Consider the following 144,179-nt stretch of genomic DNA (forward strand, 5'->3'; position numbering starts at 1 on the left):
GGCTGTTGAGCTGGCCAGCTACACACCCTTCGGGTGCTTTTTCATCAACCTAACGTAACGGAGGATGCTTTGCGTGATAACCCAAGTCGTTCATCAGCTTTAGGGTGTATTGGTTATGGAAACGAGCGGCGTTGTTCGTCTCGGTCTAATCAAAGATGAACCACAGCCCGGCAGAAGGTATCAAGTGACGAAGTGGGGTACATGGGGATTGGATCACACCGTGGTTAATATTAGATGTTCCTTAGTGTTTGGTTGAAACAAATGCAATGGTGACGTTGGGTTCACCCGTCAAAATAAGAGAAAACATTATCAAGTTAATTAATTAAAATTTCAGAATTTAAAAGTAACTTTTAGAACAACCACTGAAACAGATTAACATTTTAGCACAACGCTCACACAGGGAGACCCAAGCAATGCCAAAACTCCACATAACAATAATAATAATGATAATAATAATAACTACAACAAATGTTCCAGATGGACAGAGGTAGACATGACAAGTTCGCCAAGGTGACTTCACTAGGAAATGTTAAACTACCTCGTATATCGTCAGTATTTGTGTTAATCATTTTTATCAAGAGTGAGCAAACCTTTCAGACGTTTGTATAGCATCTTAGTTTAATATCTATCATTTACAAAGCTCAATAATAATACTGAAAAGCACAACAAACAGAGACTGCTAGTGATCCCCAAGCTATGACTTCGTATTCCTTATCATTACTGTTACAGGATTACAACATCTCTTTACACGTCTCTTGGTGACGTGTTTGAAGGAGGGTGACGTCATATACTGTCCTACAATCGAACAGTTAGTATGGTGGGCGGCAATGTATTTCATTATGATTTGGGAAAGGGAAGCGTGTATGTAGGATCCCATGGTTTTAGAAAAGATTGGAACACGTTTTGAATGCGATTTCAATGTGCGGGGTGACACGGGACCATTCCTCGCTGTAGACACGTCTGGTCGCTGGATCAATGCCGACATCATAGTCTTATTAATAGCGCATTGCATTTTGCTTTCACTTTATGTATAGAGGATAACAAATATTTAACAACTTTCGACGTATTTTGTGTTGCACGCGAAATCTGCAGATCAAAACTTGTTACTATAAATGTATTGTATTGTATAATGTTTTATTCCAAACTGGAACACACCCCATAACCCTGGGGAGGGTAACAATATAATATAATATATAAAAAATACATTGAATGAATAAGTCATACGGAAAGGAATTTAACTCAGAACAAAAACAAATAATCACACAGTTTGATTTTCTTTTAAAGCAGTAGATAAAAAGACGTACTTGGCAACGCAAATAAGAATAGCTTCATCGGGAGTGTCCATCAAAAACTTGCCTGTCTTCCCTGCCAAGAGTTTCAAAGCCTTTGTAATGATCAATCATATAAGCCAACATAATATTCCTAAGGTCGTTGTATAAGTGGCAATCAAGAAGAAAATGGATTTCTGTTTCAACATCAAGGTGACAATGCGGGCAAATTCTTTGGCTTGACTCTAAGCCAATATACCTTCCTATTTCAATATGTAGCTTGTGTGAAGAGCATCTGAAACGGGCCAAAGAATGGCGATAAGAAGGCTTTAGGGTTATCATGCTGCTGAAGACCCATCATCAATCATCCACAATACATTGATATTATAAGTTATCACACAAGCGCGAGTGGAATACGGAAAAATATAGCGCTTCTGCGTCCCATATCCAACGAGGCCGAAGCATAGATATAGAATTAAATAACTAGATCGGCCGCACGTACATACGCGCCATTGCCTGTGTAGAAAAAAAATTGTTCGCCATGGACGCGGTAAAAAATTCACGTTCGAAAGGCGACGCGCGAAAATGAACACGGGAGATAGGCCTTTGACGCGCTAAATGTCACGTGCTGACGGCAACGCACAGAAAATGTACACGGGAGATAGGCAATGGCGGCCCCCATGCCAGAACCCGCGTATGTACGCGCGGCCGATCTAGTTATTCTATTCTATATCTATGGGCCGAAGGCCAAGTTGGATATGGGACACAGACGCGCTATATTTTCCGTATTTCCACGAGCGCGCGTGTGATAACGTATTTATCTCATAGATGTAGAATTATAACAACTAGATCGGCTGCGCGTACATACGCGCCATTTCCTGTGTAGAACAAGTTTTGGTTCGCCATGGACGCGGTAAACATTTCACGTTCGAAAGGTGACGCGCGAAAATGAACACGGGAGATAGGCCTTTGACGCGCTAAATGTCACGTGCTGACGGCAAAAAGTCACGTGCTGACGGCAAAAAGTCACGTGCTGACGGCAAAGCACAGAAAATGTACACGGGAGATAGGCAATGGCGGCCCCCATGCCAGAACCCGCGGCCGATCTAGTTATTCTATTCTATATCTATGATTTATCTTCAAGCAAACTTGGCGCGTGACATAAAACACACAAGACGCATGGTAGTGATATTAGCCGTGCAATATTATACAAATATTGACTGCTTCGAGTGCTATGGTTAAAACTATGACTCCCGAGGTGATCCCCGGAGCGTTCTATTTTTCCGAGGCGAAGCCGAGGGAAAATAGAACGCTCCGGGGATCACCGAGGGAGTCATAGTTTTAACCATTGCACGAGTAAAAGCAGTTAATATTTGTTTTATAACACCCCAAACATTTCTTAATACTGTACTACTATTATTAAGTTACAGACCTGAATGCTACAATCCACGGACGACGCGAATACAGATTGCAAAAACCTTTACTGGGCTGCATGTAGTGTCGTGCAATCCGAAATGGTTTATACAGACTATTAATTTATCATCCTCGTACACGCAACGGGCGTCTGGGTACTGCACGCCGTGTGCTAGTCTTCAGACTAGCGCACGGCAAACCGACGCGCTATCACACGGCCGTCGTCTAGCAAAACTAAGACATGTCATGTGACGCGCTCTAAACCAATGAGCAGGCAGAATACGTGTAAGGGGTGTTATAAAGGTTTTTTATCACCACTCCATTCTGCCAATCTGATTGGAGGATTAGCGCGTACTTGAAGATAAAGGCCTATATTAGAAAACACATTGATAGTTTCATCAATTACTTCACCAAAGTCCGTTGATTTGGTGGATCTTTCTCTTCATTCAAACCTTTCACTTCATGTATGAAAGCATCATAAGAAGCACGTTTATTTTATTTAAAATGAAAACAACTGATTCGTGGATTTGCAAGTCACTGTGATAAAATAACATCAATCCCTACACGGCAGGAAGGGTGCAACATTTAACACGATCCGAGTGTCGTTTGTCATTTTAGGGGTAGAACTACTTTTAATATGCTTCCTCCAAGGAATAAAAAATCGATACAAGAATTTACCTCAAACCTGATTCATAAAAACTGGGAAAAAAGGGGAAAAAAAACACACAAAAAAAAAACCACCAGAATTTACGGAGGTAGATGATGTCACCTGAAGATAAAGGTTAGCATGTATAGCTTGACACAGTTGTATACCAAGCCAGTTAGAGCTTCGTCGGCCGACGAAGGGTGTGTGCAATTAGCGCAATGGCAAAACCACGCCAAAATGGCGGGATGGCAATGGTAAAGCCACGCACGCAAAAAATGGCGGGATGGCAATGAGTTAAGCCAGTTCACTAGGAAAATACAATTATTGGCAAAATTTAATGTCAGTAAGATGTATTTTATGGAGAATGAAGTTGCGTCATGCTGACTTAATGGATATAGACAAAGTGTGCATGTGTGAATATTCATTCCGTGTAAGGATTTGATTCAGGCCCTAAGAAAATCTGCAGCTGACTTCCATCTTCGAAAATCACGACACATGGCCTCATTTTTGCAGTTTTTGTTTCCTTGTTAAAAACATACCAACCCAAATTAAGGTCTGCAGTAATGTTGCCGCGAGACTTATGCTATAAATAGCTGGGGAGACGAACACCACGCCCATAAACTCTTCATCAGATGTCTTAGAAATGCAAAACAACATTAGCTTCATCAAAGAAGAATAAGTGTGTCAGATGACAGTTCCTTTTAAAATGTGTCTCCCCTTTCTTACCCAAGTCCGGCACAACGAATGTATCTATTTTATTATGAATCAAATTTTCGTAAAAGCTTCAATTAACAAAAATGGATTAATATAAGAGTATATAATACAAGTATAAATTCTTTGTTTGAAGATGTATCCATAAAGAAGTCTGCCTACTTCAATATGCTCTGGCAAGGTGCGTGAGAAAAGCGCGACACTGCGTTATGTCATCAATAACTGTGTAATCGAAGATGCACCCTTTAAGAAGTCTGCCTATTTCAAGATGATCTACGAAGGTGTGTGAGCAAAGCGCGACACTGCGTTATGTCATCAATAATTGTGTAAACGTGCAGTACATCGTTCAGCAGAAAGTGGCGCCAAAGTTGTCTTGTCTTGTTATCATTCAAAATACAAACATACTTTACAAGAGCGCTAGCCAGTTAAGGACTTGAGGGTTTTCAAGCGTAGATTAACTTGTAAATAAGTACCTTTTGCTGCTGAAAGTATTTTGTGTGAAAATAACAATCAGTACAATTGAGCCTAGGCACCGGCAACGTGGGAGTTATTGTTATTGTTGTTGTATTTCTACGATTCCGAACCAAATGGTGATGATCATTCTCAATGAAATGTCAGAGAATGTCGACGTCTTTCAACCACAACTCATTAGAAAAGTCCCGCCGAGATAAATGCATGCTATTCTCTCTCCCCAGGAAATTGCCATACGAAGATGGAAAATTGCTATATGCCTTTATTGGTAACCGGTAGACTATTCTTCATATCAACACGACCCAGAACAAGAAGTATCATGTAATTGTAATATAATGATAGGAAAGTTTCGACCAATACTTCATCTTAAGTTGCATCCTTTTAATTACATTGACTCGACGAAACACATTATGAACAGATAATACAATATTGTGGTTTTTGAATGAATACTATACTGTACCAATCAAAATGAAACCGGAAGTCTTTCAGATTAGATGTTTTAACTAAAACAAATGTGAAAAACAATTTAAATTCAAGAACCACATTTAAATTTAAACAAATGTTAAAGTAATTTAATAAAAAATTGAAGATGGAATCGTTCTATCGTAAAACTGAAATCGTAAAACCGCTTTAATTTAACAAAGTACAGATGCCTAGATTTGAAACACAAGTAATCACTGCTACGACATACCTTAGAACTAGACACGCTTATAGTAACCCAGAAGACACATCAATAATTCACTTCTATCCTACATCTCCTGCTTACGTCTCCTCTAATGTACATTCCTCTCATGCTAATCCTTCATTACCATCAATTATTTATCAAACAATTTACCTTCCCTATCGCTAGGAGTAGAGAGACATCAATTAAGACTCGTTGAGTATGTACATGTATTACACTTCAGGCTGTGTAAATCTTAACTCCCATGGTGTGTTCTCTGATTCTTTGTTTGTTTTGGATGGGTTTTTTCTTCTTCTGGTTTTACAACACTGTCCTTATTAAGGAAATCATGCCATCATTGTTATTTTGACAATAGGAAAGGTCTCATGTTTACATAGGAAGCAATTCGTTTCATTTTAACAAATTATTTGTTGGTTACCCATGCTTAGCTTACAATTGAGTTTTTACTGTAAACACAAACAGCTAACATAAACATCATTCTAACTCCACTACAAATCGTGAATGTATTTAAATCTAGGTTAGAAATGATGATTAATCCCATTGGTTGACCTCTACTTGGGGAGGGGGAGGTGGGAGGGGCTGAGAGTGAGAGTGATGTGGGGGGGGGGGCTGAGAGTGATGTGTGGGGGGGGGGTACATGTATATGGATTCAGGTGATCATCAGTCATGTATTACTTATCCTTAATTATTATCGTAAATTACACACACTCATTAATTGCACCCACATTATCAAAATACAACCATCACTTTCCATAAAGTATGCACTGTATCTAAATATTATCAGAACCAGTATTCCACTAATTCTAGTTAACTAATACTGCCTCAATGATTAAACACCTAAAATAATTGAAGACTTCATGATGGCAACCCTCTAAATAATTACATCACCGAAAAAGTTTTTTAATTTTTTGTATAGCAATATGTCACTTCGTGAAATAAAATAAAATAAAATAAAAAATAACACACACAAAAACAAATTGTAAAAATTGTGACTTAATCAATTTACCAGGACTTCAACATAAAAATGTGACCTGCATAATTGATTATTAAGATTCTGATATAATACAGACCACATTAGGGCTATATAACTCAGTTGGCTGAGCACTGACATGTTTGTTCATAAGTTATAGAGACCACCAACATTAGGGCTGTATAACTCAGTTGGTTGAGCACTGACATGTTTGTTCATAAGTTATAGAGACCACCAACATTAGGGCTAGATAGCTCAGTTGGTTGAGCACTGACATGTTTGTTCATAAGTTATAGAGACCACCAACATTAGGGCTGTATAACTCAGTTGGTTTAGCACTGACATGTTTGTTCATAAGTTATAGAGACCACCAACATTGGGGCTGTATAACTCAGTTGGTTGAGCACTGACATGTTTGTTCATAAGTTATAGAGACCACCAACATTAGGGCTAGATAGCTCAGTTGGTTGAGCACTGACATGTTTGTTCATAAGTTATAGAGACCACCAACATTAGGGCTAGATAGCTCAGTTGGTTGAGCACTGACATGTTTGTTCATAAGTTATAGAGACCACCAACAATAGGGCTATATAACTCAGTTGGTTAAGCACTGTCATGTTTGTTCATCAGATATAGAGACCACCAACATTAGGGCTAGATAGCTCAGTTGGTTGAGCACTGACATGTTTGTTCATAAGTTATAGAGACCACCAACATTAGGGCTAGATAGCTCAGTTGGTTGAGCACCGACATGTTTGTTCATAAGTTAAAGAGACCACCAACATTAGGGCTGTATAACTCAGTTGGTTTAGCACTGACATGTTTGTTCATAAGTTATAGAGACCACCAACATTAGGGCTATATAACTCAGTTGGTTGAGCACTGACATGTTTGTTCATAAGTTATAGAGACCACCAACATTAGGGCTATATAACTCAGTTGGTTTAGCACTGACATGTTTGTTCATAAGTTATAGAGACCACCAACATTAGGGCTAGATAGCTCAGTTGGTTGAGCACTGACATGTTTGTTCATAAGTTATAGAGACCACCAACATTAGGGCTAGATAGCTCAGTTGGTTGAGCACTGACATGTTTGTTCATAAGTTATAGAGACCACCAACATTAGGGCTAGATAGCTCAGTTGGTTGAGCACTGACATGTTTGTTCATAAGTTATAGAGACCACCAACATTAGGGCTATATAACTCAGTTGGTTGAGCACTGACATGTTTGTTCATAAGTTATAGAGACCACCAACATTAGGGCTATATAACTCAGTTGGTTTAGCACTGACATGTTTGTTCATAAGTTATAGAGACCACCAACATTAGGGCTAGATAGCTCAGTTGGTTGAGCACTGACATGTTTGTTCATAAGTTATAGAGACCACCAACATTAGGGCTAGATAACTCAGTTGGTTGAGCACTGACATGTTTGTTCATAAGTTATAGAGACCACCAACATTAGGGCTAGATAGCTCAGTTGGTTGAGCACTGACATGTTTGTTCATAAGTTATAGAGACCACCAACAATAGGGCTATATAACTCAGTTGGTTGAGCACTGACATGTTTGTTCATAAGTTAAAGAGACCACCAACATTAGGGCTATATAGCTCAGTTGGTTGAGCACTGACATGTTTGTTCATAAGTTATAGAGACCACCAACATTAGGGCTGTATAACTCAGTTGGTTGAGCACTGACATGTTTGTTCATAAGTTATAGAGACCACCAACATTAGGGCTAGATAGCTCAGTTGGTTGAGCACTGACATGTTTGTTCATAAGTTATAGAGACCACCAACATTAGGGCTAGATAGCTCAGTTGGTTGAGCACTGACATGTTTGTTCATAAGTTATAGAGACCACCAACAATAGGGCTATATAACTCAGTTGGTTGAGCACTGACATGTTTGTTCATAAGTTAAAGAGACCACCAACATTAGGGCTATATAGCTCAGTTGGTTGAGCACTGACATGTTTGTTCATAAGTTATAGAGACCACCAACATTAGGGCTGTATAACTCAGTTGGTTGAGCACTGACATGTTTGTTCATAAGTTATAGAGACCACCAACATTAGGGCTATATAACTCAGTTGGTTAAGCACTGTCATGTTTGTTCATAAGTTATAGAGACCACCAACATTAGGGCTGTATAACTCAGTTGGTTGAGCACTGACATGTTTGTTAATAAGTTATAGAGACCACCAACATTAGGGCTATATAACTCAGTTGGTTGAGCACTGACATGTTTGTTCATAAGTTATAGAGACCACCAACATTAGGGCTATATAACTCAGTTGGTTGAGCACTGACATGTTTGTTAATAAGTTATAGAGACCACCAACATTAGGGCTAGATAGCTCAGTTGGTTTAGCACTGACATGTTTGTTCATAAGTTATAGAGACCACCAACATTAGGGCTATATAACTCAGTTGGTTGAGCACTGACATGTTTGTTAATAAGTTATAGAGACCACCAACATTAGGGCTAGATAACTCAGTTGGTTGAGCACCGACATGTTTGTTCATAAGTTATAGAGACCACCAACAAGTCCTGCTATAAACAATTTATCTTCTTTTCACCTCTATATTATGATGATGATTAATATTATAACACTGTGTTATAAAAAAAGTGTTGTGTCTACCTTGTTTCTCAGCTATTCTTGAAAGTCATTGGAAGAAGATCAACTTCTGGATAACCATGGACGAGAAGAAGCAGTGTCACCATGGCAAGGAATGGAACAAACAGCAACCACTGTAGCTCATCTATAAGATTTACATGGAAACTGAAGAAGAAAAATGAAGTGTAGTTATTATCCGCAAGGTATAGCCACGTTGTTCTTGTTGGTGCAGTCATGGAGGAATTCCTCCATGATTCATCCAAATCATCTAGTTTTAAATCTTTAAATTGAAACAGGTAAAAGTCTCACTTGCATGGTGTTTAAAGCAATGTTTATCTTGCATTCACCAATTATTCATACTCTTAAGTCATTGGATTCCAATAAAACTCAACTTCTTATGTAAAAGGGGCTCAATGATCAACAGCCTGTGAGCAGACATAATCTACTTATTACAATTATGCTTTCATAACCACTCACTGCCAAAACAAATGGATATAGTTCTGCTATGGTCTTTTAATGCAATCGCTGCATCCATTAATAACTATGAAATGTAGCCCTATATAGGACTCTTCCTCTGTACACGGATACAGAGTCCTAACTATTAAGGCCCATTTCTGGGGCGGAAAAATTTCGAAGCTTCATAACTCAAATCTTACCTGCAACAAGCCACTAATTTCAACAGATTCACATTCCATGGCGGCATACATTTTCCTGCGGTGGGTTTTGGTCCTCATATATTCCTCATAAATCTGTCATTTTCGAAAAAATAGTGCAGCTCCCAACGTTAAAAAAATTCCTGTTTTGATCGTTTTCTCACGCTGTTGTCTGTTGCCGTGCGTACGTGTATACTTTCGCGTACAGACGCATGATGCAAGACGCAAGAATTCTTGGTCACCGTATCTTGACTGCACCGCGCTAACACGCAACCAAAACGCAAGATTTGCGCATCGTGCGTTTTGTCTTGCGTAAACACGGCAGACTGTGAGAATATGAACAAAAATTTGAATTTCTTAACGTTGGGAGCTGCATTATTTCATGAAAATGACAGATTTGTGAAGAATATATGACGACCAAAATCCACCCAGAAAAATATATGATGCCATTGGTTTGCGATAACACCAGGTGTGTATCTACATGCCAGGTAAACTGTCATTCTTTATTCTACTACTGCAGAGTAGTTTTATTGGATGTTCGGGAAACTTTTAGTTCTGAAAAGAACTGTCCTGCTTTTGTAGTTAAAAACAGGACAGTCAACATGATAAATATTTGTGTTTATGGTTTATGGTGAGACCTGGTACTAGTTAAACCCCAAGATGGCGTGCAGACCACAGTGGTTGCTTAACTTTTTTTAAAGACTCAACCAGGTGGACAAGATTTGTCAACAGGTCAAGAGTTTTAAGCTTTCTTTCAATATAATTAATGGTATGGGACTTGGTTATTTAAAGGATTTGGGTACTTTTTCAAAATGTCCACAGATTCACATTAAACTTACATGTACAAGGTATGAAGATAATGAAAGTAGAAAGCTTCACTTCAAATATTACTTACTGAGGTGCTGTAGTTTTCGAGAAATGATTAAAACAATGTCATGAAAATACGTTTTTACATGCTTAAAATAATTTTCGTCTCATGATTTGTGAGACGAACATTATTTTCATGACATTGTCTTACTCATTTCCTAAAAACTACAGCACCTCTGCACGTATATTTTCAGGGAAGCTTTCTACTATCATTATCTTCAAACTGTGTAAGTTTGGTGTGAATCTGTGGACATTGTGTTTTTTGTCCTACAAAAAGTACATAGACCCTTTAAGCCATGATGTGTTTTGAAGTAATGAACTAGCAACATAGCACATGGTTGCTAAATATGTGACTCATCATAATGCTCACCATACCAAGTAATACAATTTATAACACCCAATACAGGATATAATATATTTGTTAATAATAGTAATAACAACTGCATTCTTCTTAAAGTTGCTTCAGCAGCCAGTATCTGGTCCTAAGAGCATCCATCACTACTAAAAACAACAGGTTTTCTGTGAGCCAAAATGCTCCACCTGAATCTTTCACAATCTTGTTCTTCTGCTCATGAGCTTGATCATAGGGACCACAGAGAATAATTGTTAGTGGTCTTGGAAAGGACAAAGTAAAAAACTTCTCAAACTCATCATTGATAAGGCAAGGAGTTCATCTCTGATGCGCACAGCAGGCATCTTCCGTGAGTAGTTTACATGGTTCAAGGCAAAGACCAGCAGTGTGAGTTCCTGCGAGACAATCAACATACAGAAAGAGGCCCCTTTCTCTCTGTGAGCTCCGATGAAGAAGAGAATGAGGGTTTCGTATCTCATGGTCGGGTCTTAGTACACGAAAGTAGGATTACTCTTCTGCATATTATTGTTCTTCAAGCTGTGGCAGACTATTTATCTTTGGGGCCCTCACTGAGCATGAAACCTTCACCATATGTGCAGAGACATGAGAGTGATGGCTTGCCTACCAAGTTGGTGTGTGGGATGCCTTCACTAGATACAAGTCAGCCACACCAGGTAATCCTACCTCTTAGAAGAATGCTGTCCGGTCCAGACAGAAACTTCTGGCCGAGACATCCCCAAGATTATTCCAGACTGCCTTTTCTGTTTGCAGACCACCTACATTTACATGTAGCAAATGCTTACACTCACAGTGAGTGTTTGGTCATTTCTATGTACAGACTTTGCTAGGGTGAACGCATGTTGTCAAAGTAATGACTGGATTTGTCATGGATTCAGAAATTTGACAGTTTGTCTCTCAACATCCATGCTTGATCATAGCAGGAGACGGGACTTCTCAAAGAATAGAGGAGAGTTCTTTTGTTTTTTGAATGCTTTACCCATCTAAGCACCTCTCGACTGGAAACACAACACGTACAATCTAGCACCGTCTTTAAGGTTATGGCTGGTACATTATAGGTGTAGCAGGGAAAGAGTGTGCTTTTCCTTTCCAGAAAGATGGTATAACTGATAATATACCGTATGTTTTTTATTAGACTTAACAATCCCCCATAAAGTGTCTTTTACACTGGTCTAAAGTCTCTGTGGTGTGAGATAGTACTGTTTGTTTGCCTCAAAATTGTGTTTTTTTAACTAGATATTCAGATGATTCATATTGGTTTATAATTCACATCCAACCAGAGGTCTCCCCCCCCCAAAAAAAAACCCCAAAACCCAAAAAAAACAACTAGAAATTTAGAGTTTGTTTTAAAACAAACTCTAGGTGTATGGTTTCCGGTAGTAAAAACCTGGTGTAAAAAAATATTCCACCTTGCTTTGTTCTCAAGATTTGAACTCAAGTTTCACCTTAGTCGAACATTGGTTTGGCATACACACAGCTTTGAAAAGTGCACCTTTAAAGCAATACCACCTGACACATGATGACCTCATCAAGCTAAGACTGCACGGATACGTTGCTAATATGAAGGAGATTATGTAAACCAATTTTGAAACAATTGTCATAAACTCTGACACAAACATCTAGTAAAAGTGTATTTTTAGATGTTTATAATCTGGCGCTAGAGGGCGCACTTATTTTTGGTTACGTCATCAGTAGTGTTTTTTTAAACCAGACCTTTGCCAGACTTGTATGCTGTGATGGTAAAGCAACAAAGGATGTATATTTCAACCTAAAAGCCCGTAAATAACGCCCTTTCAAATCATTTTTACAGTCATTTCCGGTTTGAAAAGGTCAAAAGGTCAAAAAAAATTCGCCAACATGTCCATTTTTGTTAAGTACGTAAAGCCCTTTCATATGATGTATAGATTGTCAAAATGGCTGATGTGATTGAGGAAAAATGAACTAACGAAAAATTTACGACTGAAGAATAGACTAACTAACCGAAAGGCAAATGTACCTGACATTATGTTGAAAACGCCTCAAACGCAGACTAAAACGATCAACACGTGGCGCAGAGCGTGACTATGCTCCTCAATGCACCGCATATTTACACGAGGTGACCGCAATGCACCGCATACTTACACATGGTGACAAAGTACATGTACATGTAATTGTAATCTTTACGCGCAATCAATGGGGGAATTTTGTAGTTCTTTATACTTGAATTTTAGAATTTTCAACCTCGATTTTGAACCGGAAGACAAGATCAAAATGGGGTCATGTCTGCGAGGCGTTTCCGATGACCTTTCTGATGATGTGTCGATTGTAGGAATCCATCATGTAGATCAAAAGTTATGATTTTTTGAAACAATAAACTTTGAGTTTTCATAACTCAAGAATTGATGACGTCATCATGACGTTACTACACATTTTTCTTCTCCTAATAAATATCTAACTATGTGCGAAGTTTCAAGTTTATACGAGTTTGGGAAAGTTGTTTCGGTTAGCGGACAAGGGACGCTGAGAAGAAGAAGAAGAAGAAGAAGAAGAAGAAGAAGTATGAAGAAAAAGAAGGCAAAAAAAAACGAACAAAAATAAGAGGTGTTCCGGGCCGTTGCCCCGAACACCTAAAAAAAAACATTCAAAAAAAGGTGATACTGTATGTTGTTTTATGTAGGTGGCATTTTGAAATTTTGTGATATCCATCAAAACAATTACAAATTCTGGAGGGCTCCTCAGCTAATATTAATTAGTTGAACCTTAGGAAGCCCTGTGCCAAAAATGGTGCTTTTGTGCACCTTGTAATGATAACCTTGATATTTTACACTAAGCCACCTGACGTTATAAAGCATTTTGAGAAATATTTCACTTCAAAGTAATGTTGTTATGTAAAATTAATGCCTCGAAATTCAAATCTGAGAATTGTGTATTCCTAATTATGGATTTTCTTCCTGTGTTGACATAATTAGCTCAGGATTTGGGATGATACCTCACAAATGTGAACATTTTCAGACGAGAATGTATTGTATACATGTACATCTACATAGGATTAAGACAATTGACCATTGACCAGTTCCAAAAGCCATCAAAGGCATACTTTGCATTCAACTCCATGTAGGTGCTTGATCTTTTTCAAGGGTTAAGTCTACTGTATATACTTTCTCATAACATGCCCATAAGGCTCTAAATATCTAATTTTATACTATTTATGAAATTCAAGGTAAGGCATTACTTGAACTCTGATAACTATGAAGGACATACTCTGAGTTAATTGGAAAAAATGGAGCAATTATGACAATATGTATTCCAAAAGAAATTGCTTTTGTTGTGAGGTCGTTCATTGAGTCACGGTTAGCTACATCTCATTTGCCAGTATTGATTTATTCCCTGGTAATATTTCCAATGTCAGGAGCATGCTTCAGCGATTTGCTAATTTCATCCCTGAACAAACAAGACAATGGAACACCACAATGGCACCACAATAATGAGACTCCAATATCATCAATAACAGGACCAAGGTTATTGTCTGAAGTTACTTTCTCTTTCTCTCTTGAAATAAATCTTTTAGTCTAGAAAAGAAATAATTCAAGGTTTGAAATTGGAAATTTGTTTTCTCATACTTGCGATTAATTAAACCTTTTAGTTTTTTAAGAAGGGAATCAATGTGTGGTAGAAAGGTTTTCATTTAGTTGTTTAAACCTGCCGAGGCCTAGTTTGTGATAATTTAACCAAGACGAAGTCGAGACAAAGCACCATTTTTGGCACAGGGCTTCCTAAGGTTCAACTAATTAATATTAGCTGAGGAGCCCTCCGGAATTTGTAATTTTTTTAATGTAAATCACAAAATGGCCACCTACATATCACCTTTTTTTTTTATCAAGAACCAGGCCTTGGCGGGTTTAAACCACTAGTTGAAAACCGATTCAACATACTTTGATTCCCATTCATAAATACTTTTTCAGTCAAAAGACATCAACACTTTTGGGTCAAAAAGTAACATAAATGCAAAAATTATAATGGTTCAATAATTTCTTTCAACACAACACCCCTCCAGCTATGAAGTGGTAAGGCATCGGGTAAACAACTCCCTACAAGGAGATTGCTGTGCGCATCGTGCGTATCGCGTGATGTGATACAACTGTTCCAGCTGTCGCTTTCGACCAATAGGAATGAAGAAACTGTCTTATAAGCACAGGTTCAAGCTCGCGTGTCACGCCCATGTTTCAACACTTTTTACTGGTGTTATATCATCCGTTCAAACACCCCCACATGATGTCCTCTCGACCAATCAGAATGGATAAATTGTCTTAGGTATTTGGGTCTGTCCACACTAATGGGACCATTTGATGTGACTTTTTTTTATAAATGGGTGACAAAAATAAACAAGAAGAGTTTTGTCAAGCTTGTTTCCCATGCACATTCCAAATCACTTCAAGGTTTTTGTTTGCAAAGAGCAAGACACATTTATCTGTATTTTAGCAATAACTGGGGATCATCTTCAAGATGATTATGTTTGTAACAGGGGAATGTTGGACAGACATTTCGCACATAAATGGTGAGAAAGGCATAATAATATAAACAGATTGCCAAAAATGTTGTCCCCTACAATGCTGTCCCTGCAAAGAATGTTTCCAGACAAAACCAAGACATCTGCGTGAGTACTCAAGAAACTACAGAGAATTATCTTGAAGATATTAGGTTTGTAACATGGACAGACATTTGTCACAATATGTCTGTCCATGTTAAAAACAAACATTCATACCAGCTGAAAAACCTCAAGGTACTCTTGGTTTTTACAGATCACCATAAAAATAGGGGCAATGGGTCTAACTTAATTAACCTTTGAGTAAATCAATTAATTAATTATTTGTGTCGTCCATTTCTAGTCAATTCCAATACAAAATGTCTGTCCTCGTTACAAACAATGTGTCTTAAAGAAAACTGTGTAACTTCTTAAATAATAAGACATTTGTTATACTGTTTGGTAAGCACACTCACTATCAGCAGAGAATTGTACAAAACAAAATACAGGGGAAAATGTTGTATTTTGTGTACCCTCCCAGTCACAGTCCAAAAAGTTATCTTTTGGAACCAAAAAGACCCATTAGTGTGGACAGACCCATTTATGAATATATTTTATGACATTAGATTTTTTACAGCTACCTGGATTAGTCTGCATGATTACAACCTAAATTCTTTGCAATGAAATTGTATGTAGAATAATTATGGCTTGATAGGGCAGTCCCAATTGGTTCAGTTTAGGATGCTAGAAACTGCCAAAAGGTACGCATAATTTTCATACCCTTTTCTATGAGAACATGGTTATAATCTGCTTTGACATCATACACATTGGAGACACATTTGACTAGACATTTTTTGTTGGCGTACTTTAGCCTCCATATCATCAAACTCCTCAAAATCTGACGCCCTATTTTTGACAAGATAAAGGTTGTGCATTATTAATAATAACAATAATAATAAAGAATATTTATAGGGCGGCAAAATCCACCAAAATGAGGTGCTCAAGGCGCACAGGAGGGGGAACCACACACAGCAAGGAAAATAAGACAAACAGACCAATTACACATAGGCGAGATTAAACAGTGTGGTTTTCAAATCAACATAACCTTGAAAGTATTGAGATTAGAAATATTGCCGATCTGAAGAGGAAAGTCATTCCAGAGTGTGGGTCCAGCATGGGAAAATGACCTATCGCCCCATGACTTGCTACTCTTAGTGACCTGTAGCATGCATGTATTGGAAGATCGCACAGGAGTATAAGCTTTTACCAAAGAAATGTTGTATATAGGAGCAGAACCATTAATGCAATGAAAGATAAGCAACAGAAGTTTGAAAGTAATACGAGATTCGACTGGTAGCCAGTATAGTGACTTCAGAACCGGTGTGATGTAAGTGTGCTTCCTGGTAAGAGTGACAATGCGAGCAGCTGCGTTTTGTAATTTTTGTAGTTTAGAAAGTTGAGTTTGGGGTAAGTGAAAAAGAAGACTATTACCGAAATCCAGTCAAGAAGAAATGAGAGCATGGACTATTTTCTCAGTGGCTGGATGTGTCAGGTATTTGCGAATCAGGCCAACATTTCTCAACTGGTAACAAACATATTTACACACATTGGATACATGAGCTGACATAGATATTGTACAATCGAAAGTTATACCAAGATTTCTGCAAGAATGAGAGAGGAATCACAGAATCAGCAATCTTGAAAGAAGTAACATTGATCTTATCTAATTGAACCTTAGAACCAAATAATAGAAACTCAGACTTAGCACAATTCAATTTAAGAGAGTACGCACTCAACCAGCTACAAATATCCTCCACACAAGATTCAAGATTGTGAATGGAACATACATGTAGTGCCTTACTTTGACTTGGGGAAAAGAAACGTATAACTGAATGTCATCTGCGTAACAATGATATTTGACAGAGTGTAGTTGAAGAATGCTCTTTAGACCGCTGAGATATATGGAAAAAAATGTAGGACCACCGACAGACCCCTGCGGAACACCACAAGTTACAGGCATAGAATCAGATTTACAATCATTAATACATACAATCTGAGAACGATTACTTATATATGACTCAAACCATTTCTATGCCTGTCCAGTAATGCCAAGTGATTGAAGAGTATGAAGTAAGATCTTATGGTTCACCGTATCGAAAGCGGAAGAAAGGTCCAGAAGTAGCAAAGCAGTAATATTTCCACCATCCATCTCATTGAGTATAAAATGGTCAGAGACATTAACAACGAGAATCTTAACGCTATGGACGGAAGGCAGACTGACGGTTATCGAAAAGGTCATTACCAAGAAGATATTCAGAGACTCTAGAAAATACAACCTGCTCAATTATCTTAGACAAGTATGGAAGATTTGACACCGGTCGATAATTGTTGAGAACTTCAGGATCAAGGGAAGTCTTCTTCAGGAGATGATGGATGTGAGCAATTTTTAATGACACAGGAACAATGGCTTGATCAATGCTCAAGTTGACAATACTCGCAATTATTGGTGCAAAAGTAGTGGAATACTCTTTGAGCAATGTTCTTGGGATTGGGTCCAGTTCACAAGACTTTGCGGGAGTTTGACGTAGGAGACGCTCGATCTCATCTGCCGTAGTAGGTCTGAGAGTATCCAGGATGGCTGAAGTCCTGGGGGCTGGTAACATTGACTCATCAGGATGAAGGCTACTGCAGATGCGATCAATCTTGGATTGGAAGAACTGGCTGAAACACTTAGCAAGTGATTCACTGCTGGTGTGAGTGGGTAGTGGAGATGGTTGTTTTCGGTGAAGAAGACGATTGTAAATAAACGTTTGGAATTGCTCCCACAATCACCTATGACACCTACGTAGTAAGAACACTTGGCTTTGTGCACAAGTGCATTGACGACGGACTTTTGAGCACAATATAACTGCCGGTGAATCTCTAATCTATTGGAGCGCCATCTTCATTCGAGACATCTGCGCTTCTGTTTTGCAATGGTGATGTTCTTGTTATACATGTACCAAGGGCTGTCATGACGTTCCTTAACATGTCGGGACGTTGCAGGTGCATGAGAATCAAGAAGGATGTGTGCTTGAGAGTTGTACTGGGCGACAGCATCGTTGACATTATCCATCGTAGATGGTGTTATGCTTTGCATGGCATTCCTGGCAAATGAGACTCTGTCAACAGCTTTGATGTTTCGTACAACTACTCTTTTACCGTTATGATGAGGCTTAGTAAGGTGGAGTTTGCAGGTAATGGCAGAGTGATCAGATATTCCAGGTATAACTTGAACATCTGAATAAAGCTGGTTGTCAAAGTTAAGAACAATGAAGACATCAAGGATGTGGCCTTTAGCGTGGGTAGGCATTGTGACTTCCTGTGAAAGACCATGGCTGGTTAGCAGGTCATTGAACTTCAGGGTATTAGGTGATGAAAGATTATCCAGATGTATGTTGAAATCACCAGTGATAACAAGAGGTGAGGGTTTGAACATTCTGTTGTCAAGCATTGAAGAGAATTCATCAACCAACATGGAGAATGATGAATGACTCCTCGGAGGTCTATATATGACAGTGATGTCCACACTGGTGCTGTCGGACGTAAAGGTAGCTGATATCATCTCAAAACTCTCAAAAGCATCAAAGGTGTGAATATTCACCTTGAGGTCGTTGTGAAATAGGAAACCGACGCCACCACCGTGCCCAGTAGCTCTAGTTTGGTGCTTGAAGGTAAATCCTTCCGGAAGGAAATCGGCAATCACCGCTTCATCGTTAGGAGTCAGCCATGTTTCGCAGACACAAACAACGTCCAAATGGTGGTCGAGGACGAAGTCCTGGAATTCGGTGGATTTATTGCGAAGAGAACGGGCGTTAAGCATACATAACTAAAGATTTTATTGTTTCAACATCTCCAGGGTTTAATGCGAGTCGAGTGTTGCCACGGCCAGGATTGCCGTTGTGAAGTGAAAGACTGTCATATGTGATGCGTCTATTCTGCTGAGTAAAAATCTTTTTTGGTGAACCATCCTGGAAACCAGTTGGTCCAGGATTTGGGCTGACATCCCCACATCCAATCAGTAATAGTTGAAAGGTGGCGTTGGAGTTTGAATAGTAAAGAAGATTTGCCTGAGCGCCTAACTGAGTGCCTAACAGCGGCCACTCAAATCAGCTCTGTATTTGTATGCTAATTTCTTAGTATATTGCTCATTTTGTGTTCTTATTCTTATACAACTGGATTTGTTACTACACCTGAAATCTACAGGACTTTTTCTGTGTATCCTGGAGTCATCTGAATTGTGAAAATAGTGATTTTGTGTTGGAATTTTTGTTGAAATTTCTGGTGTACAAAAAGCTATCTCACTTTTTGGTGGCTGCCTGTGCAGTCATCCACCTAGTCCATGGACATTGTTCGCCCATCTGGGGACAATGGAGGTAAGTATCCTTTTGATTCTCTCCCTGCTTGCTAGACCATTGTACTGTACTGACTCATCTGTGGTCAGCTTTGTTCCATCAGCATCAATTGTGCTTAGTGCTTGCGTTCTACCAAAGACACAGCTAGGACTCATCCACCATCGAAGATATCTGAAATGCCCTGTTTCTTACTATGACAACTCCCCAGCCACTTTTCATCTGGAAATTGTGATCTTTGGTGACATTGCTGTAAATCCCGGCCCTGAAGCTGAAAATAACTCAAACTCAGCAGAAGCTAGTCCAAACTCTGCAAATTCCTACTCACGAAACAGGCTTCTCAGTCTCCGTTATGCTCCATCCACACGTGCTTCAACTCTACTGCCTTCCTGTATGTTAACATTGCAGAACCTTGGCCTTTTTGTAAATCCCAGCACTGTTTACCGACCTACACATCGTGAGAAAAAAGGTGGTCGCCAGAGAAATGTTCATAAACCCCCTATACCAGAAGTTTCACTCCCATCTGTTCCATCACCAGTGACGCCAGCCAACTCTCAACTAAGCCTTTGTGTTCTGAACACACAGTCCATCTGTAACAAGTATGACGATTTTGCTGATTTTGTTCTGGGAAAAGATCTTGACCTTGTTGCCGTTTCAGAAACATGGCTGAGACCAGATGACAACTTGACAAGTCGTCAGTGTACCCTTGCTGGCTACTACTTTCATCACATCCCAAGACCTCACAAGACCGGTGGAGGAGTTGCAATACCGTACAGATCTACTTTATCTGTCTCTGTGAAAAGTAATGACGTCCAATACAGAATCTCTTCATGCTGAGGTTTCCGGAAACTCTAAATCTGTTCGCCTTGTCATTGTGTACAGACCTGAAAGAGATTCAAATAGCCAACATGTGACTTTCTCAAATTTTCTTAGGGAGTTTGAGAATTTGATTTTGGAATATCTCCTTCATCCATCGGAAATCATCATCACCGGTGACTTTAACATGCATGTTGATGACATCCACAACAATGCAAACCAGTTTAAGCATCTACTTCAGGCTTTTGGTCTCACCCAGCATATCAAGAATATCGCAACCAATGTAAAGTAGTCAGGAATTTGATCAACCAGGCAAAGATTACCCATTGTTTATCTCAGGTACAAGATTCCTCAGGAGATCAAAAGAAGCTCTTCAAGATAATAGGTAAGTTGTTGCTCAAACCCAAAACCCCTGTCCTTCCATCCACTTACAATGATCAGGACTTGGCAAATGAATTCCAGAAATTCTTTGTCACCAAGATTTCAGAAATCCGCTCATCATTTTCATCAGTCCCTTACAACGTGCTGCAGACATTGCCACAACTTCAACCAGAGTGTAGACTACCTGTGTTTGAGCCTGCCACTGTTGCTGAGATTCAAAGGGTTATAATGAAATCTCCTTCAAAATCCTGCGAGCTGGATCCAGTGTCAACATCCATGATGAAGCAAAACATTGATATATTTGTACCCTACATCACTAATCTTGTCAACGAATCTCTCAGTTCCGGTTGTTTCCCCGATAGCCTCAAAGTTTCCTACATCAGGCCGCTCATCAAAAAACCACACCTGGACAAGGAGGTATTCAAAAACTACAGACCAGTTGCAAACTTAAAATATCTTGGAAAAGTCATCGAACGAGTAGTCTCATCACACATTTCTGATCACATTCACGCTTTCAACCTGTCTGACATGTTCCAGTCAGCATACAAGCCTTTCCATGGGACAGAAGCTGCACTAGTCCGTGTGAGCAACGATATTCTTTCTGCAATGGACAATGGTAACTTTACAGCACTGGTCCTGCTAGACTTGAGTGCTGCTTTTGACACTGTTGATCACAACATCCTTCTCTCTCGGCTCCAGAATCACCTTGGCATAGAGGACACGGCCCTAGCATGGTGCAAATCGTATCTCTACAATAGAACTCAGCATGTTTGTATTGGCACCGCGGTATCCGACCCTGTTGTTTTGAACTACTCTGTGCCACAGGGGTCGGTCCTGGGCCCGCAGTGGTTTACACTGTACACTTTGCCGATTCGTGACATCATCCTGAAATTTAATCTGAATTACCATGTCTATGCAGACGACACTCAGCTATACATCACGTTTAAATCTTCTCAAGAAAATGCCAATGCATCTATTGCAAGACTTGAGAAATGCATCCAAGAGATTCGACGTTGGACCCAACAAAACTTCCTGAAGTTGAATGATGATAAGACAGAGTTCCTTCTATTTGGGTCACGTCAACAGTTAACAAAGGTTTCAGTGCCATACATTTCCATCGGTGATGCTCAGATAGCTCCCTCGCTGCAAGCTCGGAACTTAGGGGTTATTTTTGATTCATTAATGACACTTCAAACTGTTAGTTTATCATCATATCACATCAGGAATATAGGTAAGATTCGCAAGTACTTGGACAAAAGTGCCACTGATAAGGTCATTCACGCATTTGTTACTTCTCGTCTTGACAACGCCAATGCTCTTCTCTACAGTCTTCCTAACAACCAGATTTCCCGTCTTCAACGCCTCCAAAATACTGCTGCCCGCATTGTGACAATGTCTAAGAAATCCTGTTCCATCACCCCCATTCTGAAAAAACTACACTGGCTCCCTATCTCTCACCGAATCATCTTCAAGCTGATGCTCATTGTCCACAAAGCACTTAATGGCAAGGCTCCCCTTTATATTTCTGAACTTCTCCAAGTTTACACTCCATCAAGAAATCTTCGATCAAGTTCCATGCTTCTTCTCATTGAACCCAAGTCTCAACACTCATGGGGAGACAGGTCTTTTTCTTCAGCTGCGCCACGCATCTGGAACTCTCTACCACTTAATCTTAGAACTTGTCTTTGTACCATAACATTCAAATCTCTTCTCAAAACTTATCTTATGTCACAGGTTTTCAAGGACTAATTTTTGTTGTGTCTGTTTTTCTTTGTTTTGTTTTTGTTTTGTTTTGTTTTGTTTGTTGTTGGTTTTACTGCCAGCAGGGTGGATACGTGCGCATTACAAGTCTTATTATTATTATTATTATAGTATAGAATGCGAGGTCCAGAGTATTTTCTTACAAAATGGTGCTGGCTGGTTTGTCTACAAGATTCATGATGCTGAGTAAGGCAAGCTCCTTTGCTCAGCAGAACTATAGAGACAAACAGGGCAAGCTTGACCAGTTTCATTGTTGGTGAAGATGTCTATTGTTTACAGTCAATTGTATTCCCTACACACCCCAGCGAGCAGGCTGCAGTGCTATAACAACATGGAGTATTATAGTCACCTTTATGTAGTATATGAACCACAATATGTCAATATTTCTGTTTCAGGTAAGACATCACACCAGGCACAAATTAGGCTGTGACAGTAGTCCAGTAGCTTCCACAAACTTATTCCAGTATTTTGAAGATGCAATTGCACAGTAAAGAGACAAAAAACTAAAAAAAGTTAAGAGCTGTGTGGGAGGGCGACCTGTAGGTGCACACTTCCTCAGATTATTTGCATTAAAAACATTTTTTATTATTTATTAATCAGTGTTTTTACATGAGTAACAAATTTCCCAAATTTGCAACCACGGTCGCCAAAAGATAACTATAATATTGCAAGAGAAATGTCTGCAAGCTTTTTTGGAATAACAGAAGATTAGAATGCAAATGCTGCGTTGCATCTGTCCATTCTACAATGTTGTTCTTTAACATGTTTAAGCAAAGATTATATAAGCCATTTGGCGTATTCAACTATGCGTGTGGTTTGCTTTGAGATGATGACAACTGCATTGTGTTTTTGTTGTATGGTTTAAATGATAAACTTATCATCGATTCAAAGTAAAACTTTATCTAAACCAAAATTCAAACAAACTGCTAGAATGTGTGATAACACAGGGGTTTAAGTTATAAAAAAATAAAGGATTGAGAAATGTATGATGTCATGGTGACCAATGATAATAAATACATGGTTAAATAAAGAATAGAAGGTGATTAAGTGGTGGGGCTCTCTAAAAAGCAAACCTTCTCGAGTAGAGAACCCCATTACATGCGTAGCTTACAGATAATAATTGAATTATATTATTAGTTTTAGTTTGTATACTACAAGCTAAATGAAAACAACAATAATACAAAAACAAGTACTAGATCAATAATACAAGGATGTAGGCCTATACTGCACAGCAGTAAAGTATTGGTCAAGAAGTTCAATCAGAAGAGGGACTGTAGCAAATAATATCAGACAAGGATGTAGGCCTATACTGCACAGCAGTAAAGTATTGGTCAAGAAGTTCAATCAGCAGAGGGAATGTAGCAAATAATATCAGACAAGGATGTACGCCTATACTGCACGGCAGTAAAGTATTGGTCAAGAAGTTCAATCAGAAGAGGGACTGTAGCAAATAATATCAGACAAGGATGTAGGCCTATACTGCACAGCAGTAAAGTATTGGTCAAGAAGTTCAATCAGCAGAGGGACTGTAGCAAATAATATCAGACAAGGATGTAGGCCTATACTGTACGGCAGTAATGTATTGGTCAAAAAGTTCAATCAGCAGAGGGAATGTAGCAAATAATATCAGACAAGGATGTACGCCTATACTGTACGGCAGTAAAGTATTGGTCAAGAAGTTCAATCAGCAGAGGGAATGTAGCAAACAATATCAGACAAGGATGTAGGCCTATACTGTACGGCAGTAAAGTATTGGTCAAGAAGTTCAATCAGCAGAGGGAATGTAGCAAACAATATCAGACAAGGATGTAGGCCTATACTGTACGGCAGTAAAGTATTGGTCAAGAAGTTCAATAAGCAGAGGGAATGTAGCAAATAATATCAGACAAGGATGTAGGCCTATACTGTACGGCAGTAAAGTATTGGTCAAGAAGTTCAATCAGCAGAGGGAATGTAGCAAATAATATCAGACAAGGATGTAGGCCTATACTGCACAGCAGTAAAGTATTGGTCAAGAAGTTCAATCAGCAGAGGGAATGTAGCAAATAATATCAGACAAGGATGTAGGCCTATACTGTACGGCAGTAAAGTATTGGTCAAGAAGTTCAATCAGCAGAGGGAATGTATATAGAAGAGTTTGCGGTAACACCATGTAATAAACAATCTCTAAATGAGTTGGGGTGGTTCTGAAAAGAACCGTTGGGTTAACTCGACGTTTCGATCAGTATGCTCTGATCATCTTCTGGAGAAAGAGGGAATGTAGCAAATAATATCAGACAAGGATGTAGGCCTATACTGTACAGCAGTAAAGTATTGGTCAAGAAGTTCAATCAGCAGAGGGAATCTAGCAAATAATATAATATACTTTGGAATGAAAATTTAAATCAAGTCAGCTCTTAGTATCATTATTTCAAGTTAAGGAAATGAAACTTCTAACTTGAGGGCGTTAATACATGTTATAACACACCTCTTGCTTGTTCTGTATTCTGGTTGGCTGAAACAGGGTCACGTGGGATGAACTAATACACTGTAATATAGTCTAGTGATCGCGTGCATGTTCTTGCGGGAACTAGTTCCCAAGCGGACACTAGTCTTTGAAAATAGGGCCCGGTTACAGCGCCCTCTCTTGACCTGAACCATGAACAGCAACTACAAAACCTCCTTTCTTTTCCAGATTTCTGTTCTTTTTTCACATTTAACATGTTTAAGACTGTGTTATAAAACACGACTGGCATAATTCAGTAACTAGTGTACGTCTATTCCCCTTGGGCCTGTGAGTGACCAGAAGAGGGGCTTATTTCTCTCGGCCGAACCTGGTCACTCAAAGTCACGAGGGGGAATAGACGTACACTAGTTACTATGCAAGTCAATAAGTGTATAATAATCAACAGAAACTTTAGAATCTACTTATAATTCTGTACAAAGAAATCATATCCAAATTCTTTATTATTTTGTTGTAGACACAATTAAATTCAAACTTTTATTCTTCACTTGAACTTTTGGTTTGAACCAGATGGAAGGTTCATCTTCTGCTTATGTGCGAGTATAAAACAGGATAATTGTAATGATCTGCAATGTCACAAAGACTTTGAATTTATGTCATTCTATTGAAAAACAATGCAAGTTCACCTTGGTTCTTAAAGGGACACACCGGACGAATTGGGCTATAAAATAGACTAAGAAATGAATTCAACGGTCTTCCAGGAAGGAAGAAGAACAGTCCCTAAAAAAAATCATAAAATTTGGCCGTTTTTGAGCATTTTAAAACAACAACGAAGGTTGCATGATTGTTCTTACCAAATAGTGGTACAAACAATCACGTGACCTTCCGGGCTAGTTTTACTTCCAGCCGTTTAAAAGTAACTTACCAAACCAAATTTAAATCTTTTTTTTACAAAATTATTAACGAGTAATTGACGAAAAAGATCATGTAATCAAATTATCGCTACAAAATGTAGATAATGGTGAAAAATCTAACATAAGATTCGCATTCAAAGAGTCCGTGTAACGGAAGCTTGTTATATGGCCCCACGGCGTGGAGCAATCGGAAAGTGAGCCTCGGGGAATATCATGTAATCCCGGGCGCTATGAACTCCCAGCTTGTGGGTCTCGCCGTGAGCTTGGGAGGGGTTGGGAGCCAGACATCAGAGTACATGTTTGTCATCGTGGGTTTGTCAGTCGGTACACCTCGTGTCGAATCCGTTATTTCTTATGATCGCAATGTTCCAATATTATGCTCTGTTTTGTTTCATGACTCCTAATTTTTTGCTAGGAATTTTCAGGTAACAATAAAAAAAGATTGATGATGTTAAAACGTTGGAATACCACATTTTGTTATACTGACAGTGTTATTGTGTGAGTAGCTTAAAAAATGTTTTATTAATAAGAAAAAAGAAAAGAAAAAAAAACCCCTGAGTCCCCGATCGAAAAAAGAACATATGAATAATAATTTTGTATAAAAGGTTTTTAAAAAATATGATTTAAAAAAAATTCCCTCAAAGCATAATTTTGTCAAAAAAATATTTTTTAATTCTGTGAATGAAGTGTTATTTTTGAGATTGTTGAGGTATTATTTGGCTAGTTCCAAGCTACGTAGCTACTGAGCTACGCTTACGTTCCTTCAAGTTGCGCTATAATATCAAAAGGTACGTTTTCAAGCCCAAGTCAAGCTACGCTTACGTTCCATATGCAGCTACGTTTACGTTCCAAGATATCCAGCTACGCTTACCTTCCATGATGTGACGTTCCAAGCTACGCTTACATTTCCAAGTTTTGCTTACGTTCCTTCTCAAGTTACGCTATAAGTACAAAAGGTACGCTTTCAATCCTGAGTCAAGTTACGCTTACGTTCCATACGCAGCTACGTTTACGTTCCAAGATACCCAACTACGCTTACGTTCCAAGATATGCTTACGTTCGGTACTCCTAGAAATATTTCGGTTTCGTCCGACTATCGTCTGGGAGACGATACGATAGCCGGACGAAACCGAAATAGTTCTAGGAGTAGCACGTCGGGAGCATGTACGCCACGATCACATTCCAAACTGCATCATGGCTATGCAGTAGTAGGCCTAGTTGGTGCAAGGAATGCTTTATTTACTTGTCACATGTCTTATCATATTCTGGGTTAGGTTTTTGTGTTCTTCGTGACGATCTTTGGATGTACGTCGAAGCAAGACTACCTCCATCGTTGAAGGATTTGCCTGATTCGTATATGCTGGTTGTTTATAATTTATGGATAGACTGGATCCTCATGCTGCGTCGTATTAACGTTGCTATAAACAAAGCACCAGTCTACTTACAACATTGTGCGACGATGTCATGAAGATTTGACAGTTGCAACGGCTAGAAACACGTACACGCTGGCCCTATTACCGCATTTTGAAGATTTTTTTTACAGCAACCATCTATAAAAACATTATTTATGATTCTAAAGCCCTATATTGCGTAAACGGTGAGCCGGTGTGTCCCTTTAATTACAAAACAGTTTACCTTGAACCAATTTTTAACCCTTAAGCTTGCAACCGAATACAACTGTTGCCTTTTTTTCTTCAAACCATGCAATCAAAGCAGCAAATAGCTGTAGACAATGCAATCACTAACCAATGTATGTGCGACAGACAAGGAGTAACTATCTTAAAGGTGGTTTCTCTTGTATTTCTATTATTTTTGTAGCATTTTTGTAGAGGCTTTTAAAGATGAGAATTGTTGGTTTATTTTACAGAGTGTCAAAGCACTACGAGTGTCAATTTGAGGGCTGTTGCAATGGATTAGATAGCTCAGTGTGATATATGTTTGCTTGTTAATCCCAAAATAGTCAAAATGTACTCAGTCAGTTTCCCTTGTGGCCCACCATTTAATGCTTGAAGAATAAAGTGTTACCCCCTTAAGGTAATCCTTGTCTTGCTGCTTCCCAGGTCACAGTGTCATGAATCATAACCTTGGGAGTGATCCCAAGTTTTACGACAAAAAGGTTTGAATAGACCTCACAGAATACTGATGAATGTAGTGAGACCTTCAACATTAGGGCTGGATTGCTCAGTTTGTAATGAACCTGCACATTAGATTGCAGGTTCAAATCCCACTTGACATGCTTGAGGCAACTTTGGCTTAATTTAAACCACAATAATCACTCAAATATATCAATTATTGTGGTTATTAGTGTTTAATGAAACAGAAGTTAACAACACAAACAAAGCTTACCTTAAAGCAAAAGAGTCTGAGAATAGTTGGCCATGATTATTCGTCAAATGAACACTAACTAGTGATCTGATTGGACGGTTGGGTGTTGCTATTCGCAGCCTGTGTTGTCCGATACTCAAAGTAGTTTGAGGAAATAATATAATATTTCCAGATATAATCTGAATAAAAACAGAAAAAACAAGATGTAAGTTTTTGAAAACGAACAAGTTATGGTCAAGATTGTTTTATTTGATTTGATTGATTTTTATTTTATTTTTTTGAACGGTGTATTCACAATTAAAATTGCACTTGCGGCCAGAGGTCAAATTAATAACATATGTACATGTACAAATTTTAAAACTTTAAATACAAAAACATGATTGGAATTAACAAAGCAAGCTAAGAGGTCTTAAAGTCACCTGGAAGTGGTATTTTGTCAAAATAAAGATTTTGTCACTTAAATATGTGTTTTGATGAGTGGAATATGAATAAACAATTAACTAAGGTTTTGAAAAATAAGTTTCCATGTTATTTACAAATTTTAAAAATAAGCCCCACCCAAGAGGGCGCTGTTCGTGCTGTTGATCGAGGCGCGATGAATCACATGCAGTGCCAGAACAACGTAAAAACATGCCCTCAAAGTTGAAACAATATCTGATTTTTTTTTACGTTAGGCAAATGCTCCTTTAGGTTTGTTACATCTTTCAGGTACCTTCTTCGACTTCCCCACTAGCTTGAAAAATTGTTGGGATGGCGTCATGTTTTAGAAAAGAACTTTTCTCTTCATGTCAAAATGTGTAGTGTATTCCGGATTCTCTAAGCACGACGGCTCGAAGTGTTTGCTGCACAGCCCTGGAAAAGTCTTGCAAACTAAACCCATCTTTAGTTGTCTTGCTGCATCCAGCAGCATGCACCTGGTCGACATTGCCGGGAAAATGCAAGAAAATTTTTTTTTTTCGAAACGTACAAACTCACGACTAGGACTTGAATGTACTTGCAGGTACGTGTGTTCGATGTTCGATCAGAGAAAGTCTTCCTCGAATGACGTCGCAAAATGGGTAGGCGGAGTCATCCCCCACACAACTTAATTTATTTTTGTAAACATATAATTCGTTAAAAACAATTACTCAAAAAAATTATTTTATTGTTCAGAAACATATACTCTACTGTCTGACTGTTTGAAGAACAAAATTCTATGTCCAGGTGACTTTGAGCAAATCAAAATTAAAATTACTAATGACAATTGTAAACAATCAGGATGACCTCTACCCATGGTCCAAATTTGGCAAATGTCTCTCTATGCGGTAAAGTGTAAAGTCATCCATATACATGTAGGGAGGAAGAACTCGCAGTTTGAATAAAGAATGACCAAAGATGGTCAAGAACACAAGCTGGAGGACGGCAGAAGTCACACTTATATTTAAATAATTTATTCTGACTGATTCAGTATATTTGTGCCTAATATGTAAATTTTTAAGCAAATTTGTCATTTTAATATCTGTTTGAAATTAAATCTTGGTTGTATGATGTACAAAGCTTTCAAAGTCAGTTGTTTTAGACTTACCTGAACTTTAAAAGACATTTCTTTTCCTGCCTTAATTCTATTATCGAAAACCTCAAAGTTCACCACAAAACTTCTTCCAGACACGTAACCCAACTTCTTAGTTTCTTCAGCAAATCTCACACCAAACTTTGGAAGAAGTTAAGGAAAAAAAGGTTCATATTAATAAGATAATAGTAATATTAATGACAATGATATGTTGGTACTAGACCGATCCAATAAGCTCCGCCCCATTGTGTATTGACCAATCACAACGCAACGAAGGTCCGACAAATAAGGTCCGACATGCGCGATCTTTGGTATTAATTGAAAGTTCGGGTCTCATACAGATCACATACAATAAAACATCAGAGAAGTATTCCAAAACACAGAGCACCGTGAAACTATGGTAAACTTGTTTAATAGCGACCTCTTGCGTTTAAATGTTTCGACTGCGCTGATCTTAGTTCGGGTACGTGACTCGGTCGGACACGGGTACCTGACTCGGACTTTTACATACATCGGGATGTTGGAATGGATAACTCGCCATGTAATCGAGAGACGACCAGAATATTGGGGATAACATGAAACAAACACTTTTTTGGGAAATGGTGCAGCTATAGATTGATTTCTGTGTTTGGGTTTACATTAATCTGTCGATTTATCCGGAATTTACATGAATTCCGTGCGGCGTCACAGGCTTTTAATGTGTTCTTAAGGAATAGTATGGCAAGTCGGCACCGAAAATGACGAAGTCGTCGGCTCGCCACAAATTTTAAAACATCTATAAAACAGGTAAGAATGACGCAATGGTGACGTCAAGTATTGGAATAACTAAGTTAAGTTATAAGCTACAATTTGGAGTGTAGTGTGTGACATTTTTTATTTTTTAGTACAAGGTTATTTCATAACAAAATTTGTGTTAAAACCCAAGGGAATAGGGTCATTAAAAAAAAAAAAAAAGAAGAATAATAAGAAAAAATTCAAAAATCTCTACGATTACAATAGGCGTTTCAGCTGTTAGGCCGAAACCCCTTAATTATAATAATAATAAGAAGAAGAAGAACATAACTAGAAATGTGTTGGTTGTGTCACAAACACTGTGGATTTCAGTTATAACAAGACTAAATGTATTCAGAATTTAAAAATGTCATGGTGAGGTTGTTTTTCTGTCCCGATATGATGATCAATTGTCTAGATGTGAAAAGATAAGTTTAGAATTGCATCATGTGGCTTAAAGGCACTTTAGTTTAAATACATGACTGATGACAAAGAATCAATGTGACAATTTCTGATTAATTGTTGCCGGCACAATTAATTTTGTTTTTGATTTTCCTGTTGGGACCAGATTGAAGGGTGAGTTGGGGTCATGTGTGAGCATGAAATATGACACTCATGATGCACTACATTCATGCAGTTCAAATATTCTACTTTTTAAACAATATCTTTTGATTTGATGTATGTTAATTTCCCTATTTGACCGGAGGGAAGGAATAAGTTTGGGTCATAAAGAGTGCATGAATCACACCTGAGGGCGTCTCAAGGAGCTATTGTGTTCTTCAAGGTTTCTTCAAGGTACTGGGAGCTATGTTTAGCCCTTTTCCTACATTAAATACAAATACTACATCAAATGGTTGGTACACTTGATAGAGCTGTGCACTAGGCAGACCTACAAAAACTGTCATAAGTAGTGATTGTTGTATTGTGATATTGTTGAGCAATAAACCAGTCGGGCATGATTGGTGGCTGGGCAGCATCCTGCGGCCTAGCCATGCAGCAGTCTGTTGTCCAACTAGTCAAGCTGTAGATGTCGATAATTTAGTTCTCAGAGTCAACCAGCCAGACGGGACTCACCACTTGCTTTAGGTAAGAACCTGAACCACAACCAAAAAAGGTGCCATGTTTCCTGTTTTTTGTTTTTGTTTTTTTGATAAAAAAAAACTTTAAAAAAACTGGATACCAGCAGAACAATGCAGTGCAGAACAGGTGTCTCTCCTCCCCACCTCCATCACCAACAACTGTATAAATGCCATTACACAATCTCCTCATTCTTACCGCAAAAAAAAATGCAAACAGGATATTTGAAACCTCCAATCTCACCAACTATTATAGTTCCCACATACATAGTCTCTTGCTATAATAAAATCAAATGACAATTAACTCTCTCATTCTACCTTATCATCCATGTAGGTGAATCTATTATAAACAGGTGTGTCGGCATGCCACGGCTCATGAGACCACAGCGTCTCTTTATTCACCAACCCTTCTTTAGTAGCTGTATCATTATTCACGCTTAGACATATCAATGTGCCATCACTGGTGGCAATTAGAAGCTCTAGGTCAGAGGTCAAAGGGATGAGGTCAGCAGCTAATACTGGAGTCATGGAGCTTTTTCGGAGTTGGATGGTCTCAATGCAGGAGCCATCCCCAGATATGATGTAAAGACTGCCCTCATAGTCAGAAACAATCTAAAGTCAAAACAAACAAAACAAACAATAAGTATGATAGAAGTTGCTTTGTAAAAAGGATCACCCCTTTATTAGATGAATTAAGCAGGTTGGCTGTATGTTGTTTTTATTCAACTTAGTTCTTTTGAATGAATTTACTATTCTGGCTCAAGGTGCTCTTAAATATTTAGTTATCATATTTTTTGATACATTGAGTCTTCATGAAATAAAATAAAAACTTCTAGGAGTCCTTAATGTCACAGTAAACCGAATACACAGATTAAAAAAACCACCAGAGGTCAATTAAATATGTAAATGAGATAAAGGAATTGTCACATGGGTGTTCTTCCCCACAGTAAAGGGTCGTATGGCTTGTAACTGGCATCCTCTAACAAAGATGGTGACAAAATAGGGAGACCACCTAGCTCAGTTGGTAGAGCGCAAGCTTATTAAACCAAAGGTCATTGGTTCCAATCCTACTCAAGTCAAATTGTCCTTGTCCAACCCAAACTGTTTTACTAGTTTAATAAGTGTAGTGGCCGAGCGGTTAAGAGCACTGAATTCAAACTCTGTTGTTTCTGATCAGCAGAGTGTGGGTTCGCATCCCCAGCAGCGACACTTGTGTCCTTAAGCAAGACACTTAACCATTGCTTCGTCCTTCGGATGGGACATTAAGCCGTTGGTCCCATGTGTTATGTAACTCATGTAAAAGAACCCAGTGCACTTAATAAGTGTAGTGGCCGAGCGGTTAAGAGCACTGAATTCAAACTCTGTTGTTTCTGATCAGCAGAGTGTGGGTTCGCATCCCCAGCAGCGACACTTGTGTCCTTAAGCAAGACACTTAACCATTGCTTTGTCCTTCGGATGGGTCGTTAAGCCGTTGGTTTCATGTGTTATGTAACTCATGTAAAAGAACCCAGTGCACTTAATAAGTGTAGTGGCCGAGCGGTTATGAGCACCGAATTCAAACTCTGTTGTTTCTGATCAGCAGAGTGTGGGTTCGCATCCCCAGCAGCGACACTTGTGTCCTTAAGCAAGACACTTTACCATTGCTTCGTCCTTCGGATGGGACGTTAAGCCATTGGTCCCATGTGTTATGTAACGCATGTAAAAGAACCCAGTGCACTTATCGAAAAGAGAAGGGGTTTGCCCCGGTGTTCCTGGTCGGATCGGCAGTGAATTGCGCCACAGCACCTTGTAAAACATTACATGGTGCTATCAGAATCAGGTCTCATAATTCAAAGCGTAGTCCCACATCTGGTGGAAAATACTGTATGTAACAGCCCCAGGAGCGTCACAGGGTGACAGACATGTGCACTATTTAAGAAGCCACAATTATTATTATTGTTATCATTATTATACCTAGAGGTCATAACAAAGAACCAATGACTACTTACCACATCAAGTGTTTGATCTCTAGGTCTAAGCCTCGTAATTAGTGGAGTTGCTAGGAACCTTCCCCCAAGATCTATTGGCCAACCATCTAGCACTTTACCAGTATCTCCATGTAAGACCCACACATGGCTGCAGTAATACAAACAAACAAATAATCATGTCAAGATCTATTGGCCAACCATCTAGCACTTAACCAGTATCTCCATGTAAGACCCACACATGGCTGCAGTAATGCAAACAAACAAATAGTCATGTCACGATCTATTGGCCAACCATCTAGCACTTAACCAGTATCTCCATGTAAGACCCACACATGGCTGCAGTAATGCAAACAAACAAATAATCATGTCACGATCTATTGGCCAACCATCTAGCACTTAACCAGTATCTCCATGTAATACCCACACATGGCTGCAGTAATACAAACAAACAAATAATCATGTCACGATCTATTGGCCAACCATCTAGCACTTAACCAGTATCTCCATGTAATACCCACACATAGCTGCAGTAATACAAACAAACAAATAATCATGTCAAGATCTATTGGCCAACCATCTAGCACTTAACCAGTATCTCCATGTAATACCCACACATGGCTGCAGTAATACAAACAAATAATCATGTCACGATCTATTCCAGTATCCAGTATTTCACTTAACCAGTATCTCCATGTAAGACCCACACATGGCTGCAGTAATACAAACAAACAAATAATCATGTCACGATCTATTGGCCAACCATCTAGCACTTAACCAGTATCTCCATGTAATACCCACACATAGCTGCAGTAATACAAACAAACAAATAATCATGTCAAGATCTATTGGCCAACCATCTAGCACTTAACCAGTATCTCCATGTAATACCCACACATGGCTGCAGTAATACAAACAAATAATCATGTCAAGATCTATTGTACAGTATCTACTACCACTTTACCAGTGTATCCATGTAATATCCACACCTGGCTGCAGTAATACTTGTATTGTCCAACACAAGTATTAGAACATTAAAACGTTGTGCCACATGACATAGGAACATTTATTATATATAATGAACAATTCCAGAGCATAGGAAGTACATACTGCCAGCACATGCTGCACCTACCAAATGAAACAAACAGTCAATGAACAGGACCTAGACTAGGTAACTCCTGCTAATAGCCTCCAGATGCAATAATTTGTCACTGTAAGGACCAAATTCTAGGCCCAGCAGAGTTTTTGTAAAGTTTAAGAGTTGCAGGCTTATGCAAATCAGTTTGTGCCTGCTTGAGTGAACATTGACCTCTGGCAGTGCTATAGCATGGTAAGGTGTGGCTCACTAGCCTACAGGAGTTCATACAGTGAACATATGTGTTAAGTCTATAGTGGCCAGGCAGACAGTGTGGCAATTTGTGCTGTTACTTTTGGTGAGTTAAATCTTTTGCTTTGTTTCATTTTAGTAAATGTGGAATATACTGTGCTTATTTATATTTGATACTGTCATTCCAGAGATTTGAGAGACCTTTAATCAGTAAATTTTGATGTACTTTGGAAGCTCATTTTAGGATTTTGTGCAAGTATTCACAGTAGTAGATTTTCCAAATTTCAATTGTACTACATTTTATTGTTTTTCCAATTGTGTTCACCCTTTCACACTGCAAGGATTAATGATTTAAAACAGTTAATTTGTTCCAAAGTTTATTTATTTCCTGTTAAACAATATATTTATAAGTGTTATTTATTTGTGGTTTATTACAGCTAATCGGTTTATGCGGTTTGCGGTTTACGGTTTCACGATTTCATAGAGATTACAGAAGTTTGGAAGTAGATGTTTGTGTTGGAATTGAGAAGCTGGATCCAATAAACTGATATTAGCAAACAACAAATTGTGTGTTGATTTGAACTTTGAGCTGGACCACTATATCATTAGCAAAAAGACAGTTGTAATTTGGCATTGACAATGACGTCTAAACGTAAGAAGAAAGCTACACAGAAAGGTGCTGCCTATAATAAAGAGTTCAAGTACAAGCGATTAGGAGAGGCTTGGAGAGCCGCTAAATTGAAGTCTGATTCCCTTCGAGACAAGTTGGGAACCAATCCGTCTCTTGATGAAACAAAGGACGCATATAAGGAATGGATGGATGTCTTTGAGGAGTTCATGAAATGTTATGATGATTACTGCCAGTGGCTGAGTGACGTTGAACGTCTACAATTTGAGGAGGATTGGTACACGGATAAGGAGGTCTGGCTTTCAAACGTAAACCAAAAGATTCAAGATTGGTTGGTCAAGCAAGAAGCTCCAATGTCGTCAAAATCTTCTAGATCATCAAAACGGTCAAAAGCATCCCAGTTACTCATTGAAGAAGAGCAGAAGAAAGTAGAGCTACTCACACGCCAGAAGGCTTTGAAAGCGATGCAAGCTCTTGAGATTGAAAAGATGAAGTTGAAACAACTAGAAGAAGAAATTGAGATTAAGACTGAAGTTGCTGTGGCCGAGGCGAAGTGTAAGGTCTTGGAGAAGTTAGAAAAGACAAGCAGAAATTGTAGTGAAGTTACAAGGGCCTCGGATGGGGGATCTGAATTGAACGCCGGTGCAGCCGTAAAAGAAACCAAACCTGACATATTCAAAGATGCTACAGGGGATGGTGAAAGGCCAAGTTCAGAGAAAGCCTCGGAGACTGCAGCTCATTGGATGGACTCCTTCGAGAAATTCTTAGATCAATATGACGTTGCTGCTCTAAATAAACCGCCTCCAAAACCTGAGCCTAAGACCGCCGGTACTCCACTGTTACAGCAACCGGCAAGTCAGCCTCGACAAGAAGTCCCTGATGTCAGTGGTGTACAACAAATCGTTGATGGTGTTGCACAGCCTCGTCAGTCCACAGGTAGACAACGTCAAGATTCTGTCGATGAGGATGTACAGCCCACGAGCCACCAAGATGGGGTAGCAGTGATTAAAGATGACGTGGGTGGTCAATCCGTGAATGAGATGATTAGGCATTTGCAACGACCAAAAATCGAGATGGAAAGATTCAGCGGTGAGGCGATTGAGTATAAGCGCTTTATGAGGATGTTTAGCGCCAGAATTGCTAAGTTGTGTGACACTGAGCGGCTTTATTACCTCGAGCAGTTTACTACAGGCGAGGCACACCAAATAGTTACTGGATACAGTTATCTGGATGGCCCTACTGGCTACGCAGCAGCTGTCAAGGAGCTGACAGAACGATATGGAAATCCGGAGGTGATAGCTAATGCATTCATCAAGAAAGCTGCTTCATGGCCGCAAATCAAGGCAGATAACCCGAAGGCTCTCGATGGTTTTGCAATCTTTCTTCAGGAGTGTGAGAGTGCCGTCAAATGCGTTGGTAGTTTGCAGTACTTGGAGCATAGTGAGAACATCAAGTCCATGGTGATGAAGCTACCTTACAATTATCATGACAGATGGAGGTCTCGTGTGCAGCAGTGCAAGTACAAAGGAGAAATGGTAAAGTTTCATCATCTAGTAGAATTTGTCAGGTTCGAGTCCAAGAAGGTTAACGACCCTGTTTATGGTAGAGATGCTTTGTCAACCACAAGCCAGAAGAAACCCGCCAATCGTTGTGACACCAGGCCTAAAATCACCATGGCAACAAGTGAAACTACGGATCTCAATACCGCTAAGGATGTTGACAAGATGTGTTGGTTTTGTGGTGGTTCACATTTGTTGATAGGATGCTCCAAATTGCGAGAACAACCTTGGAGTGAGCGCATCGAGTTTCTGAGAAAGCGGCGTCTTTGTTTTGGTTGTCTTAAGATGGGGCACATGAAGAGGACATGCAACAGGAAGGCTACGTGTGATGTTTGCAAGGGTCGACACCCTACTCTTCTTCACATAAATCAGAATGATACTTCAAGGCCTGCACAGTTTTCAAGAAACGTGAGGGATTCAAGTGCCGTGCCTGGGAGTAACATCGGTTGTGAGTATACCAACGTAGCATGTGACAACGAAAATGAGAACCAATGTACGATGGCTATCGTCCCAGTTCGTGTGAGGCTTGCTCATGGGTTAAATGATGTTGTGACTTATGCATTCCTGGATCCTGGAAGTAGCGTGTCATTCTGCAGTGAATCTCTGATGAAGAAGTTATGTGGCGTGGGCAGACGAATGCACATTAGACTGGACACCATGGGAGAGCCGCACAACATGGATACTTACTTGATTGAAGGCTTAGAAGTACGGTGTTTAAATGGTAGTTCTACAGTCAAAGTCAATATTCCGAGGGTCTACACCAAGGATAAACTTCCTGTTAAGCGACATCACATACCTACTCACGATGATGTTTCTCACTGGAAACACTTGAAAGATGTCTATATGCCACAAATCAATGCTGGCATCGACCTATTGATTGGTAACAATGTTCCTGATGCGTACTCACCGTTGGAAGTTAGAACGGGACCGCGGGGTAGCCCTCATGCAACAAAGACAGCACTTGGATGGATCGCTTGGAATGTTGTGAGGTCAGTTCGGAATTGTCAACCATTCTCTGTGAATTTTGTGGATGTTGCTGCTAAAAGGTACGAGGAGATCAAGAAGCTCAACATGTTAATAAGAGAAAGCCTCAACTACGACTTTCCAGAACGTACGATCGATGACAAACGGGAATGGTCCCACGAAGACAAGTCATTCATGGAGAAGGTTGGCGGCTCATGTAAGTTTGTCGAAGGTCACTACCAAATTAGTCTGCCATTCAAGAAAGATGTACGTCTGCCCGACAATTCTGCTATGGCATTGAAGCGTCTTGTAAGCCTGGAGAGGAAGTTGAAGGGGAATCAAAAGTTCCACCACGATTACAATCTCTTCATATCGAACGTCCTGGACAAAGGATATGCTGAAGAAGTGCCCGCAGCTGAGGTAGACACGCAAGATGGACGAGTTTGGTACATACCCCATCATGGCGTATATCATCCTAGAAAACCCAACAAGGTTAGAGTTGTTTTTGATTGTACAGCCAGTTATAATGGAGTTGCACTGAATGATCTCCTTCTTCCTGGTCCGAACTTGACGAATCATCTTATCGGTGTCTTGCTGAGATTTAGACAGGAAAGTGTGGCCATAATGGGTGATATTGAGTCGATGTTCTACCAAGTTCACGTCCCCAAGCAGGAGAGGAACTATTTGCGTTTTTATTGGTGGCCGAATGGAGATTTAAGTAAGGAGCCTACACCCTATCGAATGAAGGTTCATCTCTTTGGTGCTGTGTCATCTCCATCGTGCTCAAACTACGCCTTAAGGCTCACAGCACTGAGCGATACCGACAAAGGCAACACTGTAGCAGCAGAGACGATTTTTAGAAATTTCTATGTTGATGACTGCTTGAAGTCGGTCAAGTCCACAGAAGATGCAGTTGATCTGATCACCAAACTGACAGCACTTTGTAAGAAAGGAGGGTTTAATCTAACCAAATGGATCAGCAATGACGACGCTGTGATGCAAGCCGTGCCTGCAAGTGACTCTACTAAAAGGCCCAAGCTAGATGTGAATCACTCCTTTCAACAGATGCCTCGTGAAAGAGCATTGGGTGTTAGCTGGGATGTGAAATCGGATTCGTTGGGCTTTAAGATTTCAGTGACGACCAAGGATCCTACGAGAAGGAACATCTTGTCAATCGTAAGCTCAGTTTATGATCCTTTGGGATTTGCTTGTCCTGTCATTCTACCAGTCAAAAACCTGCTGCAGAAGTTGTGTAAGGAGAATATCGAGTGGGATGCCGAAGTTACAGGAAATGACTTGCGTGTTTGGAATCAATGGTTGACGGATCTTCCAAAGCTTGAAGAAATGATGGTACCGAGATGCTATAAGCCGTTGAAGTTTGAGGCTGCCGAACGTCAGATACACAACTTCAGTGATGCTAGCGATTGTGGTTATGGGGTTGTGTCCTATCTACGTCAGGTAACTACTAAGGGACATATTCACTGCTCCTTTCTGGGGGGCAAGGTCTAGAGTCGCTCCTCTAAAAAAGGTGACTGTGCCACGAATGGAGTTGACAGCAGCGACCGTGGCAGTTCGCATAAACAAGATGCTGGAGGATGAGTTGGATGATCAGATACACGACACATTTTTCTGGACAGATAGTACTGCAGTTCTGAAATACATCTCCAATGATGCGACCCGTCTCCACACATTCGTAGCCAACAGAGTGCAAGTGATCAGGGAAGGTTCTAATGTTAGTCAGTGGAGATATATAGAGACAAAGGTCAACCCAGCGGATGATGCCTCGAGGGGGCTACGGGTCAACAATTTCTTGAGTAATCAACGCTGGCTGAAAGGTCCCGAGTTCTTATGGAAAAATGAAGAACATTGGCCGAGCCAGGCTCTGATTCAAAGTGATGTTGATGACCCAGGAGTCAAAGCAGTGAGTGGTGCAGTCGTCGCTGATGAATCATCCTCAATATACGACAGGTTGCTGACCAAATACTCCAGCTGGAACCAACTTAGACGAGTGATGGCATGGGTGTTGTTTGCCAAGCGCAAATTCTTACAACTTAAGACACAGCGAAATGACACCAAGCGTGATGACAAAATGGTTCCTGTAGTTCACCTGACTCCTGACATGCTCGAGGCCGCTGAGGTTGCTTTGGTTAAGTATGTTCAAGGAAAGGCCTTTTCAGATGAGCTGAGTTGTCTACAAGGCACTAAGGGAGCAAATCAAAGTGTTGCTAAATCTAGCCCTGTCTACAAGCTAAGTCCGATATTAGTAGATGGAATCATGAGAGTTGGAGGACGGATTGACAGAGCAGTCTTTCTTCAGTTCAGCGCAAGACATCAAATAATTCTACCAAAGGATTCACCGGTGTCAATGTTGCTACTCTACGAGGCACATAGAGATGTAGGTCACCTAGGGAAAAATGCGATGCTTGCACATGTGAGAAGAAAGTACTGGATACTTGGAGCAACTGGCGCCTCCAAGAAGATTGCATACAGATGTGTAACCTGTAGGAAGTATCAGAGCAGGCCAATCGAGCAAATGATGGCAAACCTACCAACTGAGCGTCTTGAAGCTAACCAGCCTCCATTCACTAACACAGGCATGGATTACTTTGGGCCGCTGATGGTGAAACGTGGCAGAGCAGCAGTGAAACGGTATGGAGTAATATTTACATGTCTTTCTTCTCGTGCAGTTCACCTTGAAGTAGCTTCCTCGCTCGACACTGATTCTGCCGTAAACGCAATTCGAAGGTTTGTGGCCCGACGAGGAATGGTGAAGTTTATCAGGTCAGATAATGGCACAAATCTGGTGGGAGCAGAGAAGGAGTTACGTCAGGAGCTAGCTAAGCTTAAGCAATCCAGTATAAGAGATACCCTGTGTGATAAAGGCATCAAGTGGGAATTCAACCCTCCTACAGGATCTCACTTCGGGGGAGTGTGGGAGAGATTAATTCGTTCGGTGAGAAAGATAATGTATGGACTGTTGTATGAGCTTAAGCACTGACTTGACGATGAAGGCCTACACACGTTGCTATGTGAAGTGGAAGCCGTCCTGAATAGCCGTCCAATTACTGCTTCTTCAACACAATCGGATGACTTGCGAGCACTGACGCCAAACGACTTGTTGCTAGCTCACAATACAGGTGCTCCTCCGGGTGAATTCTCCAAGGATGATTGTTATGCACGCAAACGATGGCGGAGAGTCCAGTACCTTGTTGACCTATTTTGGAAAAGATGGGTGTCTGAATATCTACCTCTCCTTCAAGAGCGTCAGAAGTGGCTGAAACCAAGACGGAATGTCTCGATTGGTGACATCGTCCTGCTAATTGACAACGCACCTAGAGGATCATGGGCCTTGGGAAGAGTCGTTAGTACTAAGGAGGACTCCAAGGGTCTGGTACGTATGGTTAAAGTGAAAACAGCCACTTCATTGATGGAACGACCAGTGCAGAAGCTTTGCTTAATTCTGGAAGCCGACTGTGATGGCTAGATTCTCAATGAACTGTCTAAAAGTTTCGCAAGTCAGTGAACATTTTGAACTCGATTTGGACATTATTGAACTATTTTGGACTTTGTTTTAAATTTGGTCTTATATTAATGTTTATTTCATTGTGTAGAGCCACAATTGAGGGGCGGGGATGTAAGGACCAAATTCTAGGCCCAGCAGAGTTTTTGTAAAGTTTAAGAGTTGCAGGCTTATGCAAATCAGTTTGTGCCTGCTTGAGTGAACATTGACCTCTGGCAGTGCTATAGCATGGTAAGGTGTGGCTCACTAGCCTACAGGAGTTCATACAGTGAACATATGTGTTAAGTCTATAGTGGCCAGGCAGACAGTGTGGCAATTTGTGCTGTTACTTTTGGTGAGTTAAATCTTTTGCTTTGTTTCATTTTAGTAAATGTGGAATATACTGTGCTTATTTATATTTGATACTGTCATTCCAGAGATTTGAGAGACCTTTAATCAGTAAATTTTGATGTACTTTGGAAGCTCATTTTAGGATTTTGTGCAAGTATTCACAGTAGTAGATTTTCCAAATTTCAATTGTACTACATTTTATTGTTTTTCCAATTGTGTTCACCCTTTCACACTGCAAGGATTAATGATTTAAAACAGTTAATTTGTTCCAAAGTTTATTTATTTCCTGTTAAACAATATATTTATAAGTGTTATTTATTTGTGGTTTATTACAGCTAATCGGTTTATGCGGTTTGCGGTTTACGGTTTCACGATTTCATAGAGATTACAGAAGTTTGGAAGTAGATGTTTGTGTTGGAATTGAGAAGCTGGATCCAATAAACTGATATTAGCAAACAACAAATTGTGTGTTGATTTGAACTTTGAGCTGGACCACTATAGTCACCATTAAAAGTATAAGTGTGACAAACTGGTTCTTGTAATATATGATGTAGAAGTATCTTTGGGTTGACTGGAGGGTTCTGGATGAGCGATATAGTGCACTAGATGGACTCATGTTCTGGTATTGTAATAATCAAAGTCTTGTATCCGCCAATGCAGGTGTTCATGGCGCCCCGTTGTCAGGGGTGGGTTTGAGCCATGGTTATGACACTTGTGTCCTAGAGCAAGACACTTAATCATAATTGCTCTGTTATGAGTATGCTTCATAAGTCTTGTTCAAACATAGAACATCAAACTCTTTTTGTGGTTAATTCCCAGGCATTATGATGGAGAACAGGGAGGAAGTTTTTTTAGGAAGTTTACTTGTATCCAACCTTACCCATCATTAGTTGCTATGACGATATCGAGGACGCCATCTTGATTAATATCAGCCAATCTAGAACCTGCTGATGAGGAGCCAGAGATCTGACTATCCCATAACTCCTTACCTGTTGTGTCAATACACATTACATTAGAGCTTGTGTCTAAAACAATCATTTCAAGGTGTCCATCACTGAAGAGATCGTCAACTGTGACCTTAGAGAGTAAAGAAAGGGTATATATTTCACACATCACTGAATTGGGGAAAAATAAATTCATTCATATCCTCTAGTTTTCCAACGACCCTATATGTAATTCACCCCATCACTCTATTCAATCTTTTCACACATCAGATTTTTGATTTGTGAGATCAAAATATATTGTTCTACTAAATTATTAACTCCATATTTAGTGAATTTTCCAAAATATTATCTGGTGTCACAATTATTGAGAGTCTATGGTTACCATGGCAACAATAGTTTTTCATCATTCTTAATCATGAATCTCATTTTTTAAAGAACATTAATTTGAAAAGTTTCCTCTAAATTATCAATTAAAGATTACAACTAAATCAGGTCTATTGATCATATGTTGATTTTAAACAACAAAATTGTAGTCCTACCTGCCCATGAAGTGTACTAAGTAACAACGGGAAACCAGGTCTTGGAGCACCAGTATGATCTAAAACATGTAGATTGCCTGTTGATGTTCCAACTATAATCTCAAGAGGGCCTCCTTCACTGTCTAGATCCACCACAGTCGGAGTGAAGAGAACATATGCTGGAAACTCATCATTCATCTACAACAATTACAATAAATTGGTTTGAAAATAATGATAAAACTTAATTGTACACTTCATGTCCAGTACTGTAGTATTCCTACTCAGTACTCATAAATCGAGTACTAGTTGAGTGCCATTTTGATGGTACTCTTAATGGTACTCACACTCACACTAGGCAGCTGGGCTATAGCAAAATACTTGTACTCAAAGTACACACTCATCAGGCTAAATTTTACCTAATTGCGGTCAAAATACCACTTTCCTTTTCAATTTTCTATAGTTGTGCTCTTTTTGAGATAGTTAATTGCTGAAATTTGCTGAAAGAATCAAATATGTTTTGCTGTACTAAAATACAAAATTAAAACAAATGACACAACATCAATCTGGGTATTATAATATAATAAAAATTACCATAGTAAGGTCAAGGGTCACCTCCTTGTATATCTCTCCAGTAGTCAGGTTGAATAACACAATACCACAAGCTAGGTACATCTCAAGATCAGATCTTGAAATTCCCAGCTCCATAAGCCTCTCTTCAGATCTAATTAGTCAAAGAAAATATATGAAAATCAAAGATGTGTACAAAAGTATAATGAACAACTACTCAATGTGTCCCTTTCATAAAGTTTGTTTTTTAAGTTTCATCCTGTATGGTTTAGTGCTGGTTGATTGTTTGGTGTTTTGATAAGTTTTTAATTTCTGCTCATTGCCAACATGTTTTGACCTTTTAGCTACAATTTAAAGAAACTTTTATATTGTATCAGTGCAATTCAACCCATTACTTGCCATACTGTACATTCCTTTTTAGTCTTGTTTTTATGAATTAAACCCCAAAATATTATACAAATATCGAATGTTAATGAGTGCAATGGTGCGATTATGTTCATGAGTTGATAAATGGAACGTTCTATTCAACGAGGCGGAGTCGATTTGAATGGAACATTCACAAATGAAAACTTCACAATGAAAACATTTGCACAATAGCAAGAATGGCAAACATTCATTATTTGTCCAAGTAGATTTTTGTCATTTTGATTAGAGGATAGAACTTTCAAAACAAAAAAGCATAGGCCAACAGTTTGTACTTGTGAAATTACACCCGTTTCTTTTGGGTCAGCCTGTTGGATTCAACAGTGAGTAAGTGCGTTCTGTACAGATATTTTAAGACCAGGCAGTAGTACTTATCAGATGGAACGAAAAATGCACAGTGAATGGAACGAAAAAAGCACGGTGAGTGATGTAGCGTGCAAAAGTACTTTTTTTGAATAGTAGTCGATATGTTTTAACTGACTGAAAAATGTTTCCATGAGTACAATATCATGTACAGAATTACAGAAATAACTGGGCGTCTGGCGATTCCCAGGGTGGGGGGGGGGGGGGGGTGGACACGACATTGGGCAATTTTTTGCTGGATGCTGTGTGAACGTACCATTACAAAAATAGGGGTGTTTAATTTTTACACTAACACGAATGGATTAGATTAGATAAAAGTAAGGCAGTATTTTACCAATTTGCATGTATAGTTTATTTGTCAGTTTTTTTTATTGTATTAAAATGCAAATATTGGACAAATATTTAGACAAACTCTTTTGAAAAAGCATTCGTCCCTCCAACATAAGGCGCATGGCCAGGCAACAGCACCATAACGATAATCAATGTATAATATTGCTTTGAATGAAAATTTTAACACCCCTAAATCAGTGTTACAAAACGAGACAAAAGTGAAAAATTTTACAATTCTACCCCGAGTTTTTTCAAGTTCTTGTTTATATATATAGTTTTCTAACATTGTGAAGTTTTAGAAAAAAATTCACCCATTCTACCCAATCAATTTTTATGATTTTCAAAATGTAACGTTTGAATTATATATAACTTCTGTTATCGGTTTGATGTGTGGACCAGTCGGCTGCCGGAGTTTGTTTGTGTTGGTATGGTACACTGAGCAGTCAGGGTAGCAGGTACTAAAAGTCATGCATGCGCACTGAACTAAACTTCGCCTCAGAATGTATGTGTCTGACTGCATGTAAGGCATGCTCATGAATGAGACGAGTATCAATGTTGATGGCGCCTTTTTCTGTGTCTGCCCCCTGCCCCCACCCCCAGGCGATTCCCTGTTTCTGTACTTTTGAGTATTTGTGGCCTATAAATGCTCACATTATATGAAGATTGAAGGTGCCTGTAGTATGTACCTGTACAAGTCTGTGTCAAAGTAGTAGCTGACAGGTACCAGCAACTCTTCAATGATACCATCCTGGTTGAGATCAGCGATTACCGGTGTAGCCAACACATGAGCACTGACATTAACAAACAGTTCATCAACTGTGGATCTCATGAACTGCTGATTCTGGCAGGCAGACAAAAACAAAACAAATGCAAATTTATACATGTTATATTGTTGAATGTGCAAACTGATCGACAAGTCAATGACATACTGCAAAGATTTACTTTGTGAAAATGGAACAAGGCGTAAAGGGGTGATGTAGGGGAACGCTGATGCCTTGAAAGAGTCACAGTATTACATGCATTACGAAAAAGGAACAAAAACAATCATATTGGGTAAACAAACACAAGTGTGTGATCACCTGCAATCGTGGACCCTTATTTGTTCAACTCTTTATGATAGCAACCGGGGACCACAATGATTTCCTTTGTGATAGCAACCGTGGACCCATTGTCCCTTTTGTTATAGGGCCCCGTTTTGAACATGGATACAAACCCACACATGCACTCCAAACAGAGGGCGCTGTTCGGAGAGCGGTCATGTTTTATTAACGTGTTGTTTTTTAGTCGTTTAAATTGGTTTAAATTGGCCAAAATCTGTCTTTTATCCTGCCATCCAAACTTATTTTTTCTAGTTTAGTCTTAGTTATATCTAGTACAATTTTGACGTTTTTTACTGCCCTCGTCTTGTGAAATTTGTTTGTCGTTTTTTTAACCACTGGGATCGGAAAATCATCTGTACCGGCGCCATGTGTAAACGCGGGAACACACAACAAACATTTTCTGCATCAATCTACATTCTTTGCATTCTGCTTTGGGCTTCCAAACTGCACACGAGGATCACCTAGACTCTAACCATGCTGATCATCTAATTTACGGTAGGAGAATTCCATTTTTTGACTTGTATTCATCATCAAGACCTCACCCATACTCCGAACTTGGTGTGTACAACGACATTGTCAACGTTAGCTCAGCGTATACCATATCTTATTTTTGTGCTAAACGTCCTGAACTTGGCAAGGAATTGATGAGGGACTGTAGCCTTCTCACTTTACCATCAAGTAAAACTCATACATATCTAGCGATGAAATTACTTGCTGGAGACATAGAAACTAATCCGGGTCCAACGAAGCGTGGTAGAAAACCTAAATGGCCTTGCGGTATCTGCCAGTATGCTGTGAAAAATGGAGATAGTGCAATGACAAGTGATAGGTATAATTTATGGATACACAACAAGTGCTCCGGGATCTCTGACTCTAGTTATATCTTTTATCAAAAACTTAACAACTTTGTCTGGATATGCCCAGCCTGTGAAGTGATTAATTTTGAAGACTCGTATTTTTCGAACAACGACGTGTACATTCACAAAGCTTTTGATGTTCTGTCACTAACTTCAGACATAAGCGGAGACGATTCGCATTTATTTAAGCCTTCTCTAGCTTCTAGCCCTCAACAAGCGACAAATCTCATGAAACAAAAACAGAAATTCTGGAAACCTCGCCATGTTCACTCAAACAACAGTACCCCGGGACCAGCCAAGTCTGTTTTCCAAACCGGCAATCCAGGTCTTGGGTCAAGTTCAACAACCATGTAAGGTAACCCTAATAAGAACAGTAATCCAACATCTCTCAGATCTACACGTCAATTCAATCTCAAAGACACGTATATCAAGATTGCTGTTATGAACTGTAGGAGTATCAGAGGGAAAACACCACAACTATACTGCTTTTATAAATTCAGAAAATCCTGATGTGCTAATTGGAACTGAATCCTGGTTAAATGACTCAATCCAGTCATCTGAAATATTTCCGCCGAATTTTGCTGTCTTTCGTAGGGATAGGAAAAACAAGGAAGGTGGTGGGGTATTTATTGCCGTCAAGGATACAATACCCTCCTCTGAACGGGATGACTTCAGGGCTGATGACTGTGAACTGTTATGGTGTCAATTGTCAATTAACTCTACCGGTAATGAGGAAAACCTATTAATAGGTGCCTTTTATCGTCCACCCTCATCATACGACGACAACATTCTACTTAACTTGAAGAACAATCTCTCCAATGTCTACTCGGTCATAAAAAAAACCTTTGTAGTACTTGGGGGTGATTTTAATACACCTGATATGAAACGACTCATCCTGTTGGGCGTCTACAGTCTAGTATACTGGAAATAGCAAACGATTTTCACCTAGAACAGAAGGTGGGATTCACAACAAGAAAAGACCCTTCATCTGGGACTGAAAACATCCTGGACCTTTTATTCACATCTAGACCTGCATTAATACACAATGTTCGTCCAAATTCTGGCATCAGTGATCATGAGACTGTTTTGGCAGACATTTGTATATCATCAAATCCTACCATTAAACCATCGAGAAAAATCTTCATGTGGAACGAAAGCAAATTTCAAGCAGCTGCTTCTGAGCTTCAAGTCTCTTTCATGAAAAGTAATCCCAACTCGAATTCTGTCGAAACAAATTGGTGGACTTATTAAACTCATAAACGACCTAGTTCCGAAATAAGCTATCAAGGGAAAACCAGACCTTCATGGCTCACAACCAAACTGCTGCGACTGACAAGAACCAAAGAAAGATTCTACGTCCGTGCTAAGAAAAGTGGCAAATTATCTGACTGGGAAAAGTTCAAATCAGTTCGCAAGATGGTAGACCGCACACTACGGAAAGCACGCCGTTCACACATCGATACCGTAACATCCTCTGATGATCCCAAACTGTTTTGGCGTTATGTTAAATCCCAACGCAAAAACAAAACCGGAATAAAAACACTGAAAGTAAACAACATAGACATTATTTCAGATCAAGCTAAGGCAGAAACACTTGCGGAGCAATTTAGTAGTGTCTTTAACAAGGACAAGTCTACGCACTTTATTACCTAAAATGTCAGATAAAATGGCCGATATTACAGTCTCCGTCGATGGCTTCATTAAACTTTTGAATTCCATTAAAGTCTCCAAAGCAGCTGGTCCTGATCAACTACCGAACAGATCTCTGAAAATGGCCGCTAAACATATTAGCACCTATTCTTGCTTCAATAGTCCAACAATCTCTCGACTCTGGGTCACTACCAACAGACTGGAAACGGGCTACAGTAACCCCACTGTTTAAAAAAGGATCACATTCCAACCCTGCCAACTACAGACCTATATCCCTGACTTCAACTTGCTGTAAGCTGTTAGAGCATATCGTAGATAGTCAACTTGTGCCCCACTTAGATCATCACCAGATTCTCGCGAGCAATCAACACGCCTACTGAAGGGGCAGATCATGCGAGAGCCAACTTGTTCTGACTTTAAATGACCTAGCCCAAAATCACAACAACAATATCACCACTGATGTAGCAGTCCTTGACTTTGCGAAAGCCTTTGGCGTCGTCTCTCACGAGAAACTACTTCACAAACTCAACTTCTATGGACTATGTGGTAAAACTGGGACTTGGATTGCATCATTCCTCTCCAACCGTCTCCAGCCCGTAGTCGTCAATGGAAAATACTCTACATGGCATCCTGTAATCAGTGGCGTACCACAGGGAACTGTCCTCGGACCCCACCTTTTTCTCCTTTTTATCAATGATATTCACAATGAGGAGGGCGGAGTAATAAGGCTGTTCGTAGATGACTGCTTAATATACAGAAACATATCCACGCCAACGGACGAGGGTCTTTTTCAGAACGATCTCAACAACCTAACCAAATGGGTCGAAACATGGAGAATGAACTTCAACATAGCTAAATGTAAGACAATGCGCTTGTCTCGCAAACGGAATCCTGGCGTAACATCCTACACCATGTCTGACTCCCCACTGGCAGAGACAAAGAGCTTCACTTACTTGGGCATCACTATTCATCAAAACCTTGGATGGGAAAATCAAGTCGATCATGCAGTCACTAAAGCTACCCGAATCCTCTATTTCATCAAACACAACTTTCACATGTCTTCTAAAACAGTCAAAGAAAGACTTTATGTCACCCTTGTCAAACCCCACCTCCAATATGGCACCGCTGCTTGGAACCCGCACAAAGCAAACCAGATTACATCACTGGAAATGGTGCAGAGAAGAGCTGCACGCTTCGTTTGTGCTGATTACTCCCGCACAAGCAATGTTTCCAGCATGCTCGTATCCTTGGGTTGGGACACACTTCAAAGTCAACGACAAATTCACTAGCTAACAACACTTTACAAGATGATCAATGGTGTTATCAAAGCCGACCATAGCCAAATTTTAGAACCTAAACCGCAGAGGGCAAGAAAGGGCAACGACAATCAGTTCAAAATACCCAGCATCTCATCTACCATCTACGAACAATATTTTTTTCGTAGAACACTGAAACTATGGAATAGTCTTCCACAATCCCTCATAAATTCCAAATCCCACCGAATTAGACGACGCTCAAGTACCAAGTACCGAGTTAAGTGCACAGAACAAAGGAATGCTCCAGAGCATGTAAGCGACAGAGCTGAGTGGGCTTGTAAACAGACTATGGGCTCCTTTACACAATGGGTTCCACAAAGTTTGTCCTTTTTCAACTTGGAGCCCTCAGAGGAATTATCTAGAAAAGGGAAAAATATAATGAGAATTGCAGGACTCCAAAAACTGGATCCATCATGTCCATAAGGTTGTGTGTGTACTTGTGTAAGTCTCTTCTTTGTGTCTCTTCATTCGTAAGGCCAAACAGAACCACTATGCCAGCAGTTTCTCCGCTAAAAGAAACAACATCAAAAGCACTTGGCGTGAGATCAACAACATCCTTGGCAAGAACAAGAAGGACGATCTGCCATACAACTTCATCATTGGCCAGCAGACTATTTCCAACCCTCCAGATATTGCCGCCTCTTTCAATGACTACTTCTCTAATATTGGTTCCAGTCTTGCTAACAAAATCCCTCACTCAAATGCACACTTCACAGACTATTTGCACAATTCTAATAATTCTTCTCTCTTCCTAACACCAACCGATTCCGATGAAATCTTTCAGATTGTTCGAGATCTCAAAGGTGATACGTGCAGTGGGTTTGATGCTATCCACCCTTCCCTAGTCAAGTCTTCTATTCCTTTTATCTCTCATCATCTGGCTCATATCTTTAATCTCTCTTTTCTAAGTGGATCTGTACCTTCTAATCTTAAGATTGCCCAGGTTACCCCTGTCTTTAAATCTGGCGATCGCCATGATTTGTCTAACTATCGTCCTATTTCTGTTCTTCCATGTTCTTCAAAAATCTTGGAAAAGCTTATCTATAAGCGACTTTTCAAATTTCTTTCCCAATTTCATCTTCTTTATGACCAGCAGTTCGGTTTTCAGGCCAGTTACTCTACTGATATGGCTCTGATCTAACTTGTTGATTCTCTTTCCAATTCTCTTTCTGATAAGCTATCTTCTATTGGTGTTTTTATCGATCTTTCCAAAGCCTTTGATACTATTAACCACTCTATTCTTCTTTCTAAACTTGAACATTACGGCATTAGAGGTGTCTGTCACCAGTGGTTTGTTGATTATCTTAATAACCGCAAACAGTTCACCTCTATCAAACAATCGTCTTCTTCTCTCAAAACAATTCATCATGGTGTGCCTCAAGGTTCTATTCTTGGTCCTCTTCTTTTTCTTATATGTGTTAACGATCTTCACTGTTCTTCTAACACTTTGTCCTTTATTCTTTTTCGCTGATGACACTACTATTCTTTCGTCTCATACTGATTTTGATTCCCTGGTCAGTAACCTCAATACTGAGCTTACTAAAGTTTCTTCCTGGTTCCAAGCCAACAAACTCTCTCTCAACTCTAGTAAAACTAAATACATGGTCTTCTCCAGGTCTCAAGATTTGTGTGGCAGTGGAACAGTCAAAATTAATGATACTGCCATCAGTAAAGTCCACTGCACAAAATTTTTGGGTGTTACCATCGATGACAAACTTTCCTGGTCCAACCACATTACTTCCGTTTCCAAAGTCATCAGCCGAAACACTGGTGTACTTTCTAAGCTCCGCTCCTTTCTCCCATCTACCACTCTATTTTCTCTTTACAATACTCTCATTTTCCCCTATCTGAATTACTGCAACATTGTCTGGGCACGCACAAGTACTGACAAACTTAAATCTCTTATTACCATTCAGAAAAGGGCTATTCGCATTTGCACACTTTCCCATCCTTGTGATCACACAGCACCCTTGTTTGCCAGGTTACACACACTAACAATCACCGACATTAATAAACTTCAAACAGGTATATTAATGTTCAAATATACCAATAACCTTCTTCCTCGCACTCTCTCCTCATATTTCACCTCAATTAGCGATATTCACCATTACCATACTAGATCACATAATAACTACTATATCCCTCTTGCCCGCACATCATTCTTAATGAACACACTTCGTTTCTATGGACCTCGTCTATGGAATGGACTCAGGCAATCTGTGAAATCAAAGTCCTCTGTTGGCCGATTTAAAACCGCTTTCAAAAACCATCTAATCTCCCAGTATATAGCATAGTTTACATGTACATTTGTTTTTTGTCTTGGTTTAAATGTGCTTTATTTTGCTTGGTACCTCTTTTATTAACCGTGTCGTAGTGTTGCATTTATAAGTCAGTCTGATTTCTACTACAGTTTATGTCCACTCCGTTTGTTTGTCTGTTTTTGTTTCATTGTTTTGTTTTGTTTTGTCTTTTGTATTTTGTTTTGCTTGTTCTTTATTGTTTACTTAAGTCTATTTTTTGTTTAAGGCATTCCGTTTATAAGCTTCAGCTTCCTGGGTAATGCCTCCACGTATTAGTTTTATTGTATCTATTGTTTTGTTTTCTTATTAAGTGATTACCCTTTGTGGAAATAAATGTTTGTTGAATTGAATTGAATTGAATTGAACTCATTTGTTCTCAGGTCAACACTCATGTGTTGTACAAACATCTGCAGTTGGAGAGCTGGTATTGTCCTTTGGCACCAACTCCGTTGGTTTTGTACACATTTCCCAATTGGGGTTTCTAATGTTCTCCTTTGCTATAGGTTCTTGATTTGAATATGTTTACCTACCATCACACACCCTAGGAAGGATATGTTGGAAACAGTATGCCCTTATGGTGGCTTTGCCAGCCGCGAGATGAATAACAAAACAATATATAATTCAGAGGTTCCCATTTTTGCTTTAAAGATGGGGACATGCTTTGGTAATGAAGCCCTCGCAAAGGTTTATTTTTTTTCCCGAAAGCCTATCTGTTAAAGATAGTAATGGTAGTAAGCATACTGCAAAATTATTTTGACTGAAGTGCTTTTAGAAATCAATAAAAGTACATGTATGTCAGACAAATATGAACCTCCAAATACTACCTGCAGGTGACTTTTGACGATTCAAATTTCTGTGTGTCTGATTGTAAATGCCGAGGTGGCCAGAGATGCGGTTGGCACCTCCTCTCACCTTGCTAAACAGGGATGAATACATTTTCTTGACAAAAAATACTGCCACAGTTCTTTTTGGCAGAGACAGAATTTTGTAATAGACAGAATGTAAATTGTCTGACCCGTATATCCCCAAGATTTGTAATAAGAGGTCTTTTGATTAGGGTTTGTATCCAACAAGTATCAATAGTTGTTACCTTCTGTCGAGATGACCTGATAGACTGACGTAGAACATCGTCCCTCATACCACTTGTCTTATCCCACCATTCCTTTTGGATCTTCAGATGAGGTATTCTCATCGTTCGTTCATTCATTAAGTTTCCCTCTGCATCAAAGAAGAAGATCTCTCCGTCAGAGCTAAATACAGCAACATCATCTTGACCATTGCTATTAATATCATACTGTAATACGAAAGGACAATAAACAGCAGCAGTAGTAATACAGCAACATCATCTTGACCATTGCTATTACTGTTATACTGTAAGATGAAAGAACAATAAACAGCAGCAGTAGTAATACAGCAACATCATCTTGACCATCGCTATTGATGTCATACGGTAAAAGAAATCAAAGTACTTTTTCACGCACAACTATTATCAGTAGGGTAGACAAATGAATAATTTTAAAGCTACCCTGATCAATGAGTGAACCTGAAATCACAGTTTCAGATAACTTTTAAAGATTCAGTTCAGATTAAGGACATCCTTTGATTTCAATGGAACTGATTAGGTGTTTGGCTAATAGCCGAACAACTGATGTTACTGTTATGTTTTTTTTTTTAGGTGTCCGGCTAACAGCCGAACAACTATTGTTTCTGTTTTTTGGGGTTTTTTTTCTCGCGTTCTTCTTTCCCTCCAAACCTTCTCCAGCAATTTTAAACAAAAGTAAAGCTTGTACAAACTTAAAACTTACTATGTACATAGGCAATAGTGATCAGATGAAACCGCCACTTTTAGGGAATGATGATGTCACAACAAGGTTTTTAAAGTTGAAAAACGACATTTGCTTTTACGCTGTATCTCAATGAATATTAAAGCTATGATGTTCATACTTGGGCATCGGATAGATAAAGACTTGGACAACATTTGAAAAGTTAACACCAAAATCGTATGACCTGAACTTCCCGTTGTTACCATGGGTCAAAGTTCGCCTTCGCATTTTTTCATTAAAAAAACAACTTTTGAGCTTTAATACAAAAGTAAAGTTTGTACAAACTTAAAACTTACTACATGTAAGTACATAGGCAATAGTGAGTGGATAAAACCGCCACTTTTTGGGAATGATGACGTCATTGATGACGTCATGACAGGGTTTTTAATGCTGAAAAATGACCATTTGCTTGTTGCTGTATCTCAACAAATAGAAAAGCTATGATGTTAATACTTAGGCATCATATAGATAAAGACTTGAACAACATTTGAAAAGTTAACGCCAAAATAGTATGACCTTAACTTCTGGGTCGTTACCCTGGGTCAAACTTCGCCTAAGTGTTTTTTTCATCAAAAAACAATTTTCGAGCTTTTCTACGGCATAACTCAAGATTGAGATCGATTTGAACCTTGAAACTCAACAGATAGTTAAACCTTAGTATTAAGACCCCACAAGCCTAATTACATACCTAATGACGTCATCAGGTATTAAATAACAATAAAACATTTAAAATTTGTAAAAATCATATGGCGCAAACAGTTTTGGGGGAATTCCCAACAGCGCTCTCTTTTGTCCACCAAAGAGGGCGCTGTTGATTATCAAATCTGTGTACAGCATCCAGTGCAGGGGTGAACTAGATTTTGAAAAGGCTTTCATAAGTTGAAAAAAAAAAAACTGATGCCAATCTCACACAAACATATTGCATTTTTGAAGAAACAGGGAGTTGTTAAAAAGTGTGATATAAGTTTAACTATAAAATAATAACACATTGTATAAAAAATCATCTTTATGCTTCAATGTTTTTGAACTACGTCATCATGTAACGTTCAACCGAACACCGTGTTTTTGTAATAATTTTGTTACTGTTTTTGTTTGGTTTTCAAGTAAGCTTTCTGCATGAGTTCATCGATGTATCAGTGGCATCAATAACTCTGTATCTTCATTGTGCTAAATACGTGTAGTGTCAAGCATTGAAATGGCTTGTACTGTCAGACTGGAATGATTTTGTAATAATACCCTCATTTAACAAGAATGCATATTGTATTATTTAAAGATTCAAAAAATTGTTACCATTAAGGGTGAAGCATGATAAGAGCTCCCAGGTAAGCTTGCTGGCCAGTTTGAACCTGGAAGATTTTGACCTTTGACCCCTTGTAGGACAGCGACCTCTTCATTGAATGCTGGAGAGATGATGTCAAGGAATTTGTCAGCATTGATGTCAGCTACAAGGGGAGAAGCTGCAATGAGACTGTTGCTGATTTCTCTGGTCCAAACTACATCCAAATCATAATGACAGCTGCTGAAACAGATTGATAACAAATTGTTTTTATTAGGCTACCATTGGTGCAGTATTTTAACCATAATGAACATCTCTAAATGGCCTACATATTGTGCTGATTTGGGGGGGGGGAATTCTGCATGGCTGATGCAGATATATAATCACAGACTGAAATCAAGTCTAGTCATGGAAAGAAGTTGCATCGCCTGTTCTTTGGATGGATCACACACTGTGAATTCTAAATCGGGGGCTTAATTCTTACTCGCTGTAAAGCGATATTTTATAAATTCGGAATTGGGACACGCTTCAAGCACGAGACAGACGTCGAAGGGTCGAGGGTTTTTTAGAACAACCCCAATTCCTTGCCACAACCATTCACATTACAATGGCGAGGGTGTGGCATCATACATTGTTGATTCTCGACTTTTTGAAAGCTTTCGATACAGCACCTAACCCACGACTCCTGGAAAAGATAGACCACTATGGTATTTGAGACAACACCAAGAACTTCATTAAGACCTGGCTGACCACAAGATCACAGCGAGTCGTTGTTGATGCAGAGGCGTCGGAAACCATCCATGTCCACAGTCCAACAACAATGTTCAACTTCGACAACAACGTTCAACAACAACATATCACTAAATCTGTCAGGTACATGTACCAGCTACGCAACCTCTCCCACATTCGAAAGTTCCTCTCTCGCAAAGCTACAGAGCAGGTTGTGCATTCTCTCATAACATCACGACTTGACTTCTGCAATGCCATTCTCAGCAATATGCCAAAGTATCAGATCAAGCGTCTCCAACGACAAAAACATTCGGCTGCCCGACTTTTCACCCTTACTAAAAGATCAACACACATCTCTCCAATCCTCAAGGCTCTGCACTGGCTCCCGGTTCAAAAGCGCAGCGGCCACAAAATTCTCCTTCTGGTGTATCAGGCTCTCCAGGGCACGCACCAACAAACATCCAGAGCCTGTTACATCTTCATACACCACCCAGGCAGCTCAGATCATCGTCCACCAAACTTCTAAACATTCGACGCACACGCCATTCATGGGGAGCCCGCTCCTTCTCACACTCTGGCCCATCACTACGTATGGAATGAACTCCGACAAATCACTACATATTCCAGCTTCAAAACCCATTTGAACTCTTATTTTGCTTAACTATACATGTATTCTTTGCAATCTGGCTTCGGCATGCCTCCTGCGCCAGGAGTGTCTTTTAAGACAGACATGGCGCATTATAAATTGCCACTATTATTATTATTATTTATGTCGATTCTGGTGTACCACTTGGGCCATTGATGTTTTTACTCTACATCAATTGGCGAGAACATCAGCTCAACCATCAAGCTCTTTACAGATGATTGCCTCCTGTTTCGTGAAATCAACACAATGAAGAATACCAAGGTTCTACAAGAAGATCTCAAAAAGCTGCACAACTGGACTAAGACCTGGCAGATGGTACATTTGTATTTAATGTGAAGAAGCGCTACACCATGAGAATTCATCGCAAACAGAAGCCCATCATCCACAACTACATCATGGGAGATGAGGCACTTGCAGCGGTCTCAAGCCAGTCCTACTGTACCTTGGGTTGGAGATCCATGAAAAACTCGGCTGGAAATCCCACATCAAAGCAATCACAACCTCAAGCCAACAGAACCCTTGCATTCATTAGACAAAATCTTAGCTTATGTCCTCCCTCCATCAAGAAACAGGCATACCCCACAACACTTGCCAGGTCACAACTGGAATACGGGGCAGCAATATTGAATCCGTACGGGCAAAATCAAATTGACAGCCTTGAGAAAGTTCAGAGGAGGGGGATACGCTTTATCACTGGGAACTACAACAGAGAAGACAGCGTCACAGCTATGAGATTGGACATCGGTCTCCCAACACTTCAAGAATGACGATTACAATTGTAGTATACTTGCATAATATAGTCATGCATATTCATTAAACCACTGGAGCGTGCCACTGGGCGCCTTCCGGGCTGCCAAGTGGTTTGCTCGTCAGTCTTGAGAAGCAACCAACTGCGTGCAGTCTATTTTCCTGTTATTCCTTTCCTTGAAGACTCAGGTAAATACAACATTGGCGACGAGTATTAAACTTATTAGGACATCCTAATTTTATATTATTTGATTTCTAGCTCTGCGTCCGTTGAGAAAGAATACGTTTAGAGTTTTAAGATAATATATTTCTCTGCGTCTGCGTCCGTTGAGAAATCAATCCGCTGAGAAATTTTATAATAATTGATTCTGGTCACTATAGGAACATTTTATCGGCCTAAAAAAAAAAAAAAAATGAGAATCAATTATTCACAAACGTTCTCACACCTTACCGAAAGCGTCACCTTTGAAACGACGCTTTCTGATTTAAGCCTAAATAGCAGCCTCTTATTCTTAGGTTTTTTTTGGTACATGTTCATTTTCATACTTGAGTAATTGCTATTATACTTTTTGTACAGTAGTGTAACATTTATTATAGGAGCTGTTGTATCAATAAGCCATGCAGCGCCTTTATTGGTTTTATTGAGCAAAACCGTTTTCTTTTTTTGGACAAAACAAGTCCAAGAAAATTTCAAGCCGCCAAATTGCGACGTACTGTCATTCAGGTCAAACTGTTGGGCGTCATTTCCAACAGGGGCATTGACAGTACATAAAGTGACAAATATTGCTGTAATTGCAGCCAAAAAACAACAGCTTCTAAGTAGTTTTGTAAGCATTATTTTGTAGAGATCCCCGATAAACATGGCAATTAACCTCAATAAAGCCTCGACCAAAGAACTTGCAACCCTACCGGGAATCGGGATCAAATACGCTCAAGTTATAACATCCACCCTAGCAGAAAAAGAATGTAACTATCGATGATTTCCTAGATACCCCTACACTTCAATCCAAACTACATGAACTAGCAGAAAAGGGACTACTTATTCTTTAATACTCCAAAATTGCGGAAAATAGCAATGACCCTGCCCCCACTGAACCTGCGGCCAACCCAATCACTCTTTTGGCAAATCAAACGACAATGTTAATAAAGGTAGTGGAAGCAAACACGCAACAAGTAAAAAAAACTTTGCATGAACTTCAAGCAAAAAATGAGCATTTGAAAATAAAATGGAGGCCATGTTGCACAGCAAAAGTAGTAGTTCTGAATCCAAAACACAAAACCCAGTGTCACCCCAACAGCAAATCTTGCGTAATTAGTTGCGATAATGAAACCCTCCTCCCGACGGCTCCATGACGGCTTCGTCGTCAGGCGGGAGGAGGGTTACGTTTATCGCAACTATTTCGTATGAACGCAGGGATCACCGTCGTAAGGCGTAAGCAGAGCCATCCATGAGTCATGATGACATTTAAATTGGGCCCTCTGAGTCTGTAAACTTTAAGTATGTTCTCAGAAACCTACTAAAGTTAGTTTTTCAAACCTGCCGGTGTTAATAATCTCCTCAGTCTCACTCTTCTCAGTCTTGATGCCAGATATCTCTGAATTCCACGACAGAAAAAAAATCAGCAGATCAGCAAGGAACAAATGCATTACACCAGTCATCATGATCACTTCTTTTTATCTATGCTGCTAAGATTAACTATACATTCCATGGGGTGTACGGTCAGTACCATCCGCGCGCCAATAAATGGCAGGCTAGGCAAGTAAAGTAACAACAGAACAAGAACAACAAATCAAAATATTTTTTTTGTTGTTTTTATATGTTGATGCCTGCACAAGTTTGATAAAGAATGGTACCCATATCAGTTTTTATACTTCATACACTCCAAACTGCCAGTTACCACACTAAATACAAATAGGCTTTTTCACAATGATTTTTAATACGTTTATGTAAAAGTGAAAAACATTAAGTGTTCTTTAATGCTTTTAGCATCATAATTATACTTCACATACTAAATGTAATTTATTGTACTATCAAATTGAATAAAATTGAATAAGTATGTAGTAATAAATTATGTAAACTTTTATATTTTATATTTACAAATGGCCGCCCCCATTCAGGGATTAAGGAAGCTCTTTTTGGTTTTGTCATGGCGGCTACTGTCAGTTACACCGATATTTTAGACTTTTTGGATCCTCAGGTAGGGAAATATGTGGGCGCGTTACTCAGAGAAAATAACGTCGGTGTTTGTGGAGGACCGCTGCATGTACTAGAACCAAAAACTGGGTATGTATTCTGAAAACTAAATCACACTTTTTTGACATAGTAGGCCAGCCAAAGTGTGAAATTACACTTTGGACGGCATAGTTTGTTAATGGCTGGCATCCATGCTAGATGTATGGATCATGGGCTCGGGAAGACGATTAGGGTAGAGGCCCAGCTTGATTTTGAATTTTAAGGTCATTTTGGGGTAAAAAGGTCAAAAAAGGTCAAAAATCAATATTTTCAAAATTTGTGTCAAATTTATTCACATTTGATAATGATAGATCTATTAATAACATGTATTTTTAACTTTATGTCGATACTACAAACCTATGTAAATAACGTATAAACTTTGACCTTGTGCACAAATGTATAGCAAAACGAAGTGTAAAAGTGCGATTATCTTGAAAAGGGTACATTTTGAGTACACCAATTGTTTTTGCACTCCCCATCCTCATTGGTGCATATATTGGTTTCAAACAACTTTTTTTGAAAGGTAAATGTACCCAGGCAGTTTTTGAGAAAAAAAAATAATTCAAATACCACCTTCATGTGGGGGTCTTAACGACTCATTTTAAGGTCAAAATTTCAAATAAGGCAAAAATTTTGCATTTTTGAAATTTTCACAAAATTTGACCCCAAGTGATAGATCTATCAATAAAATGTATTTTTACGTTAATGTTGACATGAAAAACGTATGTAATTAACGAATAAACTTTGACCTTGTACACAAACGTATAGAAAAGCAAAACGTAAAAGTGTGATTATCTTGAAAAGTGTACATTTTTAGTATACCAGCTTTTTTTGCACTCCCCAGCTCATTGGTGCATATATATGTTGCAAACAACTTTTTTTTGAAAAGTTAATGTACCCAGGCAGTTTTTGAAAACAAAAAAAAATCAAATACCACCTTCGTGTAAGGTCATTTTGAGGTCAAAAAGTGCCAAAAATGTCAAAATTTAATTTTTTTGAATTTCTGCGCCTTATTTTACCCCAGGCGGCAGATCTATCCTTTTAATATAGTTTCATCATGAAATTGACATGCCAAGTCTGTGAAATTATGATTTCATCTTTTGTCTTGTACACAAACGTGTAGGAAAATTAAATCTTAAATTGCAATTTTCTCAAAAAGTGCGTATCTTGAGCATAATACGGTGTTTTGCACTTCCTATCCCAGCAATGCATATAGTTGTTTGAAAACAACTTTTTTTTTGAAAGGTCAATATACCAAGGCATTAAAAAAATCATATCAAACTTTCTTATGTAGTAAAATGAAACAAAAAGGTACTTGTATGCTATTCACGCAGAACAGTTTGACATAGTTTTACAGTTTGACTTGGTGCCCTTTGATTTGCACCCTAATAAAACTAGCTCAAATCAAGCATCTGAGATAGGGGTAGTCTTGCAGGTAACCCCACTCTTTCTTTTAAGCTCATGTGTGTCTGTGTCAGTGTGAGAGATGAGACGTCCATGTATTCCTAGTTTATGCTATGTGAAGTTCCAGTGCATCTCTTGTTGGCGGTAACATCTCCAGACACTTCTTCGCCTTATTTACCAAAGAGTTGGAGCCTGACAAGGTTGATGATTTTATACCAAGGTGCACAAGTGTTACCAAACTGCTCAATGAGAGCAAGTTCTCCATTACGGCCGATTCCCTTGACACATATTAACTTTGCTTTTCAGAGACTTTCTTTTCCCAATGGTCATGTAGGAGAGGCTGTGTCGCATCATTTAAGAGCATGTAAGCTGCCTTACAGGTTGGCAAGTCTCTCAGTTACTGCACGTATCGGGTAATTAATGTGCATTTCTTTCCAAGTTTCTGACGCTTTGAACACACAAAAGTGACATTTCTCCACCTGCAAATCACTCTTATCCTTCATTGACTGCCTCTATGCATGGAGCATCAACCGGGTGTCAGCCTGCTAAGGTGTCCTCAAAACGTCATCTCTCCTAAAGGACCATGGCTTCCGTAACATAAAGGAACCCCCGCCTGTACTATTCCTCATCTTTCCAGTAGACCCTTTCTACAAAAACGTCTGACAAGAACTTGAGATCAAGTTTGTTCAATAGCCTAAACCTGACGTGTAGGAGTGGAACCCCGGTCTATCGATGAACTTTCGAATAGGCTTTTTCTTTCCCATTCTCTTTGACTGTGTCACTGCCTTGGTGGAGCCCTCTCTAATCTAGCGATCAAGACCAGGTTGTAGGTTCCAGTGGCAGCATTGAGCAATTGTTGCAGTAACTTTCTGTCCGTTTTGATAGGCTTTTGTACCGTACATAATTCGTTTGGTTGAAACATTTGCATTGTACAGATCAGAGAAAGTTTTTGCGCAATGTTTTCTTCAGGGCGTCACTAAAACCATCAGTTTCTTGAAGCAGACGTTGCTTCCAGATGGTTATTATATACTGCGTTCCATGATCTGGAGTTGTTAGAAGATCACTTCACCACATCAACTGGTGCATTGTCTTTTGTTGTCAAAGATACCAGTGGTATCTCTCTCACAATATCAGAGTCTGTGTCATCGTCTTTGCAAAGGTTTGGTTTAGACGGAACACATCAAATCTTACTGTTTGTTATGAAAGCTTCTAAACATCATCAACATCTCTGTCTTCTTGAGGAGTTTCATATCTGCCAGATGAACACATCCCTATCGATCAAAGTTACTGTGGTCATAGATGATGGAGACGACAGCATTGCGGAAAAAGCTCCCAGATTGGTGATCAAGTATCTGTCTTTCCGAGTCCTAGATCTCAATCTCCACCATCACAATGTAATGAGACCACAGTTGGGAGTTTGGATTTCTAGAGTGCTTGTTGAATTTGTTTAAGCAGACGTAGTCCTCCCTTGAAAAAGATTTAAATCTCAAACTCTGGACTTGCCCGTTTAAGTTCATTTCTTCCTGATGTGTATAGTGGCCGGGCAACTGTGATGATGGAATGTGTCTGACCTGTGTTATGTCCACAAACTGGTTGATTAAAGTGATGAGATTGTCATTGCTGTCTGCTAGTGCCTGAAGAGTAGTGAGAATTCTTTCATCAAAGAAACTTTGGAGTTAGCTTTGACTAATGGCACTCCAGATAAGAAAGTATACAATGTATCACTGCACGATACCCCCTACCCCCATCGTAGCTACAATGTATAGGCCTACCTAGGAAAAAAAAAAACATTTAATTGCAAAAAGAATGTCCAACTTTGTTAATTCACTAATTCACTAATAAAAGTTGAGTATTTAACTGCGTACATGTACTTGAAAAGATTGGTAGTGTTAAAATAACTTTGATACAAACATGCATTTTTTGAGCACATCAAACTATATAACTACTATATCAAAAATTAGTCAGCATACGCATTTCTTGTTTCAATTTACCATTGAGGAAGGTGTAATATGAATTTATTTTAAACTAAAAACTGCCTTGGTATATTGACCTTTCACAAAAAAGTTGTTTTCAAACATTTATATGCATTGCTGGGATAGAAAGTGCAAAAACACTGTATTATGCTCAAGATATGACCTTACACGAAGGTGGTATTTGAGTAATTTTTTTCTTCGAAAAACTGCCTGGGTACATTAACCTTTCAAAACAAAAGTTGTTTGAAACATATAAATGCACCATTGAGTGCAAAAAAAGCTGGTATACTAAAAATGTACACTTTTCAAGACAATCACACTTTTACGTTTTGCTTTGCTATACACTTGTGTAAAAGGTTAAAGTTTATTCGTTAATTACATACGTTTGGCATATCAACATTAACTTGAAAATACATTTTATGGATAGATCTATCATTTGGGGTCAAATTTTGTGAAAATTTCAAAAATGCTGATTTTTTGCCTTATTTGAAATTTTGACCTTAAAATGAGTCGTTAAGACCCCACATGAAGGTGGTATTTGAATTATTTTTTTTTCTCAAAAACTGCCTGGGTATATTTACCTTTCAAAAAAAGGTGTTTTGAAACCAATATATGCACCAATGAGGATGGGGAGTGCAAAAACAATTGGTGTACTCAAAAAGGACCCTTTTCAAGATAATCACACTTTTACACTTCGTTTTGCTATACATTTGTGCACAAGGTCAAAGTTTATACGTTAATTACATAGGTTTGTAGTATCAACATAAAGTTAAAAATACATTTTATGGATAGATCTATCAAATGTGAATAAATTTGACACAAATTTTTAAAATATTGATTTTTGACCTTTTTTGACCTTTTTACCCCAAAATGACCTTAAAATTCAAAATCAAGCTGGGCATCCACCCTAATCGTCTTCCCGAGCCCATGATCCATACATCTAGCATGGATGCCAGCCATTAACAAACTATGCCGTGTTTTTTTTTTCTAGAGCACTTTTTAAAGTTTGGCTGGTCTACTAACATCACATAACCCATAAAAGTTTGGCATAAGGTTTATCGCGAATAGCAAAATATCAAGAGAGGGCGCTGTTGAACCCACACTAAGGTATATCGTAGGAGGTCCTGTTTTCGAGGTGTCCCTAAAATCGTGGCAAATCTTTTACCTCTCTGTGCGCGATGTAAACAGTCCCAAGATAAAAATTGTGTGGTTTTATTTGCCAAGCAAAGAGTCTCCTCTCCCTTGACCAAAACTTAGAAACACGTAAGGCTCCACTGGATATTTGCACTTGTAAATGCAAAAAGTTTGGTTTTTAGGCATTTCTACAAGTACAAGGTACAAAACTCAAAAGTATCCTGGTGTCATGTGTTTTCAGTAGGATAACAGGAAAATTGTTCACAATCAAAAACTAAATTTTTTTTTTTCAAAATCATCTATCAAATTTTTTAACAATAACACTTACACTTCATGGTGTGTTGAAATTGTTAAAGTTTTGGTTTTACGTTGCGAGAGACAGTCCGCCATTAACAGTGCGTATGCATGCACGACATTGGAGCAACGTCATATGTTTTCACACCTTTCATTGGTTGGTATTTAATTGAATATTCAGAAGCTAGTATGGCGTGCAAAATAAATCAAAAATATTATTCAATTACTACTTAACAAATTTAATTACATTTTTGGCATTTTGGCTACTATATTAGAATCCAGAGATATCATAAGGCATGAAAGTAAAACACCCCACCCCCCTTGAAACACACACACTTCATAACAATCCGTTTTCCCCAATTTCAGACCAGTAATGTTTGGTTTCAGGAGATAAGGAACCAATCTATGATATTTTCTCTTTAATGTAGACTTCATATTTATTACGCTTATCGGAATTTATAACAGTATTCAGTAAATCTTTTTTGGTCATTTTCACTTAAAATATTTTAATATTTTCCCGATATTGGCACAACATAGAATCCCAAATAGTAACCACCTCACGTGATCCATCTAGTGACTAAAGCAGAATGAAACTCAATCTAGCAGATAGTAATTTTGTTTTGAATTTTTGAGGTTGGATGATGTTTCTTTGACACATTTGAATGTTGGCATAATAATGCACTTAGTGATTAGTACCAAAAATCAATCATTTTATATATGTTTGAGCATAACCAACGACAGGAAACTTTTTTCTCAGCATGATTAAGCCGGATGAAAATACAGACTGTGAGTAAACTGCATAGCTTCTGTCACCGGTGCAGCTTGCACAATCTCGCGGTAAACGGGAATCAAAGTTGGGGACCGAAAACATATGAGGGTCGATAACGTATGACGCTACGATATGTCATAATGTTGAGGCCATATAAAAATATTTGCCCACCGAAAAAGTTTCATCAAACACTTTTTCAATTCACAATTCATGATGATCAACTCATGTGACTGAATATTTTACTGAGCATTCTGGAAAAAAAAATACAGAGACTTAAAGAAGCCATGTGCCTTATATCATTTTCTAATATTTTTGGAGGTTTTGTTTTTTAACCCTCCGATCAATATTATTATTTATATTAAAATTTAAACGATCAGCTTGTTGATTCAATTATCACTGTTTATTTATACGCTTTATTCTAAATTTTAAGAGAAAAAAGGGGGAAAAAATAAATAAAAATCAGATTTGAAAGCCAATGATTATTCACACTTTTTATTAAATTATTTATTTTTGTTATTTTTTGCAAATTACCATGGTAATTTTAAAATTTCATTAAAAATATTTTGAATAAAACGAAGACAACTGCTGGCTATAGAGTCATACACAGAGTCTCAAAGAACACTTGTAGTCACTGTAGATGTTTCTTCCATGTATGGCTTCACCGGGAAACCATGCTTTCTTGTTTGCCGTGAAAACAGGAAAAACTCAAAACAAATGGGGCCAGTTGAAGTCATCGAAGATCGGTGTGTAGTGTGAACATTTCAATGTCCATCAAGTTTTAATACATGTTTGCATACTTCATATTAACTAAAGAAGGTAATTAGGGCATCGGTTGATATAAGGCATCATTATTTTTTTCCCAATTCAAAGAAAAAGGCATAATAGCGTGAAAACTGGTAAGGGGAGGATATACCTTGGCCCAATTTCATAGAGCTGCTAAGCACAAAAATGTGCTTAGCATGAAATTTCAGCCTTAATAAAAACGGGATTACCAACAAAATTTCCTGTTGTTTCATGTTGCTTCTTTCTGGTATTCAGCTGTTGTTTGCTTATTCTAAAAAATCACATGGAAAATTGGTTGGTAATCCTGTTTTTATCAAGGGAGAAATGTCATGCTAAGCAATTTTTTTTTGCTTAGCAGCGCTATGAAATTGGGCCCTTATCGTAGCCATAAATAGTCTGGTCCCCTGACCAAAGATTCCTTGACGTCTCTTGTTAAAAATCTAAGGTTAGGTATCTCCCACGGTTAAAAATAGAGCATGACGCAACTTGTCATGGTCGGGGGTCATCTCCATTCTCCAGGGTACCCATGTCTGCACTAGTTGCGATAACTTTTATTTAATTCTGTATTTATTTTCCTTATTTCTTGCTTTTTTATAATTTATGTTTTCCCGTTAATGTTTTGTGTGCTATTGTAACTTGTTTGTTGTACCTTGTATTGGTCGAATAAATAATAATAATAATAATAATAATGATAACGCAACCCTCCTCCCGACGGCCGCCAGGCTGGAGGGTTACGAGATTATTTTGATCGGCAATTAAAGGAACACGTTGCCTTGGATCGGTCGAGTTGGTCTTTGAAAAACGTTTGTAACCGTTTTTTATAAAATGCATATGGGTAGAAAGATGTTGTAAAAGTAGAATACAATGATCCACACAAACATGCCTCGAAATTGCGTGGTTTTCCTTTTACCTCGTCGACTAACACGTCGGCCATTTATGGGGGTCAAAGTTTTGACTCCCATAAATGGCCGACGGTGATAGTTCGCACAGTACAAGGAAAACCACGCAATTTCGAGGCAAACTTGTGTGGATCATTGTATGCTACTTTTAAAACATCTTTTCAACCATATGCATTATATAAAAAACGGTTAAAAACGCTTTTGTTTTGACCAACTCGTCCGATCCAAGGCAACGTGTTCCTTTAATGACAATCTGGTTCAACACGCTTAATTTCGACAGCTAATCACAAGATTTGTCCTATTTTTACCACTTTCAAAAATCAATGTCTAATGAACACTCAAGTCAAAACACCTTTGAAACAATATTTTTCAAGAAAAAGGACAAAAACTTACCAGATCCCGGAGCGATTTCCCAGGTTTATATATTTTGAACTTGTCGCGTCGCTTTGCAAACGCTTTATTTAGGCACAGCGCCTGCATTGGCTTTAAATAACAATAACTGGCATAAAAACTCCTGGATCTACGGCCGACAGGACTAACATTATTATTCCATACCGAACATCAACGATACTGTCCGAATGTTGACAACAACACGTTCGGAATATTTCGGATAACTTCAAAAAAGGAGGAATTCCTCCTTTTTGGTCACGTGATTTTGGGTGACGTGATTTTGGGTGATACCTGACCCTAAATTCGACAGAGCCTAGTCGGAGATTTTTGGGTCTGGGAACCAGACTAAGACATAAAGAACCTATAGACGGACAGTAGGGGACGCCAAACTGTAATTTTGTACTTTCTCAAACCGTGGGCGGAAGTTAACGCGCGACCCGCTGCTTTTAGTACCTGTTTTGGTATAACCTTGAGGCAGTGCCCCCACCGTCTTAATTATATTTTATAAATTTGCATGACATGATGACCCGATGCGGAATTGTAGCCTCAATCTGTAAGACAACACTTCATAAATAAACCATATATGACTGTTTGCAAATGAAATGTTGGGCGTTAAAATGTCATGTTTACAACTTTTTTCTCGGGAAATCCAGTCTAAACTTCATACTATGACCGTGTTGCGTACGCTCCCGTCGAATGCACACCAAACAATCGCGTGACAGTAGCACGTAAGTCTATGCGGTGCGGGTCATCAGCGCCCGGCGCAAAAAACGCACCGACGCGCCTTTTGGTCGGAAAGTGTGTGACGAACATATTTTGTTTATAAAATTCTTCTACTTTCATCGTTTTGGAGAAAGTTCAGAAAGAGGAGGAGAAACCGCAAACAACTAACGGCAGAAAAGGTATCTAGCTAATGATCCTACATTGTTCCTTACAAACACACATTTTCTGTCGTCATCTCTTCACTCGCCCCATGCTTTAAAACACGTGTTTTCGCGTGTGTTTTAACAGATTTTGCCCACAGTTTGGGGTATAGTCTGGTGCCGTCACAACTACGGTATCTGGACGTTGATTTCCATAGGTGCTGTCCGTCTATAGGTTTTTTATGTCTGTGGACCTTATGCACATGACGTCATTACAGTAGGGCGCCCTCACCTAGAGGTCAAAAGGAGGTTGTTCATTGGCCAATACTGTGCGCCACGCGTACTACAAATCCGTGCGTCTCGATTGTTTCGTCGCCGTTTTTCCTCTAATAAGATGTTGGCTGGATGACGTCAATGCATAAGGTCTATAGGCGTTGCGTGCGCGAGTCGTATCGTAGGAGGTCCTGTTTTCAGAGGACTAGACACAAAACTCTAAATCCAAGTTAACGATGGATGTTGCTGCCAGTACAAGAAAGCTGCTGCAATTTGCAAATGTTAGTTTTGCCAAGGAAGATTTGGGGTTTCCTGTTCAGAGGGACTATTATGGGTCAGAGCATGGCAAAGGCTAGTCAGATGGGGAGACTAGTGTTGTGAAGGCACAGACGAAGTATTTGCATGAGTTGAACATGTTATTATTCCATCAAAGGGGCAATAAAAAACTTGTATTGTTTCAACCCTGGTGCTTTTGTATTTTACTTATTAAAGCATCAAACAAATGTTGGCAATATTAATAAACAACAACATAAAGTTAGCAAATGTCTTTTTACATGTGATTTTATTCACTTCCGAAGAAACCTTATGATGGAGACACTCAGTATAGTTGAAGAAAATGGTCTTGAATATATATTTCTGATTTCTATAGCAGTGTTTTGGAGGCAACTGTCAACAGCTGCTGTATGTTTCGGAGGTTACATAAATGTTAACATACATGTACCTCTGAAATACCTCTACAATGAATCAATCGGTTTTTTCCCCAAGTTTTGTACAATGTATGTAGGATGTACAACAATGTGAAGTGTTTTGTTCAACAAAAAGTTAGCAGAGTACATGAATTTTGTTGTATCTTCAAAGGCTCAGTAACAATAATAAGTGCTAATAAAATCTAACATCAAACATCAATCATCAAAATTACTTGAAAGGGTACATGTATTTACCTTTAGGAGTTTTACAAACTTTAATAACCCTTAAACCCACTTTTCTTTTATTCTACATGTACACCTCCATAAATGTCAGTGTACATGTATTGGAACATGAGGAATTGATTAACATGTACGTAGCTTATTTGGGATGGTAAATTTTGCCTCAAACAGGAACTGTGACATTAGGGAGACAATGAAATGTCCCAAATCACAGAGGCATAATCCAAACAGCCAAATTTGCGGGACATATGCGTGCCAAATGTATAGTCCATGATAATACGTTTTAAATTTAGTTGGTAATAACATTTGTAATATTAAACTACACGTATAACAAATTTTAATCAACAATAAAAACAGATTTGTCTTGAAAGCAATCCCAGAAAAGTGCACTGGCATCGTTCTTCCGTAGAACTACTTTCATGAAATTCTTACACTCTGAAATGTACTGCAAAAATGGAAAAAAGAGAGCAGATCATTGCAAAGATTTTATCAGAAATCCAACTTTGTACCCTGCTTGCTTACACGCCCTAGAACTGTTTTCATCAAGTTATCGACCCTTTGAAATTCTTTGATGGTGCCGGGCTTGCTTTCAAGACAAATCTGTTTTTCTACATTTGTTAACTTTATGTTGTGGTTTATTAATATTGCCAACATTTGTTTGATGCTTAAGTAAAATGCAAAAGCACCAGAGTTGAAACAATACAAGTTTTTTATTGCCCCTTTGATGGAATAATAACATGTTCAACTCATGCAAAAACTTTGTCCTGTGTTGATATTCTTTAACTCGTGTCGGAGGTGAGTTAACAATTATGTAACCTCCGAAACATATAGCCGTTGTTAACTCTAATCTCCGAAACACTGCTTAAGAAAGCAGAAATATGTATTCAAGACCATTTTCTTCAAATATACTGAGTGTCTCCATTATGAGGTTCTTCAGAATTGAAAAAACTATGTAAAACGTCCACATCATTTGTTAACTTTATTAATACTGCCAACATTTGTTTGATGCTATAGTATAAGGCAAAAGCACCATAGTTGAAACAATGCAAATGTTTTATTGCCCCTTTGAAGGAATTATAACATGTTTGACTCATGAAAATACCTTGTTCTGTGTAGTGATTCCTTAATTCTTGCCAGATGTATGTTAACACTTATGTAACCTCCGAAACATATAGCAATTGTTAACAGTAACCTCTGAAACACTGAATTAGAAAAATTCCAACTCTTGGACAGTTCATGGGTTTTTCATGTTTTCTTCACAGGTATGTTGGCCATAGTGAACACTGTTTGTACAGGGCACAAGACTTGGCCACTACCCTGGGAAAGTGTTATAAACTTAAAAATTGTGTGACAAATCCTGATTTTTACATTAAAATGGGATTCAATATTATTTCTTGAAAAAAATGTACTTCAGTTTGAGGATTTCTGGTTTTTAGTTTGGAGCTTTTACTTAAACTTTACAATAAAACTTGCCTAAATTTAGTATGCAGACATTTAGTGTAATAATAAATCTTAACACAAAAAGTGCTATTTTTGTCAAATTTCAGGCATCAAATCAAGTTTACCATCATTTTTGGTAACTAGTATGGATGAAACAAGCTCCAAACCATTGATTTCCTAAAATACATGTCTCAACTAAGATTTGTATAATGAAAGCAGTTAAATTTAATAGGTTTGAAATTTTGGACCCTTGGAAACAAAGTTACACCACTGATTGTGAAAATGGCCTTATGCCTTTCCGTTCAAACCTGAAGTTGATAATTTAAAAGTTTATACTCAAGAACTGTATGTATTTCCCACATTGGTCTTGGTGGATATGAAGAGTTTACACATACAAGTTGTACAGCAATACCAAGTCTTACGCATTAGGCGTGAGACTCACGCACTGCGAGCGACCATTTTTTCATGCATTGGGGCCAGACCAGGGGAGAAAAAAAAAATTGCAGTCTTCAGATTGCACACAGTTTTTTTTAGAACTATCAACTTGAGGAAAATTTGCAGATTGCGAACGCCTTTGCTCTCTCAGCAGATTCAGCTGACAATTCGGCATTTCGGCAGAGCGCAAAAAAGTGAATTGTGCACAAGTTTGTTCAGATTCGTTTAGCAAGTTTGTTAAATGTGCTCCACAAGCATAGACTCAGCACAACAGGCAGAGGTCATGAGCAGAGGATTTTTGACATCATTTTCGCCACAAATTTATCTTTTTAGGGGAAATAATCTGACACAATCGTACCTCCACACTAACAGCAACATCTCCTGTGTACAATGTACCTCATGTGAGTTTGAAGCATACTGAAGAGGTTTTTAATGCATTTTGAAACATTTTTTCGTCAACGATGACTTGAGCAAGCTAGTCGAAACATAGAGACCAACCCAAAAACTGACTCCGCGGTAGTACAGTTAGTACATCTTATAAGCTAAAGTAGTAGTCCCAGCCTATTTCTTTACCATCCGCCCAGGTAATAGTTAATAAGCAGGACAGTTCTTTTCAGAACTGAGAAGTCTCCAGAACACCCGAACAATCTACTCTGCGGTAGTAGAATAAAGCAAGACAGTTCTCTAAGAACAAACTCTACCTGGCAAGTAGATACACACATTGTGTTACCGCAAACCAAATTTATATTAAATAAATTTCTGTTAAAAAATGTTGGGTTTTTTTTCCCGGAGCAATATTTTTTTTTTTTTCCGGAGCAAGATTTTTTTTTTTCCCGGAGCAAGATTTTTTTTGCTCCAAATGTGGGCACCTCTTTTTCAAAGGGGTCACCTTGAAATACTCCTAAATCAAAATAAGTGACAGATTTGGAATCTATTTTCTCTTTCTTATTAAAGCCATTATACACTTTCGGAACAGAAACATCAAAAAAGTTGACCGATTTACAAATAACTTACAGGGTTTACAGAAGGTAGTGGTAAAAGACTTCTCTTGAAATATTATTCCATGAAACGCTTTACTTTTTGAGAAAACAATTCTCGACAACGAGAATTACGGATTAATAGTAAACACATGTCATGAGACGGCAAACGGTGCGGAACAAGGGTGGGTTTTCCCGTTATTTTCTCCCGACTCCGATGACCAATTGAGCCTAAATTTTCACAGGTTTGTTGTTTATATATAAGTTGTGATACACAAAGTGTGGGCCGTGGACAACACTGTTTACCGAAAGTGTCCACTGGCTTTAAGACACTAATAAAAACAAATTTAGCCGGTTGGTTATGAAGACAGAGTACAAGGTAGTTTTAAAAACTTCAGAATTAGGTCTCATAGTTCAAACGTAGCCCCACATGTGGCAGGAAATACTGTTCATTACAGCGCCAGGAGTGTCACTGGGTGACAGACATGGGTGCGCTAAATCAGAAGCCACTATTATTATTATGTACAATGTACATGTAAGTACATTTTAGTCAAAATTGCCAACAAAATTGACTAGCATGAAAACAGTAAAAAAAAAAAAAAAAAAAAAAAAGGGTAGGGTTTCTGTTTTAATCTTTGTGTACACAGATTTACCTGTATGTATATTACATGTACCATTGTTTAGCATGATTACTAGTGCTCAACAACATTTCCATGGTTTTCAACTTTGAACTGATTTTCTTTGAAGGAGACATACCATTACACAGAGACATTGCTGTGATCGATTCAAGATTCAGATTCCATTTGCTGGAAATACTTTGATATGTAAGTATGCTATTGATATTGGTTATACTAGCCCCATTATTGGATCATAACTTGGATCCAACGATCACCTGTTTAAACATTTTGGTCACCATATGGCAAATGTACAAGTAGGGTCTGAGTAAAAGACCATTTAAAAAGATGGTAGGGTAAACTGGGATAATAAGAAGAAATCTGGTCCCTTTATACTTTAATGGTGCATTGAATTAGGGAATAACAACTACGGACCAGGTCTTCACTGTGTGGCAATGTAAAGTAATAACCGGGCTGGTGGCTGGCGCTGCGGCGAGGTCCGTTAACATGCAGTGCCAGCCAAAGTCATTACCACGCAGTGAAGACTGGGTCATCACACTGCTATTCCCATAAATAAATACCCTTTTAACAAAAGGCTAAAACTGTCAAAATTTTGTGACTTTTCTCTTGGCGATATTCCATGTTAAGGTGCCATAATTAAGCTTTCGATGGCTCCGATCTCTTTCATGCATCAATCACATTACTGATGCTTTGGGACCAGTGACCAGTAAAATAATGGTCTGTTTAGCACCCTCAAAGGAGGCAATTGATTCAACAATAACTGTTCTTTGTGCGCCAATGTCCAGTGTCGCTTTATGCATTACATCAATGTACTCGTACATGTACATCAATGTGCGCAAAGTGTGCCAATGAAATTAAGAGGATTAGCATGCTATACGGCGCAAAGCGCAAATGCATGCTGCTTTAGGTCGCTAGCTTCCAGAGCAAAGCTTCCTTTATCAAACGTAAATACATCCCCACGTGATCGAGTTTTGACAAATCAGAGTCTGCAAACTGTCCAAGGTATTTCTTAATATTTGTTAATTTACTTATGTGACAAGAGACCAGACTTGGGACATTACAAAAATAGGACCAATAATTTATACACCCAGCGCCTTGAACACCCAGCAGGGTGAATTTTTTTATTATTATTTCATCTTATCACAGCATGCAAAAGAAAGATCATATTTTCATTTGTGCCGGTACCTCCTTGAGTAGGGCTACGTCCCGTAGCCTTACACTCGAGGTTCTTTTTCAGGATCCTCGTTGTTCCCAAAAGCGCCGCATATTGTTATTATTATTAATATTGTTATTAATATTATTATTTCATCTTATCACAGCATGCAAAAGAAAGGTCATATTTTCATTTGTGCCTGTAACTCCTTGAGTCGGGCAACGTCCCGTAGCCTTAGATCTCGAGGGTCTTTTTCAGGATCCTCGCTGTTCCCAAAAGTGCCGCATATTATTAATATTAATATTATTATTAATATTATTATTTCATCTTATCACAGCCTGCAAAAGACATGAAAGAAAGATCATATTTTCATTTGTGCTGGTACCTCCTTGAGTAGGGCTACGTCCCGTAGCCTTACACGAGGGTCTTTTTCAGGATCCTCGCTGTTCCCAAAAGCGCCGCATATTATTATTATTATTATTAATATTATTATTTCATCTTATCACAGCATGCAAAGGACATGAAAGAAAGATCATATTTTCATTTGTGCCGGTAACTCCTTGAGTCGGGCTACGTCGAGGGTCTTTTTTAGGATCCTCGCTGTTCCCAACAGCGCCGCCTTCTGCAACAGATCTATTCACTCTTAATATAACATTCCATGGCTAGTTTTTATCATAATTATTATATTATTTAAATGATGTTCTTGTTATTTCTTTCATGTATGCAACCTTTTTAATTTCAATGTTTACTACTACAGGGCAGGTCATGCTGGACAGTATGCATCCATCAGAGCCTCCTGATTTCATCTTTAATTCCCATGACTTCGGATTCATGCCTGATATAGAGGACATAAAGGTTGGTAAAATAACTGAGGATGTTGATCAACATCATCCTTGATCAAGCTTAAAGCCCATGTTGATTTTCGATGCTTGTGCCCCTCGATGCTTTTACCAATCACAACCACAGCTGTTACCCAAAAGACCTGCACAGGTCTACCATCATTTGAAGTTCTGCTTTGTGTATCTTGAGCGTCAAAGTGTGAAGGGTGAACAGTGAATACAGAAGATTAGTGCAGTAAAGAGATGCACCTGCCCATCCATTGGGCCCAATTCATAAAAAACTAGCATTTGTTTATAAGCACAGGCACCGAGCACCTGTCCATCCATTGTGGCTGCCATTGCTGGTTGATCCTATAGTAGTTGGGACCCTGGGGGTAGGGGGTAGGGAGATGCACCTGCCCATCCATTGGGCCAAATTCGAAAAAAACTAGCAATTGCTTTTAAGCACAGGCACCGAGCACCTGTCCATCCGGCACATTCAGCAACGAACATGCGCGATCAACCGATCGTGTGGGAATGGCTCGGCGCAATCGGCCGATTGTGCAGGAATGGTTTTGCGCGATCGGCCTATTGTGCAGGAATGGTTATGAACGAGCGGCCGATTGTGCAGGAATGGTTTTGCGCGATCGGCCAATTGTGCAGGAATTGTTTGGCGCGATCGGCCGATGTTCAGGGGTCAAATTCACAAAGATGTAACATTGATCGTAACTGCAAATCAATCAGAGTTGCTAACAAAAGTGTGACGTCACAATATAAATCACTATGGTGATACTGAAAATTTGTCTTGCTATGAATTTTATTGCTTTGAGAAATCGCCCCAAGGAATGGTTTACCTGCACAATCGGTCGAACGGGCGAAACCATTCCTGCACGATTGGTCGATTGCGCAAACCCATTCGTGCACGATCGGTAGATCGCGCAAACTTTTTCCTGCACGATCGGTTGATCGCGCAAAACTTTTCATGCACTATCGGTCGATCGCGCAAAGCCTTTCCTGCGCGGTCGGCTGATAATGGGAAAAAATACTCGTAGCGCGATCGGTCAATCGCGCAAAGATGTTCATTGCGCGATCGACCGATTGTTGCGCGATCGACCGATTGCTGCGCGACCGATTGATCTTAATTGATCTTTCAATAGCGCAGCGCGATCGGTTGATCGCGCAGATTGACCGATCGCGCCCAACATAATATACATAACCTTTTGCTTTGGCTAGCTGGGCAATTGCTTGAAGGTTCTTAATAAAGCGCTATTCATGTGCGATGAAGCATGCGTTATTAAGGAGCTTAATTAAAGCAGTTTTGTAAAGGCTGCATAGAGTTGTGGTCAAAAGGTTGTCAAGAGAGGGAGAGTGCAGCTTTGGTCAAAATCTAGACTGGTGGACAAGTCGTTTATGGTCCCACGCGGTGAGTAGAAGTCGGCAACCAGAGTAGTGGGGAATAGAAGTCGGCAACCAGCAGTTCGCAGTTAACGACTTGTCCACAAGTCTAGTCAAAATCATCCAAAAACATCCTGTGCTATAAGACAAATCTCCACTACCGAGTAGGAAGGAAATAAAAGGCACTTCAGGGTGTCAAAGCAACAATTGCTACAAACACTAGGAAACACAGGGATGACAAACAACATGTTGAAGAAGGTTGCCAACATGAAAGTAGTTGTACAAAGCTGTATTCGTTAGAAATAATTTGATCAAGTATTGTTGGTTTTGTCATTCTATCTTACTGGATATTAAAGTCCCATTCATCATTGCAGAAAAATCTGCATTCCTCAAAAATTAAAAGCAGTCGCATCACTTTATAACTTGAGTAACTATAAACCACCATGGGATTACAAATAACATGAAAGTGTTGAAAATTTCTCTGTACGTACCATTCTTTAAATAAGAACGCGGATGTCGAAATCTGCCTGTTTTTTATAAAAGAATATTATGGTTTTGGAATCCAAACACAACCCTTATAATTACGTGTGTGTGTGTGTGCGTGTGTGTGTGTGTGGGGGGGGGGGGCGGTAGTTGACCCCCAAAATGCAAAGAAATTGGCCAAAATAGTTTTTCAAGTCAAAGTATTTAGTTTATATCACTACAATTTAGAAAAACAAGTCTCAAACGTGTGATTATTATTTTATCATTATGCATTATGTTTTTGGGTCATTCCGTGTCAAATCACCCCAAAAAAAGACAATTTTAAACCCTACCCTCTTTGAATTTGCTCAAATTTTTTTTTTCAGCTCTATCCGACAAACGGTTTTTGTGCTACGGCATGCACTTTCTCGTTGATTTCGGTCAAAATGCGCCTGACCTCTGACATTCAAACAACCATAAATCGGTAACCATTGGGTCAAATTTGTTGAAATTGGTGTCTTTTGAAAGTAAATTGCATAAGCTTTCCAAATCTGCCATTACTTTTTTTGTAGGAACATGTTTAGGTTTAGTAACCTTTTGACCTTTAATTTGACCTTGGATTTGACCTTGTGGATCACGTGATCTGGAGATGAACTTCGGTGAAAATTTACTCCCATATGTTTCCTCAACAATATAAAAAAATTAGAGATATAATAATTTTGGCTTGCTTTCAGGCTCCGCTCAAAGTTGCCCTACTTGCCTATTCCTATTCAAAGTACATGTACATTACATACATGTCCATACATATGTATATCATGATGTTGCTAGAGGACCATAGCCTCACTTGATATACATACGTATGGACATGTATGTTATGTACATGTACTTTGCGTAGGAATAGGCCAGTAGGGCAACTTTGAATGGAGCTTGAAGGCAAGCCAAAATATTATAACTCTAATTTTGTTATATTGTGGAGATCACGTGATCCACAAGGTCAAATTCAAGGTCAAAGTAGAGGTCAAAAGGTTATCATACCTAAACATGTTCCTACAAAAAAAAATAAAGACATATTTGGAAAGCTTACACAATTTTCTTTTCAAAGACACCAATTTCAACCAATTTGACCCAAAGATTACCGATTTATGGTCATTTGAATGTCAGAGGTCAGGCGCATTTTGACCAAAATCAACGAGAAAGAGCATGTCGTAGCGCGAAAACCGTTTATCGGATAGAGCTGAAAATTGAAATTTGAGCTTGTTGAGCCATTATTACCCCATAAAAAAAATTTGAGCAAATTTGAAGAGGGTAGGGTTTAACCCATTTGGTGATTTGACACGGATGACCCTTTTACAAAACTGTTTCTGTCACAGCTGTATATAGATCAAAAATAAGAACACTTTATGGATGCATAGTTAGAATGTGACAACAGGCACTGATAAGAAAAGGAGATCAAACATTTTGTTTGTCAAAACAAACAAAATTACGATAGGGTGGATTGAATATTTCTTCTCAATTAATACTTGGTTTGTACACCTTAGGCCGATGAAATCTTCTCTGAAATCTTCTCTGTAAATTGTAAAATCACGAAAAAGCAAAAGGTCAAGCTACCCTGTAAGGATTAACACTGCAAGCAATTGCTAATTGCTGAGTAACACAATCAAAAGGTTGTTGTTATGTATACGTATTTAGGCACTTGGTAATAAGGTGGCATTTGCTTGCAAAAAATAAGCTTTTACTTTTTCTTCAAACTAACTAAAGCTTTTGCTTGCTAGCAACTGCTTAGTTTTTATATACAGCAAAAGCCTAGAAAAAGCAATAGCTACTTTTTTATGAATTCGGCCCATTGTGGCTGCCATTGCAGGGTGAGGGCGTAGGGAGATGCACCTGTCCATCCAATGTGGCTTCCATTAAAAATAATAATAATAATACGACTTGTAATGCGCACGTATCCACCCTGCTGGGTGTTCAAGGGGCAGTAAAAACCAACAAAAAAAAAGAAAAAAAGAAATAGAAAAACAGGGACAACAAAATTAGTCCTTGAAAACCTGTGACATAAGATAAGTTTGAGAAGAGATTTGAATGTTGTGGTACAAAGACAAGATCTAAGATTAAGTGGCAGAGAGTTCCAAAAGAGGTGATAACACACACCCCTGTGAAACTCCAGTGCTTAAGGGGGTGTTTGTTATCATCTCTTTTGTTTTCATTGTTCACAAGTGACTTCAATGTTCAAAGTAGTTCTTGTATTGTGATTAAATATGCAGATGACACAGCCTTGACTGGATTAATTTCTGGCAATGATGAATCGGAGTATAGGACTGGAGTTTATCAGTTTGTTGATTGGTGTGAAAGAAATAACTTAGTTCTTAACGTAAATAAAACAAAAGAAATGGTTTTTAACTTTCAATAAAAACATTCAACCTGTACAACCTTTTAAAATTAATGACATGTCTGTTGAAGTGGTAAAGGAATACAAGTATCTGGGAACTGTAATTGATGATCAGCTGAACTGGAACTCTAATACCACAAAAATCTATAAGAAGTCTTTGGGAATTAGTTAAGAATAGACTTATGAGTAAGTTCCACTGTATTCTGTCTGACAACACACATCCCCTTAACCCACTGATTGTTCACAACAAATCTGGTAGGATCCGTCAACTAAGCCTTAAGACTAACAGGTTCAAGAACTCATTTTTACCTATTGCTATCCATAATTTTAACTGTGATTTTATTAGATAACTACAATGCATCCAGCCCTATGTACTGTCTTTTAATTGTTTATTATTGTTTTATTTGATTTTCTGGCATAACCTGTGCAATCGGGCCTCTTTTAGTTTGGGGAGGGGGTCCACTACTCTTTCATGTTTTAGCATTTGTTTGTTTGTTTGTTTATAATATAAATTTGAATGATTTTTCTTAAATTAAGGTTCTTGTTTTATGTGGTATTGTGGTATTGTGGTATAACTTGTGCAATTTTACATTTTAATATTTCATAATATGTTGCTGTACAATAGGATTGTAAATTTCATGTATTTTTATATACTTGACGAATAAACCATTCATTTCAATTCAATTCAATTCAATTCAATTCAGAACAATTAAAAACCCGGTTAAAAACATATCTGTTTACTTTGTTCAATAATTGTTGATTTCCTTTTACAGCGCATAAGGACCTCACGATGATATGGGCTATATAAGAATGGTTTTATTATTATTATTATTATTATTATTATTATTATTATTATTATTATTATTATTATTACTATTACTATTACTATTACTATTACTATTACTATTACTATTACTATTACTATTACTATTACTATTACTATTACTATTACTATTACTATTACTATTACTATTACTATTACTATTACTATTACTATTACTATTACTATTACTATTACTATTACTATTACTATTACTATTACTATTACTATTACTATTACTATTACTATTACTATTACTATTACTATTACTATTACTATTACTATTACTATTACTATTACTATTACTATTACTATTACTATTACTATTACTATTACTATTACTATTACTATTACTATTACTATTACTATTACTATTACTATTACTATTACTATTACTATTACTATTACTATTACTATTACTATTACTAAACTGCGCCAATAAAGTATCTAAACACTTACAAATAGTCAGATTTATCGGAACCTGAAATAGTATGCCAAAGAATAATTATTAATTTCTATTCACCGTTAATTTCTGCACATTTTGACACATCTTGTGTTGCGCTACGATGTTGTTTGGTGGATTTATGGGCACTTGAGTAGCTTAAGGTCGAATTTCAAAAGTTGCAAAAGCCCCTATTCACCCCAATTCCAGAAGGGAACTCACACAAGCCTCACACACAGACAAAATCAAGACAAAAGACACAAACTCGTTTCGTTTACTTGACCATGAATTTATGGCCGTATCTTTAACTCTAAAACTGCTGATATCCTGTCCTCAATACTTGGTGTGTCCTCCATTACTGTTAACGGCAAGGAGTCGTCTTCTCATACTCCAAACGAGACATCTGATCTGTCCCTGGTCAATCCCCTGCCATTTCCTGATCAGGATGCGTCGCAATCCCTCGAGAGTGGTGTCAGGCTTGATGGACTTTCTTCTGCTGCAGAAGTCACACTCGGGCGGCCACTCCTTGGCAGGTTGTCCACATTTCCCTGAGCTTGGTAGCCATTCCACCATTTTACTGACCGTCGCTGGTGACGTTCCAACTTGATGAGCTGCAGCTCGAATCGACATACCGGCTTCTATCAAACCAACGATCCGTCCTCTTTCCTGTTTGGTCAGTTGAGCCATCTTTCCTGTTATCTTGAAACACCTTTCCCTGTCTTACCATAATCAGGGATTCTGGCTGTTAACCCATTTTGTTGTATGCCTCCCATCTTTGACCCCTTTGCTTGGTTACTGACAATTATTGCTGATGTTCATCGCAACCGATTTATCCAAAACGCGACAAACAAATCATTTATAAAGGGCGGGCAAAAGAAACGCTGATCTTACTCGTCACAATACAACGATTTAACTTGAATAGGGGCTTTTGCAACTTTTGAAATTCGACCTTAAGCCACTCAAGTGCCCATAAATCCACTAAACAACATCGTAGCGCAGCACAAGATGTGTCAAAATGTGCAGAAATTAACGGTGAATAGAAATGAATAATTATTTTTTGGCATACTATTTCAGGTTCCGATATATCTGACCATTTGTAAGTGTTTAGATACTTTATTGGCGCAGTTTATTACTATTACTATTACTATTACTATTACTATTACTATTACTATTACTATTACTATTACTATTACTATTACTATTACTATTACTATTACTATTACTATTACTATTACTATTACTATTACTATTACTTTACTATTGGCTGTATTAGCTGTATTAGCTGACGTAGTGGTCGGAACAGCTATTGAAATCGTCAAGATTTTTATTTGTTATTATTATTATTATTATTATTATTATTATTATTATTATTATTATTATTATTATTATTATTATTATTAGCTGTTCCGACGTAGTGGTCGGAACAGCTATTGAAATCGTCAAGATTTTTATTTGTTATTATTATTATTATTATTATTATTATTATTATTATTATTATTATTATTATTATTATTATTATTATTATTATTATTATTATTATTAGCTGTTCCGACGTAGTGGTCGGTACAGCTATTGAAATCGTCAAGATTTTTATTTGTTATTATTATTATTATTATTATTATTATTATTATTATTATTATTATTATTATTATTATTATTATTATTATTATTATTATTATTATTATTATTATTATTATTATTATTATTATTATTATTATTATTATTATTATTATTATTATTATTATTATTATTATTATTATTATTATTATTATTATTATTATTATTATTATTATTATTATTATTATTATTATTATTATTATTATTATTATTATTATTATTATTATTATTATTATTATTATTATTATTATTATTATTATTATTATTATTATTATTATTATTATTATTATTATTATTATTATTATTATTATTATTATTATTATTATTATTATTATTATTATTATTATTATTATTATTATTATTATTATTATTATTATTATTATTATTATTATTATTATTATTATTATTATTATTATTATTATTATTATTATTATTATTATTATTATTATTATTATTATTATTATTATTATTATTATTATTATTATTATTATTATTATTATTATTATTATTATTATTATTATTATTATTATTATTATTATTATTATTATTATTATTATTATTATTATTATTATTATTATTATTATTATTATTATTATTATTATTATTATTATTATTATTATTATTATTATTATTATTATTATTATTATTATTATTATTATTATTATTATTATTATTATTATTATTATTATTATTATTATTATTATTATTATTATTATTATTATTATTATTATTATTATTATTATTATTATTATTATTATTATTATTATTATTATTATTATTATTATTATTATTATTATTATTATTATTATTATTATTATTATTATTATTATTATTATTATTATTATTATTATTATTATTATTATTATTATTATTATTATTATTATTATTATTATTATTATTATTATTATTATTATTATTATTATTATTATTATTATTATTATTATTATTATTATTATTATTATTATTATTATTATTATTATTATTATTATTATTATTATTATTATTATTATTATTATTATTATTATTATTATTATTATTATTATTATTATTATTATTATTATTATTATTATTATTATTATTATTATTATTATTATTATTATTATTATTATTATTATTATTATTATTATTATTATTATTATTATTATTATTATTATTATTATTATTATTATTATTATTATTATTATTATTATTATTATTATTATTATTATTATTATTATTATTATTATTATTATTATTATTATTATTATTATTATTATTATTATTATTATTATTATTATTATTATTATTATTATTATTATTATTATTATTATTATTATTATTATTATTATTATTATTATTATTATTATTATTATTATTATTATTATTATTATTATTATTATTATTATTATTATTATTATTATTATTATTATTATTATTATTATTATTATTATTATTATTATTATTATTATTATTATTATTATTATTATTATTATTATTATTATTATTATTATTATTATTATTATTATTATTATTATTATTATTATTATTATTATTATTATTATTATTATTATTATTATTATTATTATTATTAGCTGTTCCGAACTTTAGTCGGAACAGCTATTGAAATCGTCAAGATTTTTATTTGTTATTATTATTATTATTATTATTATTATTATTATTATTATTATTATTATTATTATTATTATTATTATTATTATTATTATTATTATTATTATTATTATTATTATTATTATTATTATTATTATTATTATTATTATTATTATTATTATTATTATTATTATTATTATTATTATTATTATTATTATTATTATTATTATTATTATTATTATTATTATTATTATTATTATTATTATTATTATTATTATTATTATTATTATTATTATTATTATTATTATTATTATTATTATTATTATTATTATTTGTATCCGTCAAAACCCCATAGGTTTAACCAGGGCATTTTGTTAAAGCCAAAAATCATACTTGGCTTAGTATAAAAGAGTCAGAACCTATATCATATTAAAGCTTAGGTCTTGAAGTTTCAGTTAAATGTAGTTTGCATAAACTAAATAATTAATTAACTAAGTTATAACGACATGAATATTTAATTAGCCAATCTTTAGACTGCCATATCTCACAAACTATACGTCCGATCGCAATTTTTTTTTCAATTTTGTACTTTGTGGGTACTGTGTAACTATTCCATGGCCTTAAAATCCGGACGACGTCACCAAGACGTCATGTATTGCACGTTTTGTGTCTGTGCACAAACACAATGGCTCTTCAAATGTCAACATTTAAATGGTCAAAAACTTATTAACTTCAAAATTATTTATCTGTTTGTTTCCTGAATTTGATATTTTGTGTCAAAAAATACACTGATTCTAAAAATAATGGTTTCCGTTCATTAAAACCAATCAAGGGACGTCTATCATTAACGAATAAATTAAAATCTTGCCGTCATGGGTACAACGTAGTACTTCTGGATGTAGTCACTAAACTGGGTGCAGTCGCTTTCACGTGGCTGTACACTGTCTCTATGGGTGGTTGCAATACAGTGTGGACCTGTTTGCATTGAGGACTTACTTGAGGGGAGTCTACCACGCTGGCCTGATGTTGGCATCATTGCTGTACACTGTCTCTATGGGTGGTTGCAATACAGTGTGGACCTGTTTGCATTGAGGACTTACTTGAGGGGAGTCTACCACGCTGGCCTGATGTTGGCATCATTGCTGTACACTGTCTCTATGGGTGGTTGCAATACAGTGTGGACCTGTTTGCATTGAGGACTTACTTGAGGGGAGTCTACCACGCTGTCCTGATGTTGGCATCATTGTATTTTTTTTCCTAACCGTGTTCTGGACATACTCCATTGGATTTGTACACAACCGATAGGCATACATTGGAATCCTACGATGGTTCAGGGTTTTCGTTAAAACGAATGTACGTTCTAATAGTTTTTTTTGTAAAAGGCATTGGATTGGGGTAAGTTACACACCATCGTGTACCTTATGAAATTTGTTAGTACGAAAAACACAATTTTAAAACTGTGACGTCATCAGGTGATTATTTATGGTAATTCGAAGCTTTAATGAGTTTTTCTTTGCAGCACTATATCTCAAGAGGTGAACGGCCGAATTCAAAGTTTTTTTCAGTAATAGACTCCTTAGTCATGATAGATTTGCATTGGGTAACCGTGACCCCGATTTGACCTCTTATTCCGGGTCAACCGGAAGAGGGACTATATCTCAAGAGTTACACAACCGATTTAATTATTTTCTTCAGTTATAGACTCCTTAGGCATTAACTTTTGCTGGGGAAAATTCGTGACCCCATTTTGACCTCTTCTTCCGAGTCAACCGGAAGTGGGACCATATCTCAAGAACTACACAACCGATTTTCAAACTTCTTTCAGTTTTAGACTACTTAGACATTAAATATTAACTTAGAAAACTGTGACCTTGTGTTGACCTTTATTTTTGGGTCAACCGGAAGTGGGATCATTTCTCAAGAACTAATACAACCGATTTTTAACTTTTTTCAGTTATAGACTCCTTAGGCATTAAAAATTAACTTTGAAAACCATGACCCCCATGTTGACCTTTTCTTCCGGGTCAACCGGAAGTGGGACCATATCTTAAGAACTACACAACCGATTTTCAATTTTGTTTGGGTAATTAACTCCTTTGACATTGGACATTCGCATTGGCTAGCCGTGACCCCATGTTGACCTTTACTTCCGGGTCAACCGGAAGTGGGACCATATCTTAAGAACTACACAACCGATTTTAAATCTTTTTCAGTTTTAGACTCCTTAGGCATTCAAAATCGAGCTTGAGTTATCGTGACCCAGTATTGACCTTTACTTCCCGGAAGTTGGATCATATCTCAAGAACTACACAACCGATTTTTTAACTTTGGTTAAACTTATTCCAAATAATGACCATGATGCCATGTTGACCTTTAATTCTGGGTTTTAAAGATCATTTTGATTCAGTATCAGATAAAAGACAAGGTAATCACATGTCATAAAGCTGTTATGTGTGGGTTTTATTAAAGCATAGAATACTTTTATTAACAAAACATTCTGGAACAGCTTTGTGATTGTTCACAATCTCTAGTTATTATTTGTATCCGTCAAAAGCCCATAGGTTTAACCAGGGCATTTTGTTAAAGCCAAAAATCATACTTGGCTTAGTATAAAAGAGTCAGACCATATATCATATTAAAGCTTAGGTCTTGAAGTTGTAGTTAAATGTAATTTGCATAAATTAAATAATTAATTAACTAAGTTATACTGACATGAATATTTAATTAGCCAATCTTTAGATTGCCATATCTCACAAACTATACGTCCGATCGCAATTTTTTTTTCAATTTTGTACTTTGTGGGTACTGTATAACTATTCCATGGGCTTAAAATCCGGACGACGTCACCAAGACGTCATGTATTGCACGTTTTGTGTCTGTGCACAAACACAATGGCTCTTCAAATGTCAACATTTAAATGGTCAAAAACTTAATAACTTCAAAATTATTTATCTGTTTGTTTCCTGAATTTGATATTTTGTGTCAAAAAATATACTGATTCTAAAAATAATGGTTTCCGTTCATTAAAACCAATCAAGGGACGTCTATCATTAACGAATAAATTAAAATCTTGCCGTCATCGGTACAACGTAGTACTTCTGGATGTAGTCACTAAACTGCGTGCAGTCACCTTCATGTGGCTGTACATTGTCTCTATGGGTGGTTGCAATACAGTGTGGACCTGTTTGCATTGAGGACTTACTTGAGGGGAGTCTACCACGCTGTCCTGATGTTGGCATCATTGTATTTTTTTTTTCCTAACCGTGTTCTGGACATGCTCCATTGGATTTGTACACAACCAATAGGCATACATTGGAATCCTACGATGGTTCAGGGTTTTTGTTCAAAACGAATGTGCGTTCTAATAGGTATTTTGTAAAAGGCATTGAATTGGGGTAAGTTACACACCATCGTGTACCATATGAAATTTTTTAGTACGAAAAACACAATTTTAAAACTGTGACGTCATCAGGTGATTATTTATGGTAATTAGAAGCTTTAATGAGTTTTTCTTTGCAGCACTATATCTCAAGAAACGAACGGCCGAATTCAAAGTTTTTTTCAGTAATAGACTCCTTAGTCATGATAGATTTGCATTGGGTAACCGTGATCCCGATTTGACCTCTTATTCCGGGTCAACCGGAAGTGGGACTATATCTCAAGAGTTACACAACCGATTTAATTATTTTCTTCAGTTATAGACTCCTTAGGCATTAACTTTTGTTGGGGAAAATTCGTGACCCCATTTTGACCTCTTCTTCCGAGTCAACCGGAAGTGGGACCATATCTCAAGAACTACACAACCGATTTTCAAACTTCTTTCAGTTTTAGACTACTTAGACATTAAATATTAATTTTGAAAACTGTGACCTTGTGTTGACCTTTATTTCCGGGTCAACCGGAAGTGGGATCATTTCTCAAGAACTATACAACCGATTTTTAAACTTTTTCAGTTATAGGCTCCTTAGGCATTAAATATTAACTTTGAAAACCATGACCCCCATGTTGACCTTTTCTTCCGGGTCAACCGGAAGTGGGACCATATCTTAAGAACTACACAACCGATTTTCAATTTTGTTTTGGTAATTAACTCCTTTGACATTGGACATTCGCATTGGCTAGCCCATAGTAGTTAGGGGTCTGGGGGACGGGGTAGGGAGATGAGATGCACCTTGGTTAGTAAGCAGTTTGCAACAGCTAACTCTATTTTCTGACAAACATAATACATATAATACTAATATTATTTATTTTTATGTCTGATTTCTTCCAATAATTTAAAATCCCTCATCTCCCCAGAGTCTGGTGAACTGGGATGCTGGAGCTGAGAACTCATTGTCTCTTGTGATCAATGAGCTTTTGGTAGCTTATAAAGATCATCAGAGGAGCCTACTGAATGATCGGCTACAGTTTGAGTATACCTCTCTCCTTGAAACTGACAAGTTCACAACAATAGAGGTGCACCACAGCAGGAAAACACCAAGGGTAAGAAACAACACATTAAACTGACAGCAAACAAGCAAAATCATTTGTCATTTAAGAAAATCCCTCCCTCATATTTGAAGATACCTTTAAAGAATGAAAGCAAATGAACTGTATGATAAATACATGTTTATTTAATGACTTGACATTTTAACGTTGTGTGCGTTTAGATGGTTGATTTCGAGACCTCAAGTTCTAAATCTGAGGTCTCGAAATCAAATTCGTGGAAAATTGCTTCTTTCTCGAAAACTATGGCACTTCAGGGGGAGCCGTTTCTCACAATGTTTTATACCATCAACCTCTCCCCATTACTCGTCCCCAAGTAAGGTTTAATGCCAATAATTATTTTGAGTAATTACCAATAGTGTCCACTGCCTTTAATCAACACATGCACTAGCAAATGTTATGCTAGCTGTGTACATATTAGCGAAACGGACAATAAACAATGTTGAACTTTAACACCCCCAATGATGAAGTTTCTGTGACATGGGATGTTGGTTTCTGCGTCATGTGAAAGTTCATGTTCCAGTTTGAAAGGTCGTGTTCCAGTTTGACCAACTCGTTGGTCAAGACAACTGGTGCCCGAGACCAATGACCCTACTTTGCCTTTGTTGTGTGAAGGGCTGAAGTGTTGTCACAACCCAAACACATACATTGTAAGAATTTACTAAAAATATAAATATGAATAGTAAACTTGCGGGTACAACCATGTGTAAAATCTCTTTTGAGGGAGTGTTGGCTCTGAAAAGAGCGGGTTTGGTCTTCATATTTATATTGTAGTTTTTCTTATTCTCCACACCATAAACAGCTTCAAACACCTTACATGTATGTACATACGTTGTAGACCTGTGTTACAATGTACATACCCTCTGCAGACATCCCTTTGTCTAATGGGCTTAAAGGAACTGTGTCATCATGATCAAAGCAGCCTATGGCTGTACATGGAATTCTAATCTCTTATTACCCATTTGCTGCATGCGCCATACTCTTTCCATATTGATACTTTAGGGAGATTGTGCTCATTCACATTTGACAGTTTTGTTGTAATTCTTTGTTTAATTCCAGGGGCCATTGACTGTTAATTTCCTAATCAGATTACCTGTGGACTTCTCAAACATACCTGAATTCATTACAAAGGTAAAACTTATTCCATCTCAAGTGAGGCTTTTCATTATCCTTACAACTGTTAACCCAAACCTTTATGTAGAAGTCCAAATCCTGTTTGCCCAGCCTCTTGGCTTTTTGTTAAGTAGTAGAGTGTCTTTAATAAAGTGAAACGTTGCCTTGGATCAAGCAAGTTGGTCTTTGAAAAGCATTTGAATTGTTGTTTATGAAATGCATATGTTGGTAGAAAGATGCTTTTAAAGTAGAATATAATGATCCATACAAGTATGCCTAAAAATTGCACGGTTTTCCTTTATGTTGTGAACTAACACGGCAATTTCGAGGCATATTAATTTGGATTTTAATATTCTACTTAAACACCTTTCTAACCAATGCATTTTATACCAAACAGTTTCAAATGCTTTTCATATACCAACTTGCCCGATCCAAGGCAACTTGTCCCTTTCAGGTCCACAGTTATAGGCACTGGACACCTTTGATAATTGTCAAAGACCAGTATTCTCATTTGGTGTATCCCAACATGTGCATAAAATAACAAACCTTTGAAAATTTGGGCTCAATTGGTCATCGAAGTTACAAGAAAATAATGAACGAAAAAAGAGGTATTGATAAGAGTTGCATGTGTAGATAAGGCTCACCCATGGTAGCGAGGCTTCTCTACATTGTGACATGAAATACACAGTGAATGCAATGAACTCACATGATGCATTCAGTCATGTCAGGGGTCATGGAACTGTTCATACCAATACAGGCTGCCACGTGTTCCATGGTCAAGTATGCAGATGACACTTCACTTACAGGATTCATTGCTCATGAGGATGAGACGGGGTATAGATATGAAATTGCCAAGTTTGTTAATTGGTGCAAAGAAAATTTTCTGGTTTTAAATGCAAACAAAATTAAGGAAATTGTATATTTCATTTTCGGAAAAATCAGACAGAGATCGAGCCTGTAAACGTAAATGGTGTTGATATTGAAATGGTCACTGAACATAAATACCTTGGGACTCACACTGATAGCCATTTAAATTGGAATGTTAATACTCAGAAATTATGCTCTACGGCTAATCAACGTATGTATTTTTTAAGGAAACTTAAATTGTTTAACATTGACCGGGATATTATCATGTTGTTTTACAAAAGTGCAATTCAGTCTGTTATTGCGTTCTCTTGCATTGCATGGGCGAATGGTCTGTCTGTGGGTAATCAAAATAAAATCAACAGAATCACTAGATCTGCTAGTAAGCTCATTGGTATTCCTGTAAAAGACTTAGGTTCCATCTACGAGGCAGCTCTAGTGTCAAAACTCAAAAGTATACAACTTGATGATACCCACCCACTTCATACACTTTTTGTTTTTAATAAGTCTGGGAGATTGCGTCAACTCAAATCCAACACTAATTGTCATCGTCTCTCCTTCTTACCCAGTGCAATTTTAACAACAATTTTATTAGAAAACTTACTTTGTACTTCCCAATCCATGTCTCCTACGGCCTCTCCTTTGTTCCCATGTATCACCCCTCCCCCACCATTCCTTCTGTTATTTTTCCATCCCCCTTTCCTTTCCAAGTCATCCTTAGTTTAGTTTTTGTTTTTATGTATATTTTAATTCCGATGTATTTTAAAACTATTTATTTGTGCAATGTGATATTTTTATTATATTGTTGCTGTTTTAATGTCTACGGTTCATGTATGTTTTGTGCTATTTTTAATTACTGTAGTTTAATGTGCAAATCGAGAAAGTGATTTTCATGCTGGGCATGACGAATAAAATAAATCTAATCTAATCTAATCTAATCTAATCTAATGGCAACACACATTTGTTCTCTGAATTTTGTCTCTGAATTTTTGAGTGAGGGCTGACAACCAGCCCCCTTTTTTAAGGAGGTAAGGGAATAAAAGTTACAGAGTATTTGAAGTAGGAAAATGGGGAGCAGCCATCAAAGTGTTTTAAAATCTGGGTTTTAAAACCTTCATTTTCCACAAAATAAACTCCTGCATTTTTCAAACTTGTGAGAACTGGTGCACTGCTGAACTCTTCTGCAAAGTGTTGCAAAGTGTTGCTGATTCTTGTTATACTTTGTTTGTTTTCAGGACAACCCTGGAGAAGATGCAGCTATCTTATTAGTTAGTTTCCAAAATCAAGAAGCTACCAAAGTTTCACCTCAGCTATATTTGTCTCCCCGAGTTGAACAGTAAGTTTGATTGTTCATGCCCGATAATTAAAGCCATTATACAAAACTGATTTACAAATAACTTACAGGGTTTACAGAAGGTAATGGTGAAAGACTTCTATTGAAATGTTATTTCATGAAATGCTTTACTTTTCTAGAAAACATTAAAACAACTATCAATTCTCGTTGTCGAGAATTACGGATTTATTTTAAACACATGTCATGACACGGCGAAACGTGCGGAAACAAGGGTGGGTTTTCCCCGTTATTTTCTCCCGACCCCGATGACCGATTGAGCTTAAATTTTCACAGGTTTGTTGATTTTTATATCAGTTGTGATACACGAAGTGTGGCCTTTGGACAATACTGTTTACCGAAAGTGTCCAATGGCTTTAAGCAATTTACTTGATCTACTGTGGATATGATTTGTTTTCCACACAACAGTGGAAACATTAGTTTATTAATACAATGGTAGAGGACATGACAAAATGTTCAAAAAATGTGTCCTTAATGTATCTATTAAATTGTTTACCTTTCGTATTGGGGGCAGGGGTGGGGCCGGAACAAAATTCCAGTTCTAAGAACAAAACAATGCTCTAAAGTTAAATTTGAATCTAATGTGTATACATTTTTTATAGATGCTTTATGTGAACTTTATTTTGTTACCACAGTGCGCTTGGTGGAGCAGCCTCTTTGCGAATACCTGTTTTCCAGAATGGTGGTTGTCTGATGGACTATGTTCCTAATGTCTTTCAGCTACTTGAAAACATGGTTAGTGTTTATGACGTACATCATTTATAAAGTTATTTATTATGCGCTTTACTAAGACTGGTAGGCCTTCCACTAATATTACCCCTGTTTAAGGGGAGACTTCAGCGAAGAAAACAATAGAAAAGCTCCCATTGTAATATGAAGCATTTTTTTAATAATAATAATAATAATAATAATAATAATAATAATAATAATAATAATAATAATAATAATAATAATAATAATAATAATAATAATAATAATAATAATAATAATAATAATAATAATAATAGTAATAGTAATAGTAATAGTAATAGTAATAGTAATAGTAATAGTAATAGTAATAGTAATAGTAATAGTAATAGTAATAGTAATAGTAATAGTAATAGTAATAGTAATAGTAATAGTAATAGTAATAGTAATAGTAATAGTAATAGTAATAGTAATAGTAATAGTAATAGTAATAGTAATAGTAATAGTAATAGTAATAGTAATAGTAATAGTAATAGTAATAATAATAATAATAATAATAATAATAATAATAATAATAATAATAATAATAATAATAATAATAATAATAATAATAATAATAATAATAATAAGAAGAATAAGAATAATAATAATAATAATAATAATAATAATAATAATAACTACTAGACATAATTGCATTTGTGCACAAATGCATAGCCTTGCTCAAGGCAGTCGCATTATTCGCTCCGAAAAGACGCAGCTGTAAACCCACCCGCCGTATACCCTGTGCATGGTGTGTGCGATCACACCGAATGACCCACCCGTATACACACTGTCACATCGCACGAATACTGTTCACACAAGTCATAGCACTCGTACACCACTAACCGCATGCGGAGGCCGTCAGGCCGACAGCCTTGTCGGGTCTGTATCTTCCCGTTTTAATGTGTTGACCTATCAGACAACACAGGATGTGAGGCAAATGAATTATTCATTTTGACGTCCAATCACGCACTTCCCTTATCACGACCTTTGGACCCTATCATGCGTCCGTGGTGGTGGTGTGTGAGGTAAACATGTCTCGTCTTTCGCGGGCATTATGGTAATGAGCTGACCGTGGGAACTCTTCGCTTATTATAGTAATGAGGTCAGTGGCTTCAACACAGATACTACAAGGCTGTCGGCCTGACGGCCTCCGCATGCGGATAGTGTACGGGGGCATCGTGTCGTGCGATGTTACGCACAGTGAATACGGGTGGGTTTTATGCACAGTGAATACGGGTGGGTTTTTATACAGCGGCGGTTTTTTTTTTCGGAGTGAATAATTTGACTGCCTTGAGCAAGGCTAACAAATGCAGAGCTGTTTTGTCAATAACATTTAAAAAAATTCAACTGAATTTTAAATTTATTCATTTTTTCACAGCAGTTATGACCAATCCAGGCTATTTAAGAAAATATTTGGATTATACCATGTTCGGATAGAAATTTATGTGTTAAAGGTGCAAAAATAGAAAAAATCATAACAGATCGTGTGATGACGTCATTTTACAATTCACGAGAACTTGCCAATATCTAACAATATACAAAGTTTCAACAAAATCGCGTTTTTATTTCAAAAGTTATATGACTTCAAAATATGCACCTTTAATGCGGCGTCACGTGATTCCCGATGACGTCATTGATCTGAAACTTCACACATATGATGCCTGCCAGACAGTAAACGTGTGTGTAAAATTTAAAGTGATTACAAAAAACTTCGCCACAGACATCTTCAAAAAGTCCATTTTGAAGAAATTTCAACCTGCCACTACAGGGCGCTGTTGCAATTTATGACGTCATCAATACTTTTTTTGAACTGCCCACCCTCGCTAGACACTTACGTCCATGGGAAAGCAACTTCATGAGAGTTACCCATTTTTAAGTTACAGGGCACTTCCGTTTTTGGCCCGTTTCGACCGGAAGTAGAGGTCATGTGAGGTCACGCACATGAAATAAAATGAAGACCCAATTGATCCCTACCCAATCCCATTAACAGAAAGCTACGGTCTCTTGTGGTTGATTTGATATAGATTTTCAAAGATTTATATAAAACACCTTTAAGATGACGTCACGTGACTGGTGATGACGTCATCATGACGAATTTCGTTTAGGACCCTCCTTGCACCAATGCCCTTCATCACTGAAAGTTTCATTGCAATTGCTCTTTAGGAACCATGCAAAAAAATGCGAGTACTGAATAATCCTGAAACAACCAAATAAAAAACCGAACAAAAACAATAGCTGTTTCGCTGCGCTGCGCTACGAAACAGCTAATAATAATAATAATAATAAAGACATTTGTAAAGTGCCTAATGCAAAAGCCTATTAGAGAATAAAGAGAACAATTAAATATAGAAGAGATAAAGATACATAACAACACAAGTAAGCAGATTCAAATAAGCAGCTTCAAACAAATGAGTTTTTAACAGAGACTTAAAACAGTTTAAAGAACTAGCCAGGCGAATATGGACAGGAACACTGTTCCAAAGAAATGGAGTAGTGTAAGATAAAGATCTTTGACCATTCCAAAAAATTGTAGAATCTCTTGAAGTTGTGGTTAGCAATCACTGTTGAGATGATTGTAAAGGCTGAGTGGGGGAATAATAGTGAACAAGTTCAGATAAATAAGCAGGAGATGTTTGAGCTTTGAAAGTTATCAAAACAATGTTATAAATTGTACAAAACTTAACCAGGAACCAATGCAATCGTATTAGCACTGGTGTAATAAGGTGTGAACAAGGTAACCAAGAACAATTTCGTGCTTGTATTTTAGCAAGGTCTTTATCAGGGAGTTCATACAGAAGAGAGATAAAGGAATCAAGTCTAGTTGTGATGAAAGCCTGAACAAGACGAATAGTAGCTTTATCCAGGTAGCAGTGAATCTGTGCTATTTTTATGATAGCCATGAGAGCTGCCTCAACTCCTTAGTTCAGCAGTGTACAGCAGTCATATGGGTGCCCAGGTTGCTAAATCATTCATACTAACAATGTCTTCTTTTGCAATAATAGTTTTTAAAAATGTTTTATATTCATAATTACCCAAGTATGTTTATCCATTTTGATTGGTTGAGAAGGCATCACAGGGGGGTGTTTAAATGGATGATGTTACACCAGTAAAAGTGTTTAAACATAGGCGTGACACGGAAGCTCATCTTGTGGTGTTATTTTACGCATAACGCATTCAATATGTGGGATGGCCGGTACTCAATATAAATGAAAAAACTATAGCACGCGCCGTACGCACAACCAGTGAGCTTCAACACAATTTTGACCCTTCGTAGAAGGGAGCCAAGACAGAAATTGAAAAAACTTCTAGATTTGGTTTGCAGATTTTCCAATTTTATTATGCTTTTTAACAAAAGGGCATTAATGAATGAGGAAAAAAAATAGTAGAAACCTTGCAGGGTGGTGGCCGTTTGATAAAGGCCATCGCCTGCAGCTCCAGTCTTTATCGCACGTTCATGACCCTGCCGGTTTTAAACAGACATAAGACATAGAGACTATTCTTTTATTTACTTATTCAAAAACACACACCAATAAATCAGTCACTAGAGCTTGAGTTTGATAAACTAGACTCCTAGAGTTAAGATAAATGTTCATGATTTATATAAGGAAACCAGTACCTACATGTATCTCTAAAAAATGTGTGAGACATTAATTATTTGACAATTAAATTTGCATTATTGTTTTCCAGGTTGACCAGATTGTTAAAGGATTCCAAAAGAGAAAGGAGTACATTGCAGCATTTTTGAGTCATTTTGGGAGGTAAGTTTATTTATAGAACAATGTTCATAAAGTCTGTTCTTTTTTGTGACAGTTTTGGGGAATCTGAAGGCACTTCTTAAAGGTCTAGACTTAACCCATTTTTTGTGAATTGTTTTTTATGTTATTAATTAAGGAATAACAGTGCGAGGACCCAGTCTTAAATGTGTGGTAATGACCGGGTTGGTGGCTGGCGCTGTTACTGGACTGAGCCAACCATCAACCTGGTCATTACCACGCAGTGAAGACCAGTGTCGCAGTCTCAGTTGGATTACCAAATACGGCAGTATTACGGCATTTTATACCTGCACACAGCAAGCCAAAGTGGTCGATTTTAGTGCCGCGCTGAGTCGGCGGTTTTGCTCGAGCTCAAAGCTGTCATGGCGGCGTCCACAAGTAAATAGTGTGATGAACGAGTGGAGCGTCTACAACAGTTTTGTAAAAAAAGCAATCACATAATCAAGTATTTGAGGAACAGGAATTACAAAGAAGGTTCTTCTAAAAACCAGAAAGGTTGTGCATTGCCAGGCCAAGAAGCACTCGTACGATAACAAAAAAAGGTCTCAGAGATATATTCGCGGCAGCAGTAGAGCAAAGCCTGTATCGACAGTGCTGAATAAAATGTCCGGCTACGTCATCTGGAAAGCTTTTTTCACCGGACTTCTGAGGCTGTGACTAATAATAAATAATAATAAAATAAAAGAACACTTATAGTGCGCCGGTATCCACCAAAAGTGATGCTCATGGCGCAAGGAATAAACACAAACTAATGAAAAGCAGCTGTGAAAAAGTGGGTTTTTAGGGCCTCTTTGAACTTGTGAAAAGAAGACATGTTACGGATATTAAGAGGCAGATTATTCCAAAGTAAAGGACCACCATGAGAAAATGCCCTGTCACCCCAATTGTTGTGGGTTTGGGGAACAACCAGTAACGAAAAAGTTGATGATCTAAGACATCTGGAAGGATTGTAACGGATTGTGACGTCACCTGGAACTTTGAGCACACCGGACATCTGAGATTTTGACACCGAACACGTTTGGACAATAACTGTTCTTTGAGCGTTACACGCGCGCATGAGCTCAGCGTCCTTGTAACATGTTGCTGTAAAGAAGACCAAATATGGACATATGGGTTTATACGCTGGCACCTGTTACATCAAAATTGCTACATTTTCAGCGCATACGGCATGTGCGCAAAGTGCCAATGAACGAATAAGCATGTGATTACAGGGCAATCAAGGCAATCAGTTTTGACCAATCAGAGTCTGCAAACTGTCTGAGGTATTTATGAATAAGGGAATCAATGTGTGGTGAAGATGTTTTAAACTAGTGGTTTAAACCCAACGAGGCATGGTTTTTGATAATTTTAACCGAGACGAAGTCAAGTAAATTATCAAGAGCCAGGCCTCGGCGGATTCAAACCACTAGTTTAAAACCGATGCAACACACTTTGATTCCCATTATACCTTTTCGGTCTAAAAAACATTTCTCGCTCCTGTCTTGTACATAGTTAATTCCTAGTTATTAATTTACTATTTTCTTTTAGATTATATTGTTTTTGTATAATTTAAGCACTTTAGATTTGTTAAATTTCTATGTACTGTTTAGTTTTTTGAACAAGATATGGAATAAACGTTTTATTGAATTGAATTAACACTTTTTTTTCAAAAAGTAAAGTAAATGCAAAAATTTTAATTGTTCAAAGATTTCTTTCAACACAAAACCCCTCCAGCTATGAAATGGAAGGCCCTCGGGTAAACAACTCCTTATAAGGGAATGCTGTACCTGTCGCGCGTATCACGTGATGTGGCACAACTGTCCCAGCCGTTGCTCTCGACCAATAGACTGTGCAAGTCTCGCGTGTATTTGAACTTCCGGGACCATTGTGGTCCCAACCTTATGGAGTTTTACGTTGGGGAGATTTTGTTTCGCCCATTACTTTAGTTTAATGCAGTTTATGACCATAAAAATGACATATGTTGTTAAAAATGTAATACTAATTAACATCATATATAAAAGTAAAAATAAAGTCAACATAATAACGAAGAAAACCGATATTTAAACTTGACCTCAGGTCAGGTTACTTGGTAAAAATTAAGAATTTGTGCCCATATCCGATCACGAAACTTACGCAGACGCTTGTTTTGGTCACACAGGGTGAAAAGCCTTTTCATTGGTCGTTTAGGCATCGGCTTCCTCTTTAAACTGCGTCACGCGTTTATCCAACGCCCTTGTGACCATCTTGCGTCCGCGTTTAAACCAGCTTTGAGTAGTTTCACATTTGGGCATAGATTTACAAAGGGGTTTCACAAAATTTAAGATCAAACAAACATCCTTGTCCCAGAGTTTTACTTTTGTCTATACATAGACTTTAACCGATAATTGTTTATTTGTTTAAAAAGCTAAGAACTAATTTAAACAAGCTCTATAGGGCATTTTTGTTGTTCAGATTCGGCATTAAGAATAAATTAAAGCAAAGATTTGATTCATAAAAAAAATAAAGTTCTTCAGTTGTCGTGTTTTCTCGCTCCAGTGCGCGCGAGACTTGCACAGTCTATAGGAATGAAGAAACTGTCTTATAAGCACGGTGCAAGGTGCAAGCTCGCGTGTCACAACCATGTTTCAACACTTTTTACTGGTCATTAAAGTCAACTGGAAATAGAATTGTTTTTTCTTCAAACATTGGAGTATTCGTTTCTGAACAATAAAATAATTTTTTGAGTAATTGTTTTTAACAATTTATTTGTTTAAAAAAATATATAAAGTTGTGTGGGGGTGACTCCCCCTACCCCTTTTGTGACGCCAATCGAGGCAGACTTTGCCTCGATCGAACTTCGAACACACGTACGTGCAACAACATTCAAGTCCTATTCGTGAGTTTGTACGCTTCGAAAAAGTGTTTTTCTTGCATTTTTCGGGCAATGTTGTCCAGGTGTATTGCTGCTGGATGCAGGAAAACAACTAAAAATCATGGGGTCAGTTTGTAAAATGGTCCGGTCCGACATCTTTTCTAGCGCTGTGCAGCAAACATTTCGAGCCCTCGTGCTTAGAGAATCCGGAATACACTACACATTTTGACATGAAGAGAAAAGTTCTTTTCTAAAACATGACGCCATCCCAACAATTTTTCCAGCTAGTGGGGAAGTCGAAGAAGGTACATGTACATGAAAGACGTAACGAACCTAAAGGAGCATTTGCCTAACGTGAAAAAAATCGGGTATTGTTTCAACTTTAAGGGCATCTTTTTAGCTTGCGCCAAGCGTCACTATCTTGTGTTGGCACTGCATGCGATTCATCGCACCTCGACTGACATCACAAACAGCGCCCTCTCGGGTCGGGCTTATTTTCAAATTTGTAAATAACATGGAAACTAATTTTGTAAAACCTTAGTTAATTGTTTATTCATATTCCACTCATCAAAACACATATTTTGGTGACAAAAGCTTTGTTTTGACAAAATACCACTTCCAGGTGACTTTAACAAAGGTTTATACACACCCACATGACGCACTCTCCACCCATAGGAATAGCAAAACTGTCTGAGGTTTTTATTAATACCATTTATGTGTTTTGTGCTTACAGGGCAGTGCTGGAATACGATGCAGAAACATACAACAAGATCTCTTTGCTATTTGATTGGGAGGATTTCTACTTCATCTTGCACAGTTAGTTTCTCTGTTTCTTTATTTTTAGTTATCCCACAAGCACAATTGGAGTACTGAAAAACACATTGTTTTAGTGCTTTTGAAATTTACCGCACATAAATTCTTGTCACTTGATCGGTGGAACATCTATTACATGCCATCCTTATTTTGCCATGTAGGGCCACGAAGCTACAAAATATTACATACAAGTTCTATATGGGTAAATATAGGACCCTTTGAACACTTTGCAGGCAGTATTTACAAGACAATTGTTACTGTTTGTCCAAACGAGACAAGGTTGTGTCATGGCTGACGAGGTCATGTGCGATATTCATTCTCAGTTGGTTCCTAAAAAAAGGTCTGGGAGGGCACATCTTTTTTGATGACATTTTTTTTTACTTTGGCCTTTCCCTGGACGGCCTCTGCTTGGTTTTATAAAAAAAATTATTGTCCGAAGAATTAAAATAAATAAATAAATAAATAAAATAATATATCAACCTTTTTTTGTTTTTTTATTTCTCAGTTAACATTCCGACTTTCTTCCCACGTGACCAGCCACATTTTGAGTTACAATCTGTATATCACATGACTACATATAGCAAACCAATCATTGCAACTATAAAGGATTATCCCTACAGCCCACGGTGGAGTGGCAACGAGATGGCAGAGAGAGCAAAGTGAGTTTCAAATGTTGTTTAGGGGAACATGTTGCCTCGGATCGGATGAGTTGGTCTATAAAAAGCGTTTATAGCCGTTTGTTATAAAATGCACATGATTGGAAAGATGTTTTAAAGACACTGGACACTATTGGTAATTGTCAAATACTAGTCTTCACAGTTGGTGTATCTCAACATATGTCAAAATAGCAAAGCTGTGAAAATTTGAGCTCAATCGGTCGTCGAAGTTGCGAGATATTAATGAAAGAAAAAAACACCTTTGTCGCACCATGGTCACACGAAGTTGTGTGCTTTCAGATGCTTGGTTTCAAGACCTCAAATTCTAAATCCAAGGTCTCAAAATCATATTCGTGGAAAATTACTTCTTTCTTGAAAACTACGTCACTTTAGAGGGGAGCTGTTTCTCACAAAGAGGGAGCTGTTTCGCACAACCTCTCCCCATTACTCGTAATCAAGAAAGGTTTTATGATAATAATTATTTTGAGTAATTACCAATAGTGTCCACTGCCTTTAAAAGTAGAATACAATGATCCACACAAATTTGCCTCGAAATTGCGTGGTTTTCCTTTTACTTTGCGAACTAAGACGGTCGGCCATTTATGTGAGTCCAAAATTTGACTCCCATAAATGGTCGACCGTGTTTAGTCAACAAGGTGAAAGGAAAACCGTGCAATTTCAAGGCATGTTTGTGTGGATCATTGTATTCTACTTGTACAACATCTTTGTAACCATATGCATTTTATAACAAATGGTTACAAATGCTTTCCAAGGCAACGTGTTCCTTTAAACCTAAATATGCTAGGGTTATAGATTGTTTTTTTGTCAATGTAACGCTTATTTATAGGATGCCGGGCTTCGCGCGGCAACCCCGCTAGAAATCATTATGTTTAAAATGCCGCAAATGTAGCGTTGTGTACGGGGGGGGGGGGGGGGAGGGGGGGGGAAGTGTAGGTGAATTCGTATACACTTGCTCGCCTTTTTTTCCATTTCTCATTATTTGTCGTTCTCCCATCCATCAAGTTCCGCCGCGGGGGTCCCGCTAGTGGTTCTTTCCCAGTCCCATTTAATTTTTCATGTTCAGTTTATTACTTTCCTATCCCGTATTGTTTATAAGTCTTTTTTCCCTTTCCTGTAGGCCTATTATATCCCCGGCCCCGTTAATTTGTTCGCCATTCCACCGTCCCATGTCCCACCTTGAGCCCTATCCTCTCCCATCCCAGGCCATAGAACCGAGCCTCCGTGGGCCTTCATTCCCGCGATCCCGTGCGTTGGCATTGTTCTTTGCTTGCTACTTGTTCCGTTATACCCCATTGCAGCACCCGCTAGACATCATTGCGTATTTAATTCTGCAAGTAGCATAGTGAAAAGGGGGGGGGGGTAAGTGGAGGGACACTCTGAGTTACGACGAACCTTTTAGTGCTTTGTGAAATTATAAATCGTACACCTGTCCGTCTTTTTTCCCGTTTCCTTTTATTTGTCGGTCCCATCTAAAAAAAAAAAGGGTCAAGAAATCGCCAATGCATCTATTGCAAGACTTAAAGGAACGTTGCCTTGGATGGGACGAGTTGGTCAAAACAAAGCGTTTGTAACCGTTTTTTTATAAAATGCTAATGGTTGGAAAGATTTTTTAAAAGTAGAATACAATGATCCACACAAGTTTGACTCGAAATTGCGTGGTTTTCCTTCTACTGTGCGAACTAACATGGTCGGCCATTTATGGGAGTCAAACTTTTGACCCCCATAAATGGCCGACGTGTTAGTCGACGAGGTAAAAGGAAAACCACGCAATTTCGAGGCATGTTTGTGTGGATCATTGTATTCTACTTTTACAACATCTTTCTACCCATATGCATTTTATAAAAAACGGTTACAAACGCTTTTCAAAGACCAACTCGACCGGTCCAAGGCAACGTGTTCCTTTAAGAAATGCATTCAAGAGATTCAACGTTGGACACAACAAAACTTCCTGAAGTTAAATGATGATAAGACAGAGTTCCTTCTATTTGGGTCACGTCAACAGTTAACTAAGGTTTCAGTCCCATACATCTCCATCGGTGATGCTCGGATAGCTCCCTCGCTGAAAGCTCAGAACTTAGGGGTTATTTTTGATTCATCGATGACACTTCAAATTGTTAGTTTATCATCATATCACATCAGGAATATAGGTAAGATTCGCAAGTACTTGGACAAAAGTGCCACTGAGAAGGTCATTCACGCATTTGTTACTTCTCGTCTTGGCAATGCTCTTCTCTACAGTCTTCCTAACAACCAGATTTCCTGACTTCAACGGCTCCAAAATACTGCTGCCCGCATTGTGACACTGTCTAGAAAATCCTGTTTTATCAGCCCCATTCTGAAACAACTACACTGGCTCCCTATCTCTCAACGAATCATCTTCAAGCTGATGCTCATTGTGCACAAAGCTCTGAATGGCAAGGCTCCCCACTATATTTCTGAACTGCTTCAAGTTTACACTCCATCAAGGTCTTTTTCTTCAGCTGCACCACGCATCTGGAACTCTCTACCACTTAATCCTCGATCTTGTCTTTGTACCGCAAAATTCAAGTCTCTTGTCCAAAACTTATCTTATGTCACAGGTTTTCAATGACTAATTTTGTTATGTCCGTTTTTCTTTGTGTTGTGTTTTGTTTTTGTTTTGTTTTTGGTTTTACTGCGCCTTGAACACCCAGCAGGGTGGATCATGCGCATAACAAGTCTTATTATTAATATTATTATTGTTATTATTATCAATATTATGTTTTCTATTTTCGCGCGGGTCCCGCTAGTGGTTCTTTCCCAGGGGCCCGTTTATACCCGTTTCCGTTTGTTCCCGAGCAGTTTATTATTTTCCGGTCCTGTACCGTTTTCAAGTCCCTTTTCTTTTTTCCTTTCCCTATCCCAGCCCGTTTATTTTCTTGTCAATTATTTTGCCGTTCCTCCACTCCCTGTCCCATCGTGTGCCCTTTCCCCATCCCATAATAAAAAAAAATTCCTGTTCAGTTTATTTTTTTGAGCTACCCATGTCATCATTGGTCCCTTTTCTTTTTCTCTTTTCCGTTTTACTTCCCCTTTTTATTTGTTCTCGTCATTTTTTTGCCGTTCCCCGGCCGCGCGCTCCCTGGCCCCCTTCCCACAGACAATTCACTGTGTGCCCCTTCCCTCTCCCTGTACTACGTGCTCTAATAAACCCCACCTCCGTCGTGCTTTTCTGGTTGTGATCGCCCGTGCATTGTTCTTTGCTTCCACTGTACGCGCGAGGTTACTGGACGCTTGTGCTATGACTGTGACATCACAAAGGACGCCTGACGGGTATAAACAACGCAGAGCCCCTGACAACCCTAGGGTAACCAACCCCAAAGTTACTACACGATCGCGCTTTGACTGTGAAAAAAAAAAAATAATGGATCTCTCAATCAAGCCGACCCTACCTTTAAAGGCACTAGACGTGTTCGGTATAAGTCAAAGACCAGTATTTTCACTTGACACTTAGTGTATCCCAACATTTGCATTATATAACAAACTGGTGTAAAATTTGGGTTCAATTGGTCAAGAAAAACACCCTTGTTGCCAAAACTTTTTGTGCTTTAAGATGCATAATGAAAGGCTTCAGCTGAATTTGTCTTATTATTTAAAGACACTGGACACTATTGGTAATTGTCAAGGACTAGCCTTTACAGTTGGAGTACAATGTATCTCAACTTATTAATAAAATAACAATCCTGTGAAAATTTGAGCTTAATCGGTCTTTGAAGTTACGAGGTAATAATGAAAGAAACACCCTCGTCACATGAAGTTGTGTGCTTTCAGATGCTTGATTTCGAGACCTCAAATTCTTAATCTGAGGTCTGAATTATGAGTATAAAATTAGCAAGTGTCCAGTACCTTTAAAAACTTGCTTTGTACAGTTTGACTTAAACATGTACATATGTAATTTTTATGTGGACACTGAGAGCTCGAGTAGTGCAGGATTTGAAGTTGCCATCTTTCTGCAATCCCATATATTACCCCTGCTACCATGTTCGGGGTTTACTTAGAGAACAAAAAACAAAACAATAACAGTGATGCAGAGTAATTCCTGTATTCTAAAGATGAATCCAAATGACTTTTATGTGTTACTGGATATATGCTACACTGTACTACATGGCACCCAGGCATTTACTACCAATGAAGTTTTGTTCACAATGCCAGCCTGATGTAAAACATGTATGTGACTATGTCCCAGTCTTTAGTCTGATTCAGCTCAAACCTTTAGTGGTTGCCAATGCAGAATTACATCGTCATTGTTTTTTTACACTTCTATACATAGTAAAATGCATCTTTAATTCCTGTTTGATCATTCTATTTCCTCAGAGTATATCTGGAGCAGTATATGCCAGAGTTTAAGAGATCCTCCGTGCACCTGTCTGCAAGCAGAATGAGGTGACACCCCTTACACACAAAGTATGTAACCAAATAGTTAGCAGAATGACAAGACTGTATTAGATATCAGTGTCTCACTTCTCCGTAACACAGACAGTGATGTGAAAGAATGTATACATAATAATTTAGTAGGAAATGGAACAAGTGGAAAATCTGGAGACTCCCATCAGAAGTAGTAGAGCACTTTAACAACTGCCGATTATTATTTTATTGTGTGAGTTGATGTCCCTCAAAAAATGATGGACAAGGTTAATACTGGCATGTCATTGTGATCACAAATTAGCACCGATAATGGATCAAAGTCAAGTCCAGGTACAAAAATCATCCAAGTTGCTTGGTTTTAACAATGTATAGATTGGTACAATTTTTTGCTCATGTAAATGTGGTATTGACTGGAATTTTGTGCATGCCTTTAAACATCAAACTACATGTGTCATTAGTTGTGGTTGTTTACAAACAATCTCATCAAAAAACTTGACCTCAAAAAAATCCTCTTTCCAAAAGTATTTAAACAGCAATTGTACATTTAATTGGTTTTTTAAACTAGAATGGAGTCATCTTGGTGTATGTCGACAACATGTTCAATGTTTTATCCATTTGTTGTATTACAGTGTACAGTGTACTTATTCTTGCTGTTATTGAAATCAAGCAAGTGCCTTGCACTGTGGGCTTGAAGGTGTCCACGTAATGAGACAATATTGATAAAATGGTATCTTGATATCTTGGTATACATTTTACACAAATTTTACAACATTGGGATAGTGATTGATGGGCAATGCATGCAGTTGCTGACCCTTATATTTCTTCTTGAATGGTTTATTATTTACAATATGCTTCAAATTACCTCGCCATTAATGAATACAGATCATCTGATTGTAATGGTCAAAACTTTATTTCCTTCAATCAAACTTGAATCCTCGATTCTGATTGGGTGATCCATGGCAACAACAGTGTGATATCATTTCTTGTTGCCATGATCAATATCACACCATAGGTAATATACATGTTTTGTTCTTACATTGTGTACTGCACTATTTAAAACTGTAAGTCTGCTTCAAGATAACTTTGTTATAACATGCATGCTCATTTTGTGTATAGCTTAGAATAGCACAACACACTGAGTTAGAATGGCGTAATATTCAGGGTGTAATATGAAATCTCTGCCTAGCCCACTAACTAACATACGGACAACCTGAGGAATTATTCCAAAATTTGACTGGAACAATATAAATTTGCTTAAAGGGAAGGTACACGTTTGGTAATTACTCAAAACAAATATTAACTTAAAAACTGACTTGGTAACGAGCATTGTATAGGCTGTCAAAGTAGCTGCAGCTGCAAGTTGTGATATGGCCCAAGACTCGAGGACTCTGCTAGGGTCAAAGCGTGGGGTCATTAAAACATTTGTTGCATGTTCTTGTTTATTCACAAAACAGTACATTTTTATATATAAATCCTTAGCAAACTTCCTAAAACTCATCTTTTTATAACTAGTCTTAGCTCTTTATCATCTATGCTATTATTATTATCATATAAGTTTGTAAAGTTTAGCGAAAATATATGCAAATATGTTCTCTTCAATCTGCCAAGAAAATAGGTTATTATGAATGTGTCATCAATACTTCATAGCGTAATCTGACAAATAAAGGATTATTCAATGGGAGTATATGTTATTAAAAAAACAAGGAAGAGGCATTATCACGATAACGCTTGTTAGATTTTGTGTTCCTATAGGGATTATTGATTCTACTATTTATTGCTATTTAATTATTGTATATAACATCCAATTTGGCCTGTGGGCCACGAAATGTGAACCTAATCAAATTAAATGAAATGAGTTGCATGCCACATTCTCTCTGGAGTTTTGGTGATATCGCAAAACACGACCACCTTTTGAAATTAAGGTATCGCAGGTTAATTTTATTGTATAAAACTACAAATGGGATTAATATAATCAAACGGTTAAAAAAACAAAGGTATTTCCATGCCTTTAAAGACAAACAATTTGCTGAGCAAATCTTTTTGGGGAGGAAAAAATATTCCTTTACGACTGGAAAACTTCAAACTTCGAAATGACAAAAACAAACCTAATGTATCTGCATACTAAAAAATAATTAGGTCTCATTTTACAGTTTCCATTTTATAAAGTGTCACTTAATCGACAAAATGCTATATTGTCCTTGCATACATGTAGTAATCTTCTGGTCCTATCAAATATACACTTTTTGAACTGTGAAAGATATAATTTGTATGTAACAGAATAAATACAAAAAAGTTCAATGTTAGTTTAATATTGAATAGTCTTTTTTAGAAATCGTTATCACTTAAAGTTTTAACGCCAGTGTTGGCCATTCAATGTCTTTTTACACATGTACACGTCGAGTGAAACGTTTAGCAAAAATATATATATAATCCCAAGTTAATTTTGTTGTTGGATTTGTTTCATGTTCTTTGAAGCAATATTGGAAAGTCTGTGGAAAATGACTTAAAACCTACACAAAACATAGTTTCATTAAACCCACCTCTTCCTCTCTCTACGACACTGTCAGCTAGCCCACCACTACTCCTGCCCAACCCGAAACCATCTTGTGGAACTAATTCAAATGTTCAAGGTTAAAAAAAAGTTTTTCAACTACTGTGCAAGAGGGACAGGGTTTAGTTCAATTGAGTCCACAAATTAAGGTTGAATTACTATGTGCTTGGATCAGGATGTAGTTCACTGGGAATGTTAAAAACATTTGTGTCAATACAATTTATGGATCTGTTCCTGAACTGCCTGAAGCTCTTTCTTTGTCTGCGTGACTTCATTCTTCATAGATTCATATTGCATCTTTCTACGGAGGCGATACGCCTTGCTGCGGAGACGATTTCTCTCCTTCCTGATATAAAGCTCATCAGGGGACAACTCTTTAGACCTGGTGTGTGCCTTCTAAAGGACATGACAAAATGTGGACAAGAAAATTGTTCAGTTTGTTCAGGTTGTTTCAATGTCCATGTTGAAGGAAATAAGGGACAGTGACATTTCCCTTTAAAGAATAGAAAAAACTATTAGGTATTACCTAGCCTCATACATGCTCATGATCAAAAGCTGAAATTTCATGCAACATGTTATTTTAGCTGTTTACCATGCATGTGCTTTACGAAGCAATCTTGGAGCTGTCGCACAGACACATATTGTATATATCACACTTCTTGCAGTGTTGGAGCCAAAACCTCAAAGTCAGAGATTAAGACCGAGACCTCCCCATCCAAGACCGAAACATTTTGAGACCTCAAAATCACAGAGAAGTAAAATAAAAAACAAAAAAATGTTCAAGACAGCTCCGACACCAACTTAAACTAACATCGCTCCACATGAAACAATGATGCCGAACTAAAGAAGTATGAGGTTAGCAAAACAAATAATTATGTGCCATAGATTATTTCAGATGGATAGACTGACAGATAGATAGAAAGACAGATAGATATATAGATTGATATATAGATAGATGGTTTATATAAAATATAAAAAATACACATACATACACAAAACACAGATTAACAGAACATACCAAAAATGGCAACTGTACACAGTGAAGAGTTTATTTTAGCTTATAAGAGGTTATCTATGTAGTTTGTCTTCTTCTGATCAATCACTTTTTATTAACCCAGCCCAAGCCCTAAGTAACATTTTGGCTGACAGTTTTGATGGCATGTAATGCATCTCATACTTTGTTCCAAAATATGTCGCGCTTAACTAAACACCTTAGAAGAATGGCACCTAATAAACCCATGTACAGTACTGGATCCATAACATTCAGGCAAAAGCAGGTGACTGCCGAAATCCCAGAAAATAGGCTGTTGCAAAAACCAAGATGACACACTACAAAAGCATGAATCAAGCCTTCAGTAGTGTGTTTATCTATCAGTTGAGTATTTTCCCAATTTTGTGAAGTGCAAAAGATGCTGATCTGCATTTCTTATGAAACAAAACTGTAATAGTGAAATTATCATTGAATATTACACCCACATTACGACACTTCCTGACAGAATTAACCTGTGTGCCATCTAAGTCAATGAATGATATATGATCTGTGGAACGAAAACGTGAAGATACATGTATGTGAAGGAATTCAGTCTTGTTGCTATTGAGCTTTTAAAGACCTTTGATTTGTGACCATTCTTTAATTGCTTGGATTACATACAAACATGTTTATACCTTTGTCACTCTGTCAGCCACATGATGAAAGTAATCATGAGTAGACAAACTCTTTGCCATATCACTGTAAAATCTAGCTGACTGATGTGTTGATAATCGTGCTTGATAATTAGGTGTCATCTTTGCTGATTTTGAATGCATGAAGAGGTCATCAAGGTCACTGTCTGAAGTCATTGCGTCGTTCATCCAAGTGTCATTCTTGAGCCACTCTTGTTGGGGGGCAAACTTGGGATCAGTGACCAGTGAAAAATCAGGGTTGTTGATGCTGTTAAAGAAAGGGTCATCAATGTTCATGCATGCTCCAAGGCGACTGATGGTGTGATTTTGGTCATCTAAAGCAATAAAATAAATTTAACCAAAAAGGTTTCTTTATTATACAAGGTTAAAGCCACTGGATGCTTTTGGTTATTGTCAAAGACCAGCCTTCTCACTTCGAGTATCTCAAATATGCATAAGATAACAAACCTGTGAAAATTTGAGCTCAATTGGTCTAGTCATTGAAGTTGCGAGATAATAATGAAAAAAAAAACACCCTTGTCACACGAAAAACTAAGTCACCTCAGAGGGAGCCATTTCTCACATGTTTTATACTATCAACCGCACCCCATTACTCTTTACCAAAGTAAGGATTTATGCTCATGATTTATTTTGAGTAATTACCAATAGTGTCCACTGCCTTTAAAGGCAGAACAATTTGGGTTGGGCGAGTTTAATCAACCAAAATACATGTATTTAAGTGCTGCTTTGTATTATGCGATCTCTAGCAAGCCAAGTTTTGTTGATTTGCTAACACTGCTTCATACATAGCTGTGGTGTGGTTGTTGAAAATCCTGAAAATGGGTAGCTGCTCACGGTCCATGTTCTGCCAGCCTTTTAATAAGGGAATCAATGTGTGGTGAAGAGGTTTTCAACTAGTGGTTTAATTCCAACGAGGCCTGGTTCTTGATAATTTTACCGAGACCAACCAGGCCTCGGCGGGTTTAAACCACTAGTTGAAAACCTATTCAACACACTTTGATTCCCATTCATAAATACCTTTTCGGTCAAAAACATCAACACTTTTTTGTCAAAAAGTAAAATAAATGCAAAAATTATAATTGTTCAATGATTTCTTTCAACACAACACCCCTCCAGCTATGAAATGGTAAAGCCCTCCGCCGCCCTTGGGTAAGCAACTCCTTAAAAAGGAATGCTGCGCGCGTCGCGTGTATCGCGTGATGTGGCACAACTGTTTCAGCCGTTGCTCTCGACCAATAGGAATGAAGAAACTGTCTTATAAGAACAGGTGCAAGCTCACGTGTCACGCCCATTTTCAACACTTTTTACTGGTCATAAACAAAGGTTTATACACACCCACGTGACGCGCTCTCCGCCAATAGGAATAGCGAAACTGTCTGATGTATTTATGAGTTAAATCTTATGGAACCAAATTATGTTGAGTATGTTAATGCATGCATTGCATAAATAAGGGAATCAATGTGTGGTGAAGAGGTTTTCAACTAGTGGTTTAATCCCAACGAGGCCTGGTTCTTGATAATTTTACCGAGACAAAGTCGAGGTAAATTATCAAGAACCAGGCCTTGGCGGGTTTAAACCACTAGTTGAAAACCGATTCAACACACTTTGATTCCCAATCATAAATACCTTTTCGGTCAAAAAACATCAACACTCTTGGTCAAAAAGTAAAATAAATGCAAAAATCATAATTTTTTTTACCCACATCCTTTAAACAGAAAGCAGTTGAATGCAAGGGGTGACTTGTTACAACTAATCCAACCTGAATGAAGGACAATATACATTTTTTTCCCCTTGATTATTTGCACAAATTATCCCTTTTCAGTCAAAAATTGAATTTGCCCTTTGAACAACTACAGTTAATAATGCTACCAACCCTACATGCCTGGCTACTCTTTGTTGTTTTCGTTTTCAATTCAGTCAAATTTACTTGCATAACATCATTAGCAATGTTATTCAATTGAAGTTTGGGCACCATGGTTTTTATTGCCTACACCAACTCTGTTTACTGCTGCCGTATACAAAACACCAAATGAACTAACCAAGAAAGTCTAGTAGATCCATACTCGTTTGAGAGATCTCTGCTCCAGGAGAAGTTGCCTGTGACGTCATCTTTTCCGGAGTGTCTGCTTCAAGAAAATCCAAATCCATACTAGTAGAATTCCAGGGACAACAAAAAGCAGAGTCGTTTGGCCAACTATCCCCATCAATGCTGAAAGAAAGAAAAACTACAGTGTTAATTTTTTCAGGTTTTTTTCACTGTAAACAATGTTATTATGGTCTTGTGTTGCATTAAAATTCACATTGCTGCAAAATTGTATTTAAAACAAAATTATTTTCAGATAAATATATTTATTTACCAAGGGCTTAGTTGTGAACTTGGTGGGATGTCATTATTGCTGAGGAGACTGACCGGCCAGCTCATTACTGTGTGAAGAGATTCAAGTAGAGGGGTGGAAGATATGCTTTCTGTCCATGGTAGCAATGATGATGGAGAGCTCCAACTCCAGTTATTATTCTCCTTCTCAGGAGAGCAGATTCTACTGGACGGACAAGATGATGTTGACTGTTTGCAGGCCTTCTCAAGAACGGAAGCAAACTTCTGTCTTTTCTGATGCAGTGTGTTCATGTTTGTAAAGCTGGGTTTTTTTTCAAATTAAAAGATAATAACCCATTAATATTAATAATACAACATTTGTAGGGTGCACAATCACTGTTTTAAAAGTGTTCAAAGGCGCAGGTCAAGGACAACCAATGAATTCTCTGCACGCTCATACTAATAAATGGCCAACGTGAAAAGATATTGTTGAAAAAACATGATTTATTGGTTTTCCCATTCACCATCGATGTGTGATATAATATATCATATTATGTTTGTTATGCTTTACTTGGGGAAAGCACTGAATGCATGCACTTCATGAAGTCCTCACAAAAAAAGGCCATCATTTACAAATTAATTAATTTAACTCGAAAGACAATTATTATAATGTGCCCCGGGCCCCTGCCCTTAAGAATGGGGTCCATATCATACATGTATCCTCTTACCAGTTTTCACGGTATTATGCCTTTTTCTTTGAATTGGGAAAAAAATAATGATGCGATATATCAACCGGTGCCCTAATTATCTTTATTTGTTTATATATTAAGACTGTTTGCAGGCCTTCTCAACATAAATTAGAACTTGATGGACATTGAAATTTTCACACCACACACCGATCTTCAATGACTTCAACTGGTCCCATTTGTTTTGAGTTTTCCTGTTTTCAAGGCAAACGAGAAAGAATGGTTTCCCGGTCAAGCCATATACATGGAAGAAATATCTGCAGTGACTGCAAGTGTTCTGTGAGACTCTGTGTATGATTCTATAGCCAGCAGTTGTCTTCATTTTATTCAAATTATTTTGTTATGACATTTTAAAAATTACCATGGTAATTTGCAAAAAATAAAAAAAAAATTATTGGCTTTTAAACTTGATTTTTATTTATTTTTAATAAAAAAAAAATCACCTAAATATTTATAATAAAGCATAAAAATAAAAAGTGATAATTGAATCACCAAGCTGATGTTTAAATTTTAATATTTATAATAATTTTTTTTGTATTGATACGACCTTAGGAGGGTTAAAACAAATCTCAAAAAATATTAGAAAATAATATAAAGGCACATGCAAATAACCATTGGAGCCTTACGTGTTTCTAAGTTTTGGTCAAGGGAGAGGAGACTCTTTGCTTGGCAAATAAAACCAAAAATTGTGTATCTAGGGACTGTTTAGTGTTTACATCGCGCACAGAGAGGAAGATTTGCCACGATTTTAGGGACACCTTGAAAACAGGACCTCCTACGATACATAAAAATAATAATAATAATAACGCCCTAACTAATTAATATTTGGCATTTATTTTATCAGATTATGTCACTTTGTTCAGTGTTGATGTTAGACTCACTAGTTGAAAGTCGAACCCCATCGACATCATCCCACATTTCCATTGACATATGAATTATGATGCGAAAGACATGAAAGTATTGACGTCAAGTTCACTTTTAATGGACAAGTTCATGTAAAGCCGGCAAACATGGCAAAAAAGGCTAAGGATTCAAATTAATCTAATTAATCTAAAAAAAAATTAAATAATAGTGTTTGGTAAGGTCGTACATCCATGTAGCTAAGCAGCATGCTGAGCGCTTAGCAGTAGCGCACGGTTCTTTGATTGAAGCTTCGTCTTGACTTCTCTAGTCCTACCAAAGATTATGTAGAGCGCCGCAAGGCGCAAGATGCGGAACTGAAGTTTAATCTATTGTTAGAACGTGAAAAACTGATGGGCGCCATTTCAGTAAGTGAATGGTCATTCAGATAGGAATGGTCATTGTCTGCACTGATATGCACTGATCTACTGTTGTATCAAAAGAGTTACTTGCCGAATTGGCGTCCATTTGGGATTTCACATTTCAGCCCGAGTTCCGCAACTTGCGCCTTGTTGCGGCGCTCTATAATCTTTGGTCCTACATGGTCCTACCTACTCCTGACAGACTCTGACTGTACTGTCCAAGGACATTCAGCCTCCCCCGTGTCCTGATGTGTGATCCTCACAAACGGGTTTTGAGCTAAGCAGTTTCCTGGTGCACTTGCAGAATGGTTTTCAACTGCCAGAACTCTTGTGTTCTTGTACTTTCTAGCGCTGTCAAGATTTGAGTCAGCTTTTCTCTTCCTCCTCTGATTTATTAATTATAGCTAATTTTAAAAGTAAAAATAGTCAATTTTTATGTTGACATATGCATGATACCGCGCCGGGCGCGCGAGCGCGCACGCTCACTTCAACAACAACCAATGAGATAATAATGATACATTAAGCGTGCGCGTCAACGCGTGTGTAAACACATCGGTGTATCCAAGAGGAAATTTCAAACATGTGCGAATAATAATGTCGTCTGCTTCTACAAAAACCTTGTCCAGGTAGGCTTATGGTAGGCTAGGTAGTAGTGTCGGCTCTAGTTTCACTTCGTCTTTATTTGTCGAGAGTATAATGGAGGGACATCATTTTCAACAAGGATATTGGGGGAGGGGGGGGGGGGGGATCTACACCGGCCGGCACAAAATGCAGTAAGAGGACGGATACAATGATACAAAGTCAAAGCATGCATGCCCCCCCCCCCCCCCCCGCTCGATCGTGATCGCATATCTATACTATTAAAAGCGTAGCCTGCGCCATCTTGGATTGACAATTAGAAGGTCCAGTGGTATGGCATCCTTGTGGAATCCAACACGGTTGTGTGTGTGGAATTCAATACGTTTGTGTGGTTTCAGACGTCGGGTTGCAAGTCTGCAAAACCCGGATCCAAACTCGCACTTACAAGTCATGTGACTGGAGGAAGTTTGGGCGGCGACCGTGCGTCAACCACTGGTCGATGTTGTTACCAGACTTCCTAGAAATCTTTCTGACAGGCGACTCTTTGGACAGTGTTTCGCAGATGGTGCTCTGGATTGGTTCATTCATTGCCCCTTGCCCGCCCACCCGCCATTCGATCCGCCCTTTTTGGTCAGGTTACTTTCGTGTTGTACTAAGCATGGTTCTCCGGATTGGTTCATATTCACGATTTGGTTCACGAAATTGCATACGTGTGCGCACATATTCACGATTTGGTTCACGAGATTGCATACGTGTGCGCACATATTCGCGATTTGTTTCACGACATTGCATACGTGTGCGCACATATTCGCGAATTGTTTCACGACATTGCATACGTGTGCGCACATATTCGCGAATTGTTTCACGATATTGTATACGTGTGCGCATATGTTCGCGATTTGTTTCACGACATTGCATACGTGTGCGCACACGTTTGCGTTATGCGATGTCCCTTCGGGGCCACCATATATCTTGCTGTTTTTAAACTATGGACACTATCTTTTGCCAGCAAACTCAAATGAGTACATGAATACCGTTTTAGAATACGGTCTGTTCATGGAGGTATAATGTTGCAGTTTCAGAGTTTAACCCATCACGGAAGTTTGTGAAACCATTCCTTACTCTATGGTGAAACTTATACACGCAGGTCTAAGGCTGTTTTGAAGCTGTAAAAAAAGAACTTTGCTTTGCATTTGGTCAAAGTTGTTAAGCAAAACGACATTAAGTTTCCTTAGTCCATTCACAAAATTGGTTAGAGCAGTGTGTCGGTCAGGTCTCAGAATGTACATTTTGCCAAATCCATTGTGTAGCCTAATTTGGCAATCGGCCCGTCGGGTTGGTTACTGATGGAGATAATATTAACAAAAGAGACCTCGTGCGGCTGAAAGGAGGAAAATTTTTAGGAGTTTGTCTATTGACCCAAACTGGACGTAACAAACCCTAAACATAACTTGACATGCTTTCTGAAAGTGAAATAAGTTAGAGAAAATTAAGGAGTGAGGACGAATTTATCGTTTTTGTTTAGTTTGTACGATATAGGGTTCCAGAGATATGGGATGTATGGAGGTTTGTTCCTAGAGCAGCGTGAACATGAACGCGGTCAGAAATTGTGTCGTTTTTCGTTAAAATTTCGCGAGATGCAATAAGCCCAAAGTGACAATAAAACAAAACCAGACCTGCCAAGTCTCACGCATTAGGCGTGAGACTCACGCATTTGGGCTCTGTCTCACGTTCACACGCACATCAACCATTATTGGGGCGAGATCGGGGAAAACAAATTAACGACATTTTTTGTACAAACTTTGTACAAACAGAGCGCAAATTTGCAGATTGCGCACGCTTTTGCTCATCCGGTAGGTTCAGCTAAAATTCGGCAGAGCGCAAAACGCTTATTGCGCACAAGTTTGTTCCGATTCTTTTAGCAAATTCGTTGAAATGCGCTCCACTAGCGAATACACAACAGGCAGAAGAGGTGAGCAATTGATTTTGGACATCATTTTTAGTCTATTTTTTTTAAGTTTGGAAGGAAATAATCTGACACAATCGAACCTCCACACATTAACCATCAACATCTCCTGTGTACCTCAAGTGAGTTTTAATTATTCTGAGGAGGTTTTTGATGCATTTTGAAACACTTTTTTGTCCACAATTAAATTTCAGATTTTTTTATTTATTTATAAAAAAAAAGATAAAAAAAAGGTTGGGCGGCGATTTATAAAGGCCTTCTTAAACTGGCAACTTTTTTCCGGGGGGAGGGGGATTGAGCTTTGAAAAATCTCACACATAGCTGGCCTCTGGACTTGGCATCTATGCCTGCAAAACACTTTTTTGACGTTCACGTTAAGTGCTCCCGTTACATGCAGCCTATTGACCAGAAAGTTTACAAGACCAATTCAGATGAGAATAAACTAAAAAGAGGCCTACGCTCTTATACCGCCCCCGCCCCCCGAAAAAAACAAACAAACAAAAACCAGTAGATAAATTAGATTTGTGGCACACAGCATGTTCCGCTTTACTTATAGTGCTGTAGCAACGCTATGTATCGTGGGACGTAAAAATGTAATTTTTGACGATGTTTTTTTAAAAGGAAATGCAAGCATTGTGAATGTATATTGAGTGTGTGGAGAAAGTTTTGGTAGTGTAGTACAAAAGAAACTTTAGTTCTTGCTGGCTAACGGTCAGTTTCACCTATCAACGCTGATTTTAAAAACGTGTAACGTTAGGGAGGCCCAACATCTTAGACCCCTATAAGGATCACGGTGGAGCCTTATAGTTTCTAGATGCATAAGGTACGTCGTCTAACCCAAAACGAGGTGGGCACAGCCACTGCAAGTAGTGGCGGACATGCGAAATAGCTTCATTTTGGGTAAGAATTATGACGCCATGCATAAATATTGAGAGAGGCGTATAACACCCTCACCCACATTTCGAAATATTTGTGTAAAGGATGTTTATATCCTAGCGGGGTGCCGCGCGAAGCGCGGCATCCCGCTAGTAAAAATTATACGCAAATTAAACAGCGCCCTCTAATTCGAGAGAGGTTTTTTTGGCAGGAACTTTAAACAATGTCAAACATGGCCGCAGCAAGTGGAATGGTATACTTCTTCTTGCCCTACACAGCAATTTCTCTCCTCATTTATTATGTAGCTTTACGTCGTAAGAGATCATCAGACACGAAGGCTGGGAAATCGAGAGAAGTTTTGGTAGTTACTGCCCACCCAGACGACGAGTGCATGTTTTTCGCACCGACGATATTACAGCTTGTGCAGGAAGCCAATACGAAAGTGAACCTTCTGTGTCTTTCTACAGGTTGGTATTTGACTCGATAGCTCCATTTATACCATGGAGGAATAAATTCCTACATGTTTATACTAACGCTCCATAAATAGAACCAGCCCACGCACAAGGATACGAAGCAGATCGACCCTATTTATGTGGGGACGTGGCTTGGTTAATTCTGATGACACGCCTAGTTCTAAAGACGGAAAAGTTTCCGTATGGCGCCACCACTTTTTCATTCGATATGAAATAATATAGTATCTAATTTACCTCAATGAGATATCCCTTTTTGTAAAAATGAGTGAAAAAGTGGTGGCGCCATAGAAAAAGTGGTGGCGCCATACGGAAAGTTATCCCTAAAGACTAACATGACTAAGCATGCTAGAAGAGTGGCAGAACTAGGTCACAGGTGTATTGTCATATTGTTTTTAATTGAACTAGCCTATAAAAAAGGCTATAGGAAAAGTTTCCGTATGGCGCCACCACTTTTTCATTCGATATGAAATAATTTAGTATCTAATTTACCTCAATGAGATATCCTTTTTTGTAAAAATGAGTGAAAAAGTGGTGGCGCCATACGGAAAGTTATCCAGGCTATATTATGTATATTTTTTAATATTATAGTGTTGGTGGTTTATGGTTTATCATGAAATTGGAGGTAGGCCTACCACCATTCATATGGATGTAGAATTATTTATACCATGCTCAATGTTTATGTAAACTCATCATGTGGACAATGGAGGAAGTCTATTTTCTTCCTCCATTCCCCAAATGTATTAATATATAAGGTTTATCGCAATTCAGAACCTTAAACGGCTTAATGCGTTATGAGTAGGCAGATGGGGCATTTGCTACCGCGGTGTATGTTAATATCATCGACGTGCACATGCATGACCAATATCTTGTTGTGGTAGGTTTAACAGCTTCGTCTCATGAAAATAGTTTTCGTCTCAGTGGTCAGTGAAAATTATTTTAGCATGTCAAAACATTTTTTTCATGACATTATTTGACTCATTTTTCAAAAACTACAGCAACTCAGCCACTAATATTTTAAGGTACGCTTTCTACTATCATTATCTTCAATCGGTGTCAGTTTAATGTAAATCTGTGGACATTGTGTTTTGTGTTACAAAAATTACCCAAAAATTACCCAGGTGTTGCTGTGTGGTCATCGCGAATCTCTGAAATACAAGCTCATAATATTGAAAAAGTTCAAAAAATGGCTTTGCGTGTTATTGATTATCTGGCTTATTGCAAATATTTTGTCTTATCTTGATCATTTAAATTTTTTTAGACGTGAATCATTGAATGAAAGGCGTAAACACCTAGTTCTTAATTTTGCCAAATCTCTGCTCACTTCTGATAATCATCGCCACCTCCTCCCCCTAGAAGTAAATCTAATTATTTGTCAGAGCATATTTTAAGAAACACCAGGCAACTAATACACCTTCAGATAAAAACTCAAAGATACAAAAGCTCGCCTGTCCCCTCAATGCTCAATCAGTTCATGATAACGGCTCCATTTCATTTCCTTTGTGCTCATGTTGTGTCCAAATCTCCCTTGCCTACAGTACAGTATGTTGCTGTTTTGTTTTAAACTCCCTCGTTTTGTTTTTAATGTGTCCACAAATCCCCCCTCCTGTTTACAGCTGTTTTCCCAATTCCTGTTTGTCTGTTTGACTCTAGTAACATTTTTAATAGATGTTAAATTTGCATCGGGGATAAAGAATATTAATTTTTGGTTTTTACCCATATACACCGATGTGTGTAGCACTGTATTCTCAGTACTTTCCCGAGTCCTGAATAAAATCACAGGCATTTTACTCGGGTGAGATTCGAACCCACGACCTTTGCAATTCTAGAGCAGTGTCATACCAACTAGACCACCGAGATTGCCCGGTAGCTAGAGGCAGTTCGAATCCTAGCCTCTAGCTACCGGGCAATCTCGGTGGTCTAGTTGGTATGACACTGCTCTAGAATTGCAAAGGTCGTGGGTTCGAATCCCACCCGAGTAAAATGCCTGTGGTTTTTTTCAGGACTCGGGAAAGTACTGAGTATACAGTGCTACACACATCGGTGTATTTGGGTAAAAACCAAAAATTAATATTCTTTATCCCCGATGCAAATTTAACATCTATTAAAATCGTTTGCAGTACCCGCTGCTAAAACATAGGATTCGAACTGCCTCTAGCTACCGGGCAATCTCGGTGGTCTAGTTGGTATGACACTGCTCTAGAATTGCAAAGGTCGTGGGTTCGTATCCCACCTGAGTAAAATGCCTGTGATTTTATTCAGGACTCGGGAAAGTACTGAGTATACAGTGCTACACACATCGGTGTATATGGGTAAAAACCAAAAATTAATAAAATTTTTAACCTTATTGTTTTATCATGTAAACTTGTACATATATTTTTGATGTAATTTTATTGTTAACCAAATGCCATTAGTCAGATGACTTTTTATTTGGTCTTGTATTTTTATATGAAAATAAACCAATATTGACAAAAGAAATGTTGTCCAAACCTATGGAGTGCAAGATGTCTCAGCTAGGAAATACATCGCGATATTGCGCTACTTAATCGATATCGCGATATATCGTGTGATATAACGATATTTTGATTAAAACCAATTCAATCCGATATCGAAATCGTTTCCAAATTAGTATCGCGATATTCGATAATATCAAGGTATCGCCCAAGAAGAAGGACTTGGCGTATCAACTCCAAACTTGGTTTGTGGATTGTTCATGGGATCCCCCAGAGGCCTATTGTTTTTGGATCCCCTCAAATAAATATTAAGCTCGTTATTGCTAAAACAAAAGAAATGTTGTCCAAGCGATATCTTAAGAAGGACTTGGCGAATCAACTCCAAACTTGGTTTGTGGATTGGTCATGGGACATGTGGGATCTCCCAGAAGCCTGTTGTTTTGGGATCACCTCAGATAAATATTAAGCTCGTTATGGCTAAAACAAAAGAAATGTTGTCCGAGCAATATCCCAAGAAGGACTTGGCGTATCAACTCCAAACTTGGTTTGTGGATTGGTCATGGGATCTCCTAGATGCCTATTGTTTTTGGTCCCCTCAGATTAAAAAAATTAAGTTTGTTATGGCTAAAACAAAAGAAATGTTGTCCGAGCGATATCTCAAGAAGGACTTGGCGTATCAACTCCAAACCTGGTTTGTGGATTGGTCATGGGATCCCCTAGACACCTTTTGTTTTTGGACCCCCTCAGATAAATATTAAGCTCATTTTGGCTGAAACAATAATTAAAAAAGGACTTGGTGTAGCAACTCGTATCTCAGCGGGGCATTTGTGTTGTCAACACACCATTCTTGTTTTTCTTTTGCTTTCAATGAACATGGTCTAAAGCTTTCTTTTAATGTAAAAATAATTTGTACACATGTACAATGTAGCTCTAAAGTTCATACTATATGAATGCAATTCTAAAGGGTGTTATGCTCTGGTGGCCAACGGTTCCTTTTTGACACCAACATTTTGTTTTTCTACATTTGAAAATCCCAACACAATGGGCTTAGCATCGATTCGATTTGGGTTGCATTGTGTTATTGTAGCCCGAAACCCTCCCGACACAAACAAATTGTTTACATGTTAAATTCCGTAAAATTATTTTTCTTTAAATGGTTTTTTTTGTGTGAAAAGTGTTGTGTACTCTGTGTGTCAACCAGTCTGGTGTCAACCTTGAGGTCCAAATAATTGTGCATGCAATTCTGAAAAGTGCTATGCTCAGGTGGTTTACTGAACCTTTTTGACACAAATTTGTTTGCATTTTGAATATATTCCCACTCAATTGGGCTTAGCCTTGATTCTGTTTAGTTGCCTTGTGTTAGTCGAGACACTCCTTAAACATTCCAACAACCATATTTTTTACATGTTCAGTGTACAAAATTAGGTATTGAAAGTATTTTTGTACACATTACACTGCACAGTATACAATGAGTTACATTGAAAATGTTTGCTCTGATAGAGTCATGAATTGTAATGTAATTACAATACAATACAATACAGTACAATACAATAATCTTTATTAGATCCCAAAAAGGGTAACTCATAGGCTCGCATACAGTAAAAACATTTGACACATTAAAAACATTAAAAAACAGACAATGGCTATCTACAATTACAAGAAAAACCACTAAAAAGCGATTATAGAAAAATACTGGAGACTGGGCGATAAATTTATAATTATCGTTAGTAAAATTGAGATAAGAAAAATACTGGAGACTGGGCGTTAATTAACAATTATTGTTTAAAACTGAGATTGTGGTATGTTATTGCACAAGGGATAAAGGAGGATGGGTAGCGGTTTGTCGCTGAATATGGCACTCGCATACGACCAGATCTTGGGATCAGCTGGCTGGCAATTGATCATGAAGCGGATGGTTAGCATCATTCAGTAGCATATTTAGCTTGCCATCCAGCAGATCCCCATATGCTGTGTCAACAAGCGGCTGCGACTCATCGAGAATCCTTCCTGCTGCTCTTATGATTCTATTTATGCGATCCTTTGCAATCCCACGTGCATTTCCACCCTTACAGACCAAGCAGTATGACCAAACACTAGCAACCACAGTGTCGTAAAAAGTAGCTAAAATATTACGATTGACATGAAACAAATTTAATTTCCTAAGACAAAACATACGAGAATTCATTTTTTTCACAATGGAATCTACATGCTCATGCCAACACAGTTCATTGTCAAGAACGACACCCAAATATTTGTAACAAGTTGTACGTTCCACTGCTCTGTCTTTTAACATCACAGGCTCTGGTCGGCGTGATTTCCTATAATCAATAACCATTTCTTTAGATTTAGAAACATTTAGTTGGAGATAGTTTAAATCACAGTAGTTGACAAAATGTTGAAGTTGATCTTGATACAAGTGATCATCATCCTTACTAATTAGACCAATCATTGCAGTGTCATTGGTGAATTTAATTCAAGGACACGACATTTCAGACGACCTACATTTTGATGTATATAATGAAAATAAGAATGGAGCTAGAACCGTACCCTGTGGAGCACCAGTATTCAAATAAATCAAACTAGATTGTGTGCCAGCAGCATTAATTTTAACATACTGAGAACGATTTGTCAAGTAATTTAACATCCAGGACAAAAGAGACTTGGGTACATCACAGTGGTCTAGTAGTTTCTGAATTAGTACATGAGGCTGAATAGTGTTAAATGCTGACGAGAAATAAAAAAACATCACTCTAGCTGAACTATTAGAGCGAACTTGTTCTAAGTGAGCATATTATTTATATAACACTGTTAAAATAGCATCACTGCAACTACGATTTCCCTGATAGGCGAACTGCATTGGGTCAAGAAAGCCAGATACAAAATCAAACAAAACATTCTTAAACAGTCTTTCACACACTTTCATTGGTAAAAAGTTAATTAAAGTTTTGAATCGAAACAAACAATGCATAAAGCCTACACCGTATTATTGAAATTGGTTTTGTAAAAAAAAAAAACGTAAATGCTTATTTCATTTCACACCAAGTGTCAACAGTTCACAAGGTCATCATTCTATGCTTTTTAAAATATAGATTAATTTTGCCTGCCCTTTAAAATAAGTGAGATCCATAACAACCCAAAACTAACAGTGCACACACATCAGGTTGCAGAGGTGCCAACATTTAAATCTTGCAATAGGGAAGATTTTGTACAACAGTCCTGAGATGTTGAGAATAACTTTCAATGTTATAGTAGTGACAACATTTCCATAATCATGGAGATGTAAATTTAAAAAAAAAAATCAGAGCATGGAAAGATTTAAATATTGTTTTTCAGGCCGAATCAGGTTGCAATTTGGAGTTTGTTTTGTGTTTAAAAGACAAACTAAGGTTGTGTGTTTTGTAATTTTAACCACTTATAGACACCTGTTTTTCAGTGCTGTATGAATGCTTGATACATGTATAAAGTGGGATTGACTATTTCTGACTGGTGTGTGTTTTGCCAAATATTTTGCAGGTAATTACTACAATCATGGTGAAGTAAGAACTAAGGAACTGATAGCCAGCTGTTTTACGCTTGGTCTACAAGATGCAGAGAACATTAATGTGTTAAATGATGAGTAAGAATTTTTATTATTATTTTTGGTGTATAATAATGTTCATAGGTTGTGGAAAAATCTTTAAAGACTCTGGACACTATTGATAATTGTCAAAGACCAGTCTTCTCACTTGGTGTATCTCAACATTTGTACACAAAATAATAAACCTGTGAAAATTTTAGCTCAATTGGTCGTCGCAGTTGCAAGATAATAATGAAAGAACAAAACACCCTTGTAATACGAAGTTGTGTGCTTTCAGATGCTTGATTTCGAGGCCTCAAAATCTAATTCAGTAGTCTCAAAATGAAACTCGTGGAAAATTATTTCTTTCTAATTAGTTTTTATGCGAATAATTATTTTGAGTAATTACCAATAGTGTCCACTGCCTTTAAGCTTTTGACATTCTACAAGCTTTATTTCAAATTATGCCTTAGACCTCCATGATCAGCCTGTACATGATCAGCCTCGCTACCATGGGCAGCTGGCCGTATCGATACCTCTTGTCACTAACCCCTGGGAGGGATGTACTGGGAAACAACGCTGATTGGTTCAGGAAATTGGTTATGTATTAGATGTCAGCGTGCACAGTTTTAAGATTTTGTATGTTTATCACGCCCACGTTTTTTATGACACAAACATGTTTTTTTTTAAATAAAAACAAACACATTCTTTAAGACGAAAGACATGCGTGTGCGCGTAGAAAATATTGAATAATGAACATGTACGCTCATTTATAGCTCATTTAAATGTGCTAGCATATAGCACATTTAAATTTGCCAATGTCATAGGTTATGATCGAGCAAGGCATGCTGGGAAAAAATGGCGCGGTGCGATTGGTCACCCCTGGGAACGAGGTTGGTACATGATGTACACTATGTAGTTTAGTCATTAGGCCTTTCAAGAGACATTTTGGCTCCAAGTGCATGAAACTGAATGCTTTTTAGGATTTTGGGTCTACATGTACATGTATGGCCTTACTGAAAGCATGCACTGTTCTACATACAATTGTTTGATATATAAGGATGTTTTTTCTGAAGTTTTTTTTTTCACATGTTTGGTTTTTGCTGTTGTTTTAACTTTCAGAAGATTAAAAGATGGCCAAGAGGAAGAATGGGATACAGATGTAATTGGTCATCATGTTTTACAATCTGTGAAGAAACACAACATTAACATGGTAAGAGCCAATCTTGTTAAATGTAACAGGTCATCATGCATTACAATTATGTGAAGAAACACAACATTGACATGGAGTCAAGAGTCAGTCTTGATGTGATAGGTCATCATTTTTTACAATCTGTGAAGAAACACAACATTAACATGGTAAGAGCCAATCTTATGAAAAGTGTAATGGGTCATCATGTTTTACAATCTGTGAAGAAATGCAACATTAAAGGAACACGTTGCCTTGGATCGGTTGAGTTGGTATTTGAAAAGCGTTTGTAACCGTTACAATAAAATGCATATGTGTAGAAAGATGTTGTAAAAGTAGAATATAATGATCCACACAAACATGCCTCGAAATTGCATGGTTTTCCTTTTACCTCGTTGACTAACACGGTCGGCCAATTATGGGAGTCAAAATTTTGACTCCCATAAATGGCCGACCGTGTTAGTCCGCACAGTAAAATGAAAACCACGCAATTTTAAGGCAAACTTGTGTGGATCATTGTATTCTACTTTTAAAACATCTTTCCAACAATATGCATTTTATAACAAATGGTTACAAACGCTTTTTATAGACCAACTCGTCCGATCCAAGGCAACATGTTCCTTTAACATGGTAAAAGCCAATCTTGACAAATGTAACAGGTCATCATGCATTCCCACTATGTGAAGAACAAAATTATTAACACGGTAAGAGCCAATCTTATGAAAAGTGTAATGGGTCATCATGTTTTACAATCAGTGAAGAAATACAACATTAAAGGTAATCGCTTTACTAGGTCTGTACCAGACATAAGTGAAAAACCAAATCGAAAACCAAAAATGGACGTATTGCAACGTCCGGGCAATGTTACCTTAATTTTGATTGGTCACCCGATATTCTTACACCAGGAGCATTGCCAGTCCCCTCAATACTGGAACGTATGCAAATCTTTATTGTTTGAGATGACAGGGGGTTGGATGGGCGCACCTCGACCATGCCCAGTTTCACTGAGAGGCACTTGTAGCCCCATTGTACACTAATGTCAGCGCACAAAGATTAGGCATACCTTTCACAATAAGAGATGAAAGTGAAAACAGCTTAGAAGCCCGGCATGTTAGACAGCATGTTGTTGGTTCAACCCACCAAATTGAATTGAGTGAAAATAGGGAATATACGAATTAAAAGCCCTTTTCACACTACAGTTATTCCCGGGAAATTCCCGGGAACTTTTGGTCGATCGTTTTCAACTGCTAAAGCCCTTTTCAAACTAGGTGTTTCCTGGGGTTTGATCGTAAGTGTGAAACAACCGACACACTCATGGGAAATAGTACTCCCGGGAGTTATCTAATTGGGATAGTGAGAACGGTTGATGGGTTGGCGGTGGGGTTAAAAACTCCAGGGATTTTCCCGGGAGTCCATGAAAAATTAGTTCTGGCCATCGCCTGCAATACAGAAGGGGGGATTTTATGTCATTTAGGTCAATTTCGCGCTTTTTTATTCATTTGTTTATTTTGTTTATTTATTTATTAATTTATTTATTTTGGGTGAGCACATTCTTGTTAAAGGCACTCTCACCTAACGTTAGCAAATTAGTAAATTAGCAAAATATAAATGAGAAAGAGATAAATTCTCACTAAAATAATAGAATAATTGTGTCCAGAAGCCTTTTAGTACTATCTGAAAGCACAAGGATGTTTTTCTCATTCAGTATTTTTTGGCAATTCAATGACCAATGACCAATTCATGAGTCCAAATTTTCCCATGTTTGTTATTTTATGCATATTGTTGAGATACACCAAGTGAGAATACTGGTCTTTGACAATTACCAAACGTGTTCAGTGCCTTTAACTATTTAGGGTGGACTTCTTTAGACCACCCCATCTTTAATGCGTTGGCGATTTTTTTATATTGTTTATTACATTTATTTCTTCATGTTTGTCTCGCGAGTAAATGTTTACCCCCAAATACACCCCTACTCAAGTATCTAAGGGGCTGAATGCATATTCTGATTTTCTCAGAGAAGTCAAGGGCTGTTTAAGAAGCAAAACTGGGATGTAAAATCCCCTAGAAATTGAATATTTGAAGTCATATCTCCGAGAAAACAAAGCAATTGTTACTATGTTTGAGAGGTATGCACGATACGGAGACACATGGCTAAAGAGGGGAAAAATAGAGCCATCTTCCTTCGCCATTTGTAAATGCGTCTACATTGAGCTATACCCCCACCAGGATTAGGCTATTGTTAAGAAAGCAAACCGCATAGCGCAGCCCCCCCCTCCCACATTTACCCAAGGGGCGGTATGTATGAATCCTATTACCCAGTGCCAAGTTCATTGTTCGTTATTATTCGAAAGGGGCGTACGCCAAATGGAATAATTAGGTACCCATGTGACATGTACAGGCTTATCAGATGTGGCCTACTGCACACTCGTGGACGATATTTTTAGGTTTCCGTACGTCCTTTCGTTTACGTTCTGGTACAGACCTGGTGGGACTAAAACCAAAACTGAAACCACCACCAGACGATTTCACGAATCGCTAGGATTAATCCTATCTAGAGTTTGGACGAGTAACCTGTCCTAACTTAGTTTGGATTCAATGCTTCCTAACGACTTCGGATATGGAACTGAACTCGTCCTAAGTCCTAAGATTAATCGTTGGGAAATGTTCGGTGAAATCAGAGCAGAGCAGGGAGTGTGTGCTCCTTGAACTGAATCAGTTGTTGACAAGCACAGGGAAGGAGAGGGAACCTAGAGGAGACTGAGGGTATAGATGACCCAAGGCTAAGGGTAGGGGTAAGAGTGGGTAGGAAGTGTGTGCTCACTGAACTGAATCAGTTGTTGACAAGCACAGGGAAGGAGAGGGAACCTAAAGGAGACTGAGGGTATAGATGACCCAAGGCTAAGGGTAGGGGTAAGAGTGGGTAGGAAGTGTGTGCTCACTGAACTGAATCAGTTGTTGACAAGCACAGGGAAGGAGAGGGAACCTAAAGGAGACTGAGGGTATAGATGACCCAAGGCTAAGGGTAGGGGTAAGAGTGGGTAGGAAGTGTGTGCTCACTGAACTGAATCAGTTGTTGAAAAGCACAGGGAAGGAGAGGGAACCTAAAGGAGACTGAGGGTATAGATGACCCAAGGCTAAGGGTAGGGGTAAGAGTGGGTAGGAAGTGTGTGCTCACTGAATTGAATCAGTTGTTGAAAAGCACAGGGAAGGAGAGGGAACCTAAAGGAGACTGAGGGTATAGATGACCCAAGGCTAAGGGTAGGGGTAAGAGTGGGTAGGAAGTGTGTGCTCACTGAACTGAATCAGTTGTTGACAAGCACAGGGAAGTAGGGAACCTTGAGGAGACTGAGGGTATAGATGGATTGTGAGGAAATCAAGGAAATCAAGATTTTTATTAAGCAGCACCAAATCTATGGAACAACTTGCCAGCAAACATTCGTAAACTGCATTCCCAAAGTCTTTTCAAATTAAAACTCAAAACTTTTCTTTTAAGAAAGCCTTCGGTAATGTGTAGTGAGTTTTGTATCTTTTAGTTTTTAATTTTATGGTCTCTATTTGAGTGTTGCTTTCTTATATCAAAGTTGCATTGTTTTTACAGCCTTTATTGTTTTATGGTGTTAATGCACTTTTTTGCTTGTAAAGTTGTATACATCTACTTTGCTTTTATTTTTTACCGGTGTACTTTTCTTTAAACTGTTCACTTATTGTATGTCATTTTCTTAATCTTTTGCAATTTTTTACTGTCATGTGCCCTTGAACAGGCTGGTCCTGGAGAGAGTGCAATATAAGATCAATAAATTATTATTATTATTATAATTACAATACACGGCGATCGCCATCTTTGATGTATGAACTTAGGACTAGTCCTAGGGGAAATACAAAACGTGTGGCTAGTCCTAAGTTAGGACGAGTTAACTCAAGATACATTGTAAGACTAGTCCTAACTCTTTGTGAAATCCACCCCTTGTAATGTTTAAATTTGTAGGTGGGGCTGGAAAAATTTTTAAATTTGTAGCTGCCAAGTTTGGGCCAAGATTCTGAAAGTAAATGAATTCCCTAATCCTCATAACTTTTGCATCTTAAGGCCACAACAATTAATGTTGTGACCCCTGTAGATCACAAGGGGGTTATTATTTGAGGACCCCAGGTCGAAATTCTAGTTGAACCTAGTTAAACTGGGTTTAACTGGAACTAGTTGAAAACCAGTTGATAAACTAGTTAAAAACAGTTAAAACCAGTTGGTTTAATATGGAAAATGGACAGACACCAACTGGTTTATAATTTAAACCTAGTTGAACACAGTTAAACCTAGTCCAAACCAGTTGGTTAATATGGAAAATGGACGACTTTGGTCACTATCCAGTTGAACCAGTTGACCCCAGTTAACTAGGTTCAACTGGAATTTTGACCTGGGACTATCACTTGATTTGTCGGACCATAGGGGTGTCCAAACAGAGGTTGAGCAATCTGAATATTGAGGTGCTGGAACACAGGGTTGTTGGAATATAAGGGTATCGAAGCATGTGTCTGAATTTAAAGGTGTTGGAACAATCAGTAGGGGCTACATGTAGGGTTCTCAAAACATAGAACATAAGTGTCAGTACTTCGGTGTGTCTAAATATGGAATGAGCTGTCGGAATATAGGGATGCAAAACACATGGGAGATCAGCTCTGAGAAACACTTCTTTGCTTTAAATTATTCACCTCATTGATAATTTCCTAATCAAATATTTTGTATTATTATTATTGTTGTCATTATTATTATTATATATATATATATATATATTATTTTTTTTTTGGGGGGGGGGGGGGGGTTACCCTTTTAGGGGTTTTGGTTTTACTTGGTTGGTTTCACGGCCAAGACCTGTTCAATTCTAGAGCAGAAGTCTTACCAACCAGACCACTGAGATTTCTTGGAAGCTAGGGGCAGATTGATAAATAATATGGAAACTCTGGAAGTACTGTGTATACAGTTCTTACACACATCGGTGTAAGGGTAACAAAAATAATATTCTTTTTTTTCAGACATTGTGTCCGATGCACAAATTAACATGTATTAAATATTTATTCTTCTCTAGATTGTGACATTTGATGCCTCTGGTGTGAGTGGCCATAAGAATCATATAGCATGTTATACAGCAGTAAGGTATTGCATTTTATTCACACTAACATTGCACAGTGAAACCATTTAAAACCTGACTCTGATGTCACACTTAAAATTACAGGGGCTTCCCAAATTTAAAAGCAGCCAAATATTGCACAATGTCAGCATATTTTGTTTATAACAAAGTTTAATTCTCTGTATTTATGATAATTATCTGTTGTCGCCTGACCTAAAATGATGAAAGACCAAATATATAAGTTCTTCATTTCATTGCTTGGGATTCTGTGGAGTTTTCTGAGCCATTGTTCTGACTTTCTTTTCCTATCACACTTTTTTTTATACAGGAACATGGTGGGATCTGGCAAACTAAAAAAAGGTAAAACTTGTAAATTGAATGGTTTACTAATACTACTACTACTAATAATAATAATAATACTACTAACAATAATTTAGTCGGTTTTATATAGCACTTTAAACACCCCAAGGGGGGTCTCAAATCCCTTCCACATTATTACCCCTGGTCACGCCCTCGCAGGTACCCATTATAATAATAATAATAATAATAAAAAACATTCTTATATAGCGCACATCACCGTGCGCTGTAAAAGGAAATCAACAATTATTGTACAAAGTAAACAGATATGTTTTTAACCGGGTTTTAAATTGTTCTGATGTCTCAGCCTGTTTGACAACCTCTGTAAGCCTTGGGGCATGTCACGTACCGCACATGCCGTGCCGTGTCTGGTGAGGGGCTGGAGGTGTAATCCCGACCGTAAAAAGAACAGGTGAATAAGAATTTTGTAAAAAAAGTTGAAACAAAAATAATGATAAAACAGGCAGATCGGTCAGCAGCCAGTGACCTGACGTCGCTCCAGCCTCTATTGACCCTATGAAGGTCCCGCTGGATGGTCTGGTGCCAGTTCATTTTAGTTTGGCCTCTCCTCCTCTTTCCCGGGGGGTTCCACCACAGGACTTGATTGGCGAGTCTCAAAGGGGGAACCGCGAAACATGGCCCAGCCAGTTCATGCGCCGCCCACAGATTGTATTGGACACTGGAGTTTGTTGTGACCGTTCTCTGACCTCCTCGTTGCGGACGAAGTCATCCCACTTAATGCCCAAGATCTTCCTTAGGCATCTTGAGTCGAATGCATCAAGTTTCTTGCTTGACTTGATTTTAAGTACCAAGTTTCCCAGCCATGGAGTTAAGTAGAAAGCATGTTGGAAATGTAGAAGCGAAGCTTGGTTTGAAGAGAGAACTTCTTGCTTGTCCAGATCTTATTAAGCTGGTTGAAGGCTGCGGTGCTTTACCTATTCTGCAGCTGATTTCATGATCCATTGATCTCTGGCTGTTGATGGACCTTCCCAGGTAGGTAAAGTCATCTACTACATCAACTTTATCTTGCCCAACGAGAATGTCAGGTGTTGTCTGGTGATCACTTGTCTCAGCATGATTTTTGTTTTCTTTCTGCTGATCACATGACCCAGTCTAGCTGAGGCATCATTGATGGAGTCCATTACAGTTTGGAGACCCTGGGTACTGTCGGACAATGTTGCGATATCATCAGCAAAATCAAGGTTGGAAAGTTTGGCTCCTCCGGTCCAAACGATTCCATGGTCCTTCGTAGCTTTCTTCAGAACCCAATCAATGGCCACAGTGAAAAGAATAGGAGACAGGATACAGCCTTGGCGCACACCAGTTAGTACCTGGAACCAGTCACTGAGACCGTCTTCGGTCCGAACACGGCAGCGGGAGTCGTCATATATGTTTCCTATCGCTTTGACTATCCTTTCCGGAATGCCATATGAAAGGAGTATTCCCTCAAGGAAGGCCTGTGAATACTGTCAAAAGCCTCACTGAAGTCAATGAAACTGACTGCAAGAGGCACCTGGAACTCCTTGCTCTTCTCAATGATGCGTCGGAGAGTAAAGATCTGTTCTGCACAGGAGCATTTCGGTCTGAAACCTGCCTGTTCCTCACGAAGCCCATTATCTACCAGGTCACAGATCCGGTTCAGAATCATGTTGCAGTAAACTTTGCCAGGAACAGACAGTAAGGTTACACTCCTCCAGTTGTCGCAATCAGCAAGGCTCCCTTTCTTTGGGATACAGATGATAGTACCATCTTTCCAGTCATCTGGGACGATTCCGGACTTCCACACTTGGTTACAGATCTTGCACATCCACTGAATGGATTCCTCACCACCTGCTTTTACAGCATTTCTGCAGTGATACCATCAATGCCTGGTGACTTGTTGTTTTTCATTGTTTTGATGGCTTTCCTCACTTCGGCTGTAGTGAAATCTTCAGTGTTGATGGGGAGAGTAGCTGCCGGGTCTTCAGGATCAGCAGGGGTTGCAGGGTTTGGTCGATTTAAAACCTCGCAAAAGTGCTCCGCCCACCTTGCCAGCTTCTCCTCTCCACTAAATAAAAGTGTGCCGTCCTTGGTTTTAATAGGGCCTGATCTTGAAGAAGTGGTGTTGGTGATTTTCTTGGCAATACGGTACACTGATCGCATGTCATTGTTTGTATTTGATGACATGTTTATCCTCCAATTGCAGCCCAATTCCTTTTAACTGGTGGGGATGCAGTATAATGGGCATTGTATCGCTAGAGTTCCCATGTTGACGTGGCCCGGGGTTGGAATGAATATCACTACATGTAGATCATATCAGTTGTAACTGAAGTGTACATGTTGAGTTGCTGTAGTAAGCAATTCGCCTTCCACTGTACTGTACATGATTACATGTACATGTACAGGCATTCAAACAGCAGGGTTGAACAAAAGAGTCCATGGAAGTGCTAGGTGCTCTTATCCACTCGGCCATGACACCCCATTAGTAGCTTCAAAAAGTTTTACTGGGAATTTTACAGATCAATTTACCCCTGGGTGGAGAGAAGCTTATGGTAAGTGTCTTGATCAAGGACACAAGTGTCTCGACCTGGATTCGAACCCACACTCTGCTGAACAGAATCATTAGAGCTTGAGTTTGGTGCTCTTATCCACTCGACCATAACACCCCATTAGTACCCTCAAAAAAATTTACTGGGAATTTTACAGATCTATTTTGAGGGTTACGTTGTATTCGAAACCTTTTTTTTAATTCATCATCCAATTAAAACTTTTTTTTTTGATACTTGAAACAGCTTGCAATGTGTTATGTTTTGCTTATTGACAATTTACAGTCATTTTCTTATATCCTAAACAGAAAAAAACAACGTCTCAGGCTTACAGAAGAGATATTTGGCATGGTTCTTTATAAACATTACAAACACTGGTTTGCATATTATTCAGTGTTGTATTTTATTGTATTTTTAAAGTATCCATTTGTATAGGTGTTTTTATCTTCAAGTACGCGCTAATCCTCCAATCAGATTGGCAGAATGGAGTGGTGATAAAAACCTATATTGCTTGGTTAAGATCACTACCATGCGTATTGTGTGTTCTATGTCACGCGCCAAGTTTGCTTGAAGATAAATACGTTATCACACGCGCGCTCGTGGAAATACGGAAAAATATAGCGCGTCTGCGTCCCATATCCAACTCGGCCTTCAGCCTCGTTGGATATGGGACGCAGACGCGCTATATTTTTTCGTATTCCACTCGCACTTGTGTGATAACTTATAATATATCTAGGTCTGTTGTTTATAATGTTTTAAATTGTTTCTATACTATATGTTATCACACAAGCACGAGTGGAATACAGAAAAATATAGCGCTTCTGCGTCCCATATCCAACTAGGCCAAATATATATTGTTTATATTGTAGAATCTTTTTATGTTGGATATTTTACATTTTTATACATAATATTAATCCTACATTTTAGTTAATCAGTTAATTATTATTATTATTATTATTGTACTCAAGTCCACAACCTTCAAGGCTATAGCCCGAGTATGACTCCTGGGTCCCCATTAAACAATACAAGTTCAATTTAATTTGATTTGATTTGTTTGCAGGTACTAAGCTATACTTCCTTCAGAGTGTTTCCATCTGGAGAAAGTATTTAATCTTTTTGGACATTCCCTTCAGTATTCTACTGAGTAGACACATGTTTCTGACTCCTCCATGGAATATGTGGAAATCACAGGTTAGTGTCATCACACAAGAATCCAACCACAATTTAGAATCTTGAGTGCCTTCTTGTAATCAATCATGATTCCGGACACTGCATGCAATTATAAATTTATCACGATGGTGTTTTATGTCATTTCTTTTTCTTTCTCAAAGTGCATGATTTTGTTGTGCGAAATTGCTGTGATGCAATGCGAGATAACAAGCATTTTGTTTTACAACCATTTAGATTTCCAAATAGTCAATCTAATTAGTTATCTTACAATCAATCACACATATGACACAGATAGCTTACAAGGCTCAACATTCACAACAAATTTGTCGAGTATTTTTCATTCATCCCAATCTTAAAATAAATGTATTGGTCTTAGCCCTGACTATTTTAAGGAACATTAGAGAATTTGTAAGAAAAACATTGGGAAGATCACAGATTTACATAAAACTTACACAGAATAATGATGATGATATAGTAGAAAACATTCCCTGAAGTATTTCTGCCTTAAATGTCATATTTGATGAGAAGTAAGTAAAACTACTTTCTCGTTTGGAGTTTATTGCTCAGTGAGCGTTTTCTTCATTTAAAAAAAGTCAATGTCATGCAAAATGCGTAATCATTTTTTCACTACTTTCTTGTGACCCAGATGGCCGATCTGGGTTTATGTATATGGTGGATTACATAAAGTGCTTACACTGCCTGGAACTGTTAGCAAAAACCAACTCTGTAAAGTTCCTTTAATATAATATACATATTTATTTTGTACATAATTGCGTTTATTGAGTTGCAAACTCTCTCTGATTCTTCAGAAAGTTTTTGGAAAATTAACAAGTCTTTTCATGTTCTGATAAGCAAATTTGAAAAGCTCCCTGATTATGGAAACGTTTTCTCTGTTATGTCGAATGTAACTCTAAATTTCTCCAAGGTTGTTTTACAAAATCTCTCAGATTGCAAGATACAAATGTGGGCAGCTGTGAGATATCAATATGAATATTTCTTTTACATAATCCTTTCCTGTTATTGGTGGCTCACTAGTGTTGAGTTTGTCAATAAATACATCAAATTCAACAAATTAACCTTTCTGTCCATCCACTTCTTGAGTGTTCAAGTGTTAAAGGCACTGTACATGTTTGGTAATTTTCAAAGACCAGTGTTCTCACTTGGTGTATCCCATCATAAGCATAAAGTAACAAGCCTGTAAAAATTTGGGCTCAATTGGTCATCAAAGTTGTGAGAAAATGATGAAAGAATAATCACCCTTGTTGGACAAGTTTGTGTACTTTCAGATAGGAATTAAAGACTTCTAGCTAGAAGTCTTTTATTATTTTAGTGAGAAAATTACCTCTTTCTCAAAACCAATGTTACTTCAGAGGGAGTCGTTACCCACAATGTTTGATACTATCAACAGCTCTCCAATGCTCGTTACCAAGTCAGTTTTTAAAATAATATTTGTTTTGAGTAACTACCAAACGTGTACCTTGTAAATTATTCAACTGTGTTTTCTTCTGTGATAAAAAGGGGAATATTTCCGAGGAACTCCTTCCTGATCCTGACTATTTAGAGAGAAGTTGACCCCATGGTTTCTTACTATTTGATGTCCAACATTTATTGTTTCATCTTCATAGAAAGAACAGTCTCACTTATTGATGTTTGCTTTTGAACAACATATAAAATGCTTTCGACCAAAAATGTGGTAGAGAAACATTTTGTTATAAATTTTGATAAAGTTTTTACACTGCAAACAGTTTAACCATACATTGATTTCTACTGATTTGATTGTTTCAGCGAGCAATGTTTGCTCATGCCAGTCAGTTAACATGGTATCGGCTTCTCTACATCATCTTCTCAAGATACATGACAGTCAATGGATACCATAAGAAGAGTGTACATTGATGGCAGATCAGGACTTTCATACAAAACTCTGTATAAATTATTTATCACAATTTTCTTCACTCTGTCTAAATATGAACTGAATTCAACATAAAAGTCACGAAGGTCAGTGTATGCAGCTTGTAACAAAAAGCCATATGGAGTCATAGTAGTCACAAGCAGCTTGTAACAAAACGCCAATTGGAGTCCATAGTGGCCACAAGCAGCTTGTAAAAAAAAGCCAATTGGAGTCATAGTAGTCACAAGCAGCTTGTAACAAAACGCCAATTGGAGTCCATAGTGTCAACAAGCAGCTTGTAACAAAAAGCCAATTGGAGTCATAGTAGTCACAAGCAGCTTGTAACAAAACGCCAATTGGAGTCCATAGTGGCCACAAGCAGCTTGTAACAAAACGCCAATTGGAGTCCATAGTGGCCACAAGCAGCTTGTAACAAAACGCCAATTGGAGTCCATAGTGGCCACAAGCAGCTTGTAACAAAACGCCAATTGGAGTCCATAGTGGCCACAAGCAGCTTGTAACAAAAAGCCAATTGGAGTCCATAGTGGCCACAAGCAGCTTGTAACAAAACGCCAATTGGAGTCCATAGTGGCCACAAGCAGCTTGTAACAAAACGCCAACTGGAGTCCATAGTGGCCACAAGCAGCTTGAAACAAAAAGCCAATTGGAGTCCATAGTGGCCACAAGCAGCCTGTAACAAAAAGCCAATTGGAGTCATAGTAGTCACAAGCAGCTTGTAACAAAACGCCAATTGGAGTCCATAGTGGCCACAAGCAGCTTGTAAAAAAAAGCCAATTGGAGTCATAGTAGTCACAAGCAGCTTGTAACAAAAAGCCAATTGGAGTCCATAGTGGCCACAAGCAGCTTGAAACAAAAAGCCAATTGGAGTCCATAGTGGCCACAAGCAGCTTGTAACAAAAAGCCAATTGGAGTCATAGTAGTCACAAGCAGCTTGTAACAAAAAGCCAATTGGAGTCCATAGTGGCCACAAGCAGCTTGTAACAAAAAGCCAATTGGAGTCATAGTAGTCACAAGCAGCTTGTAACAAAACCCCAATTGGAGTCATAGTAGTCACAAGCAGCTTGTAACAAAAAGCCAATTGGAGTCATAGTAGTCACAAGCAGCTTGTAACAAAACCCCAATTGGAGTCCATAGTGGCCATTTAAGTAGCTTGAAAAAAAAATGAAAAAAAGTTGCTTGAAAAAACTCCCCAAAAAACCAATTGGAGTCCGTAGTCAATGAGATATCTGCTCTAGCAATGCAAGACCAAATTGATTTTCCTGTGGATTTTGTTCGTACAGAACTCAGTTTGTGTATGTCTTCAATCCCATGTGAAATACACCACACACAAAGCACTTGTTTGTTTTTCTGTGGCTTTAGTGACCCTTTCAGAGTTTATGTTTGAGGGCAGCCAAAATAAGTTTGACACGCAATCATGGACTGTACGACTATGTGTTGGTGTGTTGGCATACTACGCCCACAGGTTTTAATGTACATTGTACATAGGTGTGAGGGTAAAATCAAGTTACAACATGTTTGTATAATGTACAAGACTTTGATTACAGTTGTTCCTTGCTAAGTGCATGAGGACGGTCATTGAGACTGCCTAAACAAATCCATTTTATTAGAAGGTTTTATTATTTTAAAAAAGTGTAAATGAAATTCACCAAATCTTAACACTACAGAACAGTTGTAAAAAACGAAAATTATTTTGCATTGCCAACTGCCTCAGTAATTTAATGATTTACGTTTTGTTCTGTTGTAAACAAGAGTTGTTAAATAATGTGACAATTCTATATATTCTTTTTACACTTTTGGGTTTGTAACATCTTTAAGTGTTTCTCCTGATGACCCACTTTATTGTGCTTGTTTTCTTGTTGTATAATAAAGTAAATGCAGTGTCTTATGCAGAAGCACTAGAATGAAATTTCCCACAAATATTTATGTTTTTTGTCTGAATGATGTTAAACTTGGCAAACTTGATTATTTTGACAAGATCATTATTTTTTATAACCGGATCACCCTTGAAAAATAAATTGCATAAGCTATTTTCCCCAAGGGTGCAGCGACGAGGCTTCGGTAATAATTCTTCAGTATTTCTTGGTCTGTAAGGAGGAATTAGCAGAATAAAAACATTCAATAAAAAAGGATATATTTTGTACCCCTGTATTGCTAGATATGGGCTGAAAACTCAATATCGAGAATGGCTGCTATTTAGTGCATTAATTACCGTGTACACTTTGTTGGGACAATATCCCAAAGTGGAAATTTTGTTGAAAAACCTTTAACAACAAAAACCATCACTAAAACCCAACCAATGTCAAACAAGTGGTTGCCATGGCAACAATGGACCACTGATTTATAACATATTTTGTATGATATGACCTTAGACAAATGCTGGGAAAATAAGATGGTGATCTGATGCATATTTCAAAAGCAAAAAAAATGGTTAGAAGTAAAAATAGAGTTGGGGGACTGATGATGTCAAATTTTGTCTTTGAAATCAGTTCAAAAACCTCATTGCCTACAAACAAGTTTGCTAGCAGAAGTATACATGGGCGTATTTTTGTTTTATTACTTGTTCTTGAGCTCTAATCTATGCAACATTTAAGAAAGAAAAAAAAAGGGCTATGTCTTGGTTTTCATGGTTGGGCAAAAGTGTCTAAATTTTATAACGCCCTTTTTACAGAATGATTAGAAGTTTCTCACTGAAAGCCTATTAAAATTTAGAGTAAGACCTGATAAGTTATCATGTACAGAACAGATTGACCTTGCACCTTGTACTCAATTCAATACTATTGGCAGTAAAGTTACTACACTGACCATATGAGAAGCATAATCCAAACCAAAGTATGTGAACAAAATAACTAAATAATTGCAGAGGTGTTTTGGCCGCGTAATCTATCACACATCCCCCTAGTACCTTACTGACAGAACGACTGCATGCTTGGTTCTCTCCTTAATGTCCTGGACTTTGCTGAAGCTGTCCCGATACATTTACTTAATCATCAAATTAAGCGACTTGGGAAGTTCTCCCCCAGATTAGTTACTTTAAACTCCCGTGCCATTCCCTTGACTGGCTTCCTTTGCATCAGCAACATCTCTATAATTCCTTGGTTCTCATCATTTGCTCTCTCCATGCCATAGCTTTACCCACTATACCTCCATTACCTGCACACTGACAACTTCAATTATCTGACTCAATCTTCTTAGAGTACAGATCCTCTCACGTCAATCCAGGGGAAACTTTTCCAATGGAACTCACCTCCTACAACAAAATGTCATGGTCAATATGGCTTAAACAAAGAAATTGTGTCCTTGTGATACTCAAGAAGGCATAATACCTCATACCTTGGTGTGTGGATTGGTCTTGGGTTCCCCTCCTTTTGGACCCCCATTGATAATTATCATGATCATTATGGCTAAAACAAAACAAATGTTGTCAGAACAAAACTCAGGAAGGACTTCAACTCCAAACTAGGTTTTTTGATTGGTCTTCAAGTCCCCCAGAAGCCTAATATTTTTGGGACCTCCTGCAACAAATGTGAGGTAACTTCGGTTTAAATAAAAGAAATGTTTTTCGGGTAATAACTCAAGGACTTTACTTAAAGACTTAGTGTTTGGATTGGTCGTGGGTTCCAGAAACCTATTGTCTTTTGACCACCTTAGTAAAAATATCAAGAAACTGACTGACTTGTGGGGCATTTGTGTTTACCAATTACATCTTTTCTTGTTTGAAAAATCATTTAAAAATTATATTCATAGATACCCCAGACAGTTTCTATTGGTGGAGAGTGCGTCACGTTGGGGCTTTAAACCTTTGATAATGACCAGCTTGAGCTGTTTATAACAAGCTGGCTTCCCCGTGTCGGGCGCGCAAGATTATCATGCAGAACGCAATTCAAAGCTAAAGTAACAGCGCGTAATCTAAGCGCGCGAAATCTAAGCGCACGCCTGTACACACAACCCATGCGCATCGAACAGATTCTTCACAAAGTTTTTGAAAAAAATATTTCAAACCTCGAAATTTCAATTGTTAAAGTGTCTATAATTGTATTATTTAACTTTTTTTAACAAAAGGGCATTTATGAATGGGAATAAAAGAGTAGTGACTCGTTCTTAAACGTCAGTTTAAAACCTTGCAAAGTCGTTGCTGTGCGATAAAGGCCCTCGCCTTTGGGTCGGGCCTTTATCACATGGCCGCCAACCCTGCCGGCTTTAAACGGCCGTTATAGAACTCGTCGCTACCCTTTTAATCCTTTATTTCAACATCACCCAACAAGTAAACTCAACAAGCTGGTGCCCGCATAGCGTGAGTTTCCCGCTCGTAACCCAGACCTTTAAATTAACAATTAATGAACCAGACTGAGAACTGACTCTTAGTTTCCATGCACCTTTATTCATTCAAAATAGGTCATTCAGTATAAGATAATATCCGAGGTGTGTGTCATTCATGGGTATATCATGAATGGTGCATACACTGAAGGCAGTATGAGATTTAACCTCCACCTGTGGTGTCATGCTATTGTTTCAGCGCTCCATCATTTTGCACAAATTGCAGACTTTTTTTTAATACATAGCCATTGCTCCATTCATGCAAATAACAGATGTTCAATGGCATGATGACACAGGTGGAGGTTAATAACAAATATGGCCATACAATTTAGTTAATACTTATTTTAATTATTCCTAGAGTCACCATTGAACATGTTTTCTGTATAGGCATGACATTCGATAGCAGTGACGACACAGGTGGAGGTTAATAAATGAATATTGCCATACAATTTAATTAATACTTATTTAAATTATTCCTAGAGTCACCATTGAACATGTTTTCTGTATAGGCATGACGTTCAATAGCAGTGACGACACAGGTGGAGGTTAATAAATGAATATGGCCATACAATTTAGTTATTACTTATTTTAATTATTCCTAGAGTCACCATTGAACATATTTTATGTATAGGCATGACGTTCAATAGCAGTGACAACACAGGTGGAGGTTAATAAATGAATATAGCCATACAATTTAGTTATCACTTATTTTAATTATTCCTAGAGTCACCATTGAACATGTTTTCTGTATAGGCATGACGTTCAATAGCAGTGACGACACAGGTGGAGGTTAATAAATGAATATAGCCATACAATTTAGTTATCACTTATTTTAATTATTCCTAGAGTCACCATTGAACATGTTTTCTGTATAGGCATGACGTTCAATAGCAGTGACGACACAAGTGGCGGTTAATAAATGAATATGGCCATACAATTTAATTAATACTTACTTTAATTATTCCTAGAGTCACCATTGAACATGTTTTCTGTATAGGCATGACGTTCGATAGCAGTGACGACACAGGTGGAGGTTAATAAATGAATATTGCCATACAATTTAGTTATACTTATTTTAATTATTCCTAGAGTCGCCATTGAACATGTTTTCTGTATAGGCATGACGTTCAATAGCAGTGACGACACAGGTAGAGGTTAATAAATGAGTATGGCTATATAATAATTAATACTTATTTTAATTATTCCTAAAGTCCCTGATGAACATGTTTTCTGTATAGGCATGACGTTCAATAGCAGTAACGACACAGGTGGCGGTTAATAAATGAATATGGCCATACAATAGTTAATACTTATTTGAATTATTCCTAGAGTCCCTGATGAACATGTTTTCTGTATAGGCATGACATTTAGTCCTAAGAACAATTTTATTGAGTACACAGGCTGACCTACATTACATGAACACATGGTATATATAGGCTTTTACAGACTTTTCTGGCTATTTAATAACAATTTTGCTGATTCTTCTGATGGTTAAAACACAGAAATCCGATTAAAATAGGAAAAATATCATGCTCGACTATTTTGTTGGAACTGGGTGATTGTACTTGATATAGTTCATACTGATAGAAGAAATCTTTGTAATAATAATTTTCTTAAAGACACTGGACACGATTGGTAATTGTCAAATACTAGTCTTCAAAATTGGTGTATCTCAACATACGCATAAAATAACACACCTGTGAAAATTTGAGCTCAATCGGTCGTCGAGGTATATAATCTTGTTCAATCACAGTATTTCAAAGTCTTATAATTTGTTTGTTATAATGTGTAGAAACAATCTAAATTTTTGAATTTGTATACATATTTAAAAAAAAAAAAAATTAAAAATAAATCATGGCAAGATTACCTATTAACCAACCATGAGAAAACCAATTCCCTTATAATGTTTTTAATAAATATTTTTAAAAGTAAAAAGCTCTGATCTGCACTCTATTTATAAAAAAACACCAACATTTGCTTTCAAATTAAACTAGCTTTACTTTAAAATAGTTTGTTTACAAACTAGCTGTTAATTAACTTCAATATAAAGGTTTAAGACAAGTTTTATGAGATCCTATAGAGGGCATTGTTTACTTTTACCTATTGGTCATTTGTTTGTAAGACATTTGTGATAAATCTTTTGGATTCAACTAATGCTTTGATTTGTTGAGCTGGCTCATCCGGGTTTAAATCCAGAGAAATGCCTCATTTTAGATGCATGGCTAAAGTCTGACGTGCCCTTTCTAGCAGAGAGTACAAATATATAGAATGTACTTTTCCATAAAATAAATTATTATGATAAAACAATAAAAACAGAACTCCTTTTAAAAGTGTTTTTATACATTCATAAAATAACATTAATAACAAATTTTTAATTAAAATGCAGTGTAGCACTGCAAAATTATGAGCAAACGCAAATTATTAACTTATGTAATATTGCAATTATAAGTGAAGTGATCTATGAAACCATTGTTTTTTGTTTCACTCCACATTGGATTCATGACGTATTTATCCACATTTTTATTAGTACCGATTTTTGTTAATGCCTGAAGGAACTTTGCTTTTTCCTAAACTTTGTCACTTGACAGCTGGACAGCGGGCTTTTTTATCCACCTGGAATTTTAAGGTGTGTTGATACAGGCACCTATTGTGATCCATTGCATCAACCGTGCGAAGAGTGACAACGGATTTTGGGAAAATTTCCATGGGGGTTTTCCAGTTTACAGTACTGTTGTTGTATAAATGTAGCATACAAGAATGGACAGGCTGTCACCATTCAGCTCAATGGAAGAACTCTAGTCTGACATTCCAGCATAACATGACAGATATTCAGCTGTGACTCTTATGGAGAGTTATGGAGATTGACAATTAAACTTGCTCATACGACAACATCTAAAACCCTGGAACTAATCCAAAGCACATTTTTGTCGTCTGTTCTTTGTCTAGGTTTCTTTGTGGCAATAATACTTTCAAAAGAAAACCATTGCTCCAAAGTTTAAAAAAATATTACCCTGGATGGAAAAGGAATTGTTTTGTTTTTTCAAATACTGGCATAACACGGTTAAAATGTACACTTCCTTTTGATGGGTTTCAAAGATACATTTTAAAAAACATGGCTTTGAAGTCTTAATCATTCTCATCTACTCAGTTCCAGCTCAAAGATCTGTCCCCATGTCTCAACATCCATGCAACACATGAAGGGTGGTAGATACTTGTCATACATATCAAGGGTACTAAAAACACCCTCCATCCATTTATGTTTAATTGCACGTGGGCCACAATTACGTATGAAGGATTCCTGAAAAGACAATTGAGAAATGGAATTAAGAAAGAAACACATTATAGAAAAAGCATGTTTCCGAATAAGGATAAGGTTTGTGGTGGGAAGCAGACAAAGGATTGACAGCTAAGAAAGTAGTACTTGCAGGGATGAAATTTCTCCATTTTTAACAAGAAATTATTTTCATGAATTTGCTTTTACGGGAGGATTTGTTGGCTATAGCATTTATAAGGCATTTTACTTTATATACACTGGTACAAGATGAATCAGTGAACATAAAGCCTTCCCGACAAAATTCAGGGGGAGTAGGTGCTCCGTGGCCACTTTATTCAACCCACTTTTGTTTATTTAAAAAAAAAAAAAACCCTAATGCAGTGAGTGTTTGACTCTAGTCTACCAATTTAGAAAGAGATGTTGTGCAGAACATAAAATTGCACACTTATGCTGAGATTCAAAAGCATCCCTTTTGACGTTGAGACTATCTGAAAATTAGTCTCTTCATCAAAGTGTTCCCCAGTCCTTAGGTATACAGGTGGAATCATGTACACAAAATATGTATCTAAATGTTTCCAAATGGTATGTGTCTTGCTTTGAAAAAGGGCACAAGTGGCGTGTCGTGACCAGGACTCGTACCCACAGTCAGCTGAGCAGAAACACCCTGAGTCTGGTCAGCTGACTGTGGGTACGAGGGCATAGAACATAGGGCCTATAGCTTTTATCAAGATATTGTCAAAAATCTACTAACCTTCCAAGAGTATCCAATCCCCCTATCTCTTAGAATGTCTTTCATGTTACAATCGTCACATTTTAAATGGCAATACTGTCGCCACAACCAGTCTGTGTCTTCAATGGTAGAGTTCCACTGTTTGCAGGTTTGGGAAGCACTCGCAAGGCTTTGGGTGTCCAATCGCAGCAAAATGTGCAAGAAAACCTCTGGTGGAAGAGTTTCCATTATGTCTTTTGATGAATCTGGAGTCTTTTCCATCTTATGTTCGAGATGCCTGGCTGAGATGCTTTGCTCACTGTATGATTTTCATTTACAACTGCTGTTTCTTGGACAATTTGGTGCATTGGAATACTGTACCCCAGCAGTTATTCTTTTGCCTTTAAGCCTCCTCAACATCAATGAAGTCTGTTACAAGGGAAAAAAAAACATTAATGAATAACTTTAAAAAAACATAAGGAGGGGAGCATAAGCTTTCTCGATTCAATGCCACTTGCGAAAACACAAAATGGCCATGTATTGAAATG

General features: G+C 37.7%; 6 protein-coding genes across 10 annotated transcripts; 3 read left to right on the forward strand and 3 right to left on the reverse strand.

Annotated features, from left to right (window-relative positions):
• Nucleotides 1–8,102: 8,102 nt before the first annotated feature.
• Nucleotides 8,103–59,301, reverse strand: LOC139939169 (uncharacterized). 2 transcript variants are annotated; one of them, XM_071934950.1, is made up of 12 exons: nt 59,020–59,301; nt 55,375–55,600; nt 53,352–53,555; nt 45,725–45,879; nt 43,947–44,076; nt 43,377–43,553; nt 42,774–42,970; nt 33,591–33,717; nt 31,921–32,214; nt 29,771–29,896; nt 28,228–28,385; nt 8,103–8,949 (listed from the first exon to the last, which is right to left on the reverse strand). In XM_071934950.1, the coding sequence occupies exons 1-12, from the start codon at nt 59,142–59,144 to the stop codon at nt 8,817–8,819; spliced, it is 2,052 nt and encodes a 683-aa protein (XP_071791051.1). In that variant the 5' UTR covers nt 59,145–59,301; the 3' UTR covers nt 8,103–8,816. The 2 variants fall into 2 exon arrangements, with proteins under 2 accessions (XP_071791051.1, XP_071791044.1); XM_071934943.1 differs by having other exon boundaries at nt 55,375–55,603.
• LOC139940415 (uncharacterized) lies at nt 35,765–39,552 on the forward strand. Its single transcript, XM_071936653.1, has one exon. It carries the CDS (start codon nt 35,875–35,877, stop codon nt 39,550–39,552), a length of 3,678 nt encoding a protein of 1,225 aa, XP_071792754.1. The 5' UTR covers nt 35,765–35,874.
• Nucleotides 59,302–59,593: 292 nt separating the features above from the next.
• On the forward strand, nt 59,594–104,697 carry LOC139939183 (BRISC and BRCA1-A complex member 2-like). Its single transcript, XM_071934962.1, has 11 exons — nt 59,594–59,766; nt 73,023–73,099; nt 74,821–74,918; nt 87,887–88,072; nt 89,135–89,206; nt 91,288–91,388; nt 92,039–92,138; nt 95,820–95,890; nt 99,469–99,551; nt 100,054–100,207; nt 104,558–104,697. Exons 1-11 carry the CDS (start codon nt 59,630–59,632, stop codon nt 104,628–104,630), a joined length of 1,152 nt encoding a protein of 383 aa, XP_071791063.1. The 5' UTR covers nt 59,594–59,629; the 3' UTR covers nt 104,631–104,697.
• Nucleotides 104,698–107,366: 2,669 nt separating this feature from the next.
• On the reverse strand, nt 107,367–113,626 carry LOC139939192 (uncharacterized). Of its 4 annotated transcripts, none has more exons than XM_071934983.1 (5): nt 113,358–113,626; nt 111,200–111,478; nt 110,882–111,036; nt 108,825–109,156; nt 107,367–107,555 (listed from the first exon to the last, which is right to left on the reverse strand). In XM_071934983.1, exons 1-5 carry the CDS (start codon nt 113,390–113,392, stop codon nt 107,370–107,372), a joined length of 987 nt encoding a protein of 328 aa, XP_071791084.1. In that variant the 5' UTR covers nt 113,393–113,626; the 3' UTR covers nt 107,367–107,369. The 4 variants fall into 4 exon arrangements, with proteins under 4 accessions (XP_071791084.1, XP_071791075.1, XP_071791093.1 ...); XM_071934974.1 differs by having other exon boundaries at nt 110,882–111,051; XM_071934992.1 differs by having other exon boundaries at nt 110,882–111,051; nt 113,354–113,625.
• Nucleotides 113,627–116,773: 3,147 nt separating this feature from the next.
• LOC139939215 (N-acetylglucosaminyl-phosphatidylinositol de-N-acetylase-like) lies at nt 116,774–142,773 on the forward strand. The gene is made up of 7 exons (XM_071935012.1): nt 116,774–117,052; nt 123,022–123,124; nt 124,187–124,277; nt 129,332–129,399; nt 129,702–129,733; nt 133,316–133,446; nt 135,211–142,773. Exons 1-7 carry the CDS (start codon nt 116,809–116,811, stop codon nt 135,316–135,318), a joined length of 777 nt encoding a protein of 258 aa, XP_071791113.1. The 5' UTR covers nt 116,774–116,808; the 3' UTR covers nt 135,319–142,773.
• An 11-nt stretch (nt 142,774–142,784) lies between these two features.
• Nucleotides 142,785–143,880, reverse strand: LOC139945598 (F-box only protein 48-like). Its single transcript, XM_071943044.1, has 2 exons — nt 143,674–143,880; nt 142,785–142,946 (listed from the first exon to the last, which is right to left on the reverse strand). Exons 1-2 carry the CDS (start codon nt 143,878–143,880, stop codon nt 142,785–142,787), a joined length of 369 nt encoding a protein of 122 aa, XP_071799145.1.
• Between the last annotated feature and the right edge of the window lie 299 nt (nt 143,881–144,179).

Source organism: Asterias amurensis, chromosome 1, assembly GCF_032118995.1.
Source record: "Asterias amurensis chromosome 1, ASM3211899v1".
Lineage (NCBI taxonomy): Eukaryota > Metazoa > Echinodermata > Asteroidea > Forcipulatida > Asteriidae > Asterias > Asterias amurensis.

Bases quoted from the DNA above. Each gene is read 5' to 3' on its own strand.
- LOC139939192 (XM_071934974.1), bottom strand. From the start codon at position 113,392: ATGTCCTTGGACAGTACAGTCAGAGTCTGTCAGGA. The intron at 109,157-110,881 runs GTTAGTTCATTT...TTATTGCTTTAG, and splicing joins GGATCTACTAGACTTTCTTG to ATGACCAAAATCACACCATC. The intron at 107,556-108,824 runs GTATAAACATGT...CATGTCCTTTAG, and splicing joins TGGCTGACAGAGTGACAAAG to AAGGCACACACCAGGTCTAA.
- LOC139939169 (XM_071934943.1), bottom strand. From the start codon at position 59,144: ATGATGACTGGTGTAATGCATTTGTTCCTTGCTGATCTGCTGATTTTT. The intron at 32,215-33,590 runs GTAAGTAGTCAT...TTTTGACTTTAG, and splicing joins GAGATCAAACACTTGATGTG to ATTGTTTCTGACTATGAGGG. The intron at 29,897-31,920 runs GTAGAATGAGAG...CTTCTTCCAAAG, and splicing joins TCACCTACATGGATGATAAG to TTTGGTGTGAGATTTGCTGA.
- LOC139940415 (XM_071936653.1), top strand. From the start codon at position 35,875: ATGTCGTCAAAATCTTCTAGATCATCAAAACGGTCAAAAGCATCCCAG.
- LOC139945598 (XM_071943044.1), bottom strand. From the start codon at position 143,880: ATGGAAACTCTTCCACCAGAGGTTTTCTTGCACATTTTGCTGCGATTG. The intron at 142,947-143,673 runs GTTAGTAGATTT...TTGTCTTTTCAG, and splicing joins GGATTGGATACTCTTGGAAG to GAATCCTTCATACGTAATTG.
- LOC139939183 (XM_071934962.1), top strand. From the start codon at position 59,630: ATGGCGGCTACTGTCAGTTACACCGATATTTTAGACTTTTTGGATCCT. The intron at 89,207-91,287 runs GTAAAACTTATT...GTTTGTTTTCAG, and splicing joins TACCTGAATTCATTACAAAG to GACAACCCTGGAGAAGATGC. The intron at 95,891-99,468 runs GTAAGTTTATTT...TTGTGCTTACAG, and splicing joins TTTTTGAGTCATTTTGGGAG to GGCAGTGCTGGAATACGATG.
- LOC139939215 (XM_071935012.1), top strand. From the start codon at position 116,809: ATGTCAAACATGGCCGCAGCAAGTGGAATGGTATACTTCTTCTTGCCC. The intron at 129,400-129,701 runs GTATTGCATTTT...TTTTTTATACAG, and splicing joins GCATGTTATACAGCAGTAAG to GAACATGGTGGGATCTGGCA. The intron at 129,734-133,315 runs GTAAAACTTGTA...ATTTGTTTGCAG, and splicing joins ATCTGGCAAACTAAAAAAAG to GTACTAAGCTATACTTCCTT.